Genomic DNA, 144,179 nt, shown 5'->3' with positions numbered 1-144,179 from the left:
ATTATAAATCAAATACTTAAATAAATAAATGTGACTTGCGTTATCAATAGTTTATCAATACCGAAAATATAGTTTGATATATTTTTAGAAACTCTATATTTATATAAATACAGTATTAGCATTCTCATATTAAAATATTATTTTACCTCTGTAATTGAAAAAAATATGCTTTCATAATTTAATAACTCCTTGTAATATTCGTGTGATATTTATTATATTTTTAGTGAAGATTTTTGTATTACTATTTATTTTATATATATATATATTTATAAAAGATTAGGACAAAATTAATTGAATTTTTCATTAATGATATTTTTTATTCATTCTAGTCAATATAAATATATTTAAATTAAATACTTAAAAGTGCGTTTACGTTTAATGTTGGTTAACCCTAGTTATGTAAAACGACAAATGTGTAAATATTGTTTATGACATTTAATTTTTATTTAAATTATAGCTGAAAATATAAAAAAAAAATTATGTAGGTATATTTCATTTTTATATACTTTTATTAAATCTTCCGTTGTAACCTGACAGGCGTAAGCCCAATTCGTTACAACGGGCAAATACCTACAAATAAATATTAACCACCAGACTGAAAGTCTGGGAATTGGTGACATCTATTTTATTAATTATAAATTATTATGTGCTATACAATTTATGCAGCTGGGGCCGGTTTTTTTAATAATAGCGCATATTTTATATAGAAAAATTTGAGTGCCGCTGCCGGGGCTCGAACCCGCAACCTCTGAAACGTTACGGACTAGCCTATTCCATCCTCAATATCTCTTGTATACTTCATAAAATAGTGCATAGACTGACAATCGCTTAAGCATGAAATATAATTTCTTGAATAAATAATAATAGATTCGAATTAATCCATTCCATGCTACAAATAAATACAAAACTTTGCCACGGTTGCGACATATTTTCTGAAATCATATTTTACACTAAAAATTTTAATTAGGCATTAATTTTTTTTTTAAATATCTACTCATAATATTTACTTAATAACTTTGGTGCTCAGTGTTGCCAATTATCAAGCGTTTTTATTAAGACTTTTAATAACAATATTACGAGTGAGAATCGAACAAAGTAGATCTAAACCGTATTTTGACTTCAAACATGCTGCAAACATTGATATATTTTACCATTTTTAAATTGTGGAATAAAAATTCTGCATTCTGTGTTGCACGGGTATTTTTTAAATAATCTGAATTACTTTTTTTTCATGATATATATCATTGACATTTTGCAGTAATGCTTTCACTGATCTATTTTTTATTTTAAGACGTTATTTTTAATATAATTTTTTTATAACTATACTAAATGTAAGTAAAGTGGCATTTTTAAGTACTTTTTACCTATCTATAGAGTTCGTAAATTCATATTCATAGCCATCTATATACATTGTATCTAGTGAATGGCATGCAGCCGAAAAGTCGTATCAAAGTTGTCGAGTGTCGGCCGGCGTTATCGGAAGCGGTTTATTGATTTTTAACGTCGCTTCCTTATCTCGTGAATCTTATTCGGCAATTTTATGTCGATCGTTATTTAGTTATAAATTCGGATTGCCATACTTATTGGCGGGTCAGGCTCTTTACGACCAATTTTATTTATTGCGACGCTCAGCTCGCGCCAAAATACATAACGGGCGACTTCAAAGTTTACAACCTTAATTTCGAACAAGCACACAGGGAGCACACAGAGCGGAGATGCTTCAGCGCAAAACTTACAGCGTACATAAAGGGACAGAGAGATCTTCTAGAATACAAGTTACGTACGACACAAAAGTTTGCGGACTATGTATAGCACGGCGAGAGCGCGTACTGCCTGATATATCAAGTTTATTATAAACGTACACTTTGAAAACTGATTATTCGTACGCTTTATAAGAGAACAGAAAAGACATCCCTGGTTAAATACGGCTCAAACGCTTAAGAACTTTATTGGCACCCGCTAATTTAGAATCATTATTTATTAGCAGGGCCGCCGAGAGCGAGCTCGGGCACTGGAAAAACAATGATTCCGGGCCTCATGACAAAAATAGCATTTTATATTTTTTTTAACATCGTAATACAATTTCTTTAATAAATAATAATAAGTACGAGTTAACCCATTTTATGCTCCAAATAAATACAAAACTGATAATGTAATATCGAAATGCAGACAAACTATGGAGCAATATGTGAGATGCGATGTCTGTCTGTACTTATTCTTCCGTTTATTTATCCCTGAGAGATGAGTTGGCTTAATTTATATTTTGAACTTGACGTAATGAAAATTTTAAAACTATAATTTGGAACTTTTATTATGTTGGGTTTGGGTTTGAACAGCAAATGAATGCTTAGCAACCGTAAAATTGAGCTTCATAGACATTTTAGAATAGCATATTACCGCCTATCAGTTAAATTATATTTTCGCTAGTAGAAATATATATCTACTAGTGAAAATATAACTTTACTAAAAAATATACATTCCCTGTAATATTTATACATCAAATATAAAAAAATAATGATAAGTATGTAAACATATATATTACCACAAAAGTAAAAATCATATAATTGTACTAGCACCTGCTAGATAATTTATATTTTACTGGTAAAAATATATATCTAATGGTTAAAACATATTCCAAAATGATTTTACTAAAATTACATATTTTAAAAAATATTTTCAGGATAGATTCGAGACTGTTTTTTCTAGATTTACATTTAGGAATAACTACATGAAACTGAATATATTTTTTTTTGCGGTAAATCTAGTTGTCAAATTACTGTTTATATGGTGTTGTTGATTTTTCGTTATTTCTTTGCTTCTTCCTTAGGTATTCGATCTGAATTTTCTGATCGAATACATAAATTTACTGCTACTAATTTACATTCGTTGAATATTTCCTCTCATGTCTAATATTTTTTAAATGTGCAAAAAGCAATAAAATCAACAATAATTTGCAAACAAATTTTAATACAAACGGACCCTATCAAAAAACTACAATCTGTCCCTTTCAATAATAATGTTTATTGCGAAAGTACTACCTAGAAAATAAGTGCTTTTGAAGGTAACGTTCCTTTTATTTATTGTATAATATGTATAAAAAAAGGCTAAAGGAACTTATACCTGAAATACATCAGTATATAGATACATCTCAAACTGTAGTTTAGTTCAGATTCGATATTTGAGGTTGCTTTTTACTTTTTTTATGAGTCGGGCCCCGGGAATTTGTCCCGTCTCCCCTTTCCTCTCGGCAGGCCTGTTTATAAGTACCACATCTAAGAACTCTTGATTGATTAGCAGCATTGTTTTTGTATATAAAGATCAGTGTCAACATTTTTTTAAATTTTATTACAAAAAATCTTTATAAACAAGACAGTGATTTTTTTAATATATTATATTTATAATAAAATATTTCATTATAAAATAATTATATTGAACTTCAAATAATAAAAATATTTGTGTGTCAACATTTGACAATCGTTTGCCGCTCTACGCCATACTCAAAGCTTGTTTAGGAAATTGCTAATTAGAGATTCCATTAGCATATAAGTAGTAAGTTTTTCAAAATATTTGCATTAGTCTATTCTATTGCTAATTTCAGCAGTTAATCGGCTACTGGACACTGTTGTTTTAAAAATAGTAATACTATTTTTAATTGAGTTGCTGGTAAAGCTTTTACCTGAAGATTCTAATAAAATCAGCTCCTTTATTCTCAAGTATCGTTTACATAAACGGAAGTAATGTATAACTGTCGTTAGTGTATTTTTATAATTAATAAAAAAATCTCGACAACGTAGTTCATTATACAGAAAAATCAATGTTGGTTTTTATGTAAACGTGCATTATAATGTACCTTGTTAACGAAAATATTCATAGTATAAAAATATTTACAATGGCATCCGGTGCAATTAAATAACAAATTATAGGGCTAATTTTGTATATTTGCTAGTTATTTATATAAAATAACACAGTGCCTAACCTGATTTTAAAAAGCTTTTATATTATCATCTAATAACCACTAACAATATAAGTTAAATACTGGTCAGATCAGTGTGTTTAATTGGCTTCTTAAGCTATGTGAAACTGGGTAGGGGTGATTTTTTTATACTCCAGTCGACAAAGACGAGTATAAAAATAAAACATATTCATTTTGTCCTAAATTTGCTTTATACCAAAGATTTTTTGCAATGAACGCAGAATTAACAGTATTTGTTTTGATTAAGTGTTGCCTATAAATTGTAGATTTCTTTCATTAAATTTCTTATATAAGTCTGTCATATAAGAAATGTTATTTTTGTAAGCAATTTGAGTGGACTCGGATTGTAGTATCTTTGTTTTTAAAGTATACAAAAACAGTTTATAAGACACCTTTTATAGCCAACGAACTTTTGTATGAAGTAACATGCGATTGAATTCTTCAATATGAAGTCATCTAAATAATCTTTCATTTAATAAATTTCCTTTGAATTGATTCATCACTTGCATTACATAATGTATGTACATTCAAAAACACTTTTAAAAAAGCATATATCATCTGAAGTAAAATTGGCACTCCTTGTTCATTTCTTTTTAGAAAATTTTCGATGGTAAAAAAATCTGATAAGCTACCATACATTATTGCAAGCTGTCGATTCTCACGCAAAGGCGTTTCTTAATATCAGATTATTATTAATCTAATTTTAAGATTTCCGAAGCAACGATAAAGTCAAATTAGTTGAGAAAATCGTAAATAATTTTATGCCATTCAAATTCCCCTTAATTTTTATTTTTTCGATTAAATTAAGACCATCGTGGCCTAACAGGTTACCCCAATGCGCCACGATGGTCGAAAGCAAATTATAAATTTATAAAACATAAAAAAAACGTATATATATAAATAAATATAACAATACTTCAACATAACAAAAAAAATTATAAAATATTAAAATTAAAAGATATAAACCGGATCAGATCCTCGTAGCTAACATTAAATAAATAAATTTTCAATGCCAGCGTATTAAGGAGCCGTATGGCCACAGCTATAGGCGAGTCGGCAAGTGCGGATGTCCTAGCCCTAACTGCCATCAAAAGAGGTCTCGATCGTGATTCTCGAAAATGTTCCGGAACCCAAAACTGGAATTCCTCGAGAATAGCTGGATTGTCGACAGCACCTTTTAGTAGTTTGAAAAAATGCTTAGCGACATACAGTTTTCTGCGAGAATTCAGCGAATCATATCCCAACGCTCCTAAAAGAAAGGCGCTGGGATATAAGAATGGATAATAACCAAATGTCCTTTTGTAAAGGTATCTTAAATACCTTTTTTGAATTTTTTCTACTAAAAGGGAATATTTGGCTATTCGGGGATTCCAAATTATAGATCCCGATTCAAGAATGCTACGAACTAAGGTGTCATAGAGGATGCGAATAACTGACGGATCGTCAAAGTGAAAGGCATTCCTCATAACAAAGCCGAGCATCTTGGAAGATTTATCACAGACCTCGTGTATGTGTAGAGAGAACCTCCATTTGCTCTCGAAAGTGATTCCGAGATCTTTAATGGAAGTTTCTCTAGTCAAAATGTTACCACCGAGATGGTAGAAATAAGCTGATGGCGAACGGGATCGAGAAAATGACACAGTATGGCACTTTCCGACACTAAAGGGCAGACGGTTAACGGAAGCCCATCTCCACAGAGAGTCTAAATCACTTTGTAGAGAGAAGGAGTCCGCAACAGATCGAATGCATTTATATAATTTTAAATCATCTGCGTACAGAAGAAAACTTGAATTTTTAATTGCTGTATTTATGTCATTAATAAATAACACAAAAAGCAGAGGTCCCAGATTGGATCCTTGAGGAACCCCCGAAGGGGTAAAATATTCTTTTGACAATCGGCACCATAGGTTTATATAATAGTATTTTCAAACATGTAGAACAGGCCCACCTGTTCTTATGCAGCAATTAAAAATGCAGCGGTTGTAAACATTTAAAAATAAAAATATTCTAACAAATGGTTTTATAAAAATTTATATAATACGGCTCTCTTGTCTAAAAATAAAATGCACTGTAAACCAATATACCAATCTAATCAGAAATACACTTAATAATTGCAGCATCAAAATAATCCAAGGATTGCAATCAGAAACATTGAAATGTATTACATGACTCGTTGCAAGCGAGAAGCTTAATCGATTTTTTTACTGTGAGAATGGCTTAAAAATAATAATTAAAAATAGCAATCTATCATTCTCCTATAAAGATATCATATTTTAATTAGATATATTATATTATATATAAATGCAAACACACACTCAAATCAATCTTTTAACTTTATAAATAAATAAATATCTTTTATAAAATTTTACGCGTGTACATTTTATCACACTGTTTTTTATTCACTGGATCACCGCTTATATTATATGTATTATACATTCGCGATAGAATTAATCTGTTGACTCCCAACGGACTCGAACTCGTGTCGAATATCTGTTATATGTATGAATATTTTAATTTGTAATAATAGGAGAAAAAGCCGACGGCTAAAATATTTCAGAGCGAAATCCGATCTTGAAATTATCCAAACGAAGATTATCCGCTTCCGAGGGTACACAATGTAGATGGAGCATATACGCAATGTTAGAGTCGGCAAAGTGGGCCAAAAATAATTTTCATCGGGGGTTTTGCAAAATTTGCTGAAATTTAATTACACAGTTATTAAGTTACCCGTGGATATAGCATAAAGTAGGCGCTTCGTATTGTGCAAAATTTTGACATTGTTGTTAACGTAACAATGAACATATTTTATATGAATATTTTGCAAATATGAGTTTTGGGTTAGTAATTAAAAAATATGTGTTTTTACAAATAAAATTTTAATTTCTTTTAAATTTGCTAGATAATTAAAATAACTGTTTAATCAATTGTTCTCGTGTATTGCAGTAGCACATAATCGGTCTTCAGCGCGTCACTGTTCAGTTTCTTCAGTGGTTTCATTGGCGCGTATTATAGTATCAATCGAAACTTGGCTGTTCATCTTTTCAGCAGTTCTTTTAACTTGAATGTCGAAAGTTGAAAATAGCACATGTGTAAATGTTACGTTTGGGAGGAGTTCTTGTATCAGTCAGACACGTGTCTTTTCTGTTTTATATTATATTTATACATAGGTCCAATCTCTGTGCTTTTATGTCACACACCATATATGAATCTAGACCAAAACAATCTGGCACACGTGACAGTTTAAGACAATCGTCTGAAGGCGCACAAAGGACGAAATAATTAACACGGCCGAGGGCAAAAGTTTCGAAAGCTCGACCCTTATCAGGCAGCATAGAGTGGAAGAGTAGAGTTTTCCCTCCCCGAACGAAAGAACTAGCCCATTACACATTTTAAATTGTCTAACCCATTAATCTTAGCGCTACCCCCACGGGGGCGTATGCTCCCCTTCGCTCCGGGAGCCCGCGGCTATTTTTCTTTCCATTCTACTCTCTAATTACCCGAAATCGGCTTAAATGAAAAGATATAAATCGGCTTATAAGACGCTCACACAAAACATCGTACAACAATTCGCAACGTTTCGCTCCCCGATATAATAGAATTATGTTGTATGTATGTATGTATAGCGTATAATTTGTCGGAGGTTTTCCTTTTATTACAAAGAATAATTGCGGGTCTTAGTTGCGAAATAAGCGATGTCCATTTCATCATATTTATAGCAGATTGTAATTTGTTATTTATAACGGTATACAAAAGCATAAATACAGGTAAAATAATTAGGAATTTAATATTTTAAAAAGCAATAATGAAAAGTACTCACATTTTTATATAAATATTTAAAGAGAATTAAGTACTGTTTCATGATAAATATATAAAACTTAAATATATTCTAAATAATATATAGTGATAAAGATAAAATTGACATAAAGTTTATTAATATATATTTGATACAAAGTTTAGAGTCAATATATGTGTATGTATATACTACAATATATTTTTTAGAGGTTTGTGAGTAAAATTATCATTTAAATCTATGGATTCATCGCGACTAAAACTTACTGTTCAATATTTTGGCAGTGATATCGAACAATTAGTTCCAATCGCGATGAATCCCAAAATTTAAATAATATTCTACAACACATATACAATGTTTACTGTCTTGCTTAGGTTCTAAAGTTGCAGGAAATATAATTTTTATTCAATTAAAATTAGCAGTAATCGAAATTCTACTTTTATCAAAGACGTTCTATTTTATTTAAGCTTGTATTATTGTTTCTTAAATAAGAAAAAATATGTTCATGTTTCTAATATTTTAAAGCTACTTAGTAAATAGAAAAATATCATATTTCCTATAAAACTAAAGATACATTTCTTTTAATAAATTTATGATATTTTAAACTCTTTATATATTTGTTAAAGTTTTACACACAAATCAATTGAATAAAAACCCATAATAAAACAGTAAAAGTTGAAGAACAATTAAAAATATTATTATTCCAAAACATCATTTTAAAATTTGAAAATCTTATATTACTACTTTTTCGTTTCTATGCCAAGGTGTGACTTTGTTTTTTTATAAACATTTATAAATTAACACACACATATGCATATATAGAAAAGTGTATGCCGATATTAGGCGTTAGAGTTAAAATGGCAGATCGGAAAGACTTCGCTAGCGTGTCGGGTTGTATTATTGTCGGCTGTGGAGCAGCTGGGATCTGTCGTAATATGTTCTTTTGATGCTTCCTGTTTGATGCAGTTTCATCTCTGCTGCTGTGACTCCATAGCGCCTCTCCTCTTCTGTGGCAAGTGTGTCATCTTTTACAGATAAATATTTCTTGCGAGAAATCGCATAGTTTTTTAAGCACACGTAATGTATTTACGCTTTAAAATAGAAATGGTTTATATGACTTCTTCTGAAAGGTAGAAAAACAATAGTATTATTGTTTAACGCGCATCCTTTCCAAATAAAGAGTATTTTTCAATGGTATTCATGAGTGATTAACGTCTCATGTGTGTGTGGCCTACAATCGAGATGGTTTGATTTCTCTTTTTGTCTGTTTCAATGATCATTAAAATGACCGTTAAATTACAACAAATTATTCAGGTGGTTGACAACCCACGCTACTAAAAAATAATAGTTATATAAAATATGATTATCCTGTTGCACCTCTTTTAGCCTTAAGTACCGCTAAAACATAAAAGATCCATCTAGCTATTGGTTTAATTCGTCGTAGCAAATTATTTTGATTACTTATGTAAGTTTTTTTTTGCTCAAGGTTTGCTATCGTTTTTTTCCTAATCATGTCCTAAATATATAAATTTGAATCTAGAACTATTTTAGGATTAGTCTTAGATTATTTTACACCACTTTTCTATATATTATTAAATATTTTTTATCTTATTTTTACCTGCAAAAACATATTTTAAATTGCAGTCAAAATGATGCTTCACGTGCTTTTCCATTAAAAGGATAAAAAAATAATCCAGGTTTATTTTTTTTTGTATTTTTTTACCGCATAGTTGTATTGTATAAAATGCTATAGTGACTAAATAATTTATTACATAAATAACAACATTACAACATATTCTTATGTAATTTATATTTATAAAAAAAAACATATTTATAATATAAATATTATCAGTATATAATATGCAGAGGACCATTTAGCAAAGCCTTTCACGCAACATATTTTCTATATATAAATTTTAAATAAATCATATTTGTGTTCTTAAAGTAAGGCACAATGGCGTAATATTATATTAATTAATATATACAATACATAAAACTTGACATTCTAAATAAAAAATATATTCTAAATACACAAAAATAGGACTTCATATTATTAAGTTACGACCACTATATTCCTTCATAATATTAAGAAGGCAAAATCTTGAGTTACAGTAATAAACATCATCATCCAGATATTACAAACAATAAATTATATCTTCAAGTGAGATTCCAATCCATGATTTATAAGCAATATCTTTTCCCATGTTGAAATGGCAATATTTCAGTATTTAAAGTAGTCATCGTTTTGCTTATATTTATATCAATAAAATTCGCTTTAAATATATTTTTTATGATTTATTTATTATTTATTAACTCTATATTATAATAAAGCGTATATCTGATTTAATACATGTTCAATTTATTTTAATTTAAAGCTAGATCAAACGAATTTCAAAACAAGCAAAATTTGTGTGGTCAACCAAAAAAGGGATAAATTAGTGTTCATTCAGTTAACAATTTAAAGGCTACACAATATCGTAATGTTACGCGAGACTAGTAAAAGCTGTATAGGGTCGTTTAATAAATACGACCTTAGCAATGTAAACAGAGCTTCAAAAAAGTGTTTTGCCTCGTATTTTATTATCACAACATCTGGCGTCCATATACGTGTTGTAGGTGCATACACATACAATGTTTGTATAGTAACGTATGTGTATTATGATTAAGGGTAGTTTTTATTAATATTGAGTCGAGATTAAAAAAATAATATAATTTTTTTATTATGATGAAATATAAGTGAAATATAAATATTCTAAGAACAGTAATATTTTAGGGTAGAACGTCAGAATGAAAGTGGATTTATGAACGGTAAACGTAAAAAGATTTTTTTTACACAGCTATTGTATATTTTAATTAATTGGTAACTGAAATAAATCATACTGAAAATGTAAGTAATTTTATGTATGTATATATGTACATATATTCAAAGGATACCAATTTTTTTCTTATACTGACTCAAAAATAGCATCAAAGTAAGATCATCTCTCAAAAGTCCATCTTGCTTAACTCTCTAAATGGGTTAATCAAATCAATCCATGTAACAAAGATACTTATCTTCCGGTATTCCTTAACAGGAAAAATATACCACAAGGAACTCTACCAAATATCTTAGAATTCGTCTCGACAGAAGACTGACCTAGAAATCTCATATTTAGAACAAGAGAAAACATCTCGTAATTTAAACTTCGCAGGCTGTATTGTCTCACAAGGCCAAATTCAGGATTATCATTGAAAAACAAAATGAGAATTTATAATTCTAGCATAAAACTGTAGTGGGTTTAAGGAGCTCAGATTTAGGGTCTCCATAAAATATACACAGGTTGACGGCATGTCCTTCTTAATTTGTGTCTAACAATGTGTTGGAAAAGCAATTAAAAATATATGTGAACCGCATTTAAACAGATTAAAAACTCACCTCAAAGTATTGGCAAGTAATTTTCTAAAAGATAATGTTATACTTAAGCGTGTAAATATGTTAAAAGTAATATAAATAATGTTACGACCACTAATAAGAGAGAGATTATACTATAACTTAGCTTAAAAAAAACATACTCTAATTTTATGTCAATTATATAATAGATAATACTCTTATATCTTTGCTTCCTTAAGTGTCTAACTGCTAGGAGTAAAGAGAAAGAAGGAACACCTACATATAAGATAAAAATTGTTTATTATCCATATATACAGATTGCATTTTAATAAAATAAAAAATATATTTTAATTTGTCACATAGTGTTTTACTATGCGGACAATTTTAATGAGCAATATATAAAATAATTGTTCCAAAAAACGAATTATTTGTGCATTACTGTTGGACAGATTAAGTGAACACCTTGAGAATAACTCTCTGCAACGAATCCTTTTCCAAAGGAAAAATTTTTATTTTTACAACAATTTTTTTTATTGAACAGAGTATTTATTTAAATGCACATATCTCTCACAATAATTCCCTGATAAATAGTGCGCTTTTCCTATTGACAAATCTGAACTCTTTCGTAATATTGTATTTCTTGTGACAATGAAAGTACAAATTATTGCACACTGTTATTTACAAGTTATCTGAAACATTTATTTTGTACTCATTTAACCTTTTAATAGTCAATAGTGCATGAACTGAAAATTGTTAAATAACCTATCTAAATATATCAATTATATAAATTCTAAAAAATTGTGCCTGTTTCGAATTTTAATTAATAGATTAAAAACGTCTATGACAATCTTTAAATTATATTTTTATTACGATTTTACTCTATGATTAACGCCTATTGTTACACTGTTTTTTTAATACAGTTTTAAAATTCGGTATGTCGACGAAAAGTAAGCCTACATATATATTGAATTATATTTTAATATAATATTATGCGGCTCAAATTGAATTCGCCGCATCATTATGCGATTGTTACGAAACGGAAACTCGCAGCTCGACTCTTTAATGAGGACTCGACTTTTATATAATACCTATCTTCAACTGCTAGGAAAGTAAATATCGCAATTAAATATCACCTTGGAGAAAATTCAGGTACACATAATGGCGGTTTATCTTCGAGGAAATGGGGTGCAAAAAAGGGGCGCTGTCAGATGCAGCAGCAGGCTCTTTTCAGCTTGTGCATTGATGACGCTGCGGGTTTCCGGAAGCCTTATCACGAAACGTCCCAGAATCGGAAAGCTATGGAGTCTGTATTGCATGTTGGTACTGGAGCATTGAACATGCACATCTACAGACCGGATTAAATTGCAAAAACTTTGCGGTTCAATCGAACCGATTGAATTGCAAAGCGTACGGTCGGGCACAATTGTGGACAAAACAGTGAATTGAAAAGTTAAATGTGAGGGAATTGAAGTTTTGAATGGATTTAGTTACCGAGATTTTTAGATAAGTTTGTAAAATGTCGGTTACTAGAATATAGTAATTTGAACTTAAAACTCAGAAGCTAACTGACAGTTTTCTGTATATATTTTCCATTAAATATATTTTGTTGTGTATTATTTTAAATATGTTTCATAACTAGTGACGACAGATATTTACCGTTACTAAGTAACATAATATTAAATATGTTTTAGTAATATCCATGAGCATGATGTATTTTTAAAACAATTATATAATCTTGATTGTCCGGGCTAGGATACGGATAATCCGAATTAATAATTTTTATTCTGATTGAAAAAATATACAATAATACATATTTTTGAATTATCGAAAAATACAAAAAGCATACGTAATTTCTTCTTATCCAAGCGAGTTCTTAGATCACCAAAGCAAAGATAAAGCCGCCGGCTGGTTAAAGTCGCAAAATAAAGTCGCAAATAATCATTGAAATATTTTCGATCTTCCAAAAAAGTATGCATATTTTCAAACATCTGGCACTAACATCTTCGGAAACATTTCTTATCTGAGTGTTTTCTTTTATTACATAAGCATAAATAACGCGAGTTCGAGTGTTAAAAATTTATAAACAATTTTTTATCATTCCCAGACCCCTAATAAAATCTTCAAGAAGTTTGCATAAAAGGCATGAACCCACCTTTATGCAGTATTATAAAAATGGCAGTGGTTATAAACCTTTTAAAAATATTCGTATAAATTTAAATGTATATAATAAAAAAATGCTTTATAAAATTTCTCGAGTAATGAGAATTCTGGATTCGACATTTTTTTAGAAAAAAAAAATAAAGTTTATATTTAGCAATTACAATTTATAAGTATGATTTACATTATTTTTAATTTTACATGACATGTTGCATATTTATACTTTCAACACACAACCACGTTTTCATGTATTGACTGAAAACTAATTTATTGACACTATTTTAAAATCACTTAATTCATAGAAAACATAAACTTTAATTTATTAGATTGGATTTATTTTTGCCCAGTCATCGTCGTTGATGAAAGCAACACTAAATTTTCCATTTGACATACGCTTATCGAAATCTAACAATAGCGAAGGTCGTTAGAAGTAATTTATAAATTGACATTTTGCTTCGCAGCACCAAATAAAAGAAATACAACACCAGAAAATAAATTGATTGAGCACTTCGATGACGTCATCGCGGAATTCACTAATTGACAGGCGCTCTATTAATTATTTTGAAACGCGCTCTCGCATCTATTATTCAGGCTTTAGAGGTAAAAGTTCCAATTAGATTCATCATATCAGTGCTTCCGAAAGTGTACAAAGCGGGGGAAGTGAAAGGATCGTATGGAACGTATCCCATTTACTAGGGAGGTTTTCGAATAGGGCTGGCAGTTTATATTTAATTAAATTATATTTTTTTAAATAAAGAACACGTAAGTTAAAGTATTTTCTTGCTTTGATCGCGTAGTTGTCATGGTTGTCAAACTGCTTAAATATAGCAATGATTTAATACAAATCATATTATTTATTAAAAAATTATTTCAGAAATATTATTATATACTATGTATATTTACATAGCTTGTATATAAATTTGTATGTGAGTATTAAAGAAGCACCGCTTTCATAAGCCGATTCGCATAAACACAGATTCCATTGGAGTTGATTTCGCGTTTACTTTGAGTATACAATAGTTTGTGTATTTTGTCTTAAAGATAGAATAACTCATTTTATATATAAAATTACTAACTAGTGTAGGTTTCAATCACCTGCATAATTTGTTATAATTTAGAAGTTTTGCTAACGATCATTTCGAACAAATAAAAAAATAACTCAATACATCTTGAAAGTATTCCCAAACAATGCTCCTAAAGTAAGCACAACAATAAAAGAAAGATTTCATAAACAAACAATTGCGTTAATAACTGGAAATATTGCACGAACCACCTTATAGCACATCACCCATAAATACCGCTAAAAAATTACTCTTTGTTTGGAAAGGACGCGCGTTAGGCAATACATTCTACCCTGCGCATAATACTATTGTTATTCTACCCTTTTAATACCGATCTCTAGAGTGGCAAACTAAACCAGTGTTATTTTAAGGCGTGAACTCAACAAAAATGTTCAAAATTTTCCATAGCTTAGAAATTTAATAGATATTTCTAGAATCACTTTTTTAATATTTTAAGCTACTGTTTCCTTCGTGTTGTCACTTATTAGTCAATGATTTTTCAGTGTTTCTCAGACTCAAACTAATTATTATACTGAATATTCTTTCAAAACCATACATATATTATATCCGCTTTTATAATAGGCACTTTACTACGTTTCTTAAATGGTTCAAAATTAGTATTGTATATTACTTGTCAACCCTAAAATAGCATGGGCGCAGGATACAAAGAGAAATTACTGCACTAAATTATATCCATCCCCTTTTAATTTCTCCAACAAACATGCTCGCTAACTTAACAGGAAACCCCTTTCGGCGAAGGTTGGCAACCCTGATTCATCCCCTGGCAACGGGCAAGGAAATCGTTTAATATGTATGCACAAGTCGGCAAATAGACGGCGCTGCGTAGTTTGTCGGAAATTACTTGCGCGGAGAATTTTTTTCTCAAATTATAATCCCTCGGCCGCTTTTGATAAATTAAAATGCTAATTGCTCGGTGTGGCAACTCGAGAAAATAATAATATTTCATTGCGCGCGGAAGCCGAGTTGCCATTGTGTACCCGGACTAATTGTGGCTATTCAATATCGTTTCGTTGTTTAAATATGTAACGACGGATGCTTCTCGAACTTCCGCCGCAGACAAATTGAAATATCTCGTTCTGTAAATTTAAAGCATCTCTGTGTATGCAAAAATTCCGATTGAAAGTTTCATGTTGATTCAATAAAAGTGTGGGTCATATGCCAAATAAAAATAAAAAACGAAACCATCTGGCCACAGGGAATCGAGTCTGTATCCCGATGGGCCAGTTCGCCCCTGTTTATTTATTTGTAATTGTAGTACATTGTTTTTATTTTACATAGTAACCCGAAATTCACGCGACACTCTGAACACGACATGTCATGCATAAAAAATCCCATCCCGCTGGATCGCATGTCACCGTGACATAAATCACGTGTCATCCGGGTCAATATTTTTTATCATGTCACCTCACGTAAAAACGTAATATAGTCATCACAATCGTAGCGGCGCGGTGACTCAACTCAATATTAATTAACGAAGCCCCCAGCCGCGACCGTAACAAGTTTTCGGCTGCGCCAGGGCCGCACTCGTTGAATATTACATATGTAATTTCGGATAATTGCGAACGTGCATTATGAACGAAACCAGATTAGTATGCGACGCCCAAGTTCACTGGAATTAATTACTGTGGAGGAATTTATGGAAATATGCGTTTTTTCAGTGGTGGTGGAAAATAGCCAGGTGTGTATAATACATAATATAACCTTTGGAGGTTTGAGGTAATCAATCATGGCTATGATGTCACACGTCAGGTGCAGGCTCCGTGACACGCAATACTGTTTATTGCGTAATAACTACGCCCTTACCACATAAACTAATATTTATAAATACGGGAGATAATAATGTGATAGTAAAGGTACGAGGACGAGTCAAATAAATGCGTTAAAAGTTCTATTTTATCTTGTAATTACGAGTTGTATTGTATTTTGTTGCAATCAGTCAAATAGTTAACATTCTTCACTTGTTGCACAAATGCATTAGTTGACTTGACGTACGTGACGATCGGAGATTAACTGCGTTTACGAATATATTGATCGCTAGAGTAATACAATTTAATTTATAATGATTGACAGGTCATAGTACGAATACAATAAACGTGATATTCATAAGTAACATAAGTAAATGAATAATTATCTCTGTTGTTTTTTTTAAAATATAAAAGTAAAAAATATATATGTATAATGTATCCGAAGGATACATATATGAGCGCTTGAAGATTATTCTGTGGTAATATATTATTGTTTTAGAAGTATTAAATATTAAAAACGTTGAAAATGTGGAATTTATGGATTTTCTATCATAAGTCCACTTTATGTAAAATGATATTATAAATTTAATTTTACATCAATTGGAAATGTTGATACAATGGAATATGATCATTTATCAATCATTTAGTTACTATATTTGTTTGTTGTGCTAATTTACACAAAGTGTTATTATTTGTGATAATAAATATCAGTAAGAAATACATTTTTAGATTACAGTATTTTGTTATAATTTATGGAGAAAAAATTTCTTTTTTTTTTGTTTTACGAAGCAACGCGCTATTCTCAGCGGATAGCGTTTCGCAATTTGCGGCTGAAGAAACCTCATAATTTTCATGGAATAAGTCTCAAAAGTTTACCGACCCCTGACTTAGACGTATATATAAATTCGAACTAGTTAGTGTTTTCGTTCCTCGAAATTCTCGCTTCTGTGCCATTGTTTTCGAAAGTGTGTCACGACAATTCCCAAATGAATCTACTAACTAAACAAACTATACTTTTTAAGGTGAAATAAAGTGTACTCTTGTTGTGAGAATATTTAATTGTTTTTTTTTATTAAAAGTACGCTGTATTAAATATGTAAAAAATACACATTGCCTGTTTATTAATAATGTAGAATTTTTTAGTGAAAATACATAATTATAAATTTTAATTTACAACTACAGATCAAATAAGGAACATGCAGTTGATGGTTTTGAAGATATGAGTTACAGTGAAATATAATGAGTATGTTTTATTATACCATTTTTATGTACACTTTGAAAAGCAGAAATGCGCTGGCTCTGACGCGATGACGCAGAGTGTATGCTTAACCTTTATATATTATATAACAGGTATTTTTGTAAATCTACCGTAAAACAATATCATATAATATGGCAATCATTTCTTAAAGAATCATCAAATAACTAGAATATAATTTCAATCATGCTTTTATTGAGTTCGCCCTTAATATTCCACGCGTAATGTATTACAACTTAGCGTGCGTGCCCGAGCAAACGCGAATTATATACTTGCATATAAAACCATCTAGGCTGTTATTTATTATATTAAATAATACAAAAAATGGGGTTTGAAATAGTCAATCAATTGAATGACCCAAATATGTTAATTCTGTATTTATAATTACTTTTTCAACCAATCATCGAAACTTTCGATTTAATCTACCGATAAAATCAAAACTTTCGCCGGGTTTTTTAATATTTATCGTAACCGAAATTGAATGCTCTAAAAATATTTCCAACCCCTAATCCCTTGCGTCCTTGCATATATTATTAGGGTTTATCGTTTTCACGGATGGCTAAATTTCTTGGATAATATCAAGTCGCGTGGCCCCATAAACCGAATTCTGCTTGGCTATCCAGCTTTATTCAGAAACAAGTTTCATACACATTACCGAGGATTATACAGTCATTATATCGGTCTCGTGGATTATCGTAAAGTACACGCGGTGTCATGGGTAGGATTAATTAAGTCCGAAACAAACGGCTATGCGGTAGAAAATAATACAGACAGATTTTTTTAATACCTGTGTGGGTTTTTGATATATTGATAGTGTTATAGTTATTGATATATGGTTCCATTAAGGGAAATGAACGGCTAGATCGATGGGTTTAAATGATTTACACACGACATTAGGTCAAGTAGGATTAGGGTTAATTTATTTCGGACCGCAAATCCGACATCTAAATTTGAATTTGTGGTATATTTTATATAGATTTTATTTTATATTGATACTGCTTTCTAAAAATGCAAAAATTAATAGTAAAAATTTTCTCTAAGAACTTTGAGATACTTGGAGATATATTATATATTTATATATTGAATATAACATTCTTCACAAAAAGCATTTAAAATTTTATGTTTTCTCTTTGGGTCTTACTGGTATCACAGCAGCAATCACCTGGGTTCAGATCATTAAACTTCTTAGATGGTTTTTCTCTTAAGATGTGTTTATTGTTTATTTTTTATGGTTTATAAATTGTCACTCCGCAAGTGAAGCTGAATACGGCTAGTCCTAGAGCAGAGGTTTTAAATTTATACACAAAAAGGGGCCGTCAAATTCACTTTAAAAGCCTGCAGGCCGCAAACCAAACCCCTCCTTCTCTTCCTAAAATTGTAGCAATCATTAAAATATAGTTTACCTTAACCCTTTTCTGAATAAATTTACAAAAATAAAATAAAGTTACATAGATTTATTTAACAGGCTACAGCAATATTTAATATCTAAGAAAAATGTGGGGGAAAAAATGTTTAACTTGAAACACGTTTAATGATGTCTTTAGTACTGATTTTAATTGCTATTTTTTAATCTTGAACTGTGTGAAGTTTTATAAGTGTATTAAAGAGAAAATGCTTGTTCACTGCAAATTTACGCATTTTAATAAAATGCTCTGGTACATACAAATAAAACCCTGGAACATCAACTTCATTATACTTTTATTTTAGCACCATATTGCACTGGATTTTGATTCAGTAGTGCAGTGATAATAAAAATGATACTGTACGTATTGGCAGCGACAAATATAAGTTAAATGAATAAATAGTAACCTTTGTAATTTTAGTTCAAAATCTGTAATTCAAAATGTACAATGACGGGAACCGTAAATACGAGAAGAACGTACTTGGCTGAAGTCAAAAGTTAAAATTATACTTTCAAAAACTAAAATCAACCCGAAGAAAATTCTTTCGAATTATTATAGGAATAACACGTGAATCTTATTTGTAGTCAGGCGCACCGTTAGATACATTCCTTTTCGCTTACTCGCGTGCTAAGTGACGAGAGTGAGTGAGAGATAAGGGCGTACGTTACATGCGTTTCTCACGCCCATTTCTTCTCACACACTCTCATCACTTAACACTCGAGCGAGCGAAAGGGAATGTATCTCTCCGTACGCGTCTCTGTGTACTTACATGCCAAAAAATAATCGCGGATAAATACTTTGTTTTTTACATTTTTTTTATCTGTTTCTTTCATAATATTTTTCATTGATCGGTAAATGTGAAAAAAAAACTTTATCACTGACAAGGACAACCGAGTCATTTTTCCGATTCTTTCATTATCCACCTGCTACCTGCTTGTATACAAACCGGGTATGGATTGTTTTCGACTATGCAGAATTATTTTGAATAAATAAATGTACAATATATTAAAAAAATGAATCTGAAAGTCTGAGAGTCCTGGGTTATGTTTTTTTTTAATTCAAAATCTTTGAATTCCCGGGTTGTCTTGGCACAGAATCCTTAATAACGTATCGATACTTTAAACATATAAATACGATAACTTGTCTCGTACCGTCGGCATCATAAGATTCCCTATCGAATTCGACGGTTTACCGTTACATTCTAATTAGAATCCACTACTATTTGCCTCTCAGCCATACACCGTGAGGGTGTTACCCTGCGCTTCTAAAGAAATATTTACCATTTTATTTTTATTATATAATAATGCTCTTTTCTTATAATAAATATCAATATTTTATAGCTTTTGGAAACAACAATAGTAGGAACACATTTAAAATTCTGTACAAAATTAAAAAAATCAGATACATAAGTAGCAAAATTATGGAATGAAGTTAGTGGTATTGTAGGTTAATCAAATTTATTCATTTAACAATCCAGGACTGACGCCGAGCACCTAGAATTAAAAGTGGGAGTGGTGTCGCATGCAACGAAGAAAGATAAAGCATGCTATTTCGTGTAACGGTATTTCGTCCAGATGACATGAGAATCTTATGAAGCGTACCGTCGTCGTATGATGATGCTTTGCCAAGCACACTATTTATTAATGACAACAACATTTGTTTAAAATAAGTATACATTTCAGGTCAAAACAAAGCGTTTTATTTCATAATCTAACCTTCGTCTAGCATATTATTTGACATAAATAGCACACACACGTTGCAATAACAATCCAATCTTGTCCTTGTTTCAGCGACGGCTCGATCAGCACGAGGGTCGACAGCATGGCCGGCCAGGGACAGCTCTGACATGAGGACACGGCGGAGACGCACCTGATGATGACAGCCTCTCCGTCGGCGGACCTCTGACCCCCAACCCCCAACCACCACTAGACGTGGAACAGCCACGAGCACATCTTCTGAGGACTCCTTCACCACGCTACCCCGACCACCACCACCACAACCATCACCGGCACGGTCGAGATACAAACGTCTCAGCTGTGATCATCATAAACATAGTGTATTATTGACGTTAGGGATAGGATAAGATCGATACTCTTTAAACCCACACCTCGGTACAGTAATAAAAAAGATTAACTATACCGACGTTGGTGACCAACATTCGATAAATATCAATTGAGTATTGAGACATCTATCCTATCTCTAATCGATATGTTGACTATTTTTACCAATTTATATGAAGAAATGTGAAAATGGCTACACATGTACGAAACTGTTCACAATAAGAGGCCATCGATCGCGAATAGGTTCAATATTTTTTGAGTTGGTGCGTATGAAATGTCGGATTTGATTTTTTTTATATTTGATAAGTACTTGTGTTATAACTTCCTGAATATGTAAATTGAAATTTTCATTAAATATATAAAACACTTTAAATCACAATTAAATAAAAATACACCGAATTAAAAATATATTTTATTAACTAATCTAAAATCAGAAACGTAAAAATATTTTAATTTCTATAATGTTACATATTCTCGAAAAACTTCTATTGTACTAAATTTTATTTAAATATCCATTAAATAAAACCTAAGGGTTTTATATAAAAACTGACATTTCATATTGACTAACCTAATATGTTTATTATATTATATATGAAGATAGGCATAGGTTTATGATATTTTGATTATATAAATTACAAAAACCTAAGCTTATCATCCAATATATACACCAAAGTGCCCAAAATCTTAAAAAAAACATTATATAAATCTATTGCGAAAGAGGTCTCTATTATTATGTTTTCTTAAGCCTATTTTTGTAAAATAATTAACTGTTTTCCCGATTATTTAACAATAATCGAAAGACTGGTTAAATCGTGACAGTACTGAGCTAGCACGGAAAAAAACAGTTAATAATTGCAAAACCATGTTTTTTTTATTAATTAATTCCGTAACAAGCCTTCGCTCTTTCGGCGCGACTCTAGAGACATTTTTTGACAAGGTATATACATAATAAAAATAAATAAAAAACTAAAGAGTCGCGTCGGGGCGTTTATTTATTTATTATTTTAATAAATAATATAATGTTTCGTATGTCAAAGGCTGTATTCTCATTTTAAGAATTATAACGACTGATAAAAAAATTCATCTGCGACTTCAACATGAGGCAGCGTGGTTAAAGGTTTTTTTTTAATTTATAAGTGATATATGTATATATAATTAAAATGTGAGTTATATATATACATATATCGGTCCTCGTTGAGCTTAAATACAGTGTTCGTGGCTGCAAATGAGTCGCACTTTAAAGTGGCGACAAAAAAGACTTTTATATGGACTTTATAACAAATTAATAAAATAAATATATTTACATAAATAATCGCTTGAAAGCTTAGTGCACACGATGAATTAATTTAAGTAACATGTAATAATAAATAAACAGAAATAAATAATTTATATTATTATTATCAGAAGATTTTAAAAATGAAACGATACGACTCGTATTAAAAAATATTTATATTTATAAAATGTATCCACTGAGTGGAAGAGAATTAAAATGTTGATATCAATTTTATATTGATTATAATTAATGTTATTTTTGGTATTGTAATAATTGATACATATAATTGTTAGATGCGATTTTAATGAATTAATATATAAACGACGTGTTGTAGCGCCGCGACGCGCGGTTATAATTTAACTGTAACAGTTAAATCGAGCGAATATTGATTAATGTTAGTTCGTTGGACGTTTATTGTTTTTTTTTACATAAAGACCATTTTGTACATAAAATTATATATTACATAATCGATGTGATGTAGTTTATTATTACTGTGATCGATAAATGCGATTTTAACGAACGAAACGTCCCCGTAGAGAGAAAAATATATACATATATGACGATGAAATTCGCAATTAGTCAATTTCTGAATCATATCTTGTTTTATCGTATTTAAAAAATGCTCCGTATCCATCAATCTTTCTCCAAGGAACCAATTTCAGCGAAGAGCATCCGTGTATATACACTCAGATTGCTAAATCCAAGTGATTTGCGAACGAATCTGTCTTTACGTTTTGCAAAAAATATAAAAGACGTCTAATTTGCCATTTCAACAATATCACAAACGATTTTATTCGATTTTAAAAGTAATTAAATTATATAAACGGTATAATATAAATATAAATGATATAATAAAATTTGAGGATTTGATAGTATACATAAGCGAGTTTGTTATATATTATATTAAAAATATATAAATTATAAAGAAAAGACGAAATTAATATTATTGTGAAAATTATTTATATAAAAAATGTGTACGTGTTATATTTATATGATATATTTAAAACCAAAAATACTATATATGTGTGTAGAATTGTTATATAAAATAGATTATGGAATTGTTTAACGGAAACGTTTTTTAAACGGTGCGCATAATCGTTTATTTTATTTTATTTTAATTTTAAGATTATGCAAACCAGTTTAAGAACTGTATATGTGAAAAGACGCACAATCCGACGAGTAAATAAATTATTAGTTAAAATATCAATATCCCATTAAAAAAAGACTTTCTAACGCATCAAGACTGTAAAAACTCTTAATGCGTTAGAAATTACATAAATAAAAATAAGAAACGTTTCATTCGTATGCTTTTAATGTTTAATTAAAAAAAATATATATATATATATAAATTTTTTTTTAAAAACGCATTTCGATGTAAAGTATTGTAATTTATATTTATTTTATAGTTATATTATATATGATATAATAATAAATATTTTTACTTAAAAAATTTACATCTTAGTGCACATGACAATATTATGAATTAAATAAATAAAAAACACACTTATATATAATTAAAAAAACAACCTTATTTAATTCGTTATTTTTTATATAGGATATATACGCACTGAATGTTGATAATTTTTTATACGTACATAATATTTAACTAACACCATTTTATGATTGTTTTTTTAATGTGCAATATTTTTTTGCGAGTTTGATGTAACGGAACCAATATATTATATTTATATGTGTGTATGTGTAATATGTATTAATAATAGGTTCTACTACTTGCAATTGCCAATTCTACTACTGACATCTTAATGTAATTTCATAATATCCTAAATTAAAATTGGCAATATGTAGTAGCAGTATAACCTGAATATATTGTTTACCATAAAGTATTCTATGAATGCTCGTTATTAAAATAAAAGTTTTGCGTGTATGCTCTAATGAAATTTTCAATCAATTATTTTTAAAATAATATGTTGAGTACTAGTCATCGCGATTTTATAAGATTATATAATTAAACTTTATTTTTCACTGTGAGAATCTGATCTTATCTTAATCCTTAAACCTCAACGGCTGCATTTCGTCACGTCTAAAATAAAGCAAATGAAACATCTATTAAGCTATTGTGCTCCATTCTTAATTACCCTTTTCAGATATTTTTTCTGTAAAATAAAATCAGGATGTATAAATTACATATTTTTTTAAGCTTTAAATCAAAGAAATATTAACCGTTTCAAACATAAAAAAACTAGACTTAAATATAATCAGTAATTATAAATTAAAATGTTTTAAGTTTCATCTTCAGTAGCAATAATTCCCGAGAAACCTTCACTTACTTCTTCAAAGTGCTACAATACAATAGTGTCTGAAGCATTTAGTAAATTAATTCATTCGCTGTTACTCAGACATTTATTTAATATTATTTTACTGTTTCAATGTGATTAAATATTTTTTATCTAATACCAATGTACAAATCCACGTCATTTCATTTCTATTGAAGGTCAAGAATCATCCGTATAACGTCATTTCTAGCTTGCACTCAATCTGTGTTTTCATCTCTAGTAATAGGTCTTCCTATAACGTACCTGTTAGCCATAATACATTTAACTATAAAATCAACTTATGTAGTACCGATCTCACAGAATCCATGATTTCAAAATTTTCTAGTCCATTAGTACACTTTATTTTGTGACAGACATGCACCACCATACTGAACCTTCGTTACTCGATAAATTTAAATGTGCTTTACAATTTCATGTATGCACGTATATTTTAAGCTACTGATCTTTCTTTATTTTTCATGCCTGATTGGTACTGCACGTGACTGTAGAGACAGACATGCATCACCATACTGAACCTTCGTTATTCGAACAATTTTAATGTGTTTTACAAAAATGCTAGTAAAAAACAAATGATAGAGCCCTACTTCGTGTTGATGTGACGGCTATTTTAAACTGATGCTCTTTTTTATTTTTTCCATGCCTGATTTTTACTACCATCTGGCTACTCTTCTATAAATAGCACTGCTGCTTATTTATAATACGGGTGTTTTATCGCACTTTTTATTTGGCCCTTTCTTGTATATTCACGTCATCTGAAATACCTAATATAATTTAGTAAAATAATATTTTTAACTCAATAGAACTATTTGATAAAAATTAATTTAAAATTATGTAAATCTATAATTTATTAGAAAGATATTTTAGCCGAAATAAAATTCACAGTTTAATTTAAAAACACTGTTTTTTGTGCAGCACATTTTGCAATGAAATATGTATAGTGTGTACTCTTAAGTGATAGTTGAGTGAAAATTAGTAAGAAAAGTGAAAATTATCCCAAAATATTACAGGAAATAACTCGTGTTTTCATCTCTATTCAAACATTCTGCCACAATTAAAAAATATAATTCTTTATATCCCGATATGTATAGAAATAAAAATAGATAAATAGATAAGAATAAATGTCAGGCATCGTGTTTCGTACATTTTTAATTGATTCTTGTGACATTTAATTTAAAAAAACTAATTAAAAATATAAAGTATCTATTTTTAATAAATGTTGCTCTTGTAAAGATGCTGTATTACATCGGAAAATTCATTGTGCTTTTGGATAAAAGCAGCTATTAATTTGGCTTAATTTATTTTTTTATGGCTTTTAATGTATTTTTGTCGGATAATTTCGTCTTCGAATAATACTTAATTTACAATTTTTTTGCTCCTGTATTGTGAAAATCCATCGCATTAAAATATGAATGAATATGAAACATTCATAAAATTATATTTGTTATTATATAAAACTTAGTTTTATACAACGGATGATTATAACTAGATTTTTAATAGATTATCAAATGAAAAATTATTTTTTAGATAAAATAATTAAATCATCATATCTAGGATCATTTCTAACAATCTAAATAAAAATCTCATACATGTGTACCACAATTATATAAAAATTAAACAGGTCATATTAAAAATAGCGCGTCTACAGCTAAGCTTCCATACAATTGATTGTCAATTGTTAAAATTCTAATCACTCATAATATTAAAAGAAAAATCTATGACGTGGCATAATAAAGCACAGAACCCTATTTTTTTTTATTTTTTAAACAAATATTTATTGAGCAGTTATTTAAGAATATGCTTTTATAAGACTAGTAAATTTTAATTAATAAACGCGATGACTTTCACTCAACACAATGTAAAATTCATATCATATAATAGCGAATCGATTCGATCGTTGTTACAAGATTGTTAAATTTAATTTACAACTTATCATAACGTAAATAAAACACGCAAATACAAATGTACAGCTTTATACAGATTCCGCCGAAGAGAAAACATCTGTTAAAAGCTCCCGGCGAGCTTTGCCAAAAATATAATATATTACACGTTTAACAAGGCAACTTGTCAACGCTTTGACAACACGATATTAGGCAGACTGTTTTTTATATCCTTTTCAACCGATTCGAACATTAATTAGCTTTCTTTTACTAAATATATATAAAATAATATGCCGCTTTGTAAATATATATTTTTAAACACACAAAAAAGTAATTTTCACTCTATATAAAAAATACAGAAATGAGCTTAATATTCTATCGTACGTGAAAGATTTTTGAAAATTTACATATACTGCGAAAATTGACACCACTACTATATAGTATATAAAAATAAAATATAAAATATCGACTCAACGCCAGTAAATGTCGTAAGAAAGTTTGTTTTAATTAAACATGTAAATATATAAATGTGTATATGAGAACAATGGATATTTTATTTTTTTTAAATAAAGAAAATCTTATGTGTCTATGTAAGGTAAAGTATGCTTTCCCGTAGACTGACTTTTAAAATATATATTCGTACATCTATGTATCAAACTAAATAACGCGTTAGATATAATTGTCCAAATATATAGGGTGGAAAAGTGTATATTAACATTATTTATTAATCGAATCAGAAAAATACGTAATGTAATATATCTTTATTTATTTTCTATTAATATAGAAACATAATTGTTTAATAATATTATAATAATTTACGAGGAACTTAATTGGCTTCTAAATGGACTTCATAAATTAATGCAAGCATTATTCAAATTAATATTTGAGAACTTCAGCATTGATATTTATTTCATATTGTCAATGAGATAATTTAAATGAAAAGTTATGATTAATTCAATGGTATTTTTTATTTATTTAATATTTAATTTTTTCCCTACTTAATATATATTAACATCGAAATATATCATGAATTTTGTAGTACATTCTGTATATCTCAATGTTTTTTTATTTAAATCTATGTTGATTTTTAGCTGTATCCTATTGAAGTATATTTAATTTGAAGTACATTTTGCCTCTAAAAGTTTGTTTTATAATGACGGTTAAGATCCTCCAATGATTAATCTGGTTCTATTATGTTTTTTTATGTATAAGATATTTTTTTATTCAAAACAATAATCATTGTAACATTGATTCCAATATAAAAAAACGATGAGATTAAAAATTAAATAGATATATTTTTTTCCACCTTACAAAATATACAGGGCTACCATATTTGCTATTTTTAAAGAAATTTATTATCTATGTAATTTTATTTAATTACTAATGCTTTGAAAATTGTGCAAAATTCGAAAAAATACGATTAAAAATAATTTATAATTAATAAAAAAATACGTTGCAGCATTAAATTTGTTTAATATATCATAAGAGCAATGTCAACTCCTTTTTTTGTTGTATTATTATATATTTTTTATTGAATTATTAGCACAAATGGTAGCCTTATATATAAATATATGTATGTAAACGTGTAGTTATAGAAGTGATGATTAAGATAATTAAGGACAATTTACATTGACTATGATAGATAACGAATCTAGACCGACTTGATGGCGATACATATATTGTAATATGTATTTTAGATGTGTGGTGATAGATTTTTAACATATAAATTAATAAATAAATATTATTGTTAACCAATGATTTTTATTTTGTATACATACATACATGACGCGTTTCGTTGTTTAGGATTATTAATATCTCCATGACATGATGACGACCTTCCCTTTGTAATAATTGTGGTGATTATTAAGAGCAATAAGCGATTTGATCATGTGATGCGAAAATAATTTATCACTTTTATAATATAATATAATATATGTAATGTATTTGATTTTGGTTTTGAATTAAAAAAAACGTTTGACGAAACGTAATATCCTCGATCATAGTGAGATTAGTTGTTATGACATGCTTTATTGTATAATATTTTAAAAATCGCAATAAATTGTTTATTTGTTGTTGAGCGTTGAAGATGTTTAATGTCGGTGTTGTAAAGAAAGTTTTTATTTTCTTTTAATTAAATTGTATGATATTATATTATAATATAAGGCGAGTCATGTTGCGTCTGCTAATCTGAGGGAGATGGAGAAAAAAATGATTTATTGCCGATTGTTACGACAGACGTTAAAGTTATTGATATGTTTTGGTAATTCGAGAGGAAAAACAGCCCCGTTATGTAATTACGTGTGTGTATGTGTGTCTGTGCTTTTCCACTCAGCAGTTGCCAACCTGAGGTAATATATTTTGTCAATTGAGTTTGCGATTAAAAAATAATATTGGAAATGTTCGCAACCGCTGAGCGAGCAAAAGCACGTATGAACATTATAACGATAAGTTTGCAAATATTGATTTATTCGTACCAAAGGCTGGTGAATCCTTTCCACTTTAATGATTGTAACCGAATTGAGTTATTATTGTGGTGTTAAATGATAATGATAAAATTTAGAATAAAATGCTGTACAGAAAAATTAAACATGTGTTTGATTTCATTCCTTCTACGATTGTCCAAATTTAGGCAACTCAAAGTCAACAACCAAATGAAAAAGAGTAGGATTATTTTTGTATATGTTAATGTTAAATTATATTTTAAGTTTAAAAAGTTCAGATTGATCGAGTCAGAAATTGAATAGTTGAAGCTATTGGCATACAACAAAAACTTAAAATGGCTAATCAATGTCGGTTAGAACCACACTCATCCTTTGATTCACGGGGTAGATTTCCAGGAAATATTGCGTGAGTCAAAACCGTGTATATAAAGACATAAAATAACAATTTCATCGAATAGTATTCACGTGTACTTTTTAACGTTATTGAACTTATAAGATATTATCTTCAGCGATACGCGTACACTCCAAAAAGCAATTTAAAATCTACTGCATTGGCAGTGTGAGAGGTTCCAGATGTAGGTCAAGTGCAAGAAGTGTGAGTAGACCATTAATCAATGTGTTTATACATCGCATCGAAACAAATTTGTTATTTTTAAGTATTTTTAACAAAAAAAATGTTTTTTTTAACCACGTAAATCAAATGATAAGTATATGTGTAACTCCGTTATATTAACAATTTGAGCGATATCGCCGTACATATACGGCGGTCGATCTTTTACCGCTTTGATGTACTCCAGATAGTTATATATTTACATATTTAACTAAAGAAATTATAAATAAAAAGCTTTATACATATATAAAATATTTTTTTTAATTTTAATCAATATAAATGATTTATATAAAAAAGAATATCGATAAATTAAAGAGTACTAAATAAATAAGCATTAGGAAAAATATTTTATATTAATTTTATAAATAATATTGAGAGCTCCTGAAATGATATAAAAATTTACAAAAGCCGAATAATATACAAAATATAAAAAAAGTGGTAAAAGAAATTATTAAAACATACTAATACAAAAAAGTATTAATATAAATCAAAGCAATGAAACGTTGCGAATCACCGATTTTTTTTCTATTATTGACTATAATAATAATAAATAAATTACTACAGAAATAATTATAACTCGCTCCTCAAAGATTTAAAGATCTTTTAAATTATATTAAAGATCTTCCAAAGTGTCAGTGATAATATTTGTCTTTTTTAAAACACAAATTTATGTTTTGCGTAAGACAGAAACTTCTAATAATATTAATTATTGGGGTTTTTAATAATGCACATGCATAGCACAATATGTATCCGTGAGATCAGAAAAAACTATGAAAACCTAATCTATGATGATCTATAAGAACGATCTCCTAGACACTATAAATATTAAAAAAAAATGCGTAATGAAAAATTCGGACTAGTAAGTTCTGTGCAGATCATAAAAAGATATGAAGATTCTCGATTTTGGAAGCAGAAAATAAATAAGGAAATGAAAAATTAATTCGTTAGTTAATTGGCTAATATGAAAAATTAATACAAAAGTTCTAATTTCGTAGAATTCACTGCTAATACTAATAATATTGCTGATGGATAATCTATGAACTAACTTGAGAAGAATTTGTCTTTGCCTTGAATCAAAATTTGATGCTTTTTTATAAAAAAATATTACAAAATTAAATGCCGCTTTACAAGCCGCTCAAAATTAGGGTGTTAATTTTATTCACGATTGGTTGCTGTTTTTTATGTAAATATATATTTAAAAACACTAAAACTTTTGAAATAACCGCTCTAAACCTAAGATTTTTGATTACCGTAAAACAAGTTAATAAATACATCAATCAGATGTTTCTAAACTTAAACATACAAAAAAATGTTTTATACTATAGAAAAAAATGATGATCATCGCCAATATTATATTTTTATCAAATATAAGTACAGTAGACCCCCCCAATAACACGGTAATTTGGGTACAGGATATTTGATGCCTGATACTCTATGTGTGAGCGAGCCAAAGGGAGGATATCTCGTACGTATTTTATAGTCCCCCAACTACACGCACCCAAATAGCACGTTCCCAATTGGGGGGTCTACTATACACTTTAAAAAATATGGGTGTTATCATATATCTTGGGCATTCGAATTAGATTTACGAGTGAAATTTTTATACCAGCAAAGAAGAGTGTTAAAAAAATCCGTCACAATTTTTACAAAAAAATTACATTAGAATATTTTTTGAGATTATATAATACAAAAATGATTTTAGAAGTCGGTCTGTAAAGTGCTAAGATAAAAAATATAATATAATGAAATAAATTTACAGGAGTAGCGCAAGTATCCAACTAAGGTCCATTGCTGTTTCTATTGTTCATTATTGAAATATAAATTATTTATTTTTTTATTATATGCGAACGGATTGAAAGTTTTAAGAGAGTACAGTCGATTATGGATTATCTCGATCTATAGGAGGATCTCAATTTTCTTATGGAAGTGAGCTTTTAACAACCGGTTACCTTTCAGTGTCAGAAAATTTTTAAATCCTTGGTGCTAGCAGAATATTCCTACGATTTTGGCGGATTTCCTTTACTTATGATATTGATGTGACTTTCAAAAATCAATGTAAATTTAGACTGAACATTGCAAAGACTCAAAGCAGATCGATAAAGATGCTTGGATTTATATTGAAAAAATCACGCTTTATCCCAGCTTACTATAAGCTGGCTCCATTATATGGATTTTAGGCGTAATGAATCAATGTAATAAATTGCGACTCGCAAAAATACAGCATAAATTCTTTCCTTAAAGTAAGGAATAACATTTTCTTACTCATGATCCCGATATAGAACAAGATTTAAATTCCAACGGGACCTTTTTTTGCAGATGGTTTTTAAAATTTAGGGAATGAACCTTAAATTTTTCTATGTATTCTATCACTTTTTCACGCGATTTTTAGTGGAACGTATCTACAGAATAAAAAAAATAGGTGTACTTTAACATTTTTACATAACACTCATAATCTACTATTTTAGAAAGATATTACTCATTATAATAATTCACTTCGACACAAATTGGCAAAGTGCCAACGAATTCTAATATTTCGCAGTATACATACGTTAAGCCTACTAACTTTTTACGGGTATCTTTACATGTCATTCGTCGATAATGTGGATAAGAAAATCGATTGCCATAGAAACTGCTTCTATGCTCACAAATAGAGTAGCATCATACGCTATTTTTGCATATCCAAATGTATCTGATGAAGTGTTAAGTAAATATAATGAACATTGCAATTCAATGGTTAGAAGCAGTGGCTAAGAAAATCGAAGTCTCTATACTGACAAGGCCTTGCCTCTTGGTTGAGAAACACCGATATAGTATATGCAATATGTACATATTACTTAATTCTGGTTGAAATATGAACGCCCTAGTGATCCAGTTTCCGTTCACTGCAGCTCCTCGTATCAGGGCTAGAATCTGCATATATTTAAATTCGTATTTTATTGCACGTCGCCGCTGAAAGTGGTCAAAGAGAGAGAGAAGGGGATGAATATGCATGCATAACTCAAAGTTAGGGCGGGTACAAAGTGAAAAACTGGGAGTGTAACCGAAAAAAATAAAACCATTTAACGTTTCATAGCGTGTCCGTAAACAATATTCGATGGTGTTGCCCATTTGCAAATTAATTCTGTACATAGTTATGACAGTGAGAAAAATTTAACGCGTCATTGTTAAAAATACAAAAGCATATTTTAAATTGAAAATAACAAAATATATATGTGCGATGCCTAAATATTACACGCGTTTATTTTACTAATTACATTTTTTTACATAAACAGTCTGAAATATCGCCGTACAATCTGCGCAATATGTATGGACGACTACATAACTGGATCAGAAAGGACGGTAGAAGTGGCTGTTTTCTCAAGTTTTGAACGATCGTTTCGATCGATACGATCGGGGAAAGGGGGGAGATCAACTAGTCGTCGATCCCATCAATCTAGATGATTTTTAACAGAACAAGAATTTTAGTTTTTTCTATTTTTGTATTATCTTATTAGACTTTCTAGCTATTTTAACGATGCATAAGCTCAGCAACAAAAAAAATGAACCTGTTTGAATTGAAAAAATTGAGTTATCTTTAAGAGTTCAAAATCTTTTGTTCTTTGCTCTGTACCGTTTTAGAATTAATTCATTTATACCGCAGAGTTCTGGCTTATATACCGCAGAAAAATATGCTGACAAAAACTCCGATTCTTAATAAATATGAGGGACACAAATCTATTAATATATTTCACTATTTACCAAGCTTTCAACACCTAATTTCATTTCTTTTAAACAATATTACAAGCTAAATTTATAAAAAAATTTTATAAAATCATAATATACATACATTTCAATGAATTTTTTTCCCCTTTAGCTAAAATGTCACTAATTTTACATTAACTAAAATAGTTTAAAAAATCTTCTTCTTTGTGTCTCTATGTAATAAACACATTTCAATCTGAATCCCATTTTTATTACTCACATTTCGTTACCATCTGTCAACCTTCCTACGCATATTCATCAATCCCTAGCTTATTCTAAATGTCTTGCTAATATTTACCATTTTTTGTGAGACGAAAAAATATCATAATAATATTTAAAAGTAATTTTTCAAACCATGTACGTGTAGCTAAATTTTAAATATATATCAGGAAAATCTATGAAAACCTAATCTGTGATGATCAGTAATATTCATCTCCTTTCTTTATATACTTAAAAATCGACTAAAACACTATTTATTTTAATTACAAAAAAGAATCATTAAATCATAAAACATCTGATTTAATTAAAGTTTTAGTTCTTAAAATGGAACCGAAACATTCTAATTCTCTCATATAAAAAAAAACACCATATGCATCTGAGTGATATTTATTTATTGTCTCTCAATGAAAAATGACTATAAACGGCATTTTAGCTTTTTTCAGAGGAGAGGCAAAAGATGGCCAGTCAATAGTATTTTTTTAATACTTCGATTTCATTAAGATTACTCAATTAAATGACATACATTTTTTAAGGTCTGTAGGGCAAATACTCACACGCTTAGAATCCACGTCAAAAGCAATAAAATCATGCCGTCGCCGTCGCAGTGGAAATGATTAGTTCTTTATCATTAATATTAAGACTTTTTATAGCAATAATACGACTTACAATAAATGCAAAACGACTAAAGCATATCTAAACCAAATTTTGACCAATAGGAGAGAGCAAAAGACAATTATTCTATCTCAGAAGTCAAAAATCCACGTCAAAAGCAATAAAATCGTGCCGTTGCAGTGGAAATGCTTGTTACCGAGCGTTCCCACTTCTTTTACATGCTAAATTATTTTTTAACCCAAAAGATTATTTTTTAAACAAATATTTTATCTGGAAAAAATTATGCTACTACAGATTGTAATATGATAACATTTTCAGTACAGCATTTTAGTTTAAAGATTCAATTAATTATAGTCTATATGTTTACCCTATCTTATATAATGCATTAGCCTTTCATGTTGCATATTTATAAGAAGAAATAAATATTTAAGCTGTTTTTTTTATTTACTTAAATTAAAATTATTTTAAATAGACAATAAATATACTACTAGTAGTATTAATATCATAAATCAGAATTAACTTTAAGAATTTAGAATTGTTAAAAATAATATTTTTATTTATAATAATAATATTAAATGGACATATAATTGTATCATATTATATTACATATATATTGCAACAAAAAAAGTCATAATTCTCTATTTTAAAATAGATTGCCACGTTAGACATTTGGAATCCAACCCACGTGGATTCCACCAATTCAATTCTAGTCCCTGAGGGTGTCAAAAGGGATAAACAATCGTCGGTCCCGTAGGGATGCCGAATCTTTGGAAACTTTCCAAATTATCGCGAGAGAAGAGAGAAAAAACTCACAATAAAATTGAAAGCCTGAAGCGAGAAACCGAAGTGGAATTATATTCCATTATACTTCATAATGAATCTGTTTTCAAACACATTATCAACAAAAATATATACATACATATAAGACAATAAACTTCATGGATTTATCTATAATCAGTTTTGAGTTTCAATAGTTGTAATAACATTATTAATAAATTAGATCAATTATATATCCAAAAATAGTTTAAAAACATGTTTTTAGAAACAACTTTGTGAATAATTAACTTATAATTAATTGTATCTGTATTCTCAACTTTTGCCTATATTTTTTTACAATCAAACTTGTTAGATTAAATATGTAAACAATAATCTACATATATAACAAGATTGCGAGCTTAGCATCCAGGTGTCGTATTCCAAATATATCGATTTTTGTTATAATAGATAGAGAAACAATGTATTTAGATATATATTGTAAAAATTAATTTATTTCTATATATATAAAATATATTTCGCTACAAAAAAAATATTTTTCTAACTTTTTTTAATATTTGAAATATACCTGTGATAAGTGTCAATAATTATACTTAACTAATTTTTTTTCTCTAAAAAACTCGATTTATATGCAAAAGTACGTACTGACTTATTTTTGTGCAGTACAAATTTATACAATAAAATATTTTTTAGATATAGATTCGTGATAGATCATTGCTCTAGTTGCATTATGTCGTATAATCTCAGTGACAATGTGTTGGCTCGGCTGAACCAAATCTGATAATTAAAATGTAAAGAATGGTTGACTCTGAACTTGGATAGTTTAAGCCTGAAGAAAGTCCCTATTACTTGGATTACAATCCAAGGTTTTTAATTTAAGTTATATGCGATATACTGTCGGAGAAATAAGAAGATTCTTTTCTTTCTTCTTCTTTTATCTGGCATCTTCCCTGCTTTCCTCTACCACTTATGATTTGCTGGGTACTGCAATCAACAACCATTTCTTTAAAGATTTACTTTATTTTGAAAGTTTTAAGGCCGAAGGGATATGACTTTACAGCCAAAATAAATCTGGTAACTGTCTATTTTATTAACATATATAAATTACCAAATATATAGAGTAATGTAGATATCTAAGAAGTTTAAGAGTATTCGCTTGGGTGTTGGGTTATATTATTGTGATTTCTTGGAGTAGTTAGGATATGTAATATTATAATATGTTACCGTGATGCTGCTGGACGATTGGCTGATCTGTTTCATGTCCATGCAATATCCAGATTCGTCTCTCCTAGTGCTTCTCCCACAGCGTATCTGCCTCTGTAAGTAAGTTAAATATAATATATTATAATGCTGGTATGATTGGCAATTGCGTCGCTTCTTAGACACGCCCACGAAGTGCGTTTACGCATTAAAATAGAAACGGTCCAGATTTAAAAAAGTATTACGCGCAGGGAATACCGCATTGTTTTTACGACGGATGTACTAATATGTGATTCGTGAAATATTTCAATTATTATTACTTTTTTGTCAGATATTTTTCCATTGTTTTAAAAATGCTGTTTGTCCCGACTTGGAAGATATTTTTATACCTCTTTACATTTGTTCAAATGGTCATTAAAATGACTCTTAAATTAAAACAAATTGTGCAGGTGGTTGAACCCCACCTACGCATTACGAATATTGGCGTAGATCTGTAATTGTCGTTTTTGTCGGATTCACTACCTGCTCAGAGAGAATGGTTTACGAAGGAATTTTGTCAAACTTTAGTTATTTTTAGGAACGGTTGGTTCGATCTTAAAAAGGCGGAATCCTTTGTTATTTTTTATTAGAACACGTGTCAGGTCAATAATAAATATTTGTTATAAAAGTATTAATTGCAGTGGAAAAAAAATATTATTAATATATCGTTAGTATATTATCTCCAAAAATATTTTCTGGATTTGAATAAGTTTTTAATTGCTTTTATGACAGTTATTGTTTTGTTGCATATTGTATAATATTATCTAGCACAGGATTTTTTAAAACATCATAGCAGCTTAATTAATTGAGACGATTCAGGCTAGTCTCTACCGTTTATTTCTTACATGTAGTATATTTTAGATAATCAATAAAATCAATGTTAAGAAAAAACTTGCACATAGCACTTGAAAAATGAGGTGTAATACCAGCGAAATAATACATAAAGATACGTGTCACAAGATACCATAAAAACTATAAATTCGAAAAAAATAAAATAAAATATATTCACTACTAATTTTAACAATATTATTTTTTAGCTATTTTTATAAAAAAAAGCTTTAATTTTTTACAAAAAAAAATGTATATGTATATCACCTAAAAAATTAATATATTTTTAAATATATAATAATAATTTGGAGCATAAAACTCATTCATGATTTATATAAAAATCACATTGTGAATTATATATATATGTTCTCTAGTTACCTCCATGCTCTTTTAGCTAGCTACTTGAAATTCTGCATACGATCATAATACTTGACAGAGAAACAGTGATTGTTTTGTAAAAAAAATAATTTTGTACCTGTACATGCACAAAATACTACTTTGTATGCATCGTTATGGTAACCAATGTAAAAAAATATTGCTTAATAACAAATATAAAACTGTCGACATGGTGATATATAACAAACAATACAATACAACTTCTCACTTATTTCTTAAACTGTTTGAAACCATACAATTTAGCTTTAAAATTTTGTGAAAATAATAACCTGCACCTAATAGCGAGAATATTGATCGGGCGTGCCTTTTAACTTAATAAGATTGCAATTTCCTATAAGATTGCTTACGCAATGACTACAAATAGAGCTTCATACAAATCTCTTCAGGTTGCTAGTAACATGATAAATAATAATGAAAATAAATATGTCATTAAAAATGTTTTCAAACCTTTGTTGAACCAAAAATGATCGGTTCTTTTTGAAAAAAACTAATATAAATATTTAATCTTACTATCAAATTATCTATTCTTTGCGATAGAAAAATTAATATGTGTTCTTAAAATATCTTTATGACTCATTTATTTAATACAAGTCCCAACCTTCCTCCATACTAAAAGAGAGTACATAGAAACGTTTTAGTATGGAGAAGTCTTAGATTAGTAGTAATCCTGCGCGTTGATGAAATTACATAGGGATGACCCAGTGTAAGAAATAAAGTAAGAAGTCCATAAACTTTACATAGCAACAAAATTCTCCATAATTGCTCACGAGGGTAGTTTCCTTAAGAAAAAATCCCCTCATTTTGTTTCGGTGGGGTATCACGTCCCGTAGGCCATTTCTCACGCCGTCGCGTCGACTCGGCGTTGGAGTTGGTGACCCCTGAAACCCAGGCAGGCCTTGAATAAATTGATCGGCCATCCTTAACCCCTCGGCCCCGAACCTAGACCAAGCGAGCATCTCTCTCCACGGCCCCGCGACCACCCGTTCTCTACACCTGCCGCACATGAGCGACACGCCGCACACTCCGCGACCGTTTCGAGCACGCGCGCGCCTATGATATTGTTATCAGCTGACCTCGAATACTCGACAATTTTTTCCATATATATTTTTTTCCATTCTGTACATTTTCACTTTATATATCGACCCACCGTTGACTCCATTCTAGACACGTGTCCGGATTGACCTGCCGAATCTCGACGAGGATATACTTAATATGATTGGTTATAAGTTATTTTTAATTACCACTGTGCCAGTTTTGTATCCCTTTTCAAAGAAAAATATAATTTTATTTTTCATATATTTTCCTCATGACGAGTAGTAAAGTTCGAATAAGCGTAGGGACCGTATCCAGCTACCGACGAACTATTACGTCAGATTGCTCCCACGCGATTCTAAAATTCTTCATTATGGTAACGATATCTACATATTCGTCAAATTTATTAGTGGAAATATTTAATGTTTTAACTGGCAGAAAGTGATCTAATTTTTTTTGTTGATAATAATTGTTTAAATAAATTGCGTTTCAACTAAAATGCCTTTACATTCAAATATATACTATATGCATTACTAGTTTTTCCTTGCAAAGACTCGTTAAGTGATTATGTCCAGAGCAAAAGAAAAATCACAAAACCAGTTATGGTTTTTAATATCTGAAAATTCTGATACATGTTTCATTTCTAAAAATATAATTATATCATTTTCCTATTCCCATATCTGCCGAAGAATTTTTCCCAAAATTAACCATGGTAAAGAATATGATTCAGACCACTTGATCGAATAAGATTAACTAATTTAACAATACAACCTGTAGCACGTTTTTGCACAACGCTTGTTGATGCAAAATACAATGAATTGTAATTTCCTTATCACTGCATTCCTCACTATTATTGTCTTTTATTTTCTTCAGAAATCCTGAATATTTTCCAGTTAAGCTTGGTGTTTTTTGATCAGTAGTTTTTTCATAGTAATTTATATTTGATTATATCATTTCCTTTCTTCATAGACTCCATTGATAAAAGTTCCTCAATTATGTAGAAATCAGCGGTACATGCTCTTAAAAAAATAATAATTGAGCTATATCCTTTTGATCAGTACTTTCATTGACAGCAACAGAATTCCACGTTATTGATTGTAATATTAATAACAGTTATTTATTCACATTATCATCAATACTACATTAAATTCTGCGTGTTATTGTCCGTCGATACAAACTTACATTTTTTAATTGATTTTTAATACTCAGATATACAATATCATGTATTTCTTAATATAGTCACCATCAGAAAATGGTTTATCCTTCTTTGCAATTATATGGACTATTACATAACTCGCTTTTGTGGCATCTTCTTGTTCCTTAGTCATCCGCGTAAATGTATTTTGTCGTGATAATAAATTGTGACTTAGTTTATCTGCTGCTTTCGATCGTGTTTCTGAAGTTAATTCTGAGTTATATCCATTAGGTTTGGAAACGAAATGTCTTTTAATATTATATTATTTTAACACTGCAATACTATCGTGACAGATAAGACAAATAGCTTATTGTTTAAATAAGTAAAAAAAGTATTTGGTTTTCTTTCTTCATTAAAAACACGGTTCTCTGGATCGACATTGCTTTTCTTATTCATTTTATGTGTATAATTAAATATTTATAATAATTTATTCTTTTTTATTATTACGTAACAACATAAAGCGCACACAACAAATAAATTTGAGAAAAATATACAGAAAGCAATTATTTTTAAAAGATCAAAATTTTTCCACGCATATTTTAAAAAAAATTTTGTTGTATATTACGTATTTATTTATACGGATAATAAAATATAGCTAAATTTTTTTACTGTCACCGGTGACTGCCGTGGCGTGTGGTAATATTTCGCGGATCTTCTTTTGCATTATATAAAATCCAAGAGACACAGATATGGATTAAAGTTGCTCAAACTGTGTACAAGCTCTGGGTATTCGTATAGCGTACAGGTATAATCCGGAAAAATACGCAAGTGTCGGGATCAGAGCCAACATATGTAGTGATGACACTTTCGCAGCCAATACTTCGTAAAGTACATACAATATATACCGATATATACACAAATTTGGATTTAGCTAATAAACTATCAGCTGAAGACGCACATTTACTTGGAACAATTAGAATTGATTGGAGAAGATTGCCGAAAAAAGATACCAGACAAAAATTGAATCGAGGTGAAATAGCTGCTTAACAAAATATAAAAGGCTTAACTATTTTGAAATGGAGAGATGCGAGATGTCACTGTGCACTCTACAAAAAACAATTTTGAGTATAAGACAAAAATAATAGAAGAGATAATCTGATTGAAAAACATCTGCATAGTTTATTTCTTCGTTTATTAGTTGGTTCGTAAATTTTGCCAAGAACACGTATCTCAATCAATCACTTTTTGCCCTTCAAGAGCTCATCGATTTGAACCTCAAGAGTTCCTGGCGAAGGAGGCTGATTTAATCAGAGCCATGCTCACTTACTTGAGTGAAATCCAGGCATAGAGAGTCCACATCAGCGGTTGTAGCGTCGGCCAAAGCAGATCAGGTCTTGAAGACCGATGAGTCAGCAGGAAAAACCGCCGTTCAGCTTAAGAGCGGTCACTTCGGTGCAACAAAAACAAGAATTAGAAAATAATCGTTGGTTAATAATGGAGGAAGATCGCGCGCCAAGCGCTCTCAATTCAACGGATAAAAACAAATGAATTAACAGAAGATAACAAAACAATATTTATAAGCACCTACAAAAACAAATGCAATTCGGAATATTTTTAACCTTTTAACTGGGTATGACGAATAAATTTTTAGTAGAAAAAATCTTAGTTAAATGTGCAAATTAATAAGTACATGACGACTTTTTCCGTAATCACAATAATGACGAGAAATCCCGTCAATGTAAGAAAAAAGTTTCTACTGCAGACCAGTCGTTTTTATAGTCATCAAAATAAATTTCTTAGATCACTCGAAGTATTATATATTTTTGATGCTATATGAAATTTTTCTTGTAGTTTTGTTGAGTTGACTGATTATTAGAAATTCATTTTACTTTACAGTCTCGAATCTGTAACGTAAATATTTTTTCTAATATGTCATTTCAGTGAAATCATATTGATACTTACCATTATTTATTTACATGCGATGTATAAATGTTACGGTGAATATGTATTTTTCAATTAATATTTCTACTAGCAAAAAATAATTTAGTGAAATTATATGCTGCTCTAAAATGTCTATGAAACTCAATTTGACACTTCCATCTGCAATGCACACTAGACACTCATACAAGTCAGAACTTCCTTCTACTACTGTGGTTCTGACTTAAAATACACGAAGTTTAGCCAAATACCAAGCAAAGCTACGCCGAGTACCGACCAATACGATCCGAAGAAAACGAGGAAACCGCCGCTTTCCAAGAGTACAACCTGATCTTCGGAGAAGTCTTGAATAATACATGGCGCAGACTTGACTACGAGATAATACGTATCAACACTATTGCACTAAATACTGTTGCAAAAATAATTGTAATTTATTAATTAATAAATTTGTATTTTACACAAATATAAACTAAAACATTTGCACAGTTGAATAAGTTATGTTTATATGAGATGAGTTGGCCTCATATGCACGGGTGGTTAATATTGAATTATTTCTCGGAAAACCTGATGTCCGCTTTCGTCTTATGCTCTGTTGCCACCGCATCCTTTTCACCTTAGGCGGAAGCAGCCATAAATATAGGATGTACAAAGCATATTGTAAAACGCGAATGCTCCGCAGACTTGTATTCTCCTCCCGCATTAGACACAATGGCTGAAGATGCACTTTATGTCGGAACAGAAAATGGTATTGTTCCTCGGAACTTTGACGTTTAAAATTGAATTCAAAAGCATAACACGACAGCGCCTGAAGTACGCTCAATGAAGTATTCATCATTGTTTATAAAACAATGAGCCCAGTGACAGATAATTGTGTGTTTTTTGATAAGCGTGTATACACTTTAAACAATAATATTAAATAAAGATATATCGAGCTAAAATTATACTTAACTTTAGTTGTGGTATGTCCAACTTATGTTATGCCATGTTATACGACAAATTTAATGAAGAATTTATTATTTAATTACAAGAGTTTAGTGACCATGGAACGACGCGAACGAAAATAAAAAAAACTTAGCATGTGCAGAAGGAACGGCATCCAGTCTGAAGTTTTCGACACATAATATAACACCTTTTTGTGGATAGGGGTGACTCAGGAAAGTACTAATTATTATCATTTCAATTTACAATTATATCATTACAGCGAAATTTATATCATATATTTTATAAATTATAGAATATTTTATAACAAAGCATTGATGAAAAGCTCATGAATCTGAATTACAAATCCATTTTCCTACGGACTTGAAAAAATAATAATAATATTGAAAACTATGAATAAGTGTTTATCGCAAATTATTGTTCACTTCATTTCAATTGTAGCGCCAGCTATAAAAAATATAATATTAGGGAAAACATCCGCGATTCGACTTTTAGTTATGAACAACGTTAATAATTTATAAATTATCTTGTTCGTGCAGCACTGTATGACCTCCGTATTCAGTGGGCTGGTGCTTTCAAGTTTGGGTAACTATGATATTTCCATGGCGTATGAATAGCGTTGTATCCCAGGCGTGCAGTAAGGCACGCATTTACATTCGATCCGTACTTTAATACCTACGTAAATTTATAGCAATAAATACAATAATAAATAGACGGTAGCAATAACAACTTACACGATATAATAAAGTAACGCATTAACTACACAGTGATTTAAATGTGAGTCATTATTTTTTTTTTAAATCTTTTCTGATTACGCAATTAAAAAAAAACATACATATATTCATACAGATATTATCAAAGAAACTAAGTAATTATTTTGTTATTATGTTAGCTTGGATATTGTTGTTGTTCTCGTTTCGACGAGAACAACAACAAGGACAAAGTAAGTCGATTTATAATGAGGTTATGACTGAAGGCGGCAAGTAGTAAGATGTATTATCGCCATAGAGAGGGAGAGAGCTGGCAGTTAATATAAATTGGCATATCACTAATACGTTAAAAGATAAGGCTAAATGATGTATATTACCAGTTTCATAAAATTCGATTTGCTCACAAACGTTATAAATCGAAGCAGATATTAATTTATGAAAATGTTTGGCTATATATTTTCTCGAACGACTTTCTATACTTAATTAAGCAAAGCTAAGGGCTGTAACCAAACTCTAAGATCGAGATATATTTATAAATATACTATACTATATTCAGGTATCAGATTACCAATGTAATATGCCTCGAACTAATTAATTATACTGTATTCAATTAACAAGTGTTCCGTAGAGCAAACCTCGACACTCTCAAGAGAGAATCACAAACATTCACCAAAAATCACAATAAAATATTTCCTATAGATATTTCTAATCATCATATTAAACTGTGGTATTTCATATTATTTGTCATTACAATGCTCAAACACAGTCCATTAGTATATACCCAAACATTGACGGATTTTATTGCTTTAGCAAAAAGCTTGAAATCATACCATTCCAAGCTTTCCAAAGTTCTTAGAAATTGATCATAAATAATCGACAAGTACATGAGAGGTATATTTTTATAATGAATTTTAAGTTTTTTTTACTTTATATTAAAATTAACGATTGCCTGTGAATGTTGGTTATAAATCTGATTTTTATTTGCATTAAATAAATATGTCTTATTACAATCCTGTATAAAAAACTTAATTAGCTTAAAGATATTTTATGGATTGATATTTAATATAGATTTTTTTAAATATTTTTGCGCAGCGCAAATATTACTAAAAAGCAACTATTATATTTAATTATTTTTAACAAGAGCTTTCTGAAAAAATATTAACAAACAGTTTCCGGATAAATGTATATACTTTCTGGCTACTGTCGACATACGCTCGTGGGTTAAATACAGACATTTTTCACGAAATGCGAATCTGACAGGCTTTTAAAATACGTAATATCCGTATAAAATATGAAAGAAACGAGTTTTAAAAATAATTTATTTCATGTGTATTTATTTACTAAAAAAATTCTAAATAAAAAAAATACAATAAAGTATTTTATTGTATCTATCCAGAAAGTCCAGGGTTTGAATCCCATATGAATTATAGTGCTCAATTTTTATCGTGGCTATGAAATCGAAATGAATGATTATTATATAATTTTAATTCCATTTGATCAAAACAGATTAGGTTAACAAGTTTAACTCAATATAATTACTTTGCTTTAATAATAATCAAGTTAACATATTTTAACTCTTGCTATGCCTATATACTATTATTAGGTACTGTTTTAATATTTATGACATTTTTATTGTTTTATCTCCCCAGTCGTATCTACAAAACAATTTTTTCTAAGGGGCTTGTTGCCATTGAGGCCCTTAGACCAATGTTTAATAGAAATAGCGAGTCAACCACAAAATATAAAATTGTAATATTTTGGGTGTTGAGGCCGAAGGGGCGTCTGTCTAATCGTCTCTCGCCTCGAATCGTCTCTAACCCTTGTCTCGAATCAGTTGAGCGACTCCCGATGTGACAAAGTGTCACATATTTTATACTCTTGATTCGAAACTGCTCTTGCGAATCACAGATGCGGATGTCGGTGGACCAATTGCATAGTTTGATTATTTAACCAACGAAATACGCAGGCCTTAAAATAAAACATTCAAAGATCATTAATGTAAGTCATATGACAAAAGCGGTTTTTATGCAAGATAGACGTATTTTCTTTCGCACATAATTTACGCACAAAAGACTAGTTTTTAACGCGACGGATGTGATAGCAGATAAGTGTTCTGTGAAATCTTCAATTATTACGCAATTATGGTATTAAGTATTCTCTCCTTTGGTAGGCTTTTTGCCTAGCGAGTTTGTTGTTTCTTTTTCATAATATTTAAAATGTTCATTTGAAAAAAGTGGGCATAGCCACTTTTTCATAGGTCTTTAGTTTTATAAATGATAATTTAAAATGTGTGCATTTTTTTTATTACGCCTATTGCAATTTAACGAGCAATATATAATTTGCGATTTTGATATTATATCTACTTAAAATACAACCAATTTTTATTTCCATTGTTAAAAAATCAAAATAACAATTCTTATTTAACTACTACCATAAAAACAAAAATCAGTTCGAGTCTTTTATTTTTTCTAGATTTGGGATAGAACATATGTTTATCATATTTTCTGTATTCATATGGAGGTTTCCTTTTTTGTAGTCCCGCCAAGTGTCAGACGCGTGAATGAACCGATGTGCGAATGGTCTCAGCCGGCGGGGGCGGATTCCCGCGACACTATCGCTATTGATTTGTTTTCGTTTGTCGGCCGGGGGGCATCGCCCCTACGCCCAACCCCCCTAAACGCCACTCCACAACAAATGTTAGAAAAAAACACACACTCACATAAAATCTTATTAACGACAACATTTTATTAAAATATAATGGGTGCTGCCGGATCGAAAACCTGAGCTCCTCAATTTAAAAATCATATTCATATTGGATAATCAAATTTTAATATTATATGCGAACGACGACGATATGCGGCAAGCCCAGGTGTTGCTTGATCATCATGGTAGCGTTCTATATATTTATTTATTTAAATACATGTTCAGCAGGGATGTCAAATGGGGGCAAAATTGGCCAGTCTGTGGTTGTTTTTTTTTTAATATTTCGAATTCATTAAGATTCGTGGAATTTCATTAAACGAAATGCATTTTATGGCCAAATTAAAAAGGTGGCAAATTTCCCCGCTTACTGGGGAGCTAAAAAATGTAATTTCGGAAGTTTTGGTTCAAAGAGTGCAAAATAAATCCACGTCAAAAGCAATAAAATCGTGCCGTCGCCGTCGCAGTGGGAACGCTAAACTCCAAGAGTTCAACCGGATCTTCTAGACAACTTGGACCATTAAATACGAGCAGAATAGTACAATTATGAACATACAAAAATAATAAAATAATAGAATTTTCTTGGTTATTTAAATATATGATGAAACCATTAAAGTGCTTATATTATTTGTATACATACGCAATACGAGTGCATACGAATCACTTGTACAGATATATAAATAAAAGTTTCTTCGAATTCGTGATCATGTCAGGTCCATTACTGTCGAAATGTCGAACAGTAAGTCTCAATCGCTATGAAACCTAGCTTTCAAAAAATATATTTATTCGTGCTTTTATTACTTATGACACATTAACCCTTTAACCGTTGCATTTTCTCAATTTCCCGAGCTTTCAACGCGGTAGTTTCCATCTTTTGATAACATCTAATGCTGCAGATGACATACGAGCATTGTACACACAGCGAAGGTCGGCAATTGTATTTCCAGCCATGTTCCAGCGATAAATTGCGGCTCAGATAGCGACCACAATTTTCAAGATGCAATATCTCACGGTTCCTTGTCAATATTGTCATAATAAAGAAAGTTTATTCGAGAAAGCCTTGACCCGGTTAAGCACATAATACTGAATTATTGTAATTTTGGACATAGAGTATAGCAATACCTTGCTACAAGCACTATAAAAAAATCCCTAATCCAATATCTTCTATTCTCTAGATAGAAAGCAAAATAATAAATCAGCATTTCTCACTTTGAGATTTAATCAAAATAAAATATCCTCATATTATATTATTTATAATATTTTAACTTAATTCATTTAAGTATCAATGCATTTTTTCTAAATAAATTTTATTTGCTTCAGTAAGTTTATATAGCTCGCTCTGGAAAATCTTTTATCAATTACCAAATGGTCCAGAAAATAATTGAAAATTTCCTTCATTCATTTCGAGGCGAAAGTCGATAATTGAAAATGTCCGTCAGCCGAGCGATTTATATTAAAAAAGGGGGCAAGTCGAAGATGATTGCGAAACTAATGCCGTCAACCAAAGATTGCAAACATCTGAGCCGTATTCGAACTTATGATTACATCATTTTTTTTATTGGAAAAATATAATACGCTATCTTTAATTTCACCAACAATAATATTTATGTTGTATGATTAATATACATAATAAACTCCAATATTTTTTATTTAAATATTTGGCTGCATAGCGAACTATTTTTTATTCCTAAATAAATCAACTACAACTTGATATGATCATAAAAATATTACCATAATAAATTACACATAATTCGTATTGATTTAAAAAAATCAAAAAAAATAACACTATCCATTAAGAAATTCTACATCTATACAATAATCACTCACAAATATGAATAATTCTGGAGTTTCGGTAATTACAGTGTTTTTTTTTCATTGTTTTGTATTTTACTTATTAGTAGTAACGGCAATGGCTTTTATAAATAACATAAAAGCAGGAAGATAAATTTTGCAAAACATAAAATAGTGAAATTGGGCTTTAGATAATGCAGCGGTATATTGATGAAGTTGTTTTGTTGTAATACACAAAGCACAACTGTGTTTTTTGATTATTTGGAAATAAAAAAGCTCGACTAAGCACTTGTTATTTTAATTCGTAAGAAAAGTAATAATTTTGTGGTCAAGTTAATGATGAGAAGCTTTGACTAAAGTTATAGCGTAACTCTTGACAGAAGTAATTATGTACGGCGGTATTCTGGCTTATACATATATCATTGAAGAATGGGGGGAGAAACCAGACTTTATTTTTATTAGACTGGCGTAATGGTAGATTCGATATTATGTATATTTGGCAACGTAGCTACCCTTTGGAATGTGAAATTCGGGGTTGCTGTTTTAATGGATACCGTTAATTGACATCCGTGCGAATATAACCGCGTTCTATTGCAGTTTTAATGGATTCAAATTCCTCAGCAGTAAAATAAGTATGTGCAGTACTCATTTTTAATTTTCCTTATTTTAATAAAGTGCATATATACATATATATAACCAAAATGATTTTTTATATTAATTTGTTAATTAAAACGAATGTGCTACAACTGGCATATCACGTTTAAATAAAACAAATAAATTTGATCGACAACAAAAAATTTTTGTAAAGCCTGCTATTGAATCTTTACTACATTGTTATAATTAAAATAATTATTCAAATACCTACCAACGAAATGTTCTTTTAAATAAAGTTGCGTTGATCTAGAAATTCGTAGTGGAATATCTTGTAAATAATCATATCGGTAGTGTGCCGTATGCCATCGCTACTCCAAACACTAGAAAAGATTTAACTATTTACATTTATAATGCAAGTCTCGCTTTTAATAATGAAATGTATAGATTATGAATACAATAAAAAAAACTCACATTATAATGACTTGTTTATTGTCGTTTTGCATATATGACGTAAAAACAAAATTTACGGTTTATTGCATATATAGAAAAATAAATAATGAATTATTAGTAAAAAATAATACAAATACAAACATAAATATTCCAATTTGAATCCTATATTTTGTTAAATGCACAAACATTTATGTATATGCACAGTAAGGAAAATATGATCCATTAAATTTAGACAATAATTAAACGAAGAAACAATATTGTGACAAATACCATTTTTACATCAGCGGAGCAAAATTGTTAACCAACTCACGACAGAAGCACTTCTTCAATACAATAGACTAGTATACAAAAATAAACGTAACAATCCTCACTCACAAATTTGGTCCCCACTGTAAAATAAAAAAATTGCAAAAAATATACATTATTTAACAAGTGATGATAAACCCGTATATTGTTAAATAGATATTTTAAGACTGAAGCATATAAAAATATGAAAGAAAAGCAGTTGATATGAAGATAAATAAAAAAGTAAAAGTATCACCTTTACCATTTTATTTATCATATTATAAACTTATTTTCTAGATAAGTACTTTTTTAATGACTAAATTAAAGACTGTCGTTTCGCAACACATTAGATTTGTTGCCTATATAAAAATACTTCATAAAAAAATATCGTCTTTTAATCACTAATAAGGCATCTTTCTAATGTACCAATATAGACTGATTGAAAAATTAATTGGAATGGAGCATTATAACAACATGACTGACCGTTTATACTGGAAATCACATTAACGGTAAACACTCCGGAAGCGTATAGAATATCTCACATCTCAACATATTGCTATTGATTTGCACTACATGTCATAAATTTTTTTGAAGATCAACTCTTAAACAATATATACACTTTGCGTATATAAAACATCAATCTCACAAATTCAATACAAATCGCTAAATATCACAATGCGGAGGACATCCATAGCTAAACGTAACTAAGACTTAAAAATAATCATCACAGCATTTATTCCATTATTATAAATTATTTCGCTATCACACCCTGCGCCTCTTTCTGGCGCTGCCGTCGATGGAACTCTTGCCAGTGCTGTATCCGTCGTCTTCATCGTCGAATTGTTCGGAAACATGTCGCCTCTTACAAATTACTGTTTCATTGTATTGATCTTTCTTCTTTAGCATGCTAATTAAAAAATAAACATTAGAGTACGTTCAAGATTGAATATAAAATTGTAATTAATTAGTCACATACTTTGTGAGCCTTATAGCTACTATGTCTATCTGCGAGTATGAATACAAATTAAACCATTTGAGCTCTACGGGCCAATAATTAATGTATAATTGTTGACGAGCTGCTAAAAGACAAGCAGCTGCTACTAAAGATGGAGGTAAAAGCGTTAAATGCACATCTGAAATGAAAAATATAAATTAAGAATATACATAAAATAAAATTAGGCATTCAAATGAGTTTTAATCGTAGTTGCACTATAACACTTCGTTCCAGCCTATGAGCAAGTAACATACAAATATCATGAATTATTTTGAATAGATATATCACTACCTAATACAATCACTTCAACCATTTTATTTTTCATCAACTACCATTTTTTTAACAATAATGAAGAGGTGATAAAATTTCTAGAAATAAATACTCAAATAGAAGTAATATATTTGGCTTTTATTATCAAATCTTGGTCCACTTCTGTTTATAAATGACATACTCAAATCCATTAAAGCGATTACTGATTCTTTATTTCTACAAGATTAATCGTGGAGATGGGATTTAGTAAATCGTTTAACATTAAGTATTAAAAATGTCATTTCACATTTTTAAAAAAGCTAGACCATGATATTTCCATATCTTCTCAAAAGAGAAGTCTACAAAATATATAGGCATTTGATTAATGATACTTGGATTTCAATTCCCACATTATAAGGTAATGTGGGAGTCTAGAGCTAAGCTATCATGAAAAGAATCGACAGCAAAGATTAAACTATTTTAAATTTAATTTTAAAATGTGGGCTTATCATAAACATATAATAGCATAACCACAGTACAGCATCAAAGAGTCATACTTTAAATTTCATGTCATATGCTTAGCTTAGCTTAAAATAAGATATTTGAATCTGTTAGAATATGTATTTTACTTGTGTCACACTTTGTTTTTACCTTTTTTAAATCAAACATTGTTAAATTTGCATTTGCATAGCAAGTACTACTAAATGAAATATCTGCAGTTATATGTCATTCATATATCTTACACAGACTTGAAGAATTTTGTAATCAGACATTGATTTAAACTTTGTGTTTGTATAAATCGTAAGGTTTGGTGATTATTGAGCCAATGAAATTTCACACATGGAAAATTCTGAACATACATGTTTATTTAAGAATATGTCAATATATATAAAAAATATCATGTTTTAAAAATATTTTACAATTATATTAGCAATTTATATTGGTATATAAAAATAGAGAAGAATATAAAGCAGTTGGTATTAAAAAATTGTAAGTAAAATATATTTAACAATCAAACAATCACCCATGTTCAGAATTTTCGCTGTGTGGAATTTTCGTTTGTACAATAATCCAGTCAACATATCGTAATGTTGCATATATATTTACGAAATAATATTTTAAACAAACCTAATAGAGTAGCAGCGAGATACAAATTAATATTATTCTCGATTATAGTTTTCAACTCTTCATATGTGCAGTTCGCGTGTGAGACCTTCATGCTCCATTCTTTGTAGTCATTGTTGGATAGAGTGAATTTTTTAAAAAAGTTGAGAAACGTTGTTACATTCGGCATACACATGTCCCAATTGACATAGCTCAAAATTTGAAATTCCAACTCTAGTAATTCGTATTTAGGAATGGGCTCGATCCTACCCAGCTTGCATATTTCGGAGAACTGAGGCAATTGACGACCCTCCAGTTCGAATTTAGCTAAAAATAGATCAAAAAATCATTACAATCATTGATAATGAATTGATATTGAATTGTATTTTAAGATAAACTTACCAGCAACAAACAAACAAGCATATGCGACTCCGTGTAAACGTTCCGCACTTATGCCATGAGCATCCATAAACAAATCGAGCAATCGAACAGCAGCGTGAAGGACACAATTTCCTAAATTCAGTTCTTTGACTATTTCAGTGATACGCATTATTAAATACCCACGATGAAGCAACTGTAAATTAAAAATGATGATTAATATGTATATTATTAATTTAAAATGGCAACAAATTAAATAGTCGGAATTTAATTTTGGGTCATAAATATATTATTCAGGGTCAGAATAGATATCAAATGGTTAGAATAAAAATATAGGTTGATAAAAAATATAACATTTATAAATATAAATGGGCAATAAATTATTTATTTTATAAATATCTTATAAAATATCTCGCTCACACCTAAACTGCTGGACAGGTTAGGTGTGAGTGAGTGTTGGTCAGAACAGTGAACACCCCATGAATAACTCATAACGAGTCTATTTAATTGTATATGTTTAGATACACTATAGAAAATTTTTTGGAGTGAAAAATTGTCTATAGTGTATTGGCCATTATAAAATAAATATATTTTGTAAAAGTGTGATGAATCTCGCGGGCCGGAAAGATGTTCAAGGCGGGGCCGCATGCAGCCCCACGGGTTGGCCACCCGTGTTCTAGAGCAGGCATGGCGAACCTAGGGTACGCGTGCCCGAGGTGGCACGTTTGAGATTTTGGATTGCACGCAAACGATTTCCAAGTTCGAAAATATTTTTTTAATTTCTAAATTTAAGAAATTAAAATCTTGATTAAATAATCCGTGAGTTATTATTTATTTCATTTTATTAATTATCAAATGTTTTCTAAGATAAACGACAATCGTTTTAAAAAAAAAAAATTTTCTATCTTGGTAATTTTTTTCCTCCTTGGGCACGCTACACAATCGAGGAATAATATTTAAAGATTTTTGGCACGCGAACCCAAAAAGGTTCGCCATGCCTGTTCTAGAGTGTTGTTTTATTGTGTGGAGTTTTAAAAACAGATATTTTTATTACAAATTATGCATGGATTTAGTAATTAACACAATTCAATTAACCCCAAAATGGAACCCTTACTCAGATCAAATCATTCTACACGAAAACTAAAATTTGATACAAATACGCACATTTCCCAACTTTTACAAGAAGAAGTACCTTATGTTATGGAAAAACTTGATTGAGATGTTAATGAAAGTAATAGTGATCTTGATATTGAAAATATTTCACCATCCTCACTATCTTCACTATCAGAAAGTGAAGATGAAGTTGTGAATTTGCCATTAGACGAAAGAAATTCTGAAATTCAAAACGTAAATGAAGATTGGTCTACTGATGATAGTGATATGAAGACTATATTTTTTTAGAAAGACAACAATTGCGCATGCCGAATATTTAATAACAAATCTAAATGTTTCAACAAATTAAGACCAAATTTTCTAATAAAAAATTTAGTTTATACGAATACTACCTAAAAAAGTAATTCCGAAAAATAAAATTACACACAGGCTACCCAAAATTGATCAAAAAAATAACCCGAAAAAGAAATCAAATTACTTAACAAGAAAAAAAGAATGCAAAATGTGTAGGATCAGTAAAACCTATAAATATCATATTTAGCAATGTAAGGCTTGCGATGATAGCCTGGCTTTTATATCGAGTATTTTTATCGATTACTATAAATAGTAACTCATTTTTAGCTATATTTTTTGTTTTGTATGATTTATGTAGTTTTTATTACCACGTAAAGTAACTTTTTAGTATGCAATTAAGTTTGTTACTTTATTGTCCATAATTTGGGTTTATTATATTTTTTGTTAATTTTATTTTGCATTATTTTCTTCTTTCATTTATTTTATTTTTTATTATTTAGATAACAAGCTAAAACACGGATGCGCGTACGGCACACTGCAGTGAATATTAAAATTGTAACTAAAACGATAACCATGGCAGTTTTGATGTTTTACTCATATATGGAGGCAGTGAACATATAAGGAAGAATAAATTGCTGAAGTAGGTAAAAATTGATTGCTGCATGAGCTAAAAAGAAGTAATTTCAGAAATTTTTGTTCAATGGCCATCTCAGAATTTTTTCTTTGAAGAGGACAAATTGCTGTGATAGGTAAAAAGGTCATTTCGGAAAATTTTGTTCATTTAGGGATGCTGAGGGAGCTAAACAAAAAGGTCACCTCTGACATTTGTTCAAGGTAATTTTTTGTTCAAAGGACATCTGGTCACCTTACTTTAGTAAATACAATTTTTGAAACAATGTGGCTCAGATTAGTCAAATTTTCACAGAAGTTTGATCATAATCTGAAAAGAATGGTATTTTTTTGGAACTCTGTGTCATAGTCGGCGTAGTGTTTTATTGAAATCTACCTAAAAAGGTAACAACTTAAAATGATGCAACATACAAACCTGCGGAGATGATAATGTGATTTTGATTCTGCTAGCCTCCTTACTCAATAAATTATTCAAAAAATAAGCATCATATTCAGTCTTCCATCCGTCGCTGCATCGCACCTGTAAATAAACCATCTAATCAGCGATCCAACACATAATAGTTGCAAAGTGACAATGAACATCTGATCTGACTCACGATTTTCTTTTGCGCGTTTTTAGAGCCACGTGTCGAACACATGTCGTCGCGAAGGTCACACCGCCAGTCTGGTTCTCTCATCGTACCGATTCAATACAATCCAGAACAATGGTGTACCCACGCGGTTGCAGTCGAATCGATGACCGGGCAGATTGTTCCGAAACGGTGTAAAAACAAGGAAAAGGCGAAATGAGATTCGCGCGGGTCGATTGTGGAGGTCAGACGGGGCTGCGGCGGAGTCGCGGATCGGGGCGCCGCTTCGGGCTGCGACGCTGCCCCCGAAACACGTGGCTTCACCATGTGCCGAGTCTCGCGCCACAACCGACCGCGCCGCGCAAGCGACTTTGACCCTTCGGTGCCACGACTCAAGTGACACTAGGGCCCGCGCCGCTAACCGCCCCACTGCGGGTCGTTCGTCTGGAACATATTTGGCCAAAACGAGAGATTTTGCATGACGTTTGACAGTTGTAATAACAAATGTTTTAATGACCAACTAAAATTAAATTTAAATAAAAAAATTATATACATAATAAAAAATATTAATAACACAAAACTGTACCTGCTTAAAAATTATAATGAAAAATGATATTATTTAAATTTATTTTATTTATTTATTGATTTGTTTCAATATTAAATTTTCGCCTTCGTTTATATTATAAAAAATACCATAAACTTGTAGATACGCTATCCGATTCTAATTTAATATCAATTTAATTATCGTTAAAATATAACAAAGCTTATGTGTATATCAAATTTCGTAAGCATGATAACTACCATAGTTTTAATCAGAATTCAATAATAAAAATTAGCTTCTAAGTATTTTGGCTTGTTAGCCAGTTTGTTTAAAATAACGACTACGAACAGGACCGACCCGATAATATTCAGCGCCCTAAGCTCTAAAAAAAGTTCATTGAGGTATACTAGTTAGAGTTGAAAAATATTATTTCAGACATTTTTAACCGAACAAAAATTTCTGTGGTGATATTTTTTTAGCTCTCGCAGCATCCATGAATAAACAAAAAATGACGGAAGATCTTTTTTGCCAGTTAGATGGTGCTGCTTGTGTTTAAACAAACTTCGAACAACTTGTTAAATAGAATCAATTACCAGTCCTGGCAACGAAACAAATCGTAGATATTCTTCGTATTACATTACCCCTAAATAAAACAGAGTAATGAAGGCAAAGGTACACCCATACCTCGATTTACGTGGTAAAGGAAGACACATTTTTTTAATATAAGCACTATGAAGAAATTTACAAGCATTTGAAAAAAAATGCAAAATTTGGTTACTGATTATGTATTAATAGTTATTGTAAGGTAGTAATAAATAATATTTTTACCACACTACCTTTTTTTGTAATGATATACGAGAATGTACATATATTATTATATGTGTTCACTTGACGCGATTTTTCTTAACCTATTTCTCAATTTTGTATGGAGTTATAAGTTTCGATTTACCTATATATTGCGCAAATCAAGCTATAGCTGTATTTTATATAGTAAAAAATATAATATATATAACATAATTTTATCACACATAATTTTACCTGATTTTTACAGCATTTATCAGAACTTTTTATAAAGAAAAAAGTACGCGTATAATGTTTATATTTTGTAGTATAAAATCGTATTTGAATGTTTAACCCAGATAAAAATAAATATATCTAATAACTATATAAATTTATACAACAATTTGAGTCAGGTCCACGTAGTTTAATATGATTGCATTTATACATACCTAAAGTCCTCGTAGCCGTGCTTGCGTCCTTGCTTCAAAAGCAATTACGAGTATTTTGGGATGTAATTTAAGGTGACCAGATTTTAAAAACGTCAAGAGGATATTAAAAGTAAAAAGGCCATATTAGAATTTTTTGAGGATATCTCGAGGACCTGTTTTTTCTGAAGCCAGTCCTTTGTAAAAATATACAACATTGAATGCGCAAGAAGTTTTGTTCTCACGGTAAATTTCAATGAAAGCTTTTAGACCTGCTTTGTTTTGGATTTGCCGATGTACGCCAATGGGGACCTCACGTTAAAAAAACATTTTTTTCCAAAATTTGACCTTGTAAGAAATGAATCTATAACAGTTATTCCGAAAGCAAAGATTTAAATTCCAGATAATATTTCTACTCTTAAAAGTAATACAATCAAAGAAATGCCATTATAATCCCAAATAGTTTTGACATTATTGGAACCATTAGTTTTATACATTTACACAACTGGCAGATGCTTTACTTTAACATAAGACAGACATAAAATGTAATAAAATAACTAATAAATATCTTGATCAATTCATAGTGCCAAAGTAACTGAAATTGGTATAAAAGATAATATGATAGCTGTAAAAGAACAGTGTAGTACTGTAAAGACGGCAAAAATTAACATTGGGCGGCATTGTGTTTATGAATCAAATTTTTAATTTATAGGTTTTTCCCTTAGTTTTATAAACAAGTTTTAAAAAATTATTGTTTTCAACTTATGTCCTGCAAAGATCTGGTGACATTAGTAAAGATCATAAAGAGCATAACCATATTTAACCGAAATACAAAGATCACTACTTTGAACAGCAATATACTAGAAATATTTATACGTTATATTTTATTTTGACTTTATTAATAAATTAAAGACTCACATGTAATCACATATTAAACACTATTAAAAACACATATTTATTATAGTGAATGACTAAAATATGAATATATAATGTTCTAGGCTTATTGAAACAAAATTTAAAAGTTTAATATGTATTTGTTTTACATGAAACATGTGTAACACATTCCGAGCTAAAATTAATATTAATCAGCAGACTTCCAAGGTCAAATAAATATTCAAAGCGAATTAACTAATTAACGAGGTAAATTACTTAATTAATGACAATTCATATTTTAAGTAAAAGTCAGTAAATAAACTGTAAATGTACAGCAATATAATGTATCAATTTTTATTGAATAATTATGCAATTAAATATTGTATTTATATATACACAGTATATATGTATGTATAATGATAATATTTAAGATCTTTCAGGAGTTAATAAAGTAAAAATCAAACACAATATTAATAAATATGTGAAAGTAAAATTTAGGTGCTATTATAATAATATAATAAAAATGTATAACATTCTGAAAAAAAGCATTATGTACTAACAGTGTAGTTTAATGAACAAAATAAAAATGTACAGTAACCTCTGAGTATGATTCTTGTTTATAATAATAATAATAATAAACTGATATTTAACTAAATTAAAAACATGTATTCTTATGCTAAAAAATATATTCTTTACAATAAAAAAAAAACCAAAAACGTTAATCAATTAAATGATATTATAGATAAAGTTCCAACATTCTTCTTGTACACCCAGATTATCACTACACGAACACTTGTGCGACATAAATAAAATATTTTTTATCTGTTTATATATTTACAAAGAAATCCGTAAAATGCTTTAAACGTTTATTTTTTAACACAAAATGCAGCCACTCTTCTCTTGAAGGTTTCCGTCGGCTCTCTCAATTTCTACGAGCATAGCATGAAAGATATCTGAAACAGACTATATAAAAAAAAGTTATTAATTTATAAAATTATTAATTTATAAAAGATTTCGCTCGTAAGTCTCACCTCGTTCTGTTTGGCGCTGGTCTCTACGAAAGCTGCCTTCCATTTCTCGGCGAGTCTCTTGCCTTCTTCGGTGCTGATCTTTCGTTCCATGTGTAAATCGATCTTATTACCAACGAGAACAATTGGTACACTACACAAAAATATCGAGATAAATGAATATATAAAAATAATATAAAGCATTATCAATCGAAAGGCACTTACTGAACTTTACCGACAATGTCCAAAAGTTTGTCATAAATTATTTGTACTATTTGGAAGCTTTTACTCGACGTTATTGAGTAAACGAGCACGTAGCCATGAAAGTCCATGCTGTACTGAGACGGGAATATGCTGTACTCGTCTTGTCCGGCCGTATCCACTAACTTGACTTCGTAGTCTGTCGAATTAAGTCTTAAAGATTTCGTAAAGGCTGAAATAAATTTTAAAAAAGCAAAATTAAAATAAATAAACAATTTGAAACAGACGATAAGCACAATTTAACTTACTATTTTCAATTGTTGGATCATACGAGTCTACAAATTGACCCTCCACAAATTGGATGATCAAAGAAGACTTTCCTGAAATTAAATATATTAATTGTATAAACAAATTCTTTATGGCCGCAAGATCGATATATCTAAAACTATTTGGACCCTTGCCAGTAAAAATATCAGTTTTCAACGTCAACGTGCTTAAGAAAATCTTTCCAAGCAACTTAAAGATGTAGTCACCAGTTAATAGTTCATAAATTTACATTACAACGATACATGTATAATACGGCAATTAGGAAAATTGATTTTTAAAATGTGTGAAATAAGTTTTTGTTATTTGTTGTAAACTCTTAATGAATCAGTGCATGACATAGATGAGAAGTGGTTTTTTTATTTCTATTTTAGAACTACGTTTCTTAAAAGCAATTTTGTAATACTAACGTATTTTATAACTCTTGCCGAGTTTTTTAGGATTACTATCGAAATATCAATTTAAATAATAATAAGATAAATATTATGTATTATATATGTTAAAAAATGTCTTTAGCACCAAAGTAAATACCCTACTGCCCTTTAAAGATGAACCCGATTCTTTATTCAACGATAACGTCGGGACCGGCAATTTTCGCCACAGTATCGAAAGTCGATATATTGGATTTGGGTAATCAAAGGGTTAAAAGTGAAGATTATAGAAATGTCCTATGATCTTAAAATTGTTAAAAAATTACTGAAGAAAATATATTCCTTCAAAAGGTCGATATATTTTATATCAGTTATACAATACAGTTATTATTTTATAAGAGAATTACTAGTTATACATTATGATGTTCTCGTATATTTGTAAACCTTTTGGAGTTCAAATCGACTCACTGGATTGAGAATATAGTCGCATTTATATGTTTATGTAGACCTGAAATTTCTTATATTAGAAACTTCTTTATGCCATGGACTGTCCATAAAAATTACGCATGAAAACGCTTGAACCGTACGGACCATAATGTGTTAATAGTCATTCCTTATGAATCGTGCTCATTCAGGATAGATCATCACTGATTATTTTTCTTTCTAAACCTTGAAATAAATATTCTCGAATGGACTTTTAACTATATTACTCTTATTGGTTATTAATCCTGTTTACACCCCTGATTGTTTATTGTACAAAAGTAAACAAATAAATGGGAAAAAATACGAGAATCAAAAATAAACGCGATGATCTAAGCACGCACCATATAAATGGCCATGAATTTTTTCCGACGCATTAACCTCGATCGAAAGTTTGTCATTTGGCCGTTGACCTTTGAAATCCGTTGACCAAAAACGATAGGAGATAAGAACCGGCGTCGCTCTCCGCTCGATCGATAAGTGTTCGAGTGCGGATCGACAGTGAAACTTCGTTCGGAGCGAGACTGCATTATGCGGAGAGCCTGCGCCCTCGGGGGCGATCGAAGGGTCAAAGTTCGTTTAGGGGACTTGCCGACTGATCTGTAGCCCATCATGGCGATTTTGCGCTGTTTGGGCGGCATCTTGCCGCTTCTCGTTTGACAGCTGCCTCGGGCCAAGCAGACACACCAAAGATCTGCCCATATGACGGGGTTACCATACTGCGATATTTTCTTTGTCTCAACTCGTCGATTTAATTTTAATACTAATATATTTGGAGCTATCCATATTTAAATAAATTTATAATTAATGATACGAAGATGAAACAAATATATAATTTGACATACTCTAAAATAATATATTTTAATTTTGTGCCATCAATTTTTTATATAATTTAACAAAGAAAATCGCTCAAATTTATTAGATTATTCGACAAAAAAATATATTATGCATAGATGACAATCGCAGTAAATAAGGATAAATGTTGTTGTTAAATGAGTTCATTTTAATCCTTGCATTTACCTTCTTACTATAGCAAATTATTTAAATAACTTATACTTGATATTCTTTACCACTACACAAACTCCAATCGTCATGGATTATAAAAATGTTACTAATAAAATTTAAATAATGCTATTTAGGATCAAAAGAGGCGATTGATCTTTACGATTTTAAGAGGCTAAAGGGTACGTCTCGGGCACCACGCCCGTGTCCCGCAAATGCATTAGACTAGAGAGTTTCAGCCCATGGGCAACTGAGATCCAACCCAGTCTGGCTTTTGTTCCGGAGTACTGTGTACTCCGGCACTAGGCAAAACCTCCTTCCATGGTCGTCGCGATTGACGACTGTGGACGCCCGTTTGTGCCCGTGTAACAGAAATAAATCAAAGTAGCAATAGGCAGTCCAATTCTATAGGTTTTTTGTACAAAGTCACCGTCAAAGTCAAAGTTTTATTCTAGGAAAGGGAAAATAGCTCTTAGGCCTCCATTTAACGCTGTCTATTCGTCTATTTGTGTCTTTTATTTTCAGCAATTAAATTTGAATTATTGTTACATGTGTATCTTAACTATTTCAATTTGAAATCAATTATTTTTGCATGAGTATATATTACACAGCACAGTAACACGTGAATTTATCTGGCACAGTAAGGAAAAGGTCATTAAATTAGTAACGAGAGTTAATAAATAAGAAATATTAGATATAATTTGAATCGAGACAATTAACGATAAAGAAAGAGAGGAAATCAAAAAATGAAATCAAAGGTTGTCATACAGTGGCAACCCTTTGATGTTGTGACAGTTGCGAGCCCTGCGCTGTCGGCCATGTCGCTCGTCAATTGTCCTCCCAGTCTTCGTTCCATCGCCCACTTTCTACGATGCGCCCAAGAACACGAGGCGAGAGATGTTACCGTCGCGTACTGGTGTCGTTTGCACGCGTTGCAGACGGCTCTCAAGATCCAAGGAGCTAAGGGTCCTCAGGAGACGGAGCTCCTTACAGGTACTACGCACCTTCGCTCGCATCGTTGCAATAGATTAGCGAATGACCTAATTTATTGTCAGGCTTGATGGACTGGCTGGAACAGGCGAAAAAAACTCAGGTCGACAATGAGGCCGTGACTAATGAGGTTGCCGCCCAAGCGCATTTGGAAAACTACGCGTTGAAGCTATTCCTGTATGCTGATAAGCAGGATAGAGAAGGAAACTATGGAAAGTAAGATCATATTTATAATTTATACATTGATGACGTATTTCAAAATTGTGACTGATCTATTGATACAAGATTCTTTCGTACAAAACAGGAGAAAGCTTTCTCCGCCCTATTACAAGCTTTACACTTTTACTTTAACGAAAACAATAACTAGACTAATATAATAGTCGAATGAATCCTAAGCGATTAAAGCGCAATACACCCATACCTCGCTTTACGGCCTAAATACGTTCCACGAAACTTGGCCGCAAAGCGAAAAGCCATATAACGAATCAAATATTTTAATACAAATTCATACAAATTTGTTAAATATGTAACATGGTTTTTCATTTAAAATGCATTTTATCTTTTTATTTCATTTAAATCAAAAATACATACATAACAAGTACATACATTTGTACATAAAATAATAACAGACTCCAAAAACCAACAATAATCCATAAACAAAAATGAAACAACTTCATGTTACATAAAATATGTGTATGAATAAATACATAATTTTTTTTAAAATGGCTTTAATCTAAAGACGATTAATAAATTATTATCCGTAAGGTGTATCGATTCAAATTTTATTTTTTCAATGGCATTCTCAACAATTACGACTTTTTTCTCTTTTTTATTCTTCACATTTTCTAAAAAACACACGGTACAACGAATCAATTTATCAGCATGTACGACAGTCATATCCATTTTTTGAAGTGAATTCGAAAGAATCGACAATTCAAGTAAAACGTCATGCATTAAAGCGAGATCCATCAAAAATTGTTTTGATGAAATTTGCCACAAAAAAGACTACAGTACTTTGCTTAATCAACTTTGCACCGAAGAGTCATAGTCAAAATGTCGACCCAATGACGAATAACAGCTGATACAGTTCAATATGATCTTACTACCCATCTTAGTCCCAAAACACGACCAAATTTTTTAATCTCTTATTCTAAATCAACAGAATACTCTTCAAGTACCCATAGATTTTTTTAAGATTGTCTATATACGAGAACAACTCATGTTATTTTTGTACGGCACTCTCGTAATATCCGTCCGCTCTTGATATTTGGTATACAAAATTGTATACGAAATATTTAATAACAAAATATTTTTTAATGTACTTGAAAAGTAAATTTCATTGCAATTAAAGTACCAGGGCCACACCTTTGCCCCACTACACCACCGATTGTATGGAAAGCGAATTCTCTGAAGTGTATACATACTTTTTATTATTTTTCACTTTACCAGTTACTGTCATTAGTGTAGAACGTACATTTAGCAAATTAAAATTAATTAAAGATTATAAAAGAAATGCAATCAATCAATCTGGACTAAGTGAATTTGCTATATTAACAATTGAGCGTAAAGAAACCCAAAAAATGTCATTGCAAGATGTGATCGCAGAATTTGCCTCTGGTAACTTTTCCAAGCAGACTAGCAAATGTTATTAACTCCTGGAGCAAATACCCTACAGCCCATAAATAATGTATCTCATATTTTCTTTAATAATAGACGTCGAATTTGGCAATTCTCGCCAAAGTAGCAAAAGCCGATATATCGAATTTCTGGAACCAAAAGGTTTAACTCTACAAATAATTTAAATTGTAACGGTTTCTTTTAAACTAAGGATGTATTTTAGTTATATTTAATCAAATTAAATTTAATATCATTTTTAGAAATGTCGTGAAGGCATTTTATACCAGCGGAGTGATTTTTGATGTTTTGGAAGCTTTCGGAGAGTTAACTGAAGAAGTTTCACAAAATAGAAAGTACGCTAAGTGGAAGGCTGCTTATATTCACAACTGTTTGAAAAACGGCGAAGTCCCAGTTCCTGGTAAGTTCGAAATATTGAATCTCATCAAAATCAAAGTATAATAGATCTAATTTTGTTATGATTATATTATAAAGTTCTTGTATTTAATTTTTTATAATATATATTCTGAAATTCCAGGGCCCATGGCATCGGAGGAAGATCAAGATCAACCAGGAAATGTGCCGAGCATCGTCGAACCCGGACCTTCAACGTCGAAATCCATAGACATACCTCAACCACCGTCAGATCTAAGCTTTAACGAAGATCCTAACAAAATACATTTTGGTGGTCCCGTAAATGTGCTGCCTTCTGTACCTCATTCCCCAGACACGAATCCGGGAGGTTTCCATGCTTTTGTGCCCCCGTCGATACCTAATCTGATTCCATCTCAACAAACATCCGGAGTAACCTTAACTGCTGAGCAAATCACAAAAGCGCAAAAGTATTGTAAATGGGCGGGTAGTGCCTTAAATTATGATGACATAACCACGGCCATTGAAAATCTCAAGAATGCTCTTGTCCTGCTACAAACGGGTCATGATTCTACCTAATTTTGCTAAATCAGACCTAACTTACAAATGAGTTGTTGAGTTCCGATACTTTTATAGAAACTTCATTAAAAAATATCAACAATACGTTGTAGAAGGAGCTTATCAATTTTTTTCTTATGCTCACTTACCATTACTTGATTTTATTATATCTACTTTTTGTTATTTATTTTTAATTACAATATATATCTGTTATAATTGTTATAAACCTCAACAACTCAATTCAAATACGTATTATATTTATATTAATATTAACAAAGAGCATTTTTCTTAAATTTATTGCAACAGAGCTTTATTCGTGCATTATATGAGATTTAAATATATATAATTCTTAATAAATGTGATTATACAAAATGTTTCAATCTTTATTTATTAAATACACTCAGAATTTTGGAAGTTATTTGTGTGGGTTCTGAATATATTATATCTAGCGTTCATACCAGACTGGTCCAAATCAGTTTAACACCAGAAGAACAGGTTGATTGTCACACAAAATAAAACAGTGTTGAATAAAGAAGAGTCCAGGTTTGTTAAAATAAAAGGTTATGACCTTGTCTCTAGTTTCTCCACTAATTCGAGTTGGCGAGTCTATCTCTCCTGTGAGCGAGAAAAAAGATAGTGTATTTTATATAATATTATACTTTCCTTTGAAATTATTAGAATGAGGAAGAGGCCAATCTAGGACCAATAGCATCATTGTTTAAATTCGCCACCTGTACTATCCCTTTACTAAAAGCAGGACTGTCGTTTCAAAATTTACTGACTCTGACTAACTATTTTAATAAGAATTAACCCCTTTTTATAGCGTATGAAATTGATAAATAATTGCAATAAACAATTTTCAAATTATTAACAAAATATTTAAAAATCATTAAACATAAAAATTGTCACGTCTACTTAGCTCTTTTGTTTTTAGTAAAAAAAACACATTGTATTATATTATTTGTAAGCAACCATCTGATAATGACAAAGAATATGTATAACAATACTATTCAGTGCGCGAATACAAGAGTATTTGTGGCGGCACTTTGTTAGGGAACGCTACTGTGCTTACTGCAAATTACTGTTTTAAAGGAAAATAACTTACGTTTTTATTAGATTCTTAATTCCATAATTTTTATTATGGCACAGTATTATCGTTGTGCAAACTACGATTTCGTTATTTCATTTTTACCATTGCCATTGGCGGGCACTTGTTCTGTCTGTGCGTCTAGGATTTTAAAATAATACGAAAAATGATATGTTGTATCTGTATATTTTTTATTAATTATTTCGTTTTAACTTAAAAAAGTTATTTTATACGGTAATTACTGACAAAGTATATTTTTATTACTATAATAATGCTTCATAAATTGATATTTTTATTCTATTGTAATGAAAGTGTATTTATTTATATCAAAAACACAATGTCTATCAAAATCAATGTTTCTAGTAAATTATTAATTATTCTAGTATTAATATGTACAATATTTTACATTGTGTTTCGACACTTTTTAAATGGCCTTCAATTTCATGATCAGCCTTTTATTATGAATTTCCGATAATTTTGCTAAACCATCATTGAGATCACATCAGCCAAAATTATTCGCTTATCGTAATGTTTTTTCGAAAGTTTCGTTATCATGTCCGATGATATACAAATCTCTAAGACATACTCTCGACAGTCATGGATTGCTTTTATATTCATAAAGATATAAAAATGATTTAAATGCATTGGCTAATTACACATGTGCTCTCCATAATGAAAACTTTAAATACCATGTATTTAAGGATTCATAATCAAGAGATTTTAAAGTGAATTGATGATATTCTGTAATATTTTTCGCTACAATTGGCTCGTAACGAGTGAAATTGTAGCTAAAAAAATAACACAGGTGGAGCGTGTCGTGTCCTTGCTTAATATCTAACTCTAATCTATCTAAACAAAACTTGAGTCCGGATATCATGATGAAAGCTAAACGTATTATAATACGGATTGAACATATATACTAAGTGCGAATCTTTGTATTTGTTTATATATGTGTATATATAAAATTGTGCTCGAAACACCTTCGTGTAAAATTTGACTAGACAATATTACATTTATTTAGAATAATCACTGATGAGTTACGACACGTTTTTTTCAGCAGAACGTACACAAAGTTTTGCCGGGTTAATATAACCGCATTGTTTTACACGACGTTACACGGATTACTTGAACGGTAACTCCACATAATGTATTGGTTCAATAAAAATTATTACAGCCATCATTTTTTGTAACAACCGCCATATTACGACTGCCTTAGTCTTGCTTGACTCCGTTGGCGTTCACAGTGTTCACGTTCATCTCTCGTCTGTTGATTTGATACCTGCAGCGAAATTACAATACACAGTTCAAGATTAACATATAAGTGATTAATATCTTATTGTAGATTTTCATACAAAATATTTACCATACGACAAGTCTGCCGCTCAACATGAAGAAGAAAACTAATGCCGGAGCCGATCTATCGAAAGGATCGCCTACCATGTAATGTGAATAAGCCGCCAAAATCATCAAACATAGTAGACCGATGTTGGCAACGTTTTTCACTTTGTCTGAAGTAAATGGAAATATTATTAGTATTTTTTACATTTTGATTCTAAAAAGTGCAAGTAACTCACGATTTGGTATAGCCGCCATAGCTAATCCGAAGATTATTTCTAAAGAGCCGACGACTCGTCTGTACCATTTTGAGGGTACTTTGAAATCTAATGCTTCAGTTAGTGGAAACACTTTTGCATATTTTACGTATTCCTTTCTCTGTAAGAAATAAACAGGTTGTTATAAATTTTTATTGGTACTTTAAAAATATTTTTTATATTCTAATGACAAAACAATTTATAGCTTCATAATTCAAAATAGCTTGAAATAAAAAATATCCTTTTTTAATCTTTGTTATGAACAAAAAAATATTTATTATTAAATTTTATTTTATTATTTATATTAATATACAAAAATATCATTCCTTAATGCCCTAAATAACCTTTCTTTTTTAATATTTAGTAGCAATTTAAAAAATACTTTAATTTATTAGTGACATCTGTGTGCTCTATCAAAAAATATTATATGATTAACATCAAACGACTATATGGCGCTAGATTTAAACATGATGCTAATCAAAAATTAAGCTTAAATCTTGTCAATTGGTAAAAACTGTAAATCAGGGGTATCCAAGTACGGCACAAAGCTGATTGCCAAAAACCCGAAAGGCCGATTGCCGAATGGCCGTAATCCTGACAGATTAGCAATTATTAATAGTTTTATATAAATATATGTATTAAATTATTACAGTATCTAATATATTTACCGCAATTTATTTGTTATTACTTGTACACTTATAATTACCGTAACCGTATTTATTTAAAATGCGGACGTCAATTGGAGAGGGGAGGTATCTAGGTACATTCCCCCCTTGAATTTAGTCACGAAAATGCATGTCATTTAATAAAATACTATGAATCTTAATTAAATTGAAATTATAAAAAAATAACCACTGACTGGCCCTATTCCCCCCTCCTCCTCCAGGAAAAACTGAAATGTCGTCCCTGGTTTGTATGTTTTATATAGTTTTCTCTAAGATAGTCGGTTGCAAATTTTACTAGCAAAATCAAATTATTATTATTGTTTAACAGTAAAAATGTTTCATTAATAAACATATAAAATAACAACTTGCATTAAAATATGTTATAGTTTTTAAAAATCCGTACTCTTTCTTATTATCCCAGATAATTGAGAATATACTATGCAAGTTTTAAGAACATAAAATGTTTTCTTATGATTCTAGTAAACTATGTGCAAATACAAAGGTGAACATATTGTATTATATTATTTCTGAGACAATCGGTGTACAGGCTTTTAGCTTTTAAAATTTAGACCTGAATAAAACCATGACTTAGCCATTCAGAGTCGCCTGTCTAGCGCTTGTTTTATCATGTTTCAATTAGTCGCATAACGAAATTGCAAATATATAATTAAATACTGTTATTGAAATAATTAAACATTCATAATATTACCTAAGATTGTTTTGTAATTAAACTTCTTCACATAACACATACGGTTTTGATCCACTGCAATTTCATAAAGCATAAAACCGTAACAAAAATAGTATTATAAGCAAACTATATTGATATCACTGCTTTAGATGCTTTATAAATAGCCAGATATAAAATTGAAAGGAATAAATGACGTTGGAATGTAAATTGATTTCCTCCCGCAGACGAATTTAGCATAATTATAATTGAGGCAATCCATAGAGAACGCTTGCTGACTTTTGTATTAAATTTTAATATATAAATAAAATTTACAATTATATTCTTACTGCACGAGCAATTGAAACTCGACGTTTTCATTAAATAAAATAATAATTTACGAGTTACATGTTTAAAAAATTGAGATACACGGCCAAATACTCCTCTGCTCGCACTTAAAAAAATCAAATAATGAAACAAACTATTTAAAATCTATTACAAATTAACTCTCGACATTTTCTTTAAAAAAATAACAAAGTTTGTAAATAAAACATATCAATAATATACGTAATCCTCGGCATTTTCTTTCAGGAAAAAAATATCATATAAATTAATATTATATATCAAATACTTTGCGTTATTTTGTGCACTATTTTTTCTAAGAAAATTTTTGGCTCAATATGCAAAAATACCGTATGACTTAGTCATTATAAACACGAGCTCTATGAGTTATTGAATGATGTCATCGAATTTATCAAAGTACAAACAATTGACATAAATACATTATACCGAGAAAAATAACTGGTTGAGATTCTGAGATGATTTAATATCACTAAAGTTGAATTGCCTCAGATCGACACAAGATCGTGATTCGTAACGAATGGCAAAGGATATTTGAAGCGATCGAGGTCTGCCCCGGGAGCATGTAGAGCCAAGATATTGGTGATCCGGACATATTGTCGGTTTGGTAAAAGACCGTCACAACTCAAAAAAAATCATTTCGAGATCTTTATATGAAACAACTGAGATTGATCAATATGTTTAGTATATAGGTATGTATGTAAATTGTTAGATAGCGTTTGAGGCAGTCTGTGTTGCCGGACGAAACATAACTTGTCGAATCAGAACAAGGTAAAAAATTAATTTTAAATTAATTTTATTATTTAATAAGAATAAAATAAATTGTCAGTAAATAATAAATTTTTGATTATTAAATATTAATTATCAATAATTTTTAACATGTAATTAATTAAATAATTTAATACTTGTGATCAATAAAATAAAGCATATGGTCTGCACATATAACCAAATGATTAGTGGATATAATACATGATCAGTATCCATTGATCAGTTGCCATGTGAGCAATTATTGTTAAATCCTGTACTCCACTAGCGAATATTGTTTTTAAAAATAGTTATAGGGCGAAACATCAACTGTTAAGGTCAAAATTGGAAAAAAAACACCAATATCATTACGGAATAATCAATCGGAATCAGTGATTATTATATTTTAATAATTCCGATCGATCATTACAGATTATGTTTACCTAGATTTTCTAAATATCACGGATGAATATCGTGATAATTAATCAAAAACATATTGAAAATTCACTAATAATGAACTACTTCACCTCATACAGAATATCTAAATAGCCAGAGTCAATACGCAACAATTATTTATTTGTATGATACATTTATAGAGATATTTCATAATAAGGTACATCACAGTAAAACCAGGTTTGTTTATTCTACGCTTATATACCCTCGGTACTAATAATTATTGGTTGTATACTTTTAAAACTTTGATTATATGTAATTTTTAAAGCGCCAACCTTTAAATCCACTAAGAAACGTAAAATTAGAAAATATTGAGATATTTTATTTGGATTCACTTATATCTGCAATATCTTCAATAAAGATATGGAAAGATCTGTCTGTCTTATATGTCGCGAATGATTGTTAATAGATAGTGTGTAATCCGCCAATCTCTGAAGTTATTTAGAAATAAATCACATTAGTTTGTCTGTCTTTCTAAAATAAGTATTTGCTTCAAGTCAAAATCTAATGCAAAAGACCGCGACAAGACTAGAATAACCGCAAGAATACTTAATGTGCTTTGAAAATTATCGAGAAAAAACCTATACCATAGCAATATTTTATTGTTTTAAGATAGCTAACGGTAGAACAAATCCATGTTGTTGACCAACTAAAAATTGGATACAGTGGTTATAATTATATTTATGTACAATACTTTCGATAATCAAGTTATATGTCTGTAGTTATTCAGAATATATTTTTTGTGAAAGTGAGTCAATTTTGTGTATTTCAAAACATTTTGGAATATACAAAAGAAATCTGAAAATTAAGTTTAAAAATTTACTGTAAAAATTCAAACATACTATTTTACTACCTACTATAATAAAATCCACCTATTATATTAAAAATTTGGGTGATTATTATTTTAGAAATAAAGCATGAGATACTTGCATAATGTAGCAATTGTTTTAAATATAAAATATATTCAATATTTAAAGTATCTGAAAATCTGCTTATCTAAACCATTTTTTGTATATTTTTTTAGCTTTTCCAGTAATTTAATATTTTAAATTAAATTTAAATACAGTACATTACTATAAATTCTTATTATTTATCGTGGTCAAAATGTGGATGTTTTATCGTTATATTAATTTTTAAAATCTGTTAATTTTATGCTGTGTCAATCTTTTTCCAAGCCGACGATGTGTGACGAAACATAGCAAGGTAAGGTACTATATATATACATATGCACATATACATATATAATATAATATAATATAAAAAATAAAGTAACTTTTAAAGTGAATCATTATATGTGTATATAGAACTAATGTATTAATACCGAATCTGTTTCTGAATGAACACAAAATTAGACTTCATTAGCATTTATTTATTTCGCAATCACAACACATTTTTATCGCTCGGCGGCGATCCGCCGTCAAAATCGATTCCCGGACCTAGTACTATTTACGTTTGTTGACACAGTCGAAGCATAAATAAATATAAATTCTAGAACCGCCGTCGCTGATTTTATTATGCAATTTGCAACACGTTTTGGCCAACGTCGCGAACGATCCGACCTACGCCTTAGCAATTTTGGAGATATTTCTTCCCCCGAGTTAGCTTTTTCTGCGAAATGATTCTGGAAAACCACAAAAATAGATGAAATTTTCCCCTTTTCCCGTCATTACTCGAACGTCGGTACGTCAGTCTATTTTTGTATAACGCGACAATATATTTAAAGATCTCCACGGGCGACCGCGTGATTAAGCAAATGTCAGCCGCCAGAAAACTCTCTTTCCATCCTATTAATCCGACCAATTTCGATCCCACGCAATCTGGGGATGAGATAGGAATTTAGAAAACATAACTGAATAATTTCAACGCCTAAAAAACTGTGCCAGCCGATTTAAAATTACCTGAAAAAAGTAGGCCGCAATCGCTTATCGTTTAATATGCGCTGAATATCTTTTAAGTTATTTTAATATATGTTTGGCACTCTTATATAGTTTTTGTTAAATCATTAGAAGAGAGCTAATTTTTATTACATAATCACTCTACTGTAATTATACGATCGACTCATTTAAAAATAGCTCGTAATTATTATTATTTAACCAATTAATTATCACTTTACGATAATCAAAATCGAGCACGATAAATTAATATGTAAGTAATATTACATAGACAAAGATAGTTTTTTTATATCAATACTAATAACTTTTTTTACGCGTCATAACACAATTGTTTTTGATCACCTATTGATTTTTTAAATATGTTTAAAAAAATTAACTTTTGTGAAATTATGAAGGTTTATCACTATGTTTAGACTATTCGCTCATATGATTATTTTCGCCCCTTCACGAGAAGCGGTATTACCGATTCATTTTAATGCGAATTCATTAGTACATATTAGAGAAAGGGGTGAAACGTTAACGAGAGAGACCCACCAGGTCTTTGTGGAGCTCCTTGGATATCTGAGGAGTGATCTTGGTGGTGCCAACGAAGACGAAGAATATGCCGAGCAGTATGGAGAGGCTCTTGAGCACGACGGACGCCATGGTGGGCGGCGGGCGGCGACGCCGTATCGACCCGCGACACTGGCGCTCAAACGCACAGCTAAACGTATTTTCGTACTCGACACGTTCTATAGGTATATCCGACACGAATTTTGCAATCGGCTCGAGAGAACACGGTTGGGACTTTTAAAACGAGCAAGCGCCAGAAATTAATACAATAATAATAATACATCCCCTCCCTTACTTTTGTAAAAAAATATATATAAAATCAATATAAAAAACAGAATCATTTTAATTAATTAAATATTTTATTATGAAAACGATGCGCATTTACAATAAAAATATTAATTCCTGGTTGTTAATTATGAAGGAACAATTATTAGCAATAATTAAAGATCTCGTTAATTCTATGTTTTTTTAAACGATCATGTGTGTTAGTGTAATTATTTAATAACATGAGTATAATTTTGGCACGGTTATCCAATGTATTAATGGTCTCGTTACCGCAGTTGTTACAGCTGGTATATTTTACGAATTCTGGCATACGATCGATAAAATAATTCAATATATAATTTAATTATAAATTATATAAATAGTTTCATCGTATAATAAAATAAAATACACCATTCAAAATTAGAAACTTAAAATCATATATTAAAAAGGGTTTATTTAGTGTTTAATATATACATTGTTCCTCAAACATTTTTTCTGTGCTATAAAACATGTAAGAAGTACAGGTTTTAAATTAGATTTTCTTTACAAAATCGAAACTTTTGTTTTGTGACCTAATAATCCTTTTATATATGCGCAATAAATAATAAAATACAATTAAATAACGATTTATTTCATTGCTAATTTCATTGTAAAACCGTAAGGGTTCTGCTTGAATAATTTACACAAAAAATTATAATAATATTTAAAAAGTATATCTTTTTATGCATTTATATTTTAACTTATCTTTACCGATTAATTTTCAATAATATGTATTTTTTTAATGTATTTTGCTAACATAACGTTAAAAGTTATATTTTACTTTATGACATTAATAATTTATTCCGAAAGAGCATACATTTTGTATAACTATTATTTTTCATATTATTTTTTAAAATTAAGAATAACAAGTCCTATTATTAAAAAGTATTTTACATACTGGTAACATTATGAATATTGTCAAAGCAGAAACATCGCATAACCTATCAAAAAATCATTATGTGACTTATTTATACGTTAAATCAATTAATCAGCTCATTATTATAGAATATACAACAATTTGAAGAGAAATGGACCATTCAGATGATCAAGATCCGTCCGATTGTTGCAATTCCGGGTGTAATCCGTGCATATTGGACGTTCGTAACAAGGCTCAGAAAAAACATGATAAAGAAACAGGAATCGAATCGATAAATGCCATCTCTCCAACAAAATATACACCATTTTCAGTCGTCTTTATGGAAAGTTTTAAGAGTTTTTTATTAATTACTTTAAAATATGAAAAGCACGAAGATGAAAGTGTACATCGTACTGTAAAATTTGACGCCGGACAGTACTTTATATTAAAAGCGCCCGTTGAAAATGATACATCGGATCATTTCACCAGACCGTATACTCCAATCAAAAGCTCAAGAGTTATTTCAATCTTAAATATAAAAGAAAGTCAATACGAATACTCAAACGCCGAACAATTTCAAATCTTAGCAAAAATTTACAACGACGGTTTGATGTCAAAGTATTTAAGCAAATTGAAGATTGAAGACGTAACTCTTTGGCGAGGACCTTACGGGTCTTACAAATATCGTCCGAACGCCTATCGGAACCTTTTATTGATTTGTCAGGGTGTAGCTATTACGGCAATGTTTTCTATAATTAATGAGGTTTTAATTGATGAAGACGATAACACGAAGTTAATGTTGTTTTATTGTTGTAAAAATATGCAGAATGTAATGCTGCGGGAAAATTTATACGATTTGCGATCAAATTGGAACTTTGACTATAAGATATTTTTATCGGAAGGCATGAAAGACTATAGCGTGAAGTATAAGGAGCCTATAATAAATCGAAGACTAATTAAAGAAGATCTGGGAAGTTATTTAGAAATAAGTAAAGATATAGGAGTTTTGCTTTGTGGATCGGATAATTTCATGAAATATTTTAAAGATATAACTCTTCATTTAAATATGAAAGAAGAAAATGTTACATTATTTTGAAATATATTTTTTATTTATTCTGTTGTATGATAATATTTAATTTTAATAAACATATTTATTGTTATATATTTTATATAAAGAGTATTGTGTTTTATTGCACATCTACTTTTTTGTGTATAAAAAAGTAAAAAAAAGACACATCAAACAAGAAAAGATTTATGGGTGTATATGTTACAGTTAGTGTTAAACTATACAATGACTAGACAAAATATGCACTAACTATGAGTTGTTATTAAAACTTGCATTTCACTAGATAATGCATGCATCATGTATGCTTTTCCTAGTGAGCGTGTGAACCAGAGGTATAGCCTAAAATATTTGGTGCTCTATAGAGTTATTATAGAGGTGTTCACTGTTTCGAACCAACGTTCCCTCGCTCGCACCTTACCTGTCCAACAGTTAAATGAAAGTCGTTTTATAGTTAACTAATAACTTGACCAATTAATCCTAGTACTGATAAGCTCCCATGCTGCTTAACTTTGGTCGTTGCGTTGGCTACACCAACGCTAATGCACAGTTTATTTATTTTTAAGCACAAATTATTTGTTTTAGGTTACACTACAAATAAAATGTTATTTAATCTAATATTATTTATTATTCATAGATATTTTTAATAAATACTTATTTTTTATTAAAAAAAATACACGTATAAATAAATATATTTATTGAAAATAATTTTGCAGAACTATATATTTTTTTTTCTATTTTAGATTTTTTCAAAAAATCATTAACAAAACGATGTTTAACATGTTTTTTTTTATTTTATATCTCCTCTAAAATTGCCATGTTCTAATAAAGTTTTTTGCTATTTTTCTACTATACTACAGTGTAATTTAGGTGAACGTTTTATATACTTTAACAAACATCGGACAGTAAAAGCATATAATAAATAGGTACATTGTTCATAAATTATTTTGTGTGAATTGTAACTGAAATGATTTGACAGTGCATACATTGATTAGGTAACGTATGCATTATGGAAATTTACACTTTCCCTATAAAATATAAAAATATTAAGTTAAACAAAATGAAGTATAGAGGATCAAAATGTTGATACGCTTTCTTCGACTACAAAAGGGAGACATTCCATAACTACTTTTCTTATTGCTTTATCAAAGTTTAGAATAAAAACCAATTGTAATGAAAATGTGTAATTTATTGCAGTAAGTTTTGAAATTTGCTGCACAATTTGTACCTGATATTGCCATATTAAACGTCGTTGTGTTGACCTTATGTTAACTACAATTTATTTAATATACGAACAGTCAATCAGACGAATTTTAACTGTTCTTGCCAGGGCTGTGGAGTCGGAGTCGGAGTCGTGGAGTCGTGGTGTTTTGGCCGGAGTTGGAGTCGGAGTCGGAGTCGTGAAAAATGAGCGACTCCGACCATTTTTTCTATAAAATGCATTTTTTTAAATTATGAAATTTTAATTGCGGAATAATGAATGTGTATAGCGTATGAATATTAAACGTGTAGAAAAACACCAAAAATACCTGATAAAATTAAACTTTTTTGTCGGAGTCGGAGTCGGAGTCGGAGTGGAGTCGTGTTGTTGGTAAATATCGGAATCGGAGTCGGAGTCGGAGTCGTGTTTTTTTCTAACGACTCCACAGCCCTGGTTCTTGCTATTTTTTATTCAACTATTTATTCAAAATAATTTATTAAAATTTAAACTTTAGATTCTTGTGCTAATCCCTAATAACATATATCACAATAAAAATATTAGGCATTAAAAACATAAAAAATAAATATAATCACATAATCCTATAACACATATTATTTTAAAGATTGAAGCGCGCATTTTAACGGCTCTAAATATTTAGCCTAATGTATTTAAATTAATACTTAACTCTTTGTTTTTTATTTTATTTACATTGTAAAAGGTTTTATATTCATCCCTTAACAAAGGGTTTATTTTATTCATTATATTGAAATAATCGCTTTTTTATTAATAAAAATATAAACAAATATTATAAATTTTGTTAATATATTATATTTAATAATGTTAAATATATATTAATACTTTTAACCACCCGCGTGCCCTTCACGAAATGTTTCGAATCATAAATTGAATGGAATGGCGTCTATACCGTTGACGCTTAAAAGCGCGCCATTTTATTATGTTGCACTTCCCGTCATCGAGCGATCGCATACCGTCGGTTCTCGAATTAAATGCGCGGGAACAACGACAGTATCGATTTTTAATTCAGACGACGCTATCGGTCCTAAATAGGCGTCGCACATTATTAGATATATTTAAAAAAATAAAAAAATATATAATTCATTTGAAAATTATTGTAAAGGTGTCAAAAAACGGGTTAAGCGTTATTCTTGTAGATAGAAATATTGACGAAGAATTGCGTATAGTTTGTAAGTGTGGCAAATATAAAGAGTTTAGTCGTTTTTATTAGTTTATAGTTGTATATTTTATATTGTAGATGTTTTTAGATGCGGAGCGTAAGTTGGGCGGGAAAGTTTGCGGTTCGCGCGCCAAAGGTTGGTGATAGTTGTAGCGCCTCTAGCGGGACGCCGCGCCATTGCCATTCGCCTTCGTCCGTCGGTTGTGTGCGGGTCGACTTGCTTGTCGTTTGTGCACCAAACGTTTTCGCCATGTCTGACGATGGAGGAGCGGTGGTAGAGAAGAAGGGACGAGGGCGCCCTAAATCCAACGGCACTCCGGCTGCGGTGAGCTATTTTTTCGGGTTTGGCGGCGACGGCGAACGCCGGCCGGCGGGAGGCCCGCGCCTAATTACGACCGGGGGCACGGCGCTTCGTCCCCGATGAATTTTTGGCGATTTTTTCACACGGATATCTGAAATCGCCGCTCGGATCGCGCGCCGGAGGTTGCTCGCGCCCGCCATAACTTTTCGGCTAGACGGGAACAAAATGGCGATAGCGATCGAATCCGAAATGGCGTCGGCGGCGTATTCGGCGACGCCGTCGTCGAAGGGAGGAAACGATGGGTAATTTTCTGCGATTTTTTTCAAGCCACGCCGCGGCGGTAAAACGCTCGAGCCTTAATGGCGGGACGCGGCGTCGGTCGTTAGCCGGCGATCGAACTCAATTCGGCGAATCGGTCTTTGTCCGACTCGGTCGTAAAAATCGGACTCATTTTACGAAACGCGGGAGTTCGCCATTTTGAGATTTATAATGCGGCCATTTGTCGACGCTTCGCCAGACGATAAACAAAAATTGACGCCGCCGATTTTTTCAGGGCGACGCCCGTCGCTAATGCGCATTACGACGACATCTCGTCTTTGATTTTTACATATATCATTTTCTAATATTTTTAAATCGAATTAATATTTAATTAAATCATGCCCAACAATGGAGTTGTTTAGATACCCAGTAATTTATTATTTAATTATTTTAATTTAACTCAGACCATCATTTGAGTCTTTAGCATCTTCATTATTTAATTTTATTATATTTTGTATGGAACCAATTATTTAATTTAGTTCTGATTATTAAATTGACTAAATTATCAAAACATACGATAGATTTAGTTTTATTAAATGGCGATAAATCGCTGCTCATAGTTGAAATCATTAAAATAAATTAGATTTGCTGATATTCAAAACGATACTTGTCGATTTAATCGATTCCTGAATAAAAAATCAGGAGCAGGATACACAAAATCGCGCTAAGAAAATGGTCTCTATGGCGCTGTGCCTAAAGATTGGGACACCCGACTTTCGTCTGGCGATATTCTCGAAAATCGCTCTAGAGTCGCTTAAATCTCTCTATACGTAAAGGTCAAAATCCCACTCACTGCCGTGTACTTACGTTCTTTTGGACGAACGTTTCAACTGTCATTGCAGTGTTGGCACACCAAAAAATTATACCTACAGGATTTGATTTTTTATAAAATGTTTTTATTTTATTTAATATTAATTGCCATTGAAATCACATTATTATCATTTAATTAAACTCATTGCCCAGAGGCGAAATGAGCGTCGATCGAGTTTCATGTCTCCCGTTTAATCCTTAGTCCGCGTTCAAAAAACTTCCATACAACATCCATGCGTAGCGCTGTTTTTATTGCTTTAATAAAGGTTTTTTTTTTACATAAGCTGATCCTGTCGCTTCTAAAAATATAATGCACATGTCTATTTATATCAAGTGTTTTTTTTAATTCATAAAAATATGTGTCAAATCATTCGATTTAAATTGAAAAATAGTTCTGCCATACAAACAACGGATTTACTTTAATTTTATTTTAATATTCCGCTTAAGCAATTTACAACCCTAACATACGAAACAACCGATAATAAGGTTTAAAAATTGATGACGACTAGGTCCGTTATTTGCATCTGGGACTTGTTCACCGTGACGCCTAATGACGTCAAATGCGGTGAAAGGGTTGAAACTGCTAGAGTAACTCAACAGTACATTAGCTAGTCTTAATGGCAAAAATTTTGGTTATATTGTTTTGAGCCACATATAAAAACCATTTCATAATTAAACAGCCTTTATTGTGCATGCTAGGTGCAATATCATGTTGCAAAAAAGTGTGGTTTTATTTATAAAACCACTTGCACAGAATAAAATTTACTCTTAATTAGTTTGCCAGCATGGTGTTAAAATTAAAACATTGTTAACTGTGTAAGATTCTTAGGGAAATAAAGCAGATGGTCTATATTTATTTTTTCCGTTATTTTCAGGAGACAAAAAAAAGAGGCCGTCAACCTACCCCAGCAAAAAAGGAGTCTACAAAGTCCTCCGATGACGAACCCTCGGCAGCGAAACGCGGGCGAGGCCGCCCCAAGGGCTCCAAAAAGAAGGCCGCCAAACCCAAGGTATGTTTTTCGTCTGGGCTTCTTCGCCGATCCACGATAGTTCCGATGTGACCTGTTCACCCTCGTCTTTCAGGCCGCCGCAGTTGACGGACGAGGACGCGGCAGACCGCGCAAAGACGCAGCTCCGCCCAAACAGGCCGCTTCCACCGAAGAGGAACAAGACGATGAGGATGAGGAGGAAGGCTCCGACCAGTAGAGAAGTGGCCGCTCGCTCTGGGCTCCTATCTTCCGCACTATAAATTTGTTTTCGAAAGGAGGGCGCGCCGAGCGCATCCTCGCACATACGCGATGCCCTTCCGATTATATGTAAAACATTTCAAAGTAATTTTTGTAAGATATTTTAAACCGTCGCGACCGTAACAATCTCGCTAAGATTGTGAAACATAGATCTGATTATTAAATTGTATAAAAACATACAGAAACATTTCTATTGATTTTTTTATTTGCGTGTCTTCGACATATCAGGTTTATTCGCGGCATACAGGTGTGCGGTAGAATAGTCAGTCCGATTAGGTTAATTTAAACATAAATATGATGATAGACGTGTTTTGCTACCGGAGCTGTATCGTTTTGCGTTCGTTTTGTTTATATCAATCACCTCGGTGTTCAAAATTGAGTCCTTGCATACATTACGCGCGCTAAACGGTCACCGGAGCACCGTCTCTTGACGGTCACGGTATCATCTCAACGAGATAAGTTTAAGGTAGCCATTTCGAGCACGCGAACTCGAAACTTCGACGAAGAGACCGTATCGTTAATTTTATAAGCGCGACGCATTGTTTAGTATTCGAATATTCCAATTCATTTCATTTTAGAATTAACCTATTAGCGTTTATGTTCTTTTATAGTTTTTACTATTCGATCGAATATGAGTTTTATAAAGATTCACCTGTTGAAAACGTATTTCGGGCATTAAATTTTATGCAGTTTTGTTAAAGCGCGCGCGGCGGAAAGTCCCCGTTCCTGTCTTTCGCTCCGATCGGAAGGTCTCGAGTTCCAAGTCTGCTTTGATCTCGTACGCTTTTTTTTTTTATTTCGGCGACAGGCGTTTCAGTAATTCTTTTCATATTTGACGATTATCGTGTAAAAATTGTAAATAAAATTATATTTTTGTCAACCGGACTATGCGCAGACTTCTCATTAGTAAAGACGTTCAATCCATGTGCCATTTCGCGACCGATCATCTCCGTCGCGATCGAAAGACGACTGGGAGTTTCCGAAGCGTCGCTCTCGTTTTAAACTATCTTTGTCATGTGTGTATGTGAGTGATTGTATTAATGAATAGATTTAAATAAAAACTACATTATATCGAATTGGTATATTTGTTAGATCACCCTTATTCACTGAACTATAAACATTAAGACATGCTAAAATAACAACTTGAAGCTTCACTATCCCTGAGCAGAATAAGCTAGGATTGCTTAATCCGCAATAGTTAAGTTTGTATCTGGTTACATGTGTAGAAGTTAACGACGGGTTCCCGGGTGCTCCCACCCGCATCCTCAGGTTGTGTATAAGCCCTTACCTATCGGCTCTTTTGCAACCCTAGCACTGAGCACAACCGCTTCCCATCGGTAAGCCGATGGTCCGCTTCCACGTCTCGGCCAGAGTCGCCCCGGTGGACGGCTTCGGACGGTGTCCCGGTCCGGAGCTACTGATAGTCTCCCGGCATCACTATCTTTTGTTGGAGACGGAATGTAGAAGGTAAGTAAGCTCTAAGTCGAGCTTTTTACAGTTTAAAAAGGAACATGTAATTGTATTAGTGGTAAAATATTATTTCGTAAAATAATTGGGCTATTCTTCCTACGACGTTACGTAGTAAGCAGAAGTAATACCGAAAACACGAAGATGCACTTAAAATTCAATAAAATGTTACTTGCTTTACTCTGTTGGGCAAATTAATTCATTATAACTAATTGAGACGATTATTAATCATTATTTATTAACACGAGCATTAAAAAATATTTCACCAATTCAGTAAAATGGAAGAGTTATTAATAGCCAGACTTGTTTTGCTTACTGTATGTATTCATGCTAATAAAGACTTAGGTACAGTAGACCCCCCAATAACACGGTAAATTAGCGACGTGCTATTTGGATGCCCAGTGAGCAAGCCAAAGGGAGGATATCTCACCACATGCACCTGATTCGTACGTACGCATTGCAAAAGAGTATTTTCTAGTCCCTCAACTATACCCACTCAAATTTACCGTGTTATTGGGGGTCTACTGTATTTATTATTTTTTGCACTACAAATTCGTGTCAACTACCGAGGAAAACAATTATCGGTTGTTACACGTCTATTAATGTAATTAGGATTTTTCAGGATTCAGGAAGTCGCTGAGCCTCGCAGTTGTGCAAACTGGGTGGCTCTGGTCTTTAGTTCCTCTTCTGTTAATTGAATCAAATTGGTGAGTATGTGGTAAGCGAATTCGTGGACGCTTCGTGATATGACAAAGTGTAACATATTTAGAACGATCCGAAGGAATCTTCGACGAATAAGATTTAGGGCAAAATGTGAGCTAATTGTGTTAGTGTTTACCTCTAACTTAAATTCATATTTTTATGAAAATTGCAATGTGGCCGACCGATAATTGCAAAGGGTAGTTCAAACAATACTTATTCGACACTAGATCACCATTTTTAAACGCATTTCGAAGCTTAATATGTGTATCTAAAATTGTCTGAGGAAAACCGCGCGTAGCGAAGCTTAATATGCAAATAATAAATGATTCTAGAACAGAAAGATTTATTTTTTAGTTGAATTGTTACTGAATATGAGAATAGATGCTTTATTTTAACATGCGACGTGAAATGCGATAATTGGATGCCAATCAATCCCCGAGAACAGGAATACACCACAATAAGATATTGTTATGTATATGGTGAGATATGACGGGCATAATTCATTATGAGTTATTGGATTATAGTCAGACAATTACAAATTCGTTTAACCACTTTACGCGCGGTCCCACACGATTATAAAAATACCTTCCCTGATAAATTAAAGAAGGGTAATTTTACACCAAGACAACGCTCGCTCATGTATCCAAGAAGATGATAGAAAAAAATAAATAGATTTTTTGGAAACTCTTTTTTTACCCACCGTATTTTTCAGACATTGCTCCAAACGACTATAATCTATTTAAATCCCCGAAACAGTTTTTTAGCAAAAAAAAATATTTTACAAAAACTGATATAAAAAATATATTACCTCTTTAACGACAAGTGGTAATTAGACACAGATTGAGCAGCTGCAGTAATGTTTTATTGAATTTATGAAGTGTTTACAAAATAAGTACAAGTGAAAAAACGCGGATCAGCAGGCCGAACCCACAACCGACCGGTGCGAGCCCCTCCAGGGCTGCCACACAAGCCAATAACCGTCACGCCAGTGCTACTAAAGTGCCGCTAATTTTTGGCCATAACAAATGTAAATGGGCTCACATACTTCCAAAAATACATTATTAATCGAATCAGATATAATTTTTTTAATAAATTGGTGGTAAAGAATATATAATTTAGTACAACTACTACACGTTTTAATTTATAACTTTTAGGGACGGTTGATGGTGACGGGTGGCAATTATACACAAATTGAGCCGCTGCAGTAATATTTTATTGATGGTAGACTTGTTTACATTGTTTTTAAAATACGGGGCGCGCGCGCGTACGGATCGCTTGAAAATTGCTATTCGAGATAAAATTTGTCACACCAGTGCTATTCAAGTGCCGACCAGTTTTGGTCATAACAAATCTAAATTGGCCCCCATAAACTCATTTAACCCGCACCTTAAAAAACGCAAAGACTTATAGAACAACCTGATATACTCATATTAGGTATATATGCTATCGAAAAATCAGCTGAAATCCATATTTTATGTCGTATCTACTAAGTTTGCTATTTTAAACGAAATGGATAAGTTTTTCCTGTCGGTTGTGAATTTTTCATGGACAGTTATAGTTTATCAAGCGAACTGCGAAGTTATTCGACTTAATAAAAATTTATAAAATATATCATTTATAGCTTCTAATTTATTCCTACAACATTAAACCTATACTGTGTTATTTCTATATCATTAAACTGGATATTAATGAATATGTCGATGAACCTATTTTAAGTCACAACACAATTGAGTAAAAATCGTTGAAAAATAATCTTCGTTTAGAATATGATCAGAGTAAATCTAAACTTTAGATTTACTCCCATAAACACATTTAATTATTTATTGAAAATTGTCCTATCATATTGCCGACATATTTATACTATTATTTTTGGTTATAAAAAAAGAGAACATTTCTTTAAAAATTTGTTGAACGGGTGGCAATAACACACATTGCGCCGCTGCATAAGTATTTTTATTAAAAAGTTCATAATAGTTGATAAATTGTTACATAATAATATATATGAACGGTGGACGAGGCACCACCGGCCGTTGTCTTCTCGTCGAGGTCCACCAAAAAAATGTGGCGGACCTCCGCCGCTGTCACTCCAGTGTTACCAGAGTGCCGTCAAGTAATGAATGAATAAATAAATAGGCCTTTACAATAATAATTGCTGAGAATATTGGGTAAAATGAATTCTAATCAAACCCAAATTCAATTCTCTATCATTATTTCTTCAGATTTCACTTACAACTATGATGTATCGAAATTGTTGTGGCGTTGCTATCATGTGTGATGTGTTGGCTATGAGACACAGGTTGTAGGAGTGAAAGTGTGTTTATAAAAACACGTCTTTTCGCCACAACACCAAATAACATGCAGTCAAAATAAAATGTAAAACCTTTATATGTAAACGTCGGTGCAAAACAAAAATTTCCGAGTGGTAGCACGTTTGCCTGTATAATTATTACCCGATGTTTTATTTACTTATAAAATGTAAATATATTAATTTAATATATAAGCGTAATACATATGGTAACCTAGAATGTACCATTTTTATTCTTTATATTTGTACATATATTTACACAATACGGAAAAGTGCAATAACATTATCTATATTTTAGGGGGTGGGCAAATACATAAATAATAATTTTAAATCTTTAATTACATTTTAATTGACATAAATTGCTTCTCTTTTGGCAGTTTTATTATTAATAATAATACTAAAGAGCTAATATAGTTTTCGATGAAAAAATAAAATAATATCGTAAGTACTCGCATGATGCGCAATCGCGCATGGCCGGAGTCGGCTCGTTTAAGACCGCCTGAGAATTCGACGACGCGCAAAAGTTGCTCACCGTCGCGGAGGTACATTTGAAAACCGTTAGCTGCGGCAGTTCGCGGCCGACCGCAGCGCCGCCGCGAGTTGGTCGCACGAGCGACCGGCTCTTGCGCGAGTTCGCGATCCGCATCGGCTCGGCGGTTGCGACGTTTGCGACGTTTGCGACCGAGCCGCAGTCGACTGCCGACTCTCGACACGCAGGTGAGTCGCGCTGCGCCCTGCGAGCCCTCGAAACCCTTCGCTTTCTAAATCGCCGCTCGGGAATGTGAGGAATGCCGTGACGTTTCGCGTGTGACGGCAGGTGAATCTGTGTTGTGTCGGGGCGTTGTCGCTTTGTGTACGTCCGTTTCCAATCCGACCGCTTTCGGTCCGCGACTCTTTCGCTTTATCTCGCGCCGCGTGACGCATCGCTCCGCACGTTACCTGGATAGCTGTTGACACCGAGGCGCACTGAGGAATTCGTGCGCATTGCGCATGCGTCCAACTTTTTCTCGCGGATTTTCGACAGGGCTGCCACCTGTGCGCTTTGCGGCCTCAGGTATCGAGATCTCTACTGCCGTTCCAAACCTGTCTTATCTACTCACTTACTTACATACTCCGCGGAGATATTACCGCTAATCGTCGATTCCCAAACTGACAATTCTGGCCGAAACAAAACAAAACGCTAAAATACCAGTATAATATTATCACCAATAGAAAAATGTGCTATCAAAACAAATAGTCATGTTTTAAATATACTAGCATATTTCCCGGTTCAATAAATTTATTTACTTTATCGTAAATATTTTTGTGCTTTCTGGTGTTTGTTAAATAGAAAAAAAGATTAGTTCCAACTGTGTGTTTCTCGTTTCTTTTTATTTAGACGAAGATTGTGCATTCAAACGAATTGTATATTATTTTTCTTGTTTTTCAAGATCATTTTTTGTCAAAAAATATTTATTCTCTTAAATTTCAAGGTTCGACTACTGTAATGTAGGAAGTATGAATTTTCTCTTCAAAATACTAATTATCGTAATGAAGATTGTAACTTGTCTTTTGTGATGCAAATATTTATATGTTTGCCTTAAATAGAAACAGTGGCGTAGCTATGGTGGGGCGGAGGGGGCGGGCCGCCCCGGGCGGCACTTACTTGGGGGCGGCATATTCGCGATGGAATCGTCTAGTGTGGTTCTTAACTCTGAATAAAATAAAATTTATGTAAATCTACGAATAGCAAGAAATAATCAATTTATTATTCTAAGAAATGCTGATTTTATGACCCTGCAAGAAAATGTATGGGGGGGGGGCAGCAATTTTAAGTATTGCCCCGGGCGGCACATACCCTAGCTACGCCACTGAATAGAAACATCATTAAATTTTGTGATATATGTTACATTGAATGTGTTAAGGCAATAAATTAAATGGTCAGAATTTAAATCAATTTTGAGTTAGAATAAATATCAAATGGTTAATGGTTAAACTGTTGGACGTTGGTCAAAACCTTAAACACCCCACGAATAACTCTCAACGTATCTGCAACGAATCTATTTAATTGTATGTACGATGCGAAGGTATTCAGAGTGACGAACAAAGCGGGAATAACGACAGAGCGGCAGCAGAGTGTTCGCTTGGTATGTGCCCAACCTAACAAGTTGCCCCTAAAACACCTTGATAATGGCCATGTATTATTATGCTGACCATCTGTCAATATAAAAAATTCTGAACATCTAATATTTATTACGGCCGCGTGTATTCTGACCTTTTAATATAAATTTTGACCATAACTGTATTAAAATTCTGACCCGAAAAATTCAAGCCTAAATATGATTTCACTAACTCATCCAGCTAAAACGTAACAAATAATTGATTTACAACTTCACTGTTCAATATCAGTAAATTTGTTTTTATTCTCAAACTATATTATTGTATGTTACTCAACGGCCATAACTCAAACAGCTGGAGATTTGGCAACGGTGTCACTAGGCACTTCAGAAACATGTTAAGTACTTTCCGTCGAATATGTATCGGTCCCTTTTGGTAAATTGTATTTTGTGTTTATATAGCCACCGACTATCCATTTTGAAGAGAGCTTTTGTAAGTACTCCTAATCCGACCGAAAAGCGATCGGCACATCCGCTTGTATAACTGCGGCGTGACAATACTTATTTTAATCTTATAAGAAAAAAAAGATCGGTTGACCAATTTTATCGCTTGTATATTCGACTAATGAAATATGTTTACGCCATGTATAAGTGAAATTTGCAAGATGATTACATTCCGAAAATTGTTAATGCAAGGGAGTAAATGACAATAGTGGCTTTTTCACGGAATAGATGCATTGTCTATTGCAACAATTACACAAAGGGTAGTTTTTTCTGGACATTACGACCGTTTAACAAGCATACAAAAAGGGATGTCTGTTAAGTTACGCAATTGTGTAATATTATATTGTTCACTTGTGGGTTTACCCTTTATTCAGGGAGCTGTTATTTCCTTTAATACGTTTAAAAGTTTCATTTAAGTGACCTTAACTAATTGCAACAGGAAAGACCTTGAGAATTAAGGGAAGTCGATCAGGTTGTTATATAGGTCTTTGCGTTTTTAAAGACGTTAAACGAGTTAAAAATTAAAACTTGTAATACTTTTACTAAATTATATATTCTCTATCTATTTTTACAATTATTCTCCACGTGTTAATAATTTTTTTATCTGATTCAAAAAATAATGTATTTTTGGAAGCAATTGTTCTTTAATGTCGTTTTTGAAAAATATTTTTTTCTATGGATATAAATATATGATAGTTGTTTGGAGCAATGTCTATCTTTTAGGGTGTAATACTTTTCTCGGGGTTGTAATTGATGGTTGATTGGCGTCCAACTACTGCCTTTTACGTTGCGTGTTCAAGTAAAGGATCCACTACTCATTTTCAATAATAATTCGACTCAAAAATAAATCTATCTGTTCTAGAATCATTAATTATTGGCATATTGAGATTCGCATGCTCGAAGCTTTCCTCATACAATTTATGAGATACTCATTCTGCAAATTACCACCTTTCCTATTTTTTAAATGTAGACGACACGTTAAGCTTTTGTGCTGGCTTCTGTTTCGTTAATTTCGGACCTGCTTTGATGGCAGCCCTAATATCCTCACTAACAACCCCTAAATACTACCCGCCTTTATTTTGATTTTCAATGCCAAAATTCCTGGAATGAAATTTTTAGAACCACATTTGACACTTTAAATTTTTAACTGATATTGTCGCATTAGACCGAGTTTAAATTCATAAAACGCAATATAGGATAATTGAAATTGCTTTATCTTTACTGTCATTGTTGATTTAGGGTTGAAAATATCGAAACAAATAATATCCTGTTACTAAATAGCATCATTGATACAACTACTGTTAACAAACCCCGAAAAATAGTGAAATTATTGTTAATTTATAAAAATTACACATTTTAAATTTATGGGACTCTTCTCTATATTCTGACCAATTCTATGATCCGTGTTCGACTATTTGTTACTGTCGTGGGGAGGGGAGGGGGGGTGTAAAAAATGTGCCGTTATTTAAACATGACAAATAGATTAGAATCCAAGATATTGTGAGTCATTTTTGAAAAAAATGTGTTTTAAAAGTGAAATTTTTTTAAATTTTTACTCATTAACATTATTCAGTTTTACATTTTGTATAAAATATTAAAATGCACGACTCGTCCATAAACTATTCACAGCCAATTTTGAAGATCTCCCCGGACTCAACCCCTAGCAAATATATAAATTATTTTATTTGGTTTTAAAGTTCGCCATGTAAAGACGCTCCATCCACAAGTGGCAGCCTGCGACAAGTGCTCCCTTGATTGACCCTTCGTTGACCCTCGTTCGTTCTCTGCGATTGACTCTCTGAACATGTCCGAACGGAAGTACACCGAGCGAGGGTGGGTTCACTTGCGCTTTCGTTAACCGGACATGCGCTAATAAGCAGAAAACGCGCGCACGAACGCGTGGGAAACTGATCGGCGGCCGTTCCGGACCCGTCGCTTCGGCTCGGCTTACAATAAGTTAATTAAAACTGATGAAAACAAAATGACTGGGACAAGTCTGGACTTAATACCTATCTGAGATCCAGAGAAATTGTCTTGGGAATCCAACAAATGCTCGAGAATCACATTTTCTTGTCGCTCTTGTTCGGTTTATCAGAACAGATACAACTGAACCAGCTTTCTGGATTTGGTTTGAACTAGATATCTAACTGGGTTTCAGAGAAGTGGTCTTGACAATCCAAGAATAACTTGAAAATCTATCCATTGTACTATCTCGGTTTAAATCAGTTAATGCAACAACTTGGATAGGCCTTTTTAGGATCCAGATAAATTATATTGGGAACCTAACAATTTCTTGAAAGTGCTCTCATGTAACATATTTAGCTTTTACTTTGATTAAGTGAAATGATTATTATAATTCTGATTTATAAAAGGTTTGTACCATACATGTCTTTGAACTATTGGGTGTACAAAAAAATCTTCTCGACCTTTTTTATCAAATATCTTGAGAATGGTATAAATCATTGTTAAAGTTAATTGGATCAAAATACGTTAATGGTTGTATATAAACGACTGACACCTCGAAAGAAAATCCCATGATGGGGGAGAGTTAGTCATCTGCAGTGTTTTAATGATATTCAATGGAAGTGAGGTCAACATACGAGCTCTAATTGAAAAGTTCAAAGACTCGTTCTTGTGGACTTGAACTTGAACACGTAATGCTACTAGATAGGAATAATACATATGGCGAGGTCAAGTAAATTTCTTTTTTTACAGAGGATTTAATAACTTCTGCCGTTAGAATCCTTTTTGACATTTTAATGGCATAATCTTCGCACATTTTGATGCGATTAATAAAAATGTAACATTGTTTTTCAAAATACCAAGAAGCCATTTTTATAGCAATACCTAAAATAACACAATACTATCTCGATCTATCATTTTTAGATTGGTAGTTTTTACGCTTCGATCGTTACGTTTTACAAATCTAGCAGAAAATCACCATTTAAAAGACATAAATTAGAAACAATAAACTAAAACTAAAGTCTATGCATAAGCAACGGTTACTTTGCCAGGAAACAGATAATATTTTAATAAATATTACGTGTAGAATTACTGTTGACTGTAATTCTAGTTACTATCATCAAGGAAATGACTCATTGATTCTCAGTAAGGGAATTGTCAGTATTGGTACCTCAATTTGTAATCTACGTAAAAATTGTTTGTAAAGTCATAGATCGTTTGTTTATTTATTTTACAACACAATCATAGCTACAAATTGAGCGTTAAGTATTTTTACCGTATTAAGAACAAAACCGATATCTAAAAAAGTTTTCGCATCGTTGAACGCTGTCGTGGAAAAATGCGACACAACTTTTGCTTCGACGCAACTGTTCTACATCTAGAATTCTAGAGATGCTCCAAATGAGTCTATCGCAGTGTTTCCCAATTACGAAACACTGATTATTAATTCATCAATTGAATAAGTCCAAAAATACAATTGTTATTATGCATGTTTTTGTAATCGTTTGACGCAAATGAAACAATATGCATACGATTAGATGATTATACAATCGAAATAAATCGCAGTGATTAATCTATGAGTCAATACAAAAATATATATTAAAAGCTTAATCGTTAGCTATTTTAACTATGAAAGTTTTTTTTTAATTCCGAGCTTAAGTTCTAAAGTCTACCTTTTTGTAACCGTTTAATATTTAATATAACTAGAAGATAATTCATAGAAATTTTCTTAGGAAGATATTTAGGAGAAGAAAGAAGGATATTCTATCTACCATTTAATAATGAATCTAAAATACCTGGATGAAAAGTTTGTAATAATTCAGAGGAATATACCAGGAAGGCCACGATGAATTAAAATATGAAAAATGACCTGACTCAAAGAACAATTTCAAAAATGCTACAAGAATAATAATGTAAATTTAGATTTATGGCCTTTTGAGACCTCGTGTTTACCCCCGATTAATGCAAAATATTATATCGCAGAACAGGAAAGGACATCACATGTACATATGTGGAACCAGTTCTCCATCTTGCACTAAAACGGACCAACTTCAATGCCATGGATATCGCGATAGCGCCTTGATGGTAGATAACCTTCAGAAAAGAGATGGCAACTGAAATTGTTATCTATGAGATCTTAAGATAACTGTCTCAAACGAGATACCGCCAGTAGTGTTCTTCCTAGCGTTTCTTAAACGATCAGGATCGTGACCTTTCTGAATTTATTTATTTATAAAATATACTGTAATTTTTACTAAAAAATACTGTAATGTTTTAATTATATTTAATCCCCAAACATAATTTTTGAGTACATATTTTGTAAAAACAAAGGTGAAAAAATTATGAATAAAATCAAAGACTATCATTATCAATGCGTTATATAGCGTACTTGTTTGATTACTTTGTCTGATGCCAACACAACAAGCCAAGCGTGCTCTTTGCCGCCGCTCTATCGTTTTCCCCGCTTCGTTCTTCGTTTTGAATACCTTTGCGTCCTACATACAATTACATAGATTCGTTGCAGATACGTTGAGGTGTTTATTCATGGGGTATTCACTGTTCTGACCAATGCTCGCTCGCACTTAACTTGTCCCAAAAGTTAAGGTACGAGCGAGATATTTTATATTTATTCTAACCGGAGTCTATTTTTATATTAACCATTTGATATTTATTCTGGACCTGATTAATAAAATTATTACCAGGCTGTTAATAAAATTCTGACTGATTTTTATTGTGAACCAAAGTTGATTTAATTTCTGTTCATTTAATTTGTTGTCTTTTAAAAGAAAATCACTTTACTTTATCTATGGCAGGGTTTTCCAAACTTTTTCAGTGACGGAACACTTGGCAAATCCGAAAATTTTGGCGGAACACTTAGCTTATTTTTAAGGCTGGGTAATTCATAATAAATTAATACATGTTATTAAAGAAATGTTATTAAATTTATTTAATAAACATAAAAATACAAATAAATAAAACTCCTAATGACTGATGATTTTGGGTTCTTAAATAACAATTTTTTTTATATCAGGCACAATTTTGGTTAGTTGTATTTTCATATCTGCCGTGGCGTGGAGTCTATTTCTGTATTTTGTTTTTGTTGCAATATACTTAAAAAATCCCACTGGGATGTGGAAAACGGAAGTAAACAAACCAGAGCTTGTTTTGACACTTTGGGGAACTCTTCAGTCAGACTCTCCCAGAAATCATTTAATGGCTGATATTTTTGTATCAAATCAGAGTCATTAACTAAATTCTCATAATGCCCACTGGTTTTTCTGTAACGGAAAATGTATTCCGAACCCAGGAATCGTCCTTACTAGTTTTCGGAAAATACTCCGAAAGAGTTATTTTCAAGTAATATAGGTGTTCTAAAAATACTTGTGAAACTTTTTTATCTACTTGAAAATTCAATTCATTTAAACTTTCATATCCAAGACAGGAAAACAATCAAAATTATTAGATTCAACCGATAAAATCTGAAATTGTATTTTTTTATCAAAAGATTCAATTTTATCTCTCATATTAAAAATTGTAATACTTTTTTCTTGTAATTATAAGTTACCATCATTTCACTTTGTAAAAATATCCACCAGATATGCAGATGTATCAACCAGGAAGGATTTGTTAAAAAAATTATAAAATGATGTTGCAAATTATTTTGTGCTTTCAAGAAGACTAACAAATTATTTCGAAGTTCATAAAGTCTTAATAGTACTTTTCCTCTGGATAGCCATCTCACTTCAGTAGGTAATAAAAGTGCTTCATGTTCACTACCCATTTCATCGCACAAAATTTTAAATAATTTGGATTGAAGTGGTCTAGATTTTACATAGTTTATCATTTTCACGGCTACTTCATAACATTTTTTAAATTTGTGGAAATTTTTTTAGTCAACAGTGCATGCCTATGCAAAATACAGTGACTGCTAGCATATCTAGTCACATAAATAAAATTCGTATAACAAGCACTAATATCGTGTGATTAATTAACAAAAAAAATATTGTTTAAATAGGATCAAATTTTAAAGTTAAAAAAAACAACACCGACTTATGAAACTTTTCCCTCCAGATTTTATACACATCAATGTTGAATATTTAACACATATTTTAAAGCTTTTTTATCAGATTTATGAACAATTTTTATGTATTAGCAAGACTAACAATTTTTTTAATCTACTCTAATTTTTTGTGAAATATCTATTAAGGCTCCGCGGAACACCTAGTTTGGATCCGCGGAACACTGGTGTTCCGCGGAACATAGTTTGGGAAACCATGATCTATGGAATTAACATGTTTTTGTAGTCGTTCTTGGGTACTCAGCTCTTATATGATTCAATTGACATAGCATCAGTCTTTTTATAGTTCTTGTATTTCGGAACTCTAAACCATTTAGGACTATAAAAAACAAAAGTTTGATTGTCTAATCAATTTGCGTGTTTCACAAATCTTCGACAGCTTTGACATCGTTTCCTTTGTCATATCAAATTATTATTCTCTTATTAATGCGATTAAGTAGCGAATAATGTTCGAAGTTGTGGATACATTTTAAGAATTAGTAATACCTATAAAATCATTCAAATTCAGTCATCCAAAAAATTTGGTCAAGACCGGAAAATCCTGTCCACAAATAAAAGAAAACCTTGACTCCCTTCCAATACAAACCATCGATGTATTACAATCCGTGTATATATCGCACGCGTGACACACATCTAGGTCCCAGAAAAAAATACCAAACCGACCGCTATGATGATGAGTTCGAATTAACCACTACACCGGATAGCACCGTTTAATACTACCAAAGTCAATTAGCATTGTGCTCCGCAGAGCGACCTTAAGCGAATCTCCTTGGCATCTGGTGACGGATTGAATTCGTCATCATCTTGTGCCTCTGCTCTATGCTTCTGCAGTAGCTGGCCTTCTCGAGCAGAGTGAGACGCTTTCTTCCGTTATATCCGGAAGTACGGTCGATTTAATTCGCGCTTATAACCGGTCCCCGAATATCGACGTTCTACTCTATAATAGTGAATGCGGTGTGACCATTTGTTCCATTTTTGAACTTCCCACAAAAACTTCTGCTTTCATGACTTGATTGATTAATAGAAACTATTTTTTATGTGTACTATATGGTTGATGGTTGTAAATTACGCGTAAAAATGCCAGTCAGGATGTGCGTGCGTATTAAATATGTAGGTACGTCGTTGGGTGGTGATGATGATGATGATGAAAAAATGCCTTTGTCATCGCATTGTCTTTGGGATTTTTTCACGTAGTGTTCTAAAAAAATCGTCAACCAACTTTGAATGCTAATGGGTTCCATCGTCGATCTCTCCTTGTTGGTCGACTCTGAACACGCGTCCTGCGTGCCTTTAATGCTTTGATTTGCTGACAAAAATGTCGTTAGAAAGAAATTTTCTATTGTGGAATGTCGCTGAAGTATTAAATAAATGTATAGAAATCGATAGATCGTGTATCCCGACTTTGGACTCAATCCAGAAGCGTTTGCTTGTTTAGATTGTTTAACGGCTGTCAATGTTTGACGTTTTCCACGTGCTGTTTTGTTTACGTTTTCATTGATATGTACTTATGTACTGTTTTTTTCTCTAAATTTAATATTATTACTATTGTATCGCGACTAGTTTAAAACCAAGATGTTTCATATTACACGCAAGAGGCCAAAAAAATCAATGACCCCAGTTGCTAGGACGTGATCGTCTGTGTTTACGTGAATAAATTATTTTTTATAGTCAAGACCTCTAAATAAGTACACGTTAACTGACATAAACGTAGTGTCTAGATATTGAGACGTTTGCTAAATTATCTGCATTTTATATTTAATATCAATCATACATTTTTTTAGTGAGAATAGTGACTGAAATGTTAAATATATAAAATAAAATATGTATATGTATGTTAATTTTAAATAAATACTACTGTGCAAAAGTAAAGGGCAACCTGACACAATAATATTTTAAGAATAATAAATAAAAATCGCTTACTATTGTTCAATCACTACCTAGAAAGTACAAAATATCTTAAACAAATATAAAACACAACTAAAACTAAAATTGTGCTTATACCATTTGCCTGTAATACTTAATTCTTTCAGCACCATTTCAAATAATGGCCAAATTCAAGTGGGGACAAATTTATCCACCTGCCTCCCCCCCCCCCAATGCCGTTTGTTTAAAATCTACGTCAAAAGCAATAAAATCGTGCCGTCGCAGTGGAAACGCTCGGTTATCTAGCGTTCATATTAAGTGAGAATTGAATGAAGTACATTTAAACTAAATTTTGATCAATAGGAGAGCGCAAAAAACAATATCCCTTCTCAGAAGTCAAAAATCCACGTCAAAAGCAATAAAATTGTGTCGGCGCCGTCGCAATGGGAATGCTCGGTAACGATCGTTCCCACTGCGACAGAAAAGGTGGCTATTCAGTTATCGTTTTTTATATATTTATTTCATTACGGTTCATCGTATTTCATTAAATGGTATGCAATTTTCTGGCAACATTCAAAGGGGGGGGGGGGAAGGCCTCCCTCCCCCCCTGTTAAACTGTACCTAATTTTAAAAGTACAGACCTAGTTAAAATAAGCACTGCTATTTATTACAACACATACACGCGTGACTTCGTCTATGTAATTTTTAACTCTATAAATGAAGGATAAAAATATATTTAGTTTTGTCCTGGGCTTTTATTTTCGTTAAGACAAAGATTCCTATTAAATTTGTTGTATGTATTGTGCAACAATGAAGCAGTGTGAATGAGGATGTTCAAGTGTAGATGTCAGTAGTATCAGAGAAAATCTCTGAGAGGAACTCCTCAGACGAAGTGTCTGAGAGGAAGAGATGAGAACAAGAGAGCCCGCGATTCCATATTTATATCCATAGGCCCCTCCATGGAGATTATGTTGTCCGCCCCATTCAGTGGAACAATCAATAACAAATGGTTAAGTTTTTTCACAATATATTGTCGTTGGCCGCTAATTAGGATTAACTCGAATGCACGGGTTATCCCTTCTCAATGCGACGGATATTTTAATCCTTGCTAATTTATATCACGTACCTTGTGACTTCAGCCTTTAAATGGTTTACCCACGGTTGTGTCGCATTTTAAAAAAGAAACCCATTATTTCTTAAATAATAAAGCTAATGCCTTTTTATTACTTACACTTAATCCCTCAACTATTAATATAATAGTGATTTTATAATATAAATAAATTTTAATTTATCGCTGCGCGGTCTGTATACTTCTTTTATTTATACTATTTAAGGTCATACATATTCGTTATTTTTTTAACGTTTAAGATGTTAATTGTACGTAGTATTTGAATCTATAAATAACCCAAAAACCTTGAGTTCGACGATCACTGTGTTATTGTTAGCAGCGAGGTTAAAAATTGGCTTTTTTGGTGCATTTTTGTAACGGTTAATTTTTTTTGCTGAAAACCGGTTCTTTAGGAATTGAGATGACACTACTTTTAAGCCAAATAATCAATTGATTAAATTCATAATGAAAAAGATCTTCAATAACTGTAATTATATTATTATGAATTACTAAATGTTGAAGTGTTATTAATTTATTAGTGTTGAATCGGAAATATAACAACTTGTTATTGTTATTACTATCGCAGAACAGATTATTTATCAAATCGATTTAACCAGTTAATGCGATTATTGTTTTATGTATTTTATTTTAAGCGTACTTGTTTTAAATCATTAAAAAAACATCAAGATATGATTTATATCCGGAATCGCAAAAAAGTTGAACTTCAACACGATTGATTTTTTTAAGGTCCTGTATAAAAAAATAAATGATACACCGTTACGAAAACGAACTTTTGAGTGACTTTTTAACACTTTAAACTAAAAATCCATAAATCATTAGAAGCGGCTCTATATATTATATTTCAAATCAGAAACTAATATTTTAACGATCTTCAAAACCAGAACAGTTATGTTTTTTGGACCTTTTTTCTACAATTCGATTACTTTAAAACCACGTAATGTTTACGCGCCCGAAAACATTCTCGAGTGTTTGTATGTTACTTTTTCCATCTAAAATCTCGCCTTTGTTTGTTTACGTATTTTTTCAATGTTATGTTTAAGTTTACGCCCAAAAAGGTTATCCACCGATGAACTGCGTTCAAGCACTTAACGCCGTTTTACCTTAACAACTTAATCACTACTCTATTTTAAAACGTCGTGTAATGATTCAAACGTTACTCATATATACGGGGATTAGAACGATTAAACGATAAACTCTATACTATTTGTAAACCATAATAACCGTTGATAAATCAACGCGTAGCTAACTAATTAAAAAATTAATGTAATTTAATTTCAACTCGACCGAAAATATAGTCTTATATGTTTCATCCACACAGTTTGAGAAACTGGCGAACGCGTTAACCCTAACGTATTAAGTTTTGATGCGCGCCATTTTAAAAACGCAATGACTGTTGAAGTTTATAGATAATATATATTTACGCGTTTGTTTTATATAGAAGACAAAGCTATTTGTATTATAAATTATTATTAAATTTGCAACAATTGGTGCATATACTAGTATAACCCAGTTGTCTCCTAAGACTTGGTTGAATTCTGAATTTCGGACTTTGTATCTAGATCAGGGTTGACGTGAAGTGGAAGCAGCTGCAACATCGATCTTCTGCGACTCGGTCGATGCTTGGCGAGGATGAAAGTTCCTGGCGGAAATGTATTCCGTATATACTACTCTCAATACATGGACCATTTGTGACGAATTGGGGGTGGAATTAGATTTGTTATTTTTTATCACGCTTTTATGTAATTTTTGCATCGTATTTTGAACAATAATGTAATGCCATTGAGTGGCTTTTGTTTAAGGTTCATTGGGGTATGCATTTACCTAATCCCCCCTTATCTCATATCATCATGTACTTCAACACAACAATTAGTATTGGTCAATTGTTATTGATATATAACAGTCGAGATACCACCCCTTTTAGTTTATTGTTAACACAAAATTTTGTCCTAGATTCACTGTGGGTTTTTGAATAAAAAAGTGAACGAAATATTAAAAAAAAATTCCGAAGATAGATAATAACGCAATTATATTACAGGTTTTAATATTTTAAACTGAAAAAATATATCGGAACTCATTGTTTACCTAATATTTTTAACAGCATTAAATTCTGACATCAAATAGTGTTAGAGTTACATTAAATTCTGAGTAAACTCGACTGAGCCATGGTAAACACGAACATGTGATGGTCTGAAATTAACCACGGTTATGCTAATTCACCAGATTTATTTTTGGAGTCGATCAATATTTTTTATACTGTAACTCGTATTCTTGTCTTATATAATGTAAACCGTTCCAAAACTATGGCTATGTTGGCTATATAAAATTAGTATTTATTCACTGAATTAGCATATATTTACATTCCATCACATTAGCATAGCAAACAAATAAAAGGTATTCCAAAAATTTTGAATATAAATATTTACAGTTTTTTAAATTGTTTGCTAAAATTGAAGGGCGTTTCCCACATAGATAAGAGTTTAAACTTGTCAACTTGACATTTTTATCGCAATATTTAAAGTGTAGTGTATATAACTTATGAATAACGTTCGATAAAAATATAAATTAAATAAACATTGCAATTCGATTTTTTTTCATTTTTAACCTAAAGTGAATAACAACGTTTCTACGTGTGAATACGTCGTCGTTGTTGGGATATATATTTAGTATAATACTATAATTAATTATTAAAAGAGAACTAAATCGATTAATCTTGTTTTTCAAGAGTTACATTTACTATATAATATTATATAATTTAAACTTGCCAAAATTAAGCTGTCAAAATCGTGACACGTGGGTTTAAAGCACGCACCTCACGAGTACAAAGTGTTGCAAAGTGTAAATCCAGTGCCGGGTATAGGCGAATATATAATATAAATATTTTTTGATTTAGTGAAAATTCAACAAGTCTTATTTGTCACGGCAATTCCTCGGTAAATATGGTGCAATTTTGTAATCGAACAGCTGCCTAATTACATCACTTAATTCCTAGTGTTTGAGATTCTTAGAAGCAAAATTACTAGCGATTTCCAGGAAGTAATTGTGCAATTCTGGAAATAAATAAATAAAAAGGAGTATTAAATTTTTTTTCGAAAGGTGCATTTGATCGGTAAAATTAAATAAATGGTCAGTAAATATATCTAAATGATCAGTATCCATTGATCAGTTATTAAAATAAATAATCAGTATTTAAATAAAATGATTAATACAAAATGATCAGCATTTAATATAAAATGATGATCGATAATTACAATAAATGGTTGGTTTTTAAATTATTGATAGTTGCAAAATGTCCATTTGTTGTGTAAACCCAAACCTAACATAAACAAATTTATCTAATGGTATTTCAAAAACTATAATTAGTTTTAGAACTTTTTAAGGTTAGGTTTGGGTTTGAACAGCAAATGTACGTTTCGCAACTGTTACAGTGAAGTTATATTTTTAATAAATATAATTTTACTAACTAGGCCAATTAAAATGTGTCAAACATTTGATTTATAATTTCACTGGTCAATATAATTTTGGCCTTAATAGTTGATGTTGCGCCCTACAACTCTTTTTTAAAATAAAATTCGCTAGTGGAGTACAGGATTTAACTATAACTGATCTCATGGCAACTTATCAATGGATACTGATCAATAAGTTATATTTACGGACCATTTAGTTTGTTTTACTGATCAAAAATGTATTATTTACTGACGAATTATTATATTTTCTGATCGTTTATTTTATTTTACTGTTCATTTTTATTATTAAATACTGATTATTCACTCTTTTATTTTTTTAATTAATCATTTATTATTTTCATCAATAAAGTTGCCATGTTATAATAATATTCAGCTTAAATTAAGATCAATATGTTACCTGAGCCTTCATAAATTACACTACAACATTCGTACTTTTTTTTAAAAAACAACATTAAAACAACGTATGTTTTTAGCTCTTTTTGAGCTTATGACAAAATATGAACTAATATTTTTTAATTACATTTTTATATTGATAATAACAGCTACAGCTGACTGGTAGTAACAGTACCAGATTCAATAAAATTACTACTATTTTTAAAACAGTTTTTTTAAATCTAACTGATCACATGGCAACTGATCATATAGCTATATTTACGGACTATTTTTTTTATTGATTTAAAGCTGAATTATTTATTAATCAAAAAAATACTGACGAATTATTGACGATTTATTTTATTTTTCTGATCGTTTATTTTATTTAATTGATCATTAATGAAATTATTTACTTATCAAATAATTAATTGCGAAGAGGTTCTTGTCAACTTTTCTTCAATAAATAATTAGTCTAATAATCTAGACTAAGATAATAATTTTAAGAAACTGAAAATGTTGTAGATAAAGGTGATAACTTAGGTTAGGTAGTTAATATTATAAATGAATAATGTATCACATATAAAAATTATTAAAATTTGTTATTAAATAAAGATCTTGTTAAATTGATTATTAATTTTTATCAAATAATTAGTTGCCAATATAAAATTAATTATAAATATAATTTTTTACTTGTTCTGTTTTGTCACATTTCCGATTCGACATGTTCTTTTTATCATGTTCTGTTTCGTCCGGTTACCGTATATTATGTTCCCTTTTATTGTCTGGCAAAGTATCGTGTTGAGAACACATCTTTGTCATTCTCCTTATTTCGAATTATGGCCTTTAACCCTAAACGCTATATAGCGTAATTTTTAGCTGTTGCTACTTTCTTTTCAATTTTCATTGTTCTTCATGCCTTTCATATTTCAACAAAGATTGCACCTGCATAATGCAGAAAATAAGTGAATTCGTATAACAATATACGTTATGTAACAATAATTGAAATGAAAATTAGTAAACCTTAAACATATAGTCACTTTAGAACAATAACACGGATAGAACACATCCTTGCCTCTGTCACCTTATTTTGAATAATGGCTTTTGACCCTTCACGCACCGCCTCTTGTCTATGAATCTAGCGGAATTCGGCAGGAAACCGCGGACAAACGATCTTGACTGCGTTTCGCTCGCGTTTGTTCTATTTTGGCCATTGAGTTAGCCAATGACAAAGCTCATTAAGAGCGCACTGTGAAGCCGTACTCGCGGCGAAAACCAATAAAAAGGCTTTCAAAGGTTTCCAACGATGGGTTCAGTCAGGGTTGAACCTTCAGGCAATCAGCAGGAGCGCTCGGGGAAAACCACCACCGACTGGCACGGTACCATGCGGTGCCAACCCCTGAAGCTCCGACCAATGGGCTTTCCATCGCTCCCCCGTTCGTCGATTGCCTTTTACATATCTTATTCTACCACTACTACCACCATTCTCGCTATAAACCGATTTGTGTATTATGTAGTATGCGTGGGCGTGTTTTTAACATGAAAATCAATTTAACTTTCAGGTCAAGCTGATGATAGCGCGATGGATGGCACAGATAAGAGGATGTTGGAGCGCGAGGCTCTTCGTAACGTGATCCAGCAGTGGAACATGAACAGGCTCGATATCTTCGAACTGAGCGAGCCAAACGAGGTATTTGATAATATTGTTTATTTTTTTTGAAATGCGATGCCTTTAGCCATTGTTCCATTATGAGATAAGACTATGTTCTTCTAGATAAAAATCTTATTTTTGAATTGAATGCTCAAAACCATAGAATCAATTTTGTAATACTATAAAAACGGTTTTGCGATATCACATTTTATAATATCGTTATACAAATTGTACAGTGTTAAATATATGTATGTATACGTGACGACGCAGTTTCTGAGTTAAATCGAAGATCGGATTTAGCTGGACCTTCATCGGTCTTTCGAGTGCTATCTCACTCGATTCGGCATAGTTGTTCCAAGTCGGAAGCGAAGTGGTAGTTTTAGTAGAAGTAGCATAAGTCAGTTCTTGACAGTACAAAGTGATACAATATGGCAGTGTTCCGACTTACATACCATTACGAATTAGAAGGATGTTCTACGTCCATTCGAGGTGGAATCAAACCCTTTACATTGTCTAATATGTACATATATTATTAAACTGTATATATGTATGCTTAATACATCGTCTGACCCAAATCCACGAGGACTAGTTATAGTAGTGCCATCTCTTAGTTGTGGCATGCGTTTTGTAGGTCTAAGTTCTGACATTCACCACCGATGTTTTTGCCACTAGCTCTTTTGGTTCGACCAAAATACCCAAAACCAAAGGTAGTTGGTCGTTGTTGCATGATAATGCACCAGCGCACAAAGCGATGATTGCACTCGAATTCTTGGCCAATAAATGCATTGTAGTACTTAGCCACCTTCCGTATTCACCTGATTTGGCATCCTGTGACTTCTGGCTATTCCCAAAAAATAATTTTACGTTGAAGAAAAAAACGTTTTGACATCATTGATGACGTCCAAAAGAGTTCGGCCTAGGCCTTAAAGGCATTTCCGGATTTTTTACTAAAGATGTATTTACTCAAAAACGGTGTATTTTTAATAAATTAATATAATATTGCAGAATAACAATCGTCTTCTACTTGTTTTTCTCAGTCCTCGCGGACTTATGACAGACGGTGTATATTCAAAATCGTTAAAATTGTCAAGGTTGTCATTTTATGGAATGCGTTATCCAGGGATGCTGCGTTTTGTACCTGTTCAACTGAGATATTTCATAGATGTCCACTTGGATACGCAATATCGTTTGTTTACGCCAACGAAAAAATATTTCGTTTCTTAAAAAATCGATTAGTTTTATAATACCATTATAACTAGTATTTCGCGTCTGTCGCTATAATACATATGTATAACGTATTAAAAAATATAGGTTAAAAATAAATAAAAATCACCAGATAATAAAACAACAGTGTAGCAATGATTTTTTTTAACAATTTCCTAACTACGATCTTTACAGCGTTTTGGTTCATTTCATCGCGCATTACGGAAACTTTATATAATAGAAAGTGTGGTGTTGCATTTAGCAGTGAATGCAATTTAATTGAAACAATTTTTTGCTTTAGTTCTCAATAACCAAAAATAAGACGATAAACATTCGATAGCTCGCGATTGCCTACTTGGCGAAAATTGAATATTTTTCGTATATGTTAATATAGTTCAGAAAAAAACTTTATAATCCATGATAATATTACGGTGTCACGACAAAACGCTACAGACAAAACGTTAACCGACATAATGTTAGCGACTAAACGTTAATGTGACATAATGTTAACATTTATATACATGGGTGTGACAAAATAATTGGACCAGATTATTTTTCATATTTTTGTAGTTTCTACATACTTTTATGTAATTTTAAAAGTAAGCACAATTTTTTTACGCAAACAATTTATTTTTGCACATTTTTAATTTCAAATTTCGAATCTAGTAACACTGCCTTTCTCTTTTATTACTTCGAATACTCTTCTTGGCATATTCGCTATTATATTTTATTTTTTTATTTTGTAATTTAGCCACACGTTTTCAATGGTTTTTTCTTCAATTCAACAATTTCTTATTAGATTAATAGCAAGTGAATTTTCTAGCCAAGGTAAAACTTATATATTTTTGCTTGCCAAGTAATTCTTTATTGATTTTGCCGTGTGGCAGGGCTCAGCATCTTGCATAAATAAAGTTATTTTTTGTCAATAAAATATCTAGCCAAAACGTTTTTATATTGATCTTGATTCATCGTTCCTCTAATAAAATTAAGGGGACTGGCACCCTTTTCTCTAATAATAGACCATAACATCACTTGAATATTTCACGACATTTTTTATACATTCTCACTTGTACTTCTCCGAAGGTCACCTATTCACATAATCGCATTGTTTAGTCAACGTGCGCATGATTGTTTCGACAGAGAAACAAACATACAAAAAAATATCGTAAACATTTAGTGTTATTTTAAAAAAATAAAAATAAAATATTTTAAAACATAATCTTTATGTGGTGTTGATTGGGTTTGTTAGTCGTAGCTTTTTCCCTACAAATAGCAATTTTCAATTCAGCTGAAATATTTTTTATTCTTGCCATTTTATAAAAATCAATGTTTTACACAAAAAAATAAAAAAATATCGAATTTACAAATTACCAATTATTATGTAGGTGATAAAACGTAATTATTTTATCCCTTTTTTTGACAGAACCACAAATTTCTGCACACTGGATACAGTGTTCTTTATTCAATCTGTAACTGTATTGTATTCCTAACCTTTTGAGTATACATTATTCATTATTTTTTGTTGAAAATCATCGCCTACTAACAAGCATCAAATCTTTTAACGCAAACATTTATTTCCTACATTAGTTGCTTGCTAAATATTAAATATATTGGAGTGGTCCAATTATTTTGTCACACCCCTGTGTATAAATATATATGTACCTAATATTACATAATATTACAAAATAAAATAATTACAAGGTAGATGTATTGCTTAACTTCCAAAGGAGTGAAATGTTTTGGAACATTAGAATTTTATATATTTAATAAGTCTTGTATTTCACAATAAGTTTATAATGAAAATAATTAAAAGTAACATTAATTTTTATAAATATAAAATATATTAAATGACATTCTCTTTATTAATTTTTAATTTTTGTCTTTGATGTTTATATGTTTTATATAATACATATGCTTATTTTATATTTACATATGTTTCATATATATTATCGATTTTGAAATCTTGTATTTTATTTATTATTGTTTTGTTTTCAACTAATAAAACTTATTTGAAATCAAAATATTTGCAATTTTTACATTATTTACTTTCTTTATTATTATTTTTTGAAATACAACACTTAATAAATAAAATGTTCTAAATTTGTCTCAAAAATTTTCACTCGTTTCGAAATAAAACAATACACCTATCTTATAAATATACTATTTTATAATAATATAGAATATATATTAATTTATTATTAGAATACATATTTATGTATTATAATAGAACACAATATTAATTTATTATTTAATAAATAGCATTCATTTTATCTGGGGGCATTATGTCGCGTTAACATTATGTTGGTTAACATTTTGTATGTTAGTTTTTTGTCGTGTAACTGATATTACGAACATACGCTCGGGTACGCACGCTGAGTCATTGTATTTTTTCAACAAGCATAAAGTGATTTTACTATTATCTCATTATCTAATGTTTCTCAGACTTTGTGTATAAAATAATTACGAATATTGTAACCTTTAAAATATTAACGGAAGTTACTTAAAAGTAGTTTAAATCAATCGAAAACTTTTTATATTTATATTATATTTAAATATTATAAAAAATTAAATTTAAAAAATATTTATAACCTAAATACTTATCGGGTGTATTTTATAAAATTAAACAGTATTATATACATATACAATATGTATACATACACGTGTAGTCGTGTATATGTATAGAACTACTATCAACAATTTTGAATTGATAAATTTTTTTATACATAAAATAGTTGTAAACAATCTTAGTAATACTGTGTAGTCAAAATCAAAATTCAAATGGTTATTTTTTAGCCTTTATTAAATGAGTTTCTAAAACTATTTTTTAAGCAAAACAACAATATGTACAGCAAAATTTACTGAATCACTATTTGTATATAACCACTCATATCTGATAACAGATATCAGCTTCACAAACCATTTCATATTTTACCAGTCAGATGAATTGTAATGAGCACATAATTTTTATGAATTTTAAAATTAGAAACAATTTAATTGATAAACATAATAAAACTCAGACTTGATGTATCATATTTTATCACTCTTTTTGATAATATATTTGCACTCTGCCCACAATAATTAATAAAATCTTGTGTATAATTGATATAATTATCATGTTAAATATAGTATTTCATACACAATTGAAAATTGAAAGTATTGGTTTTACTCATCCATAAAATATTACACTTTCAATCGTCACTCTTTGACGTTATCACTGCTCTTCTAATGAGTAATTAGTATAGTGTTGATTATGTTATGTATTATATCACTGCTTTTCTTAACTCATATTATCGCACAGTTGTCAAAACGGTCATGGTCGTAATGTTCCACATAATTATTATATATAAATTTATGTTGATTACAGGACCTCAGCTTTCATGGAGTTATGAGATTTTACTTTCAAGATTCCGGCCAGAAGGTAGCTACAAAATGCATTCGAGTTGCGTCAGACGCGACCGTTAGCGATGTGATAGGTATGTATTAAGATATTTTACGATTACTATTGGAATGATTATAACATTATTGTGTCTGCTTTCAGAAACTTTAATTGAAAAATTCCGTCCAGATATGCGCATGTTGTCTGTTGCTTCGTACGCATTATACGAATTACATTCGCAAGAAGAGCGAAAATTAGCAAACGACGAAAAACCACTTTTGGTTCAGCTCAATTGGCACCTAGATGATAGAGAAGGAAGATTTCTATTGAAGAACGTCGACGATAAGACTGTAAGTTGGGATTGTGGTATTTAATACTTCAGAATGAATTTTTCTGACTGTGTATTTTAATAGGTATCGGCTGTGAGAGGTGGTACTGACACTACAAACACAAACTTCAAACGGAAATTATCAAAAAGAGAGAAGAAAGAGTTGAAGAAAAAAGAAAAGCTGTCAAGGATGAAGTCAGACGCTTTGAAAAATGATAAAAATCCTGTTGCTGAAAAATTATATACAGGTAATGTAAAGATGATCAAATTACTTGTTATATATAAACATGAGTGAGTCAAATGAAAACTTTATATATTTTTTATATCGTTATTTATTGATTGAAAAAAATAATCCAAATTACATTTTCCTGCATGATATTCATAGTGTTCAATACAAGTTTTCCAGTATTTACAATGCCACTTATACACCACCTATTGAACCTTTTCGTTGAAGTTGTATTTTTTTCCTCCTATTTGCTTTTGAGAGGTGTATTTCAATGGAAAGTATGGATGCTACAGCAGAACAACTGCACTTAGAAGTTAATTTTGTCTTGATTCGATTGTTAAATGTTTGATAGTGAGCATAATCCTTCCTACAGATGGTTGTGTTAAATTTAAAAACTGCAAAACTACTACTATTTGTGTACTTACCCTGTTCGAGAAGAGCGCCAAAGAATTTGCTTTCAACTTTCTAGTCCACTCATACACTTGCTAGAGTAACATACATGCATCACCATACTGAACCTCTATCCGTTAAATCAATTTCGACTGTTTTTGCCCCTTTACTACTTAAAAATCAAAAGGGTTGCTCCACTTTGTACATGTTGCTTGTCCTGCATTAATTTTAAGCTATTGTTGTGCATTTGTGTCGCAAGCTTGATTCATACAACACCAGTCAAACATTGCTGCTAAATTACAGAATAATAATGTTCTGATATTTTATCGCACATTTAATTTAATTATTAATAATATATTGTTTAATTGAATTATTATAGAACTACCTGAGACGTCCTTCACAAGATCAATATCAAACCCTGAAGCAGTCATGAGAAGAAGACGGCAGCAAAAAGAACGCAAACTCTTACAATTCCGATCAAAAGATGGAGGTCCCGATACGGGTTCGTTATTTGCTTACATTGACATATATTTATTGGATTATTATAATTAATATGTTGATTTTTATTTAGGTGGGACGTTGAAAGTTTACGGCGAATCCTTATGTTCCGATGTGCCTTATAAAACGCTTCTCTTATCAATAAATGACTGTTCGTCAAACATTGTTAGAGAGATGCTGGAAAAGTATGGATTGGGGAAGACTGATCCACAATTGTATTGTCTAGTGCAGGTAATAAGACACAATTGTGTTTATAAATAGTATGTAAGATGATTGTGTTTTGACCACTGTTGAGAACGAGGTCATGACTGTCTGAGCAAATTGTTCAATTCCTGCCATTTTCATAAATTGTCGTTGTTCAAGCTGATTTTTTACAATTGTGTAATGCTGTAAATGAAAAGATTGTGTATTATTAAATTTTAACCAAACCCTTTAAACGGGATGTGCGAAAACGCACATGTTTGTAATTGTATTTAATGAATTTATTATAGGAAATCAAATATATGTAGATTTTTTAATAAGAGACGAATCTTTAGTACTGCTTATAAGTTTAATAAATATATTTTTTCATATTTTATTGAACAAAATTTTTCTACACAGTCTCCATTGAGTATGCTACAATTACACAGATTTTTGTTATGCACAGTCACTATTTCATCTCTTATCACCTTTGAATGGTTCAACTATTACGATTATGTGGTAAAGTCTAACAATAATACGGCTGTAGAAGTCATTGGTATTTAGATATTGCTATACTCAGTGTCTGATCCGGTAAAAAAGAGTGTCACAAAACTCACCGTTTAGGAACTTCCTACTCCACACATATAGACTTTGGGGTGATTCCGATAGGTTTCACTATTTCTCTGTAGTAGGGTTTGCTCATTTATGCTAGCAAGCTAGTCATTAATAACCATACTAGTATTACTCCAAAATTATTTAAATAGATTAGTCTTAATATTATAAGATTGTTAATCAGTATAATAATTTCTATTTACATAATTATCTATTAAATGTAACGATTGTCAACAGGTCAATACTTTGGACAACTCTGAATATATATTAGATGACGACGAGTGTCCATTGGCGATTGTTATGTCACATAATCAAAGAGGTAAGAGTTTTAATATATTAAAAAAATATTTAATTGTGTATTGAACAGTGAACTCGTCTTGATTTTAAAATGAGATTCTAAATTGTTGTACTCATTTTCAGTAATTGGATACGTTAGTCACAAACTTGATAATCTAATCCAATTACAATCCATCAGGATGATTGCATTCCAGTCTGCATTAGTATTGCTTAATGAATCATTGAGAATGTGCTCTAATAAATAATTTTTAATATATAGTGATCTACATGCAAATATAATATCAATCTCATAGTTTTCATTGCTTTTTTAACACTAGGTTTACCGGTATAAACCTGTCAATTTAACATGTGTCGTTAAAAATATGTATATATTGACCAGAATTTTAAAGATAAAAAGTTTCCGAAAATAAAAATAGTGCTAATATATTTGCATTGTTCAAATATAAAAAGGAGTAAAAAAAACCCAGAAAAAATACTGTCTGATACAAATCAAATCGTTTACGCCACCCGTCAATATGACGGATCATGATAATTATTTCTTAAGGTTTCAGACAATTTTACATTCGGGAGTAACTCAAAGTACACACAGTAGTGCCTTGACTTTCGAGTTTAATTCATACCGTGACGGAGATCATAACTCAAATTACTTTTATTTCAAATCAATTTTTCTCATTGAAATAAATTGAAATGCCATTTAATCCATTTCAATGCGAAAAATTTAAATAGAAGAATGGCATTTGAAATGATAAATACATAAATTAATGGTTATTTTATATAGCAGCAATATGTTTTTTGCTCATATTTCGAGTCAAATTAAAAAAAATTTTGATCATATCTCGTAAGTCGAGGTTCCGCTGTATTGTTTATAGTCTTAAATATCTTATTGATATCTAGAATAATTAAAATATCTTTTGTATCTAATATTTGTTTACACACCCTATGTGGAATCGCTTCACCTGACCTGACCAACCAAGGGCGAAGCCCCGGTGGTGGCTCGCTACCATGTTGGCCTGCTGTGGAGGCTCGATAAACCAAGTGCAAAGCCCGGTGTAGGCCCTCTCTGTTGTGGGTGGTTACGATATTTCGATTAACTATGACTCGACTGTTACTCAAATTTGTTATTTGCATTTGGTGGAGAGACAGGGTTTCTCATAACCAAAATTTCATATTCTCTATTAGCTGAAGTAACTCATTATTAGAGATATTTTATATTCATCTGTGAGATTAGGAAAATAATTAAAATATACAATAATTAATATTTCCGATTTCAGACACAAAAAAATTGAAAAACACAAAGGTTCATATTTGATTTGAATCCAGGTCTTTCGGGTATTAGTCACCGACTATACCATTGGTCTATCATGCTTCTAAATATAATTTGGCTGATTCCATTGAGAAAAAAATTGAGAATGGAGTAACAACTTGGCTAAGATAATATCTTGTCATGACAATTACTTAATACACATAACCTTTTCTCATATTCTGATTTAACAATCATAATAAAAATATTATAATCCAGCTTAATCTTAATCTATGCCATGGCCATTTAAAAAAAGGTTTCGTCATCTTCCTCCAGCCCTATGTTTCATCCTTCTACAAGAGTTACATTTAACGCAGCGTAGTCGTGGTCTTCCGGGCGGTCTGTTAGAACTCCATTTTCTTACATTAATAGCCCAAGGCAATATTTTGTCATTAAAAACTGTTTTTACCATTGTTTTATTTATATTACAATAATATTCATAATCTCACAAAGTTGCTTGATCTCGATAGTCTGTAATAGTGATTGCAGGGACGTCATTTAGTGTGGGGGAGGGGAAAATGGGGGCATATCCTCCTTGAATTTGGTAAAAAATGAATTTATAAATACTATGAAACTTAATGAAATCGAAATATTAAAAGAACGATTACTGACTGGTCACCCCCCTCCCCGGAAAACACTAAAATGACGTCCCTGATTTTAAACCAGATCTTCTCGAGTTATTCCTAAAAAACAGTCTCGAATCTATCCCGAAAATATATTTTAAAATTTGTCATTTTAGTGAAATCATATTGGAATACATTTTCATATTTCTCATATATTTCTCGCATATTGCTCCTTACCGATATTATTACAATCAAAATATAATCAAACCGAATTTTGGCCAATAGGAGGGCACAAAAACAATTATCACTTCTCAGCAGTCAAAAATTCACGTCAAAAGCAATAAAATTGTGTCGGCGCCGTCGCAATGGGAATGCTCGGTAACGATCGTTCCCACTGCGATGGCGCCAACATGATTTTATTGCTTTTGCCATGGATTTTTGACTTCTGAGAAGGGATAATTGCTTTTTTCGCTCTCATATTGGTCAAAATTCGGTTTAGATATGCTTTTTTCGATTTTCGAAGTCTTAATATGAACGCTACTAAACTGGTCTAACACAAGCAATAAAAAACAGTAATATTGAAACAAAAAGTAATATTATTATAAAAATCTTAACCCTTTGTGTAGTGAGCTAATTTGTACACATCTGTTAGAAAAAAATTAGTGATCTTAAACGTTTTATTTTGATTATTTTACTACTTTTTTGTGTTGGTATGTTTTAATATTTTTTAAATTAATTTTATATTATTAAATTTCGTTAATTTATTATACATATTTATTACATATTATTCGATTTTTCAATACAGAAGCTTTCAATATTTTTTATAAAATTAATATTAAATATTTTTTTTATGTTAGTTTATTTCATACTCATTAATTTATTAGTATTATTTTCTATAGAAATCATTTACATTCATTTAAATTAAAAAAAAATATTATATAATTATAATATTTTTTTATTTTATTTCATCAGTAATATGTAATATATAAATATATAACAATCTGTTTTCAAATGGTTAATATGAACGCTAGATAACCGAGCGTCGCAGACGGCACTATGTTATTGCTTTTGACGTGAAATACCACGAATATTAATTAAATCGGAATATTTAAAAACGATCACTGGCTGGCCAATTTTTGCGCCCCACCCCCTGTAAAAAGCTGTATTGACATCCCTGAGTTACTTATGCACACACATTTGAATATAGAATATAATATATAATAAAATATCAGTACAGGGACATATCTCCGTATATAATATTAATTATTTAATGTTTTCTTCTTACAATATTTTTGTCAAAATTTAGAAATAAAAGAGTTGAAGAAATTATATTAGATTTCATTCCGGTACTTAAGTATTCATTCCTTATCTTTATGCCCCACCTCTTTATGCAAACTAACTAAACTATCATCGAGATACAATTGTTTGGAGAATAATTGTTGGTTCAGTGAATCATAGCTTGGACTTATTTGAGTTAATTGAGATCACTGATGATTCAAAAAACTATTTTTTATAAACCAATTGAATTTCGTCAACGTATTGAACACAATGAAGTAAAATCCGCTATATTTCGCCGCCATCCGTTCTGCTTTGTAGTTTTTGCAGACAAAATGGTCTCTTGCGTTCTACATATTATTCTAGACATTTTTATGTTATCTATTTATACAAATAGGTGCATCGAATCGTCTATGCTCTTGTTGTCTTTAATTTCGGTTATGATTGATTGCTTTTCTTGACGTTTTCACGACAACGCACGGTTAAGCAACGCCAAACACGCGCAGTACTTGGATGGGTCGAAATCATATCGCAAAACATTCATTGTTTTATTTGAATATAACTAATAAGGTCAATTGCTCCAATTCGAGTATGAGTAATATATTTTTTTGTGCAACAGTTTGCACAGTAACATATTGTGTTACTATTCTCAAACTTTGCAGCAATAAGAATGATATTCTTTTCTAATACATTTATATGTTCAATTTAATAGAAATGAAAATTTACGTGTGAATTCTTGTTTCTATTTCTCTATTAAACTTTGACAATGTATTGATTTTGGAATCACGCCCTGTGTTTACCCATTCACAAACACAATCGGCAATTCCCGAAGGAACAGTTCCATAATTTGAATGGAACCTGAATCTAATTGAAGTTTGTCAGGTCGTTAAAATATCAATGCCTTATATAATATATACAGAGTGATCCAATTCAAGTTTCTCATGTTGGCAGCACTGTAAATCAGACAGCTGTCAGGTAGCACTGTAAATCAGACAGCTATCAACAATCACGCGTGTTCAAAGTGTCAAATATTAGTTTACAATTTACCCAAAAAGTGACTGCCTGGTGCGTATTGTAGTCAGGCGGCGTCATTGGTTCTCACTTTTTTGAAAACGATGATAGGCGCAAGATAACCGATTATTTTTGGCACGAAATCAAAGATATTGATATGGAAAACATGTGGTTCCAACAAAACGGCTCAACTTTCCACACATCGAGTACAACGTTTGTGTTTTGCGTGTAAAGTTGATATGTTGCATTATTTCACGTTTCGGTGACGTCAATTGGCCACCAAGATCATCCGATTTTACTCTGTTGGATGTTTTTGTGGGTTACTCTAAAAGTCATATCTCCGCTGACAACCCCGAATCGTTGGAGCACATAAAAACCAACATCCGCCAAGTTATAGCCGAGATACTGCCCGAAACGTACGAAAAAGTCATCGAAAGGACCGGCTGCTGCAAAAGATCCAGAGGCAGCCATATAATTTATATTATTTTTCATAATTAAAGAAATACATAAACGTTCGATTAATAAAAAAAAATCTGAAGATATTATTAAATTTGATTTTTTAATAAAAAGTTCGAGAACTGAATTTGGATCACTCTTTATATTAGGGGTACCGGAAAAGATTCCATTTTTTTTTACATTCCTTGTTTGAGATCAGTTTGACCCTGGACAAGGTGGAGTGAGCATCTTTGTATGTTTTTTTTTCTATAGTATTGTTCCTCGGCTTTCTTTTTGCGCCATAAATATTTTTTTAATCTTAAGGGTAAAATTAGCAAACCAGAAGCAATCGAACAATACATACGGCATTGCATGCTACTTTTTTTTTCGATCAAGGCTGGAAAGCAACTAAGGCAGCTAAAACCATTATTGAAATTTATGGAGCAGTAATAACAGCAAACAGATGCCAGTTTTGGTTTCGGCGATTTAAATCTGGCGATAGGACTTTAACAGACGTTCCGAAATCAGGACGACTTTCGAAATTCGACGATGAACTGCTGATGGTCATTTTGTAATCAAATCCTCGTCAAAGTATCGAGGATTTATCCCAAAAACTTGCTGCTCCGTGGTCTACAGTGCAAGAACACAAAAAAATTCGGCAAAACTAATCGAATGGGTGTTTGGGTTCCCCGTGCGCTGTCCGTAGCGAACAAAGAGGAGCGAATGAACACGTGCGATTCACTGTTGTCAAGAAACAGAATTCACCCATATTTGGATTAAATTGTGACTAGTGACAAAAAGTGGATAGTATACGACAACGTGGTGCGAAAAAAACAATGGCTTTAAAAGAAGGAAGTACCTGTTCCGACCCCTAAGCCCGACCTCACCCTTCGCAAGTCCTATTGTGTGTATGGTGGGATATTCGTGGAATTATCCATTATGAACTGTTAAAACTGGGTGATACGATAACTGCAGAAGTTTATTGTCAACAACTCGAAAGATTGAATTAGAAATTAAAAGTGAAACGTCCGAATTTGATAAACCGAAAAGGAGTGATTCTGTTACACGACCACGCGCACCCTCTCAGTGCAAAGATGACCCGTGAAAAAATATGCAATTTAAATTTTGAAGTCTTGAAGCATCCTACATATTCGCCAGACCTCGCTCCTTCTGATTTTTATCTCTTTAGATTTATGGAACATTCATTTAGAGACAAAAAATTTGAAAATCTGAAGGAAGTCGAAAATCATTTAAATTCGTATTTTAATTCGAAACCACCAAATTGTTATAAAGCGGCAATCCAAAAATTGCCTAAAAGTTGGCAAACAGTTCTAGATAACTATGGGGATTATATTTTATAATATGTAAAATAATATGAAAATAAAATTTCAATAAGACCTACGATGTTTAAAATAATGGTTTTCTTTCCGGTACCCCTAATATATATACATACATATGTACACATATAAACGAAAGCCATCGTTATGTGAAAGGTCGATTTTTGTTGAAAAATATTAATAACCAACGAGCACATGTGTGCTTATTAATTATTATGTGTTAAGGTAGTGATTGCTTGACATTATACGCGCGTACATTATGTAGTCAAATTTGTTAAAATCTGTATTTTACAGAAAATAATATATTTCGTCATCTGACTGAATCAATAAAAAAATATTTACATTATTAATATTTAAATTTATTATATATTCAAGTACTATTTCATTTTTATTATGTTTCAATAAATGTAATTAATTATCAAGATTTCTGTAAATGATAATTATTTATTGCTTTTGTTGACATAAAAGTATAGTCCATCCAATATGTTAACGCTCATCATCGTTGTGTTGAAAATAAGGGTGTGTGTACGCATGCATGCATACATGCATGCATGCAAAAAGAAGAGTTACGATATTAAATATTGATGATATTACTTTTTAAAGTACGTTCAATATAATAATTAAAAATGTAATAGTTTAATATTTAACATCTCAAGTACGGTTGAAATAGGGCGATACAAATACTATATCAATAAAAATCCGAGTTCTATTATTAAAGCGAGTTTTCTAAGAAAATTGTACCACAATGAAACGTATACTTATAAATGTAAAAGTTTCAATAAATATGAACGGATTGAAAGTAATTATTTATAAAGCGGAAACAAACTCGACACGAGCCACACTTTTAAAAGCACTGTAAAGAGCGAAGGCGCATTTCACATCGATTTCATCAACACAATACTCCAAGCTTGCCCGAAGGCAGGACGTTTATTGCGTCCGAATGTGACTGACAATGTGACATAAAATAATAAATAGACATACTTTTTATTCGATAATATAATAATAAATAAATAATCACAAGTGACACAAGTGTATTCAATAATATTATAATAAATAAATTATTCATATCTTATTATCTTTTTTTTAATTTGCTTTAATTCATATGTTATAATAATCATTGCACATACATTTTTACATATTATTAAATATTAATAACCACAATGTCATAATGTGTGTGAAAATCGAAAGGAATGTCGAGCGCCGTACCGAGTCCATGCATAAATCATGAGAGCTTTGTGTGCATGATTTTTTTGCATCACACATAATACACACGCAATTACAACGAAAAGAAGCGTGAAAATGAAACTCACTGACCATCAATAAAAAGGGACCACGTAATTAATTGATTAATACTTTGACCTACAAAAAGCTATGATGGACTGGGGCATAAGACGTGAGTTTTCATCATTTAATATATGTAATAAATTAATTGTTTTTCAAATTTTGGCAACCCTGCTTTACAATAAGGAGTATGTATAATGGAATTGTATTATTCGTATCGTTTTTTTACGATCGTATGAAAACCTTTTTAAATAATTAATTACACGCGTATATTCAATTTGTATTTATGAAACGCTCATTGTGATGAATACTCATTTTGAATTGAAAAGGGTTGCCACAAATTATTATTAAAATTCACCAAACATTCAATGGCATTTTAATACAACATTTATCCACATTAATATTTATTTTTACATATGTTTTTTTAATGTCAATGTAGATCAAAAATTGATTTTCTGGTACAATGGCACTGTAATTCGAAACTACACAATTTTTCTGCCGGCCACTGATTCACTAAATTGTGTCATAATTATAAGATAAACTGGGATTATTTTAATGATATATAATGCCATAATATTTATTTCACTATGATTTCGTTCGTTAACATGCGCTTTTAGTTATTAATAATCGCTCCTACGTACCGTCCATCGTCGCCGTCGTTCATAGGAATTACTATTATAGATGCTCAAATCGTCATTGGTGGAAATGAAAAAGCATTCCAGTTTATTTAAACTTAATAACTAGCCGGTTGTAAACATTTAAAAAGTAGTTATTTTCACTGATGCTAGAACGGAATTCTTAAAAAATACCCTTTACTTGGCTTTTTGAACTTCTGATATTCTAATAAAAATGTTTTTAAATTATTTCTGGTTCATTCTAAAAATTCTAATGCAGTAATTATAATAAAATTTGATATAATTTTGATGATACATTTATTTTGCTTAAAAATATTAATGCAAAACAGTTTATATTATCTAAATATAAGGTTTAATCCTACATATATTTACAAACTTATTAATCATTACAAATCATCTATTACACCTTATATACTAATGTTTTTACAAAAATGTTTTTTGCTTTTTAAAATTAATATAACTGGACAGTCGACTTACTTGTGAAATTTTATTTTTATTTTCCAATAAATTATTTATGTTTATATATGTAAAAAAATTCTATAGTGACAGTAGTTCTAAACATGTAGTATATGTATAGTTTAGTATAATGACTGAATTTATAAAATTCAACAATATTCAAGAAGTTCATAAATAATTGTGATTATATTAACAAGTTTAAAATTAAATTATGCATTTGGTAATATATATAGTATATATATGTAGAAAACTCGACCTTACGGTGTAAAGAAATCGCGTGCTCCGATGATGTACATTCAGTGTACATGTAAAAATGTGTATAAATTAGGGATTTAAAATTAGAAAAAAATTATCTTAAAGCAATTATTTTAGTGACAGTTTTGTTGATAATATTTGTTTTTGTTTCTTTCGATAATTACTTATTATAATTATTTAATTTAACATGTAAGTGACTCGGAGGAATACATAAAATAATATTTTATTCGAAATATTCACATAATGAGATGACATGTACAGTCGGTGTACACCACAGTAAAGGAAATATGAATATGTACTATGATTATATACACTGCGGTTAAATCACTTTATGAATATATTCGTTCAAAAGTATGTGTGAGTAATATCCACATATATAATCGTCTTTTTATAAACGCTTACTTGATATTTTATACAGATCAAAAAAATCTATGATAATCAATCAGAATTATAATTATAGAATAATCATTAATTGAGATCTTACAAATACGATATAAATCGGAAAACATTACGTTTTATATAGAATTCAAACTTGGTTCTTTCAGTGCCGAATTATTTATTTACTATATTTTCATTAGGTTACAAAGATTTTTTTTAAACATTATTAAATTATATGAAAATAATTACTCATTCAACACTATAGCGAGCTAGTGGCGAAGCTAGGATTTGTACCGCCTGGAACGATCCTTAACTTTGTCCCCCCCCTCCCACATACAATTATATAATATAAAATCTTTGTATTGTACCATTATTTTAGCACGCGTTCGACTCGAACAAACAATGAGGAACATCTGGTGTAACTTTGACTTTTACCGATTCTAAGAAACTGACCAAATTTTTGGGCCGGTCAAAAACATTTTGATCTATTTAGGCGGCATTTTATGATCGGACGGGTCATAAAATCAGCATTTGTTAAACTGTTGTTTATGATTTTCACATATTCAATTTTTCTACTAGCTATTCGTGGATATATATTTTTAGCGCATTCAGTTTAAGAACCACACTACACGAACACTCCTTCCATTGCGAAAATGTCGCCCCTAAGCAAGTGCCGCTCGGGGCGGTCCCCTCGCGCTACGCCGCTATAGCAAGCCATCTTTGGTAGTTATCATCCTATTTTTTTTTTAAAAACAACAAATAATATGTGCTTCGCCGACTTTTCTATAATTAAATCGGATACGTATAACTTCGACACTCTTTTGATTTCATAAAATACAATAATAATATTCATGTACGTATTTGGTAACAGCTGAAACTTTTGATACGCTTTTACTCATTAAATTTTGCTTATAGTAGTTTTGCATGTCGTGCAATGAGAATTTTTTTTTTTTTCAGAAATAATAGCCAACTCATCAAGATCTGTTTTGTAATACATACATGCAATCCCCCAACCGCCGCTTTTATAAGGACCAAAGAAATCGTCTATATAGACGTTCTCTTTTATAAAAACTGTTTTTCTTCCTTGGCAAACATTCCACTTCTGGGGTAGCAATCAAAGTTTCTGTGTTGGCACTCGTCCCTGAGTGCTTCAGACTTGAAAGGCTGAAGCCTCACTTGCGCTTCGGGCAATCTACACACATGCACATTGTCTGTGTGGGTATTTTCTGCGGCTCACAGTACATGCGGTCATTTTTTCTTCTTATTCCGTGTCATTCCTTCGGCGAAGAGTTGCGCATTGCGGAACAGTCAACCGGACGCCGTTAGTTGCTATTTTCACGTCAGGCTTCAATTTTTAATCAAAAGAAGGTGCCATAATCGATTCCGTGTGTTTTGTTGTGAATAATATATGTTTCTGTGCTAACGAAGTGCTAAAGCGAAGCACAATGGTTGTGTTATGTCTACAGTTTTATTTTATGTCTCGCTATAAAAGTGAAGTGGTAGAGGGTTGTAGGACATAAGTTGTGAAACCATGTCGTTTTTATTTATTGTGCTATATTTGTAAGTCTATTTTTATACGTTATTCAAAAACACCGAATGATATTTGGGTTTAAATAAACTATAGAGATAAACGATCGATGGCATTTAAAAAAAGATTCCATTAAAAAGTATTCTGCGACGAAACTGGTTGAAGGATTAATAAAATGGAAGAAGCATTCTCGCGTTATCTGTTTCTCGAATATCGTGTTCGTATACGCTGTACAAAAAATAATGTTTATTTCGGTGTATATATATATATATAATATTAAATGTCAATTTTTATTATAAGGCTTTTCTGTGAAATACCATCGACACCATATAATACTAATAAATATAGATTGTTAAATTGGTAAAATTGGAACACTAAGAATTCAGTTTCCAAGTAAATTTGTTTGTTTCGCTGCGTTTCAAATGTGTATTCATACAAGTGTTTCGCAAATGTTTCACTTCCGTGAGAAAAGTACATTACCATCATGTCTTGTTTTTATTACCTTGTAATGTAATGCATATTTAACTTTGTAACATGGGGTAATAAAGTCCTGTTTGTGTTTTAACGCGGATATATTTTTCTCTAATCGGATTATAATAGATGTCAATAAATATCTGTTTTAGTACAAAAGTTATTGATATTATAAATTAATTACAGTTTTGAAATCGCGTAAGATATGTACGTGTTAAGCGTAGCACTGTCTGCATCTTCAATTATCGTTAAATTCTTAAATTTTGGACTTCATAACTGGACATGCATATACTCGGTCGACGCTTGGCGTGACTCCGTTTGATCCGAACTCAACAGCTCACATGCTGGAAGCGAAGGAGTGGTCAGAGGCGTAGCTAAGGGGTTTTAGGGGGGGGGGGCAATTCGGATTGAATACATTTTGACCAATACTCTCATATAAGAAGTCCGTTCACCGAGCTTCGCAACTGTCAAATTATGTTCATAGATATCTTATCAGTTAAATTGCATTTTCGCTAGTAGAAATATATTTCTATTGGTGAAAATCTATTTGGAATTCACTAGTGAAAATACACTTTAACATTTATACATCGCACGTAAATAAATAATTATAAGTATGTAAATGTATATATATGTACGTATACGCACACCTACCAGATAAATTATATTTTCACTAGTAAACATATATATCTACCGGTGAAAATATAAGATTTCACTGAAATGACAAATTTAAAAAAATATGTTTGTGTTAGATTCGAGACTTTTTTTTACATTTTCTTTGAGGGATAACCCGAAAAATTTTGGTTTAAAAATTCAGGGGGGGAGCAAATGCCAAGCATGTCGACACTTGCAAGCAGTCATTTTAATAACTAATGTGTTAGTTTTATATAAAACAAACTCTTCATTACTCCTTGGGAAATTTAATTTTTCGACTTTTGAGTCAGAGTGGTTGATTTTTATTAGCCAGTGATGTGCTGGGTGTTTCTGTCGGTATATATTTAGTTGTTAGAGTAGTTTTTGCGGTGGCAAGGTAGAAGTAGCATCAAATCCATCTATGTGGTTAAGTCAGTAAGTGTCATACCTTTTACACGTTCTCCCCTAGACCAGAGGTCGGCAAAGTGCGGCTCCGGAGCCGCATGCGGCTCTTTGACCCCTTAAGTGCGGCTCTGGCACAAATATCCACGGGCATTCGCACCAGATTTAAAAAACAAGGAAATATGAAGCTCTAAATTTGAACGTCTGTGTTGATTTGGAAAATTATAATAAAGGTTTGCTAAATTAATAAATAGATTTGGCTCTCAATTTTTTTAATCGTTGTAATGTACATATTTGGCTCTTTGGCTAATAAGTTTGCCGACCACTGCTCTAGACGAATGGGAAAATATTTAGTCTACTGAAGCCGTGTTCTCCCGGGTGACCCTCTATAAACGAAACCATTTTGATTGTTTTCCAATGACCACAACAATACGAATATAAAGTTGAACGAAACAATATTTTTATTTCTTTCGACGATACTATAATGCATTGTATAAATATAATATGTGTTGCTTAGTGGTAAGAAACGATTATATAAGTTTTGATTAATTTGATTTATATTTATGGTTTTTGAAAGTCCGTTTAAGTCATTGTTTATATTTGTCTCTTACTTGTTTTTAAATGTAAAACATTTTTGTTCAGTTGATTATTAAAATTGTCCAATATAAGTGGTACTTAATAGTATTATGTACGCAATTGCAGACTTTAAATACTAAATAATGTAAGAAAAAAAAGTAAAATTATATTATTGGCTTGAAGAGCAATAAAAAACCATAATCTAAATATGGAAAAATATTTTAGTGCATATATAAATCAATATGCATTTTATATATTAAATTTACTGACGTTCGATACTATCGTGCCACGCAATCTTGGCACGTTATAGTTTTTTTGTATACGTACATATATCCACATGCGTTATGCCATTGAAATGTTAGTTGTATGTTATTTCAGTATCAAATGTCCGCATTATGATACGATAACGAATATGAGTAATTTTCGCCCGACACGCCCACGCCATGCGACCTTTCCGTAATACCCGTCTAAAAAGAATGTAATTGACAGAAAACTTAAAATAAATGGCGTGTCCTGCCGTTGAGACAATGACAAAGCTTTCGCGCATGAGCGACTACTTTTCATGACTTGATACAATCTCTTTTTTATTTTCCTCCTGGGTTCTTTTTACGCCTATCTTATGACATAAAACTTGTATACTGCGGTATTGTATACCTCAATAAAAATAACTATTTCAATCTCGCGTAAATAGGTCAAACGATGTTGGCCTTACTGTGTGGATTCGATTCTGTAAAGATGATATTTATTATGGCATAAACATAGGGAAAGTTAGCCAAATCCCAAGGCGGAAATAAATCTTCTGAAGTTAGAAGAGAAACTACTACAGAAATATTAGGGTCGTGTGTATATATTAAGGCGACCCTTATTTAATTCGAGATTTTCTTTTATAAAAATCGCACGAAAAAAAACCTAGTGCTTATACTTTTAATATAAAATAATGATTAAAAGGTAAGAATCAATGTCATGCGTCGTATTTCGTACGTTTTGTAATATTTTATTAGATATCATCAAGTAAATAACTTGTCAAAGCAAAAGTAAATTTTAAATTAAAAATAAACACTTTTTATTAACTAATCTAATTGGTGATATATTTATTTTGGCACATGTGTCATTATTTATTAATTATTTTGTTCATTTTTACATCACGCTATATGGGTTGGAACATGATTCTTCTTTGTGATAATTCGCGATGAGTGAAACTAAAAACATTGCCTAATTCAATTTTAGTTTTGCACTTTGCTCAAATACCCTCGGGGCTTCAGGAAGCGACGTCGTCTAACCGAATTTCCAGCCGATCGAAACCATCGGCGTGGTTTTTCCCCCAGGCTTTCACGCTGAAACTTCTTATATTACATCCATTCGTGTGTTAAATTTAATAGATTTTCAGGGCGTGTACGCGACGTTGAAAAAGAGACATGTCGATTTTCTTTTATGCGCCAATAGATATGCTTTTAAGTTTTCTTCTTTGTAGGAGAGATGAAAGGAGATCCTTTGTGACGAAAAGCACTTCCAAGCAAACGCTTGTGAATTACTATTAACATTTGCTTCTGAAATAAAATTCTTTGAAACGTAAATTCTAATAACGGACTGATAAGCTTCGAAGGAATCTCGTCTGGTGCATGGTTATAAATACGAATGTGAGTGATGTATGGAAGCTTTTATGCACTCGCTTCGTAAATAACTGCCATGGCAGAGGATGACGCCGACATGTTAAAGAATTTCGCTGAGGTGGCCAATGAACTTTTATATGTATCCAAAATCTCTATGTATATACATTATAGTTTAGAGTTTTGATTACTTTGAATGACTTTGTAAGTTAGGAATTAGGGATGAATTCAAAACATTTTTGTAATAAAAATATGACATAATTTAACTAGATGCGTTGTTATTCAAGTTTGCTTTAGTTAAACAAACTCGGTCGACTGTTAAAAGTAGTATAGTAGTGTGAATATTTAAAATGGTTGTAGATGAACGAAATCTTAACATCGCAATATAACAAAAGCTTCGTCCTCATATTCCGCTGTTATTAACCAATAAACGCCGTATTTTCGGGTAAGAATTTTAATACGGTTGTGGTCAGATATATATTAAATGGTCAAAATACAACGTTCAGAATATAAGCGTCCAGAATAAATATTGATGTGCCGAATTTATATTAATTGCTTGGAATTTATATTAAATGGTTATAATTTAAATTGGACTGGTTAGAATTTATATTAAATGCTAAGAATTATTTTGACAGATGGTCAAAATCTTTTTTTTTCAGTCAGTATTTATTATTATATAGTTCATCGGACAGCATTTATAAAGAATAGCTTCGTTCGTCGCTCTGAATATCTTCGCGTTCTACATACAATTAAATAGATTTGTTGAGAGCTATTCATGGGGTGTTCAATGTTCTGACTAACGCTCGCTTACTACCACTCGCTCGCACTTAAGCTGACGATCAGTTTTGATGCAAACGAGATATTTTATAAGATATTTCTAAAATAAATAATTTATTACCTCTTTATATTTATAAAAGTTATAATATTTTTTAATTCACATGATCGTCCTATATTTTTATTCTGACCGTATGCTATTTTTATTCTGACCCTAAATAATGTAATTATGACCATTCATTATTTTAACTCTGATTGTCCTATATTTTTTTATTCTGACCATATTATATTTTAATTCTAACCATTTGCTATTTATTCTAACCAGGCTGCTGATAAAATTCTGATTTTATCATGACCCAAAGTTGACTAAAATTCTAACCATTTGATTTGTTGCTTATTATTTTCGTAGCTTCAGAGTTACTCTTCGCTCCACGCATATTTGTGCGTTTCTTGTATAATCCGTAGTGTTTTTTCTTTCTGTTTTATCAAATATATTATTCCATTTAATTGGCAATAGTATTGATGAAAATATAAAATATATATATCTAGATTTAACATGTTATCGAATGCTCAAGAATGCAATAAAACCAAATCAATGCCATCCACATCTAAAGTTGTCTAGTTGAACTTCAATTTACATAGTTACATATACACTGCATTTCAAGAAGGCAACTACTATAATAGAAAGGCAAATTTAATGTTGTAAGTAGAGTAGTTTTGGAGCTATTGTGGCCACATAATTTTGTGAGACATTGTGATAACTGTTTATATTAATACGTAATTTTAGATATTTGGTTCAATATTGAAGTATTAAAAAAAAACTAAACTGTGACGATGAAAGTTGATCGTTGAAGTGAGTTTTTTTTCCGACAAATAAAAATAACCTTCAACAAATTAATTTAATGACGTTCTATATATAGCATTGTGTAATGTTATTATTTTGTCTAATTGAAATTTTAATCCATATATAATGGTTATTTTAAAAATGTAAGTAAATTATTAAATCCCTCAGAATAATAATAATAATGAAAGTTGAACGCGCAACATTTTTTCATCAAATAAAAATAACATAAAACATTTTATTTTATTGTGGAATGTTTTTTAATTATGTGATTTGAAATTATATTGTATTTAAATAAGTAAATAGTTTTTTAACTTTGGCCAAAATAATAACATCGTGCAGCGAGATTTTTTAGTTCAACAATTTAATTTAATGTCATCGCGGAGTTAATTAATGAATGGTGTAATATTACTCGATGGTGATAACTTTCACTGAGTTAATTACTAAATGGATATCATAGGTGTACCGTGATGATATTTGGCCGTTTTTCGACCAATTAAATGTAATTCACAACCATTAGGCACGCGATATTTTCGCCTCTCACGGACACTTTATGTAATGGTAATAATACAATTATAATTATAATGACAAACACGAAATTGTATCTCCAAAAGCACGAATTTCGGTATTGATCCGAGTGAAACTTTGTCCAAGTATGCATTGTCCCAATAACGTGTCCATTCGAGCGAATGAACAATGACAATGCAGCGGAGAGATAGCGCCGGATTCGGTGGATCGAGAATGCCAAAGTTGATACATGCAATCGGTGCAAGTATGAGTGTCGAACTGTGGCACCCAGTGCGCCCCTTCGATATAATATTAATGTATCACAGCCCTTGGAATTAAGTCGCTCAGTGAAAATATTTTGTTTTGAATAAATTTTGAAACGGTGAATGTTTTTTTTTGTTTGCATATATGCTTATACGTACAAGACAAGTTTATTTTTGTCTAAATTTAGACTCGTGTCATTTACACGCAGTGTTCACTCATTAAGGCTATGGGGGTCCTTCTCCTTTCCTATTCTAGATGGTCTGGCCAATGCGAATATTTGGGGTAGAAGCAGACTTTTTGTTATTTCCCGATCGGCACGCACCTTTGTATAATGCAGACGAGTAAAAACCTTCTGACTAATTCATCGAAATGATTATGATTTTATATATCTACGTTAAATAAACAAAAAAAATCATATATTGCGGAAATTTGAAAGAAAAAAATCTGATGAAAAACGGAACCTCCGTGGCGCGTATAGATAAAACAATGGGCTATTATACTTAATTAGTAATATTGACGTCATCAAACATTATATGCCATTTTTGCTAAAATAAAAAGTAACGTAATCATATAGTTTTTTTTTGACAACTTGGGCGCATAACCTCGTATTACAACACTTACTTACCGATTTAACATCGTATATGTTAAAAATCAATGGAACACTAATACTCTGTATGTTAATGTAATGTAACTTAACAGCTGACCTAACATAACTGATATCATTGCTTAAAATATCAAGTAATGTATTACATTCACACAGTTTGAATGACTAGCGTGTACATAATGAACAAGCAAACTCACACATGACTTTATAGATCAGTGTTTGTCAAATGAAAATTCTATAAAATTCAATTAAATGTTTCTAAAAAAATTTTTTTTAAACAAATTTTAAATTATTTATCTCGATAGACCATGTCAAATAGTGTTTTTGTTCATGTACTTTAAAATGTTTCCATGACTATTTGAAAATCCTCGTCTTTATAAATATTTAATTATAATAGTAATATAATAAAATGTACGAAACACGATGCCCGACATTGTTTCTTATCTAATCATGATTCTTATTTTAAAAATATTTCTGATTTCTTAAAACGCCTATAGTTTACTAATAAGATATTTTAGTTAACCCTTTGGGTGCTAAAACGATGTATCGTTGTTCGTCATAATATAAAATAAATGCTAACAAAGATCGCTGTTGACGTCACGATGCTCGAAAAAGTAAATTAATTTGTAAACTTTTTACCCCGTTAGTATGACAATGGCAAGAAATAGTTTTTTTAATGAATTTACTTAAAATAATGTATAGGAAGAACCGATAAATATGTATGTGAAAAAGAAGAATTTTTAAAAACACCGTAGTATCAAAGGGTTAAATAATAAGTTATAAGTTTTTATATTATGGTTCATAAAACATATTATTATTATTGGTATTTGTTAGTTAGCATGGCTCCACGCTCAAAAACCACCAGTTGTTACTCCCCGCTACGTTTCTCATACTGTTCAAACCCAAACCTAACCGAAACATATAACTATTCTCCCGTTATTATATTCGTTTAGGTTAGCTTTGACAGCAAATGGAAGTTTCGCAACTGTCAAATTTGAGCGTTGCGCCATATCTTATTCATTATAGAGTAATACTTTTTAAATACTAAACCTTGGATTATTACCCCCTCAATTTTATTTTAAAATTAGGTGGTTCAACAAAAAAATATTTTCCCACTCCATATTCTATGAAAGAAATTAATTTTTTACTCTTGTAAAAATATATTTTAAGTATTTAATTTTATTGATGATTTAAAATTTTCTTCATTGCCTATAAATGTATGATGGAGATAATGCATTTAATGATATACTTTTTTACTATTGTTTATCTCTTTTTACTTTCTTAAAAAAATTTAAATAACTTTAACTCATTGCGTACGGTGTGCACAAATTTGTGCGTTTCAGAAACCTTCCGTTGCGTCGGTGTGCACAAATTTGTGCGTTTCGTCATTTTAACTTCATACGAAAAAAACCCACGTAAACTGCGTATTTACTGTAACGTATTTATTTAGGGATTTACCTACAGATGTTACTAATATCATATTAACTAAAAATAGTTTAAAAAAGTAGAAATTCTAAATTCCAGAGGCTCAAAACTCGGGTAAAATAAATTCGTTTCAAGATGTATGTTTACATATATATATACAATTTTTTTCTATGGAATTATCTCACATATTATTTATTAAATATAGTGAAATCACTTAATACCAAATTGCGAATCACATATCAATAATATATAAATATATTTAATTAATTTTTAACACTTAACGGTCGATTTACGCGGCGATATTCGCAAGACACCCAACCGTCCAATTTCGAACAAATGTAACGTTTCCGTTAGGCTTAGCGCACGCTGTTAAAAAAAAAATGTTAACGAAAAACCCCACCTTATCGGTTTGATTCAGGTAAAGATGGTAATTTTTTTAGAGATATGTTTCTTGAAATTCTTATCTACAAAATTACAAAAAACCCAAAATATTCAAAGGTAACCGCATAAAAAAAAGAAATGTTGAGCTAGACCTAATATCTAAGTACATATTATCAACCCGAAGCATTATAACAAAATAATCAGTGATTCTCAACTTTTAATTGCGTTAATTTATTTTACAACTTTTTGCATTATTATATTTTGTTAGGTTTACAATATATTTTTGTAATGCTTATTTATTTCGTACTCCTTCATTTATTGATACTATTTTCTAAGAAATAAATTACAGTAAATCAAATTCATATTTTTATAATATAAAATATAATGTTTTTTATTTATCATTATTTTCTGTTATATATATGTATGTAGAGGTATCGTGGGCATTTAAATGCAGATTCATCAATCCCAAATGTGATATTTTATAATATTTAGACCTGAAATGATCCCGATCTGTTCAAATTAAATAAACTGTTCTCAACATGTTTTCGATTACCAACATATTGAATACCGGGCATTATTCCTAAAAATGGAGCGTGCGGCGGGGATTATTTGCAAAAATTAGGACTTTAATTTGTAAACTATCCAAACACATTGGTGGTTCGAGTCTTTATTGGATGCGAAGTATACAGTAAGTGCGCGTTTTTCATTATTTTAACACATTGCGTACCGTGTGGTAAAAATACAAAAAGTGGTAAATATATAATATTAAAGCAATAAAATGTTTAGAATCACTGATAATTTTTAATTATATTAAATATACTATATAAAATTATAATACATAAATTATAACAGAAATATAAAATAATAATACATAAACAATAAAAGATTACATTTAGCCATAGGCAAACGTTACGTTTGTTCGAAATTGGAGAGTTGGGTGTCGTGCAAATATCGCTGCGTAACTTGACCGTCAAGTGTTAAAAATTTTGAATTGATTGTATAGGTCTCAAAATTAGATATTTTCGGTTTTTATTATATACAACAGTATTTTATCATCATTTTATTATTATCTTTATTGTTTTTATTCAAAAATATATTTATTTGGTTATTCTAAACTAAAAATTATATTTTATTTTATTGGTACGCGATCCACAGTTTGACGTTTACTGATTTTATCATTTCGAATACAAAAAAACGATCATCATAAATCTGTTTTTAAAATTTGACGTTAAAATGTTGACTAATTAAAGAGTTACGATGTTTTAAAAATAATAAGTTTGTATCCTAATTTTCGCAAATAATCCCCGCCGCACGGCTCCATTTTTAGGAATAATGCCCAGTATTCAATGTGTTAAGACATATTTTACTTTTTCTATTATGGCAAAATGCAATCAGTGCAAAGATTTTTTAAATCTGTTCTTATTTTAAACGCTGATGCAGATAGCGCGAATCTAGAAATTTTACAACTGGTGCATGATTCAATTTCGCTTTCACAAAATTGTCTTACAAATGGAGATGGCAAATGTTCCGAGAAGTGTATGCACAAATTGGTTTGTCCTATATGTCAAATGAAGTGTATCCAAACCACTCTTTAGTGACAACTGTACACATTGTCTCTACATAATATTTTTCTTCTTGTTTCAGGTTCCATAATGTTCCACGTGCGAAGACGGCCCGCCGACTGCCAACCACGACGACGGAAAAAAAAATCCGGCTCTATACGAGCCGGTGGCAACGCGAATAGCATGTCAGGAATTCCGGCTGGCGTTTTGGTCGAATTGCAAAGTGACGGCTCGCAGATGGACAACGGCAGGACAGTGTGCATCAGCAGCGAAGTTGTTGAGGTACGTCTATCTCTCGATCTTCCGATCAGTTCTATTGTTTTTAATAACGACTGATTATCTATATAGGTTGGATCGGCTAACGGAGTCGCTCTGCAGCTTTACGGACCTTCAATTCAACCGAGGCATTGTGTTTTGGGGGCAAACGAAGGCGTAGTCACCTTGACACCTCTCCATACTGACGCTCATACATACGTAAATGGACAACGGATACATCACACAACGATTCTTCAGGTGATTATTTATTAAAATGATCGTGAGATTTGTTTGAACATTGCTAATATGAAAAAAATGTAAACTACTTTCTAAATGATAAGATTTGCAGTTTATACTGAAGGTTTATTTTTTAACATTGGTGTGTTTTTTTTTGCCGTTTTATTATTTTTTTTGTGTTGCAAAGACTAATGTGTATTTTATCGCTAGACTCGTGCATATGAAATGGTAAAATCAACGTATTTAATATAATATTTTGAAATTCTAATCCATTTGTACACTTGTTGGAGGGTCAGACATACATCACCCTACTAAACTTTCATTTATTAATGTATTTTAAAGTTCTGAAGAAGATAGTAAGTTATTCTAATGTGGCTATATGGGTACAAAGTAAATAGTTATTAAGTCATATAAAAAGTATTATGAATCCATCTTGAAAAGTAAAATTAAAGTTGTGTTACTTGATATGTTGCTACTGTCACTGCTTTTAATTATATTAAAACTAGCTACCGTAACCGTCTTCTGGTTTTGTCAGCAGTTGTGTTGCATGTTTTAGCTTTTAACTATAGAAAATGTATTTTTGTTGAATTATTTTCATTCATTCATAAAGCAAAAATGCAATGTTCTAGAAATTAATAAGGTTTTTGAGTTAAATACATCCTAGCATTTAATAGTGATATTTAGGATTATTGTTTCATATTGTTTTTATAGAGCAGCATAATAGTGCTACCAACTTTGACGTTTGTTTGTTCAGTCTTGGTCTTCCTCATCCATTATCTTGTCAATTGAGTAAAATGAACGTGTTGGAACCTACATCATCTATTGTATTGAAAAAGATATTTTATCATTATTGATTCTTAAAAGTCTGACATTTCATATGCACCAATCTATTTTGTATTGTGTAATATGTTTTTTTTTGTATTTATTTTTAAACAAATCTAATTTCCTTTTAGCATGGGTGTATAATTAAATTTGACAGAATATCTACATTCAGATTTGTAGATCCGACTCAAGAAAATAAATTAAACAGACAAATATCTCAATCGCAAAACTTTGACTCGGCTTCAATGTATGATAGGTGTGTATTTTATTATTTTTTATTTTACTTTTTTATTTTTATTATATCAATGTTCTAATTTTTTAATATTAGTTTACATATGCATAAATATTATTTGTAAATTTAAGCTTTTTATGTATAGTGTTTTTATTATTATTATATATTTAATGCAAAGTGTGCTATGACCCTTCAGTCCTGCACCTTTAACACCGATTTTCATATTCAGTGTAGTTTATGGCAATGCCTTCAAAATCTTTATTTATCTACAAATACTTAACACTCGTTCACTATAAGAACTAAGTTATCATCAAAGCCCCTTGAATGTTAGTGACGAAATCATTAAATGTACACATTTAGATCTCCAACATCACCCGCACCCGATAACAATAGCGGCTTAATGTCACCCATATCGCAACTGGGCCACGACACCATACAATCCATGGAGCCCAACACGACGGGAGAGCCTGACTCCGACTTCCGCCGGGCAGTCAGCCCCATCAATAAAATGGGCTCCCAAGACAACTTCCCCATGTCGTACAATTACAAGAACCATATGGACACGCCCGAACAGATGGCCAACTACACAAACAATAATAACATAATGAAGATGGACAACGAAGCGCTGATGCTGTCGCAGCACTTGGCCAATTCCAAATCCGATTTGCTCCAAGAGAATCATTTTGCATCGCCTTATAACGCGCAGCAGTCCATGATGAACAGCGAGCAATCGAGCCAAAGCAAGGTAGCGAGCGGACAATACAAAGACAATTATGAGACGACGTTCGATTTAGATGGCAACGTGGAGACCAAGAGCATATGCAGCGCGAAAAGCGGTGGGTCTGGTCACGAGAACAGGTAACTTCACTTTCATCTTACACAAACCTTTTTTAAGCGTGCATGCATATTAATAGCACATCATTTCCTTATACAGTGAAAATATCACTAATGCAATTCCAATGGAATGTTTTGTTCATTAACAATTTGTCTATAAAGATGGTTTAATGCTATTATTTATTTATAAAATAAACTAGATTGTTTCTCATTTATGATTTTTAAAATTTGGTTTTAGGGTGCAAAAAGGCCAGGAGGCTATTTTACCAGCTGTTTTAGAATTCCCTGAACATACTCAACACGTATTTCTTCAAAATGTTATTACGAGATTGGATGTTAATATACCTGCCTTCAAACTTGCTCCAGTTTATACGCTTTATCTTTGTGCTAGGTGAGTCGTTTCACATAAACATACTTCAGTACTACACTGTAGTGAGTTCTCGTCTTTGTGGCAAAAAATTTGCCCAAAATTGTTGCACACTGTTATCAATACTTAATCATGTTTTTCTAAATTATATATTTTTTATTACAGATATCGAGCTTCGACTCATTACAGACCAGAGTTGACTCCAACAGAACGAGCTCATAAACTAACAACTCTTCTACACCACATAGCTTCTTTAATCCAAGACGTAGTACAAGAAAAATACTCTGATGCCACGTTGCAAGCTTTCTGGATGGCTAACAGTTCAGAACTATTGCACTTTTTAAAATGCGATAGACATATTTCAGCGTTCACAGTACAAGCTCAAGATATTTTATCCAATACAGTTCAAGCTGCTTTCAGGTACTATTTATTATAATAATTTATAGCATACTAACTCATACATGACTCCTCTTGTGTTTGTCCATAGACTGTATATTTCTTGTGCTATATAACAGTGCATTAAAAGAAATACTTTTTTTATTTCTATATGAAATACTTAATAGATTTTTTCCTAGGCGTTGGTTGCACACATGTGCGCGTTTGACTCTTTTACTTGGCACCAGGGCACACACACATATGCGCGCTTAAATATTTTTTTAATTCTAAGAGATGTCACTATTAGGATTTAATAAATATTTAATTTTGTACTATTTTTCCATGATCTATTTTACAGCTTTTCAGTTACATTTATCGAGCAGTAAAAAGTGTAATATTATATTAATTTTGGCTTTTGTGAAAACGATGAAAGGGATTTAAGAAAGGGTCTTTTAAATTTGTAACTTAATTTTTTTCGACATTATTTTTTAATCGATTATTTAAACAAACTATGTACCTAGCTAGCTGTTCACCACTCACCATAAAATAAATTGTTTGTGCATTTATGTAAGATAAATCCTCGGATTTTTTTTTCGTAAAAGTATTCGTTGCATAAGGTTATTCATAATGTGTTCACTGTTCTGACCTAATCTGTCCAACACTAATGCACAAAAAATTGGTTTAAGGAACAATTATTTTATATATTGCTCATTTAAATTGTCCATAATTATTTTTATTATATACGCTCAATACAATTTAATATGAGAGAAACATAAATTTTTCGAATTGAGCGATTATCCTTTTGACTAATTTATCATATAAATTTAATATAATGTTCCATTCTTGAGCAGTACTCTCAAACAAAATATAATTTACAGTAATCTGGTGGGATGCTTCCACATGGAACTGAGTCAAGTTTTGACGTCATTCTTAGAGGATGGTCCAAGCGAAGACGAGACTTCTGGTGTTATCATAAGCGTTTTGAACAACGCCATGGCTTTGTTGCGGAGATGTCGGGTCAATGCAGCCCTCACGATTCAGCTCTTTTCTCAACTCTTCCACTACATAAACGTCTGGTGTTTCAATAAGGTTAGATACTTATAAAATATATTTATAAAAATAAAATCATTTTATTTATACTGATTTTATAATTTAGGTTGTAGCTTCACCTCACATGATGTGCAACGTTTGGGGTGCTCTGATTAGCGCCCGGCTATCTCCAGTGGGAGCATGGGCTGAAAGACAGGGGTTAGAGATAGCTGCCGATTGTCATCTCGCTTTGATTCATCAATGCGCACATCTGTTACAGGTACATACATATACACGATTAACCAACTATATTATTTACTATGATACTTAAATATTAACATTTTAAACTTCACCAGGCGCCTAAAAACACACCAGAAGACATTGCAAATATGACGTCTTCGTGTTTCAAACTAAATTCTGTACAATTGAGGTGCTTATTGGGAGGCTATTTTCAAGAGACGAGTAGTGGAGTAGTTCAACGTCTGCCTATCGATCTCATAGAAGCTGCTGTCAAACACGCTCAAGGGGTAGCTGATGAATTGCACAGAGCCGACGGAAGAGAGGTTAGATAATCAACAATTAGATTCATCAATTCAACTATTAAACATTATCTTTATATTTAATATATAGATCGTCTTAGAAGAAAGTAGCTCATTACCTCTATCGTTATTAATTCCGGAGGATGGATTTAGTGCCGATGTAGTACGTGGCTTACCAAGCGGCTTAGCTGAATTCTTGACTCCTTTGCAACGATCAGGTTTTTGCCGTTTAGCCCCACAGCCGCACTCTTTAGGACATTGGACTGTATATATGACTGGTGAGTGGTGTTTTTTTATTCTGATATGTACCTGTGTATGTATGTATGGATGGATGAGCTAAATTATGTTTTTTATTAGGTTACAATGGTAGCAGTATTGCTACAAAACCACCACAGCAACCAGTAGTTGAAATGATTCAACTGCAAAAGAACTCTAATGGAATTGGATTAAGCATAGTAGCAGCTAAGGTATGTTTATTCTCCTTTTTGTCCGCTGTTGTCTCATCCTACATAAATAACTTACGTGTGTTTCATATTCTATATTTCATACTGGTATATATTAAGCATTGTTCTTTTGTCTTTTTGTCATGGTGAAGGCAAAGCGAATTAGGAATTGAAGTCGCATCAATAAAATTATGGAACTAAACACATTATTAACTCGAAAATTTGTATTTTGTGAATTCTCATCTCAAAATTCAGCAAATTTGTCGAGAAAATTATCATAGCCTTTTTTGTTAAAAAATAAATTTGTACGAATATTTTTAAATGTATTACAACAGCTGCAACAGTTTCATACCAATTTACATATTTAGTTTTATGTTTATTAACCTTTACACGCCCGCGCGCCGTGTGTAATTGGTTTAGATTAAGCTGTTAAGAAACTAGTATATTTATTTAAGTAAAATAAAAAGATTGTTTTAAATCTACAACAACTTTTCAAAAATATTTTATATTTTAATATTACAAAAAAATCAAATTAAAACCATAAAATTACACAAAAATCAAATAGTTTTGCGCATATGGCAAATTTTAAAACATTCTTTTTATGTACAAAACAACTTTGCATTTTTTGCAACAAAAAGTAGATCTAACTGTTTCAACATTTTTTGAACATACGCAACACCTAGGTTTGCTCTTGTTTTTTCCTGTGCAATGTTCCGAATTAACGATTTCTAATCTAACATTGGATTCACCTCTCTCATTCTCCACGGATCATTTTTTTAGTCCCACCTAACTCCATTAGTTCAGGAATCAACAACAAACGGAAAGCTCGTGCATTGCCCAAAGATTTTGAAATTATATAATAGTTCAGAATGGCCACATATAAAAACATAATCATTGGTTTCTTACGGGACTGCTGACAAGGACGTTATTTCAGCTTTTTCCGGGGGGGGGGGGGGGAGGGGCTGCAGCAAAAGTTGGCCAGTCAGTGGTCGTTTTTTTTAATATTATCTTTTCATTAAAAATCATAGTATTTCATTAAATGACAGTTATTTTTCTGGCCAAATTCAAGGGAAAACAAATGCCCCTACCTGCCCCACCCCCCCCAAGTTGAAATAATATAGTTTTACTAGGACCCGCAAGATAAATTGTATTAACCGGTAAAAATATATATCTATCGGTGAAAATGTATTCCGATATAATGACACCAAAAGAACAGATTTAAAAAAATGTTTTCCGCGTAGATTTTTTACATTTATTTTAGGGATAATCCGAGAATTTCTGGTTTAAAATCAAGAACGTCATTTCAGCTTTTTACAGAGAGGGGGGCAAATGTTGGCCAGTCAGTGATTGTTTTTTTTTTAATATTTTGATATTGCATTAAATGCCATGTAATTTCTGGCCAAATTAAAGGAGAGGCAAATGCCTCCACCTGCCTGCCCCAAATGACCTGGGTACCGAACGACTCAAATCCGCAGTCTTGTATGAGACCGCTGGGCGTGTAAAGGTTAATTTCTAAGCCAAATTTCATTGCGTAATGCCTGAATGAATTTTTATAATGTATCTACAGTATCAATAATATTAATCTGTCAAGCTCATATGAATTGATTGAACCATATGTTTCTATCAAATCAACCAAAATATTTTATATGATTGTAAATATTTTTTATGTATTTATTCAGGGCGCTGGACAAAGTAAATTAGGTATTTATATCAAATCTGTCGTTCCTGGTGGAGCGGCAGCCGCCGATCAAAGACTACAAGCTGGCGATCAGTTATTGGCAGTGGACGGTTATTCACTGGTCGGCATAACTCAAGAACGAGCCGCAGAACATCTTGTACGAACAGGACCAGTAGTCACACTTCATGTCGCAAAACAAGGCGCTGTTTTACATGGCCTAGCTACTTTGCTGCGTCAGCCGAGTCCACAACCGAACAGAGGAGGTAATGTTAATATTTTATAACCTTAACATACAATATAACAAGATTAGGTTTGTAATTTATATATTAAAATTGATTAACACTTCTAGCGGGTAATTATTGTTGTCAGCGTCAAAATAAATTAAGTAATAACGGACAGTATACCTGTGTTGAAGATTACTTGAAATCCAGTTCTGATGATAGTTTAGATTGCACTCAAGATACCAACTGTCATTGTGAGTCGTATTCGCAGTACAATATCAACTATGAAGAAATGAGGAGATTATCTAATTCGTACAGTTATCCATATTTCACGACCACGCCGAGCAGAAACGTATTCCATCAGAAGGAACAGTCTTGCGAATCAAGCACTCAATCGTACGATTCCGACTATTGCTATTCAGATTGCCCGAATGCGACTCATTTGATGTGCTGCACAGACGTGTGCAAGTTCGATCAGTACAATGAGATTCCGTACATCGACGATATCGAACCGTTATTAAACGAAGATTCTAAAGAAAGCAGCTTGAGTATTTGCGTGCCTCCGATGAACGTATTCAGATTTAACATAAAAAAACCTCCATCGGACGAGAATCTTAAACAGATTGTTAAAGTACAGATTGAACGACCGTTGATCTTTGATGAAAAGGTTATTAATAATTCCAATGTTGAATTTAACGTCGATTCTGGTGAATGCGTGAATCTCAGTAACGAAAAGCTTGCGGAGATAACAAAAGATTTGGATAATTTGAAGAAGCAAGGCGATATTGGTGTAGTGAAAACTATAGCTAAACACTTCAACGAGATAAATCTTTCTTATCAATGTTCAAATTATAACAAAAAGTCCAATTCAGATTCGATATTCGATAAGCAGTCTAAAAAAGCAGCTCCAATTAAATCCGCCCGTAGCATGATTGATATAAAAACTAGTAATAATGAGTATTCTAAAGACGAACGCATGAAGATAATGTCCTTGCTCGAAGACTGGTCTAAGAACGGTACAAAAGGTAAAGATGAATTTTCGCCGATACTGCCGAGAAAGTTAGAGAAGTCAAATGTTGACGAAGAACTGTCTGATGTAGAATTTTCTTTGAATAAAAGATGCGGTAGCTTAGAAAAACTCAACATGAGCACCAGACCCAAGATTGTCGAGTATGTCTTTCATAAGACGCAATCAAGTCCTAACATTTCGATGAAGCCGGCCATAGAAAAGACTAAGCTAGTGTTGCCGAGAAAGAAGTTTCCTCAGTCTTATATAATCAAGAGGAAGTCGACAACATCGTTGAATGACAAAAGTAATGCAAAGATAAAATCTGAAAAATGTTTTTCGACTAAGAAGGATAATCATAGAAGTTGTCCGAATCTTTTGGGAAAGAATGTCCACTTACGAGTATCTGAGATTAAGAATAAAAGGCCGAGAGACAAATCAACGTGTCCACAGTATGCTTGGATACAATATGGTCCGAAAAGAACGCGAGAGACAATTAGTAAGATTTCAATCTTGGATCATAGATGTTTTTTATGATTTTAAAAATCACATTTGCATGATTAGATTTAATTTATGCAATATTGTTATTATCATATTATTTTGAATAGAGAATTTATAATTTATTTATGTATTGTTTCTTACCAGAACAGCTTATGAGATTTTTTCCCACTGCTTATGAAAATGATACCCAACACTAGATAGATTTATGTGTTTATAATGTATGTTTATTAATTATTTATTATAATTTTAGGTCCACGCAGGATGTCCGAACGCGATTTACCTTCAAAGGTAGAAATGGAACAAAACCCAATGGCAAATCACATGGGTAGTACAGTAAAAACGTCGAAAAGTGTACCTGCTTTACATGAACACACGAAACAACACGAAGTGTTCAATCCTGGATATTCTAGGTTAATATGCTTCATCATAAGATATTAGCAATCTTTTTGAATTATATTTAATTGCATTTAATATCACCAGAACGTCTTCGAACAACAGCATTCCGGCAATGCAAAATATGAAGCTGAAATCAAACCAAGGACAGATGCAGCAACAAACAGATCAGAGCAACTTTTACCAAAATCTTAGCGTTTATCAAAATACTGGATTGGGAGATAGGTAACAAAATTTTCTGTTCTATATTAACCGAGAAGAGTTCAAATCAGATTAAATCTCAATTATATTGTTCCTATCATCTGATTTATGACTTATTTTAACGATTATCATAAATTAAATTGCTTCTATCTTTATACTACATTACGGAGCTGATCGGCTAATGGTGACGCTCCAGCAGTTTCTGTAGAAACCCGACAAGCCCAGAGCAAAACATAAAAACTGTGGTTTAAATCTCTGATATTTCTGGTGTATGGGGAAGAGAAGGGGCTTCTCGGAACCAAAACTTCTCAGATTTATACGCCTCAAACCATCTTGTTCTGATGTAGTTTAGCGTTACAAACAGTCATCACACTGCCCTTCTTTGAAGCTGATTTTTACACTATTAATAATGCATAATGTTAATAATTTTGATAAAAGAGTACATTAGAAATGAGTTTGCAAGAAGTTAAATTATTAAATCAAAAAAATTAACAATCAATCTTACTTCATGTTTTCAACGCAATTGAACTTTATCTGACAGCACTCCGCCAAGACATCTTGCAGACTAACTCAGTGTTATTATGACTGTTTTTTTCGGAATATGCTGATTTATATTACTGTTCTATAAAAGTTAAAGTTATGATTAATATCGATCTGTTATATATCTTCTCACTTTTAATGCTTAATTCTTTGAATAATTTGCCGTTTTATTTATATAGATCATCAAATCTCCGCAATTCGCAAAACAACCTTCAGTTGCATAATCAAATTCCAACCAAACCGCCAAATATAGATAATCAAAACCCGGCGGAAAGATATATGGCTAATCAAAGACCACAATCGGCGTATTATGGCAATCAGCCCATCCAAAACCACTTGAACAACCCTAATCTAAGAGCTGCTCAAAGCACAAAGGACTTAGTATTTGGAAATGAAAATTACGGCAACTCTCAAGTGGTAAGAATCACCATAATTACTCGTTATTATTGATTGAAAAAAAAATGTTATCCAAACTTATCTATAATCAGGTCAAAGGAGGCTATCCGAGCATGCCGAACGTGAATCAAGGCTATTCGCCAAGCACAAACGTAAATATGAGTCAGCCATATCACCACCAGCTGCCGGGTCAACCCAATCTCGGAAACAATACCATATCTCGCATTCCAATGTCACCGCTCTCGCCCAACCAATACAACCAAAATTATGGAAACCAAGGATATATCGGCAATCCCAATCAGATGACCGCTCAGCAAGCCATGCACGGTAACAATCAGATGGCGAACCCGTCACGCGGGCAAGCCAAACTGGCCGAAATGTCCGAAGAAGTGAAGAGACGACACCAACGCGGTGTTATGAATCCCCAACAGCACAGCGATACTTTGCAACAAAAACGGTAATTTTAAATTTGTTTTTAAAGATGATATATGATGATTAATATATTATCAATCATATTTCAGGGTTCAATATGGGCAAGACGGGCATGGATATCCACCGCCGCCGATGAACGCTAACATTCCAATGTCACCAGTTAAGCAGCAGCCACCAGTTGCTCCAAAACCTGTAACTATTATTTTTATATATAATTAAGTAACTACCTTGTAAATGGCTTGAATGAAGATTCTCAAATTTATTTTTTCATCCTCAAGTCGCATCAAAAGGGTTAATGAAATACTATGAATCTTAATGAAATCGAAATATTAAAAAAAATAGTCCATTATATTTGGGATAAAAACAATGTTTTTAATTTGTTCAAAAGTTTGTTGATATCGTGAATAGATCTCAGTGAAAATATGATTTCTTTGTATATCTAATCATATGTTTATTTTATAGAATATTAAGCGTGAAATGCAAGAAATATCTCAAGACGTACCTGAAGGACCTATTCCTCCTCCGCCTTCGACGCATCCTATGCATCAACAGGCTGAAGAAGGTAATGCTTTAAATGATTTTGAACCATATCAATATGAATGAGTCACTAACTATTGTTTATATATAGAGAGCGGCTATCTTGCAAGCTCGTCAGATCCTCCGGCTGTATCTTTCTATCCGACTCACAGACAAAGTGGTCAAAATTCACAGTCGCACTTCCCACCAAATCCATGGGAAAGGGAAGAGAGAGAAAAGGTAATTGGTTATACTAAACAAAAATACTTATTCAGTAAATATAAGTGCTTTGGATGATTCACTTGTGACATTGCGACGTAATTGCTCATGAAAGCAGCATTAATTTAAAATTTTATTTTAAGTGTACTTATAATTTAACACGTTTTCTTGTCAAAAATATAGTTTAAAATATTATGCTTTCATTAGGAAATGGAAGTTAGAAGGAATGCTGGTCGAGCATGGCGTGATCAGCAAATAGCGTCTTTACAAGCATTAGGCGAAGATCGAAGAACGCCCCAACAAGAGCAACAGTTGCGCGCTCTCACGTTAGAGAGAGATTTCGAACGACGCGCTCAAGAGACGCAGATTGATGAAGACGATAAAGTACGTTCAACAAGAAATGTATTAACTTTTTTAATCAACATTTAATTAGGCATCTAAATTACAGTTCTTAATTATGTATATTTTTCTTTAAGGATTTGAACATACAACCGGTAGGAAGTAACATAGTAAGCAGCGTACAACCGATATCTGTGGCCATGAGCAATACAAGTAGCACTGATCAACAACCAGATAACCCACCTAGTCAACAAGAAACGAGAGTAGTCCAGCCACCGTCAATTCCGTCAATCCAGCCTAAATCGATCTTGAAATCTAATCTCAAGCTAGACAACCTCAACTCGAACTCGCCGCACAGTCCGAGTAAGACACAGAAGAATGCGAGCTTCTCTGCCAATCTGACGCCGCAAAGTCTCAAGTTTGATAACGTCGCCAAATACGATTACAACGTTAATAATAAGATGGAAACGATGAGCGCCTCTAAGTATCCAGAGCAGACCAGTTCGAACTTGGCTACTTACATGCCAAAGTACGACATGAATAATACGACGGCTAATCAATTGTCGCAATCGATGGGTGATTTGTATGTGAACTCTTCGACGAGCTACAGCCGCACTGATAACTTGAACTCTAACGTCAAGTTCGATAATCAAGACTTTTTAAATAGTTCTGCGCCGCCACCTCCAGAGAGGGGCTCGTCATTTGCGATCATGTCGCAGCAGCAAGCTTTAAGGTCTAATCTCTCAGTGGTCAGTCAGCCGTCCATTATGAACCAAAACAATAATTTGTTGGTGAATAATAATACTAACGTGAAGGATAAACGTGTCAGCTTCCACGATAAAGATTATTCATCAAGTTTATTGACAACATTGAATAGCGATAATCAAGACAATGAACCTATCGTCATAATGAGAGAAGATCCTGATGTACGTATAATTTATTATTTTTTAAATAAATAAATATAAAGTATAATACACAAAACAACTGGCACGGCTACTTTACTGATGAAATTGGAATATTAGCCTTCAACAGTGGCTAACATTCCATTTTTATAGTATTTTTTCAGCCATTTCATCTAGAAATTTTGACAAAATACACAATAGTTCTATATATTACTATTTCTTTGCCTTTTTACCATACAGTAAGTGAGGCTCATTGTCGAGATTCATTTTTTAAACCATAATCATAATTTTTTTGTTCTCTGCGGGTCGGCTCGTAACACTAGTATTTACCGTGTGGTGCTCTTAGAATGCTGATATGAGCAAGTAACCTGCACAGTAGACGAGTGCTTTAAGTCTTTCTATTGACCTGAAAGACCTGGGCTCAAATACCGTATAGACCTTAGTGTTTTTTTAAATTTTCATTGTGTCTGGAAGTTTCATCGTGTGTCTCTGGAAGTTTTCATCGTGTAAATAATTAATTACATACAATTTGATTAAGTTGTAACATATGTCTATAATAATTTATCTATGCGAATTTATTGTTAATAAAATAATATGTAGTTAATTTGTTGGTGGTTGTGGTCATACTGTCAAACTCCGCTTATTAATGTCTTCTGTAAAGCTCTTATAAGCGAAACCATTGTGGTCACTTCCTGATACATTTAACAGTACTGAACGAGACAATGCGAATTGTTCAACGCACGTCCAAAATATCATAAATAAGTAAAAAAATTCGGTAATTAACGCAAATAATAAGTTAAGTCGCTCTTAAAACTTTTGGGTATTACATAAACAACGATTGTTTTCGTTGTGTTTTTGTTTGTCAAAGCATGACGTGTTTATGTTTGTCAGTTTGTAGGATCCCCTACAATTCATTTACTTGCAGACCATTCCACAAATGCCTAATTGATTCTACCTGCTAACGCTGGGTTGTATCTACAGTTCTCAATTTAATATTCGATTATTCGAATTATTCGCCGATTTTTAACTATATGAATTATCGTTTTTACTATCTCGAATGAAATTTGAAAAAATCTTTGAATGAAACAATTTGTATACTTGAGCAACACAGGTGGTCGTTTTTTATTTCAATATACCTGAGTTACTAGTGCCACTCCAAAATCCATGGCCCCTTAGCACCTTTATTTTGTTTCGAAATTCGAGGCAATGAGACACTTCTCAACAACAAAAAAATATGCTTTTATGCCTTCGAAAAACTTTTGTAAATATATTGTTTTTCGGTGGTATCTACATTGGCGGAAATTCGCAGAATTTGTTCATTGAACGAAACAAAATGTTGAAAAGGCCCACCCTATATTGTTTAACGCTTGTCTCAAAAACAGGTATGCGTCGAAATTTTTTGTAAAGTTCGTGTTACATTTTTGTATTTGTTGTTTAAAGATGCAAATATTTTATTTCAATCGATGCAATAATTCGATCACGGATAATTTATTTCTAGTTATTTCAATTATATACATATATGTATATATTATATATCATATATCAAATTCGTTCCAAACATTATTAACCATTGTATATATAATAAATTCGATAAAATTATGTATGTAAAATGTTCCATTAATTTTGCTAAATTTAATTAGTCGCAGCTGATTCCAAAATGCTGAAATGTCGAAGCATGTAATAAATGAAACTTTTTCTATTTGCCGCCCTCACTCATCAATAATTCGCACATTTACATATTACACATATTTTATAAAATTCAAAAATTTAACGAATATTAGAGTAATTAACCTTTTAAACGCCATATGTTTTTTACGTAGGTTTATGCCTGACGCTAGATTCTATAATAAAAACTTAAAATATTTTTATAGTTCATTAATTATTTGAAAGGGAATTCAGCGCCATATGGGGCGCTGTGTCGTGGACCAGGTTAATGGTTAATTAAAACAATTATTTTTTGATTAAATAATATTACGCAGGCAAATACTTGTTATTTTACACAAATTGGATAAATAATTAATATCTGTAAAAACTGAGAAAAAAATTACGAATATATTCAATATTCGAATATTTGAAAACTACGAATAATTGAGAGACCTAGTTGTGTTCTAATAATAATTTTATATAAAATAGTCACAATTAATTCTCAAGCAAATATATTTTTTTTAAATTAATAAATATAACTTATTTTAATTTCAGAGGTTTATATCTGAAGCTGAAATGATGCTACAAAGTCCGACTACGCCAACAGGTCCCAATATCACTCATACACCCGGAGTCATCGGTGCTCAAGAAGTATATAGGTATGTTTTTTTTATTTTTATAAAATTAATATAATATATAGGAGCAGTTTTCATTCTTCATTATTATTTATTAAGGGATCCTAGACAAAAGCGTTTGGCCGAACAGCAGAAAGCGCAGCAGGCTGGCGCAACACCCATTCCGGAGAAACTGTCTTTCAAGGAGAAAATGAAAATGTTCGCTTTGGAGTCGGGCGAAAGCAACACGCCCAAAGACAAGGTGAAGATATCGAGGGCACAACGTGACATAGATGCAGTGCATTGATTTATCGTACATATATTTAGCGTTAAAAAATCAATATTCATATTTTAAGAATATCTTATTGTGCTTCCTCCATTATCCACGACTCCTGCCCGCGCACTCAAATTCCGTTTATTGTGATCGCAAAAGTATTTTTAATTCTTTGTATCTCTAGAATTTTCTTTTCCATTCTTTATATACAAATATAATAAGATTTTTGCTATTTTTTTTGTTAGGCAGCTTTAATTTATTTATTTCGCTACTTACAATTATGCATGAGTATCAAATTAATTTAACGTAAATTTGTCAATATAAAAAAATATGCCATTTAATATAAGTTCTAATTTTTTCCATAAATTATATATACATATATATTATTATTATTATACATAAACATCAAATTTTATAATGTTTATGTATTTTGTAAATGTGATTATTATCGTTTAATAAAATTTAATTATTTTTATATTTATTAGCTGTAATTAAATTGAAAAAAATATAATTATCAAAATATATAATTGTAGAGTATGAAAAGAAATATTGATGTTAATTTAAAAAATATAGTAACATTACCCCATTTAATGTTATGTAATTTGACCAAATTTTCTATGTAGAGATGTTATCGACATCCGTCCAAGATTTTTTGCATACTTGGACGATGCGTAGTTACGCACGTAAAGATCCTCGACCAAATTTTTGCCAATTTTCACGTTGTAATTTATTGTTTTTATTTTTTCGATTCCATGGCAGTATGTACCAATTTTATATTTTTGGACATGTAAATTATAATTATCTGTATATACATGAAAATATATTTTTTCAAAAGTATTATTTGCTGGTTTTAATCTATTGATTTAAAAGACGTAATGTGTTAGGAAAATACTCTATATAAATATATATATATATATATATATATATATATATATATATATATATATATATATATATATATATATATATATATATATATATATATATATATATATATATATATATGTATATATATATATGTATATGTATATATATATATATATATATATATATATATATATATATATATATATATATATATATATAT

General features: G+C 31.3%; 7 protein-coding genes across 15 annotated transcripts; 4 read left to right on the top strand and 3 right to left on the bottom strand.

Annotated features, from left to right (window-relative positions):
- Positions 1–48,450: 48,450 nt before the first annotated feature.
- CycJ (Cyclin J) lies at positions 48,451–54,510 on the bottom strand. Of its 2 annotated transcripts, XM_088203829.1 has the most exons (7): positions 54,072–54,510; positions 53,891–53,995; positions 52,631–52,771; positions 51,463–51,634; positions 51,085–51,387; positions 49,690–49,846; positions 48,451–49,620 (listed from the first exon to the last, which is right to left on the bottom strand). In XM_088203829.1, the coding sequence occupies exons 4-7, from the start codon at positions 51,608–51,610 to the stop codon at positions 49,476–49,478; spliced, it is 753 nt and encodes a 250-aa protein (XP_088059955.1). In that variant the 5' UTR covers positions 51,611–51,634; positions 52,631–52,771; positions 53,891–53,995; positions 54,072–54,510; the 3' UTR covers positions 48,451–49,475. The 2 variants fall into 2 exon arrangements, with proteins under 2 accessions (XP_088059955.1, XP_088059954.1); XM_088203828.1 differs by lacking the exon at positions 52,631–52,771.
- Positions 54,511–56,980: 2,470 nt separating this feature from the next.
- Rheb (Ras homolog enriched in brain) lies at positions 56,981–59,742 on the bottom strand. The gene is made up of 5 exons (XM_088203159.1): positions 59,639–59,742; positions 58,180–58,251; positions 57,896–58,103; positions 57,695–57,824; positions 56,981–57,626 (listed from the first exon to the last, which is right to left on the bottom strand). The coding sequence occupies exons 1-5, from the start codon at positions 59,685–59,687 to the stop codon at positions 57,537–57,539; spliced, it is 549 nt and encodes a 182-aa protein (XP_088059285.1). The 5' UTR covers positions 59,688–59,742; the 3' UTR covers positions 56,981–57,536.
- A 1,094-nt stretch (positions 59,743–60,836) lies between these two features.
- Vta1 (vesicle trafficking 1) lies at positions 60,837–63,954 on the top strand. Its single transcript, XM_088203158.1, has 4 exons — positions 60,837–61,041; positions 61,104–61,254; positions 62,916–63,073; positions 63,191–63,954. The coding sequence occupies exons 1-4, from the start codon at positions 60,867–60,869 to the stop codon at positions 63,601–63,603; spliced, it is 897 nt and encodes a 298-aa protein (XP_088059284.1). The 5' UTR covers positions 60,837–60,866; the 3' UTR covers positions 63,604–63,954.
- Positions 63,955–64,836: 882 nt separating this feature from the next.
- On the bottom strand, positions 64,837–71,725 carry LOC148226080 (putative acetylcholine receptor chaperone). 2 transcript variants are annotated; one of them, XM_088203161.1, is made up of 4 exons: positions 71,574–71,725; positions 66,244–66,382; positions 66,022–66,177; positions 64,837–65,948 (listed from the first exon to the last, which is right to left on the bottom strand). In XM_088203161.1, the coding sequence occupies exons 1-3, from the start codon at positions 71,682–71,684 to the stop codon at positions 66,029–66,031; spliced, it is 399 nt and encodes a 132-aa protein (XP_088059287.1). In that variant the 5' UTR covers positions 71,685–71,725; the 3' UTR covers positions 64,837–65,948; positions 66,022–66,028. The 2 variants fall into 2 exon arrangements, with proteins under 2 accessions (XP_088059287.1, XP_088059286.1); XM_088203160.1 differs by having other exon boundaries at positions 66,033–66,177.
- Positions 71,726–72,805: 1,080 nt separating this feature from the next.
- LOC148226079 (NADH-cytochrome b5 reductase-like) lies at positions 72,806–73,898 on the top strand. The gene has a single exon (XM_088204024.1). It carries the CDS (start codon positions 72,923–72,925, stop codon positions 73,844–73,846), a length of 924 nt encoding a protein of 307 aa, XP_088060150.1. The 5' UTR covers positions 72,806–72,922; the 3' UTR covers positions 73,847–73,898.
- Positions 73,899–76,395: 2,497 nt separating this feature from the next.
- On the top strand, positions 76,396–79,961 carry D1 (D1 chromosomal protein). The gene is made up of 3 exons (XM_088204872.1): positions 76,396–76,534; positions 78,514–78,648; positions 78,722–79,961. The coding sequence occupies exons 1-3, from the start codon at positions 76,460–76,462 to the stop codon at positions 78,842–78,844; spliced, it is 333 nt and encodes a 110-aa protein (XP_088060998.1). The 5' UTR covers positions 76,396–76,459; the 3' UTR covers positions 78,845–79,961.
- A 3,967-nt stretch (positions 79,962–83,928) lies between these two features.
- Positions 83,929–143,929, top strand: cno (adherens junction formation factor afadin). Of its 7 annotated transcripts, none has more exons than XM_088203155.1 (31): positions 83,929–84,076; positions 100,387–100,514; positions 105,043–105,151; positions 105,217–105,404; positions 105,468–105,630; positions 106,378–106,500; positions 106,570–106,727; positions 107,526–107,607; positions 128,166–128,365; positions 128,432–128,596; positions 129,529–129,653; positions 129,990–130,487; positions 130,702–130,854; positions 130,996–131,250; positions 132,084–132,294; positions 132,362–132,514; positions 132,591–132,797; positions 132,865–133,051; positions 133,131–133,240; positions 134,896–135,157; positions 136,873–137,032; positions 137,103–137,240; positions 137,936–138,173; positions 138,245–138,609; positions 138,674–138,776; positions 139,047–139,146; positions 139,213–139,340; positions 139,527–139,703; positions 139,796–140,584; positions 142,760–142,863; positions 142,939–143,929. In XM_088203155.1, exons 2-31 carry the CDS (start codon positions 100,407–100,409, stop codon positions 143,123–143,125), a joined length of 5,946 nt encoding a protein of 1,981 aa, XP_088059281.1. In that variant the 5' UTR covers positions 83,929–84,076; positions 100,387–100,406; the 3' UTR covers positions 143,126–143,929. The 7 variants fall into 7 exon arrangements, with proteins under 7 accessions (XP_088059281.1, XP_088059279.1, XP_088059280.1 ...); XM_088203153.1 differs by having other exon boundaries at positions 139,527–139,721; XM_088203154.1 differs by having other exon boundaries at positions 83,929–84,176; positions 139,527–139,721.
- Positions 143,930–144,179: the final 250 nt, after the last annotated feature.

Source organism: Plectrocnemia conspersa, unplaced genomic scaffold, assembly GCF_051122295.1.
Source record: "Plectrocnemia conspersa isolate PC_06_02 unplaced genomic scaffold, ASM5112229v1 ptg000014l, whole genome shotgun sequence".
NCBI classification, from domain to species: domain Eukaryota; kingdom Metazoa; phylum Arthropoda; class Insecta; order Trichoptera; family Polycentropodidae; genus Plectrocnemia; species Plectrocnemia conspersa.
The sequence above is the reverse complement of the archived record's forward strand: the minus strand, read 5'-3'. Positions and strand labels throughout refer to the sequence as shown.

Bases quoted from the DNA above. Each gene is read 5' to 3' on its own strand.
- CycJ (XM_088203828.1), bottom strand. From the start codon at position 54,152: ATGAGAGAACCAGACTGGCGGTGTGACCTTCGCGACGACATGTGTTCG. The intron at 53,996-54,071 runs GTGAGTCAGATC...GTTTATTTACAG, and splicing joins AAAACGCGCAAAAGAAAATC to GTGCGATGCAGCGACGGATG. The intron at 51,635-53,890 runs GTTTGTATGTTG...TTTAATTTACAG, and splicing joins TCACATTATCATCTCCGCAG to TTGCTTCATCGTGGGTATTT.
- cno (XM_088203151.1), top strand. From the start codon at position 84,350: ATGCGTCCAACTTTTTCTCGCGGATTTTCGACAGGGCTGCCACCTGTG. The intron at 100,515-105,042 runs GTATTTGATAAT...TGTTGATTACAG, and splicing joins AACTGAGCGAGCCAAACGAG to GACCTCAGCTTTCATGGAGT. The intron at 128,597-129,528 runs GTGATTATTTAT...ATTTCCTTTTAG, and splicing joins ATCACACAACGATTCTTCAG to CATGGGTGTATAATTAAATT.
- Vta1 (XM_088203158.1), top strand. From the start codon at position 60,867: ATGTCGCTCGTCAATTGTCCTCCCAGTCTTCGTTCCATCGCCCACTTT. The intron at 61,042-61,103 runs GTACTACGCACC...ATTTATTGTCAG, and splicing joins GGAGACGGAGCTCCTTACAG to GCTTGATGGACTGGCTGGAA. The intron at 63,074-63,190 runs GTAAGTTCGAAA...CTGAAATTCCAG, and splicing joins CGGCGAAGTCCCAGTTCCTG to GGCCCATGGCATCGGAGGAA.
- LOC148226079 (XM_088204024.1), top strand. From the start codon at position 72,923: ATGGACCATTCAGATGATCAAGATCCGTCCGATTGTTGCAATTCCGGG.
- LOC148226080 (XM_088203160.1), bottom strand. From the start codon at position 71,684: ATGGCGTCCGTCGTGCTCAAGAGCCTCTCCATACTGCTCGGCATATTC. The intron at 66,178-66,243 runs GTGAGTTACTTG...CATTTACTTCAG, and splicing joins TATGGCGGCTATACCAAATC to ACAAAGTGAAAAACGTTGCC. The intron at 65,949-66,032 runs GTAAATATTTTG...ATTTCGCTGCAG, and splicing joins AGCGGCAGACTTGTCGTATG to GTATCAAATCAACAGACGAG.
- D1 (XM_088204872.1), top strand. From the start codon at position 76,460: ATGTCTGACGATGGAGGAGCGGTGGTAGAGAAGAAGGGACGAGGGCGC. The intron at 76,535-78,513 runs GTGAGCTATTTT...CGTTATTTTCAG, and splicing joins CCAACGGCACTCCGGCTGCG to GAGACAAAAAAAAGAGGCCG. The intron at 78,649-78,721 runs GTATGTTTTTCG...CTCGTCTTTCAG, and splicing joins AGAAGGCCGCCAAACCCAAG to GCCGCCGCAGTTGACGGACG.
- Rheb (XM_088203159.1), bottom strand. From the start codon at position 59,687: ATGCCGCCCAAACAGCGCAAAATCGCCATGATGGGCTACAGATCAGTC. The intron at 58,104-58,179 runs GTAAGTTAAATT...AATTTATTTCAG, and splicing joins TGATCCAACAATTGAAAATA to CCTTTACGAAATCTTTAAGA. The intron at 57,825-57,895 runs GTAAGTGCCTTT...ATTTTTGTGTAG, and splicing joins GACATTGTCGGTAAAGTTCA to TGTACCAATTGTTCTCGTTG.